Raw genomic sequence first — 142,486 nt, forward strand, 5'->3', positions numbered from 1 at the left:
ATTGCAAATTGTATACATACTGTAATAGCAATGAATGCAAACTCAATATTAATCCATAATGACAATAGCCAAACATATCACAACATAAAGGGTAGGCAGTGTAGGGCCATGTGTTCCTCAGACACATTTTAAAATACAGTCTATAGTGTTATTTACTGTAACCTTAACAAATCCAGTGACAAATACATTTTTGAATAGACATGGTTATGAAAATATGTGCATAAACAAACACCTCCTCTACTACTTAACTACAAAATGCCCTTGGTTACACAGAACACAGTACTTTATGATAGTGTGTATCATGAATCATACATTTCTTACTATTAAACATGGAGCACCTATTTAAACTATGGTGAATGCAACATAACATAATCAGATCAAACTAATTAGAGCTTGCATGCAATAAGATAAGGTATTAAGATGATAAATACGTTAGTTGTCCCCTATAGATTCTTAATAATAGTTATTGAAGAATGAAACCTGCATTCTCTAGCTGATGGAATCCTCAGCTCGAGACAAACACCTAGGATCCATCTGCTTCTGTTGTCATTTGATCTACATCAGAAAACCCCTGAGCGTAGGACTGGGTTCACAGACATAGAGCCTGGTCCTACAACAACTAACATGGGAATGGTTTTACTGAAATGGTTTTAAAGTTCTGCTGAAATGGTTTTAAAGTTCTGTCTAGACTAGGTTAGAATCTTTTTCTGGGATAAATTTGCCAATAGAGCTAGATTCCTATACATAGTGTATGGTTTATACTATTTACATATAAGGTAAAGAAAAAATTTTACATGCACAAATAAGTTTACAGAAACATAATAGCTATGGCAAAGTGTCCATGTTGATCAAACCATTGAGGACAGTCTGGGCTTACACCTATCTTCTATGAAACTCAATTCCACTTATCAAAAATGTATTGCGGGGAAGACACACACCACCAGTATAATGAATTATGCACTAGACCTTCTAAAACGATATGTATTTTGCATGATCCAAAGATAGGGGTGTTGCTATGATGAGACAAATGTGAAGTGTAGGACAGGGCTTCCTGGAGACGCTGCACTCAGGAACAGCAGAAATCAATGCAACAAGCTTTTGGTTTGATGTGACCTCTGGAGGACATCAATGCTGTTCTCTGCATACTGTAAAAATATGAATTGAGGAAGAAATATCACAAATATCTGAACGTTTAGAACTTACATTTTCTAATTTTAGCTAAAACATTAAGCTACTGTAACAGTTCCCCCAAATTCTATTCAAGCCTGTAAAATTAATTTAGCCAAGTGTCAAATAAGGTCACTCTAAGTTCACTTCATGTCCAGAGACCAATTTTTAAGATGAGTTAAAAAAAAAAATCTCAATCGCTATCATATCATCTATTTGTACGCTATCATATCTCATCTTAATGATAAGACTCTCTGGCCAGCTGTCACAGCTGTGTTCTCTCCCCGTTCAACACTTCCTCTGGAACCCCTCCGATCCAGCCCCGTTCCTCCACACGGAGGCCCCGCCCCTCTCCCTGGCCAGGCTTCAGCTGGCAGATGAAGTGGCTGAGCGTCCCCTGGGCCGACTGCCAGCCGACCAGGCTGCTGTTACCGGCAGGTTCTGGCTCCCTACCGTCCGGCAGCTCGCCCTCCGTCGCCGCCGGGCCCCTGTCGTTCCTTGTCCTCCAGCTGTCCTCCCCGCGAGCTTCCGTGGCGCCATCCTCAGAGCGGCGGAGGTCTAACGCGGCCTCAGTGCCCCTCAGCCGGCCGTGCTGCTGCAGCCCCCAGCCCCTGGGGATCTCATCTAGGCTGGCTGACAGAATGCGGATGGGGGGGCCTAGCCTTCGGGGTGCAATGACCCTGTACCTGCCCTCACATTTTGAGCTATCAGACGGGCTATCGAAGCCAGCGGGGTAGATATCCGTTTCGGGGGCTGGCATAATGGTCTCGTGGTGCACTTTGAACCGGAGATGAGGTATCTGCAGGGAACACGTAGGGTTTTGTCTGACTGTCTCCTCGCCCCCCGACTCGCTCTCGGTGTCCCCCTCTCCCTGTTCTGCCCATTGACCGCCACGTCTCCAGGGTAAAAATGCTGTGTTCCCACAATGACCTCCCCCCGGACTCCCTACTAGCAGAAACCGGGGAGTCCCATCGCCCGTCTCCGACCAGTCAGACTCCCCTTCCTCTAGGACGGCTCCCAGTGATTGGTCCTCTGCCGTCAGTTTGACCTTTCCATTACTGTCCATGAACTGGGGCGGAGGGGGAGCAACTGGAAGAGGACATTGATTGATGGAATCTTCTGACCGTAAATGGTTTTCATGGGCTTCCTGCAGCACTGATGTCACCTAAGGGGTGGAGAGAAGAGGATCAATAATAAACCAATACATTGGTCATATGGTCAGAAAGGGTCAACACATGACTGACTGCTAACCACAGTATTATTGATATCCTGACTAACAGAGGCCAAGTTGACTGATGAAGCAAAAGACAAGGCATACTAGTATGTGGCCACAGAGTTTACAGCCAGAGTTTACAGCCATTTCAACTAATGTCACTGTTATCTAACTCAACGTTTGCATTTCTCTGTACTTGGCCACTCCACACATATTTGTGTGTCTTTTTTTTGTTCATCAGGAGGAGATGGAGCTCTCACATTAATAGTTTCCATGCTGTGGATGGTGGTATTGGCATTGGCCAGCTGCTCTGTCAGGGTTGAGATGCGTTGGTTCAGCCTCTCACGCTCCCCGTCCATATTCTGAGCCTGACAGAACACAAAACAAGAACTAGCAAACATGACAAAAACACCACAGACGCCTGTCAGTAGAAACAGAGGAGGTCACTGACGCCTCACCACTGAGTGAAGTTTGCGCTCCAGGAGATCATTGGTCTGTTGAGTGGAGGAATAGTTATCCTGAAGTCTGAAGATCAAGAGAGATCAACAAGATCAACCTTAACACCCATTTAGCTATGTTGTTGAATTTTTGAGGGGACAGGTAAGGTAAAAAAAACTAAACAGTTTAAGAGGTTTGTCCAGATGATGAATGTCTAATCAATATCAACTTGACTGCTACAATGATTCTTGCTTCAAAAGTGCCTCTGTATCCAAACATATTGTCACACCCACTGATCTATGGTTGCACGTTTTTACACCTCTGACCTTTTGAATTTGTCCAGGAGGCTTCTAAGCTCCTCATGCGTCCTCTGAAGTTCAGACTGTAGGAGCTGGTGGCTGCTCTTAAACTCTGCTCCCATGGACTCCATTCTCACGGTTGTTTGGAGCAAACTATGGTGCAGTTCTTCATTCTGCTCCTGAAGCTCCCTGATAGGAAAGAGAATTGAGGCAGAAAAGTAAATTGCTATACTGAGACCCTAATGTGTATACATCTATTGAATCTTTAAAAATGTTAGTTATTACTTTCCCAAATTACACAATTTCATTAGTTGAAATGAAATTTCTGAGACAAATAAGGCAATTTAATTAAATCAAACTCACATTATTCTATCCAGCTCAGACGCTTTTTCCTGTGCCAGAGGAACAAAATAGGAATTGATCTAGTCACTTGAAACATGCAATTTAGAAACAAATTGATTCTAAAGCTTCAAGTAAATAGAAATGGATAAACAATTTAAAAAAAGACCTATTGTGTGCCTCAGTGGCATAGGTACAGGCCTGCATGTGTAATGCCAAAATCAATGATAAACAAATTAGTGGAACACTGTTGCATAATTCATAATGCAATGTGAAGTGTTAGAAATGTGTCAATAGTTAAACAGACAGAGTACATATAATTTGACCCCAAGCCCAGAAAAAAAGCCAATACTTGTTTGTGTAGCGATAAAGCTGAGCCTCTGTAGCTGGTCTGCTGCCCATCCTGAGCAAAGGGGCTGGGGGAGCCAGACTTCATGGACCATGACTCCAGCTCTCCAGGCATGGCGGCAGGGGAGGGGCCCTCATGACACAAAGATGGGCTGTGGTGGTGATCATGATGGTGGCAGAAGTGGTGTGTCTCTCCGTGTGAGGGATGGGTAGGATGGTGGTGACTCTGTTCAGAGTCTGCAGAGGGAGGGTGGTGGGGGGCTTCTGTGGAGGCGTGATTAGGAGACTCTGGATGAGCCATATCGTGATGGTGAGATTTGGGGTTGGAGGCGTGTGGCAGCAGGTCATGTGATTCATTATGTGAATCTAAGCCATTCTGCTGAGTTGGACTCTGAGTATCTCCACGGTGATGAGTTGAACTGTGGTTGTCACCATGATAATAGGTTGGGCTGAGGTGGTCTCCATGGTGATGATGGGGATTTGGGCTGTGGTGGTCTCTATGGTGATGAGTTGGACTGTGGTGGTCTCCATGGTGATGATGAGGATTTGGGCAGTGGTGGTCTCCATGGTGAATAATTGGGCTGTGGTGGTCTCCATGGTGATGATGAGGAGTTGAGCTGTGGTGGTCTCCGTGGGGATGGTGATGAGTTGGGCTGTGGTGGTCTCTGTAGTGATGGCGACTACTATGAAGACCTCCGTGGTGGTGGTGGTGGTGACCGTGGTGAGATGGAGAGTTTGCTGGGCTTGTGCTAACATCCGTGTGGCCATCAGGAAAATGATGCCTGTGAAGGGGAGTGTTTCTTGCAGACAGATGGTGACTGTGGTGGTGGTGGCGTTTACCAAGGTGGGTGTGAGAGTGCTTGCTGGAGTGAGAATGCTTGCTGGACCGGGAACTCTTGCTAGTATTTGACTGGATGCTGGAGGCCATGGAGTCTGTACTGCCAGGACGGCTGCTCTGCTGTCTCGCCTTGTCCACCGCTCTGTGTTCAACTTTGGGGGACTTCGGGGAGATCTTGGCTGGGCTGCTTGGCCCGTGAGCGTCTGTAACCCCGAGGGAACTGAGCCTGGATGGGCTGAGAACCTGACGAGTGATCTCGTTCAGAAAGGCAGAGAACTGAAGTTTCGCCACCACAAAGTTCTCCCTGGCCTCCTCCTTCCCACTCTCCAGCTCCTCCTCATCTAGAACGGCGTCATCTGCCTCTCTTCTTCCGTTACGTCTGAAGAGCGCCTCCATCGACTTTGCCTTGCGGACGTTGCCAGCCCTGGCTACTACCGCTTTAGTAACCCCCTCCTTTTTCCTCTGGACTCCCTTAGCAGGGGGGTGAGGAGACGATAGCGCTTCCTTTGCTTCCTCTTTAGTTGAGTGCTTAAAGAGGCATCCTTTGTCATTTAACAAAGGTATAGCGTTGTCCTCTTCTTCCTCTTCATCAAAGGCCCTCCTCCACTTAGAGATGTCGGTGCAGGACTGGGAGAACCGTCGCAGCCTGGTGTCCTTGAGCCTGGTCCTCTCAATACTAGACTCTGAGGACCAACATGAAGAGGAGGAAGATGAGGAAGAGGATAATATTGATGAAGAGGAGGAGAAGGATGAGGAGGAGGAGCCAGAGGAGGTGGTTGCAACCGAAGAATGGGATGTCACATCTGGAGTATAGAAATGCTGTTGACGATGATATTTTTCACTGTGGTGTTGATGATGGTGGTGGACATCACTCTCCTCTGCTGTGGATTGGGTGCTATTTTGAGAAGAGGATTACAGCAATGTTCAGTTCTCTGTGCCATTAAGAAGTCAAGACCATACTTCATTGCTCTTACAAGCTCTGTGATGTGAACTATAGCCTACATACTGTAGTATGATATAGGCTATGTGAACTATAACCTACATCACTACATTTTTCGCAACCCCTCTAAACTTTTAAAGTAAATTTGCATGGTTTACCTCATTACACACATGAAGCAAACATCAAATCAAGCCATAATATATTTTTTGTCTATAGTGAAAAGGAATGCAGCTGAAATATCACAAACCTAAAGCTATACAGTAGGTCAGCACTTGGTGATAAAACAAAACCTACTCATGACTGTCCTGGTCGTCTGACGAGCGCGCCTTCTGTTGGTGCTGGTGGTGAGAACGGTGGTGATGACCAGCGTGTTCATGGTGGTGATGAGGATGTTTGTGGTGATGAGGACTTTGTCTAACCATGATGCCATGCTCTTGCTCCCTCTCTAGGTGTTCATGGAGTTTGGGTTTGCTGAGTTTCTGAACCCTAGCTCCTTGGTTAAGCTGCACGGTAGTGAAATACTTCTCCATCACCTGCTGCTGCTTCCCAAACTGAACTTGTCCACTGCTTCAGTGTGGTGATACCAGAGGACTGGTTAACCAACAAGGCGAGATGCCTAGGAATGTTTTTTTTTGTTGCTGTTGAGTCTTCTGGCTGTTCTTTGATTTTCTCAGATTTCAAAATGAGGGCTCAACTGTATGAAATATTAACAAAACCGGTTATTAATGTGACTACAAGGGCATTTACTATTGCAATGACCGGTCCCAAACATTATAAATAAGAAAATGTAATTGCAAATACTGTATCTCATCACAATATTTGAATAATTGAACAACTAGCAATAAGAGCTACTGCATCTTGTCAATAAAAATGGTGTCAAAGTAGTCAGACTTACCTAAAACGTCTTCAAAGATATTTATCTTTAAAATGATTCAATATTACCTTGACGATAACACACATTGTGTTACTACATCAGCACTTACTATCTCAGAGATCCCTGAAGAATGACACAGACTGAGATGCCCATTGAAGTTTTGTACTGGGATCCACTGGCCCCGTCAATCTGATGCTAGTTTATCAATTCCACAAGTGAGAACGCGTGTGAAATCACACCCACAAGTCAATAAGTCCTTTACATCATTCCAGTCCCATTCAATAGCCTGAAACTAGGTTACAACATAAGGCTATTTTTTATAAGAAAAGGCCATTAAATAGCACTTTATCTAAACATATTGCTGAATATGACCGTATTTCATGCTGTAGCCTAGCCGAATGTATAGACAAAAGCTGGTGTGCTTAAAATGTTTGACAGGATCATTACAGGATCCAAGGTTACAACCTAAATCCTGATTTACTGTCATCATCCATTGCCTTCAGCCGCTTTCACCAAATCAATGGCTAATTGTATAATGCAGCTCAGGCCTGCACCCACAATCAATGGCATCACTGCACGCTCATGACCATCCAACAAAGAGAACAGAAGGTTAAAGTAGAGCAGAACCATAGCAGTGGGACACAAACATGAATATAATAAATCTGGAGGTACTGTAGGTAAGGACATTATTTTAATGTCAAATATGTACAAAGAAAATGTGGTCAAAGAAGGCCACCATTACTAAACCAGTATCCAAAACAGTGTTATCTGAAAGAGGATTAATCAACTCATAAAACATCATACAGTCAAAATGGATCAGAATAGACATGGGTATTCACTAAATCACAAAAAAGTTTATTAATCAGAATTTTCTAACCAAGTGTAAGACTAATGACAAGACTACCCCGCCCCTCGCAATAACATTGCATGTTAGTTACTACAAGATAAAGCAAAATACAACAAAAATATATTTTAACTACGCCTACTGTATACAGGTAAGACAATAAGGAGGGGGTTGAACATATTTTGAGCAAACGGACAAAAAACATGCCTGTATGAAATGAAATAAAGTACAACATGAAATAAAGTACAAGAATATCAAAATATAAAACTTCCAATAATGCAGTATTATTGGATTGAGGTTCACAAATGCTAAAACATTCTTAATCATATTATCAAATGAGAAAACCCTCCAAAATCAATCTTCCTATATATATATATATATATATATAGGAAGTTTCCATGTAAATAAAAATGCTGCAGACCTCATGAGAAAAGATTTGGTAGATTCTTGATTCTACCACCATTCAACCAATGCTTCTATTCTTTCATGTCAATGATTATGAACTTCTCTTTCTCCAGTCTTTGCAACAAGGCCCTCTGGTCACAAACAAGTCTTAGTGGAGAACTCAGGACTTCATTCTATCACTAACTCAAATACTTCCGCCTCGTGGAACTCTGCGTTCATCTGTGCTGCAAGGACATCAAGCTCTGCAAGCTGAGGAGAAAGGAAATGAAAAGGTACATTAAAAATGCAGTGCTACACTACATTCTTAGGAGTATCTCTTCTTTCTGTACATCCTGAAACAACACAATGTATTATCTGTTATGCATGTACATAAAACTTGAAACTGATTTCCTTCTCTTGACTATAATATCCCATCACCGTTACAACTTATACTGTACTGTATTAAGAGTATTCTGCCCGGCTCTTAATCTGTCATAGATTTGAGCCCCACTGAATCTCAACTGTACATGCTACCCAAATCATTTACATATAACAAATATACAAAGATATATGTATTTATTTTCTAGCATCATTGACAGAAACTAAAAGAGGGTCACGCTCTCTCTCCTCTCACTTACGTTCATCTGTGGAGCTCTCTTCCTCCTCCTTTTCTCCTTCACCACAGCAACTCCCGGGATGTTTACATCAACCTCTGGGGAGGAAGCAGCAGATTTGTCTCCTTCCAGCAGAGTGAATGAGCTCACTCCGCAGAGCGACCGTGAGACCTCGGCGCCCACGTCAGACTGCCCCGTCTTCCATACCACCTTGGGGGTCTGCAGCTTCTCGAACCCGAACAGCGAGTCACGGCGTTGCGAACTCGGGGAGGACGGAGCCTGGGGCTGAGAGCTCTCAAACGACTTGTCCCCATGGCTGAGGTGGCTGTAAGACCGCCGCACCTTCTGCGACCACACCGGGTCCTGGGGGTCCGCTGGCGCCTGGACACAAGCGGTTGAGGTGGGCAGGATAGGTGAGAGCACGGCTGCCTTCGGTAGAGGAACCTCGGCGGGTCCCGGGGTGGACATTTTTGGCTTATTTTGCAAATTTCCTCCAGATGGTCTCTGCACATTCTCTTTGTTGTTGTCCTTTGAGAGCACCTGAAAGAAAAATATGTAGAAGACATTAGTGAGGTGATAACATGCAGCCATGTTCCTGGATTAGGTTGTTTTGACGGTGGAGCACCAGCACCATGTATTTCTCACACTTACATTTGTTTTCCTAGGTACAATCTTTCTCACAGTGATGGACCTTGCAGAGACGGACCGTTTTGCAACAAGTGCAGGAACCTGTGAATGATTGACAACGCCCTGCATCAAAACAATGGAAGTATGTCTGATAAAACAGTTGGCTACCTGGCTAGTAGTGCGGGTCACAGATGCTAGTTGGTTACAGTGAAGAAAAGCTGGTAGTTAACGTTTGCCAAATACACAAATTCAATATCCAACTTGGGGAAGAAGAGAGCGTGGATGCCTTCGGAAGAGTCACCTGGGCAGGTCCTAGGGTCGACATTTTGGATTTCTTTTGTAGACTTTCTCCAGAAGGCGTCTGTACAATTTCTTTGTTGTTCTCTGAGAGCACCTGAAAGAAAAATATTCAGCATAAATGAATGTGGTGATACAGCATGTACAGCAGCCATGTTCAGGGATTAGGTTGTTTTGATGCTGGCAAATCTAACTTTGAATTGATGTAGAGCCTGTGTAATCGAGTTGAATTGGCTAAACTCAGTCCTCAGTATATATATATATATATATATTACATACATACTGCCCACCCACACCATCAAATCGCTAGCTTTTCAATGACGTAGCTGGCTAAAGTGGTGTTTATGTAAGGTGGTTATGTGCGTTGGCAAGTCAGAAGACCCAATATCAAACCCAGGAAGTGATACTGATGAGAGATGCAGTGAACCCTGTGACACTTGCACCATATATTCACTCATATTTAGCCTAAATTAGTTTTTCTAAATGCCATCTTTCTCACAGTGATGGGCCGTTTCACAACTGGAGGAAGCTGTGTACGTTTGACAAAGCCCTGTCAGAATATGAAAGTATTTGTGATAAAAACATAGTAATGCGGGGAGCTCACACACACTAAGTGAACTGTTTGATGTCACTACTAAGTCTAGTCTACAAATTCCAGCTTGCATTTTGAGGATTAATTGGTAACATTTGTTAATAAATGCCAAAGGTACAAATGCACAATTAGCTAGCATTAATAGGCATTCTGATTGGTTTAGGATGTGAGCCGGCTCTTCCAGAGACAGAAAACACCGGGTACGGATGATGTCTCCCCCTCCTGTCTTACAGCTGTGTTGACCAACTGGCTCCAATCTTCACTCAGATCTTCAACAGATCCCTGGAGCTGTGTGAAGTCCCATACTCCCCTCGTGGTTCAAATGCTCCACCACCATCCACCCGGTCCCCAGGAAACCCTCCATCACAGGACGGAAGGACCACAGGCCTGTCGCTCTGAAGTCTGTGGTCAGGGAGTCCTTTGAACGACTGGTGTTGATGACCCACCTGCAGCAAGTCACAGGACACCTCCTGGACCCCCTGCAGTTTGCCTAGCGGCCAAACAGGTTAGAGGATGATGCAGTCAGCGGTTCCCATTTGATGGACTTCAGCTCAGCGTTCAACACCATCATTCCAGAAAACCTCTCCTCCAAACGCTCCCAACTCACTGTATCCCCCACCATCTGTCAGTGGATCACTAGCTTCCTGACAGGCAGGAAAGAGCAGGTGAGGCAGGGGGAAGTCACTTGCTGTTATAGTCAGGAGACAGTCAGCAGCGCTGATGCTCCCCAGGGATGTGTTCTCTCCCAAGAGCTCTACATCCTCTACACCAGCGACTGCACCTCCAAGGAGCCAGCTGTTAAAACTCCTGAAGTTTGTGACACTACGGTCATCGGACTGATCCAAGATCTGCATATTGGCTCCAATGCAGTTATAACAACCTGGAGCTGAACAAGCTCAAGACTGTGGAGATGACAGCGGACTTCAGGAGACAGAGATCAACATCAATTCCATCCTAAAAAAGGCCCAGCAGAGGATGTACCTTCTGCAGCAACTGCACTTCCTTTGCGGTCTGGTTCGGAGAAGACACAAAAAAGGACTCTAGCAGACTGCAGCGAACAGTAAGAAAGAATCATTGGTGCTGCCTGCCCACCCTCCAGGAAACAGGCAGGAAAAATCATTACAGACTCCTCACACCCTGGCCTGAACACAACCTATTTCAACTCCTCCCTGCTGGCAGGCGCTACAGAACACTGTGTTGGCTACCAAAACTACCAGACACAGGAGCAGTGCCTTTCCTATCATCACCCACATAAACAGCTGACCAGTATCATCTGCTATGCCATAGCTACTCTTGTTGCTTCAGATAGTTATGACACTGGATCCTATTTCATACTGTATTGTACAATACTCAAGACATAATTTCATTTCATACGTGATGCACATTAAATTAGTCATTTTATCCAAAGCAACTTCAAATAAGTGCATTAGACATTATTGTTGTTTGCACTACCACACATACTTGCACTTTACGTAGGATATATTGTTTGTCTTTCATATAATTTGCATATTCTGAATATTGTGTGGCCGGATCTAAATTCATTGTGTGTGTTAACTTGGTCAATAAATCTGATTCTGGTTAGCTAGCCAGCCTAACTTTAGACATCTAGAGGTAGCTAGTAATGACTTACCGAGTTCACGATTGTTTGACTTGGGGAAGACAATCGCGCAGACCGTCTTCGTGGCGGACCAGAATCTAAGAAAGAAAGAAAAAGAATTAGCTAGCTAGATTCTATTTTGCTAAGTTAGCGAACACAATCCAGCTCTGCTTACGAAGCTACATCTAACGATCTATTGTATATTATCTATCTATATATTCCGCTGTACCTTTCCCAGTATTACTACACCCTTTCCCCCACGGGGATTAAAGTAGATCTTATCTTATCTTTAGTTAAGGTTAGCTACAGTTTACAGCTCAGACTAGCTAGCTTGTTGGCTATGCTAGCACCTCTGCTTGGTAGCCAGCTAGCAAACAAACAAACATACTCACCGTCCGGTTCGGATTGGGCTGTTGCGTTAACGTCACTCATTATGATTGTTTCTCCAGCTCCGAGCATACAAACCAAAGAGATTATAGATTTCTAGGTAGCTACTAACTAACGTTAACTTAATTATGATGCCCTATCAGTTACTGGTTCAGTGGTTGTGTCTATGGTTTCAAAATTGCCCGCCTGGCGTGCTGCAGTCTTGCTGACAGGGTTGCCAGTTGTCATATAATCCAACCCCCCCTCCCATCGATGTGTGTACGCGATCCCCGCGTCCACATTTTTGACCTCGTTTCCTCAAGTGTTCTTTGTCCAATCCCCTACACGGACGTCAATGCAGACGCTTATTATTGTACGAAATCTGCCCATGCCTCAGAGTTAGGAGTGTCCCTAATTTAGGGCATTCTTAATATTCTGGCAACCCTGCATTATGAACGTGTCCCGCCTATGCTGAAAAGCCAATCACGAACGCGTCTTAGCAAAGTGCATTGTGGTTCAGAGTTCCTACGCAGGTAGCTCAAAAACAAAACAGAAATGTAATAGACTAGCTAAAATATTCCGATCGCATTTGCGAGTTTCCCTATAGTTTCTCGACTCTACTCCATGGTGGCTGTTTATCTACTGTAACAGTCTCTCTTTGCCCTGCGAACGTTGGAATAATGCCACGGAAAGATCCTTGTCAAAAGCAAGCATGCGAAATTCAGAAGTGTTTACAAGGTAAATTAAAGCATAATGCATTTCTGACCTTCTACCGACGTTTATTTTGAAACTAATGGCCTTGTTTGCTATCTCTTTACAGCCAACAAGTACATTGAAAGTAGGTGCCAGAATGTGATACGGGAGATGCTGCGCTGCTGTGAGGTTCACTCCAACAACTCTGTCTGCTGTTCTGGTTTCTTGAAGTACCAAAGTACCGAAAAGGAGGATTCACGCGTGACTGGACATTAATGAATAATAAACACCCTTAGTCATTGTACAGTTGAAAATAAGTGCTTTAAAATGTTATTCAGAATGCAGTCTATATAGAAACAAATATTGTTTAAATTGCAAAATAAAACAATTTGAGTAGTTCAAGTTTTTTTTGCCATATCTTCCCTTGTGGTGAACAAAACACTGCATTTGAAAAGTGGGGGGAAATCACAGGTTGAAAACAGAACAAATGCATTGTTTCGGGAAATAGAATTAGATGGAAGTAACATTTTATCAGAAGTGCACTTTCTTGGAGCATTACTCCCTGGGATATAATTTGTCCTAACCACCAGTAAATTGTATCCACTGTTGTTGAGCATATCTAAAAACAGTTTTAGTGCAACTTACAAGAGTACAATGTTTTGCCTTCATAAAATACACAAAACCACAATATCCACTTTGCCTAGCTATTCATACAAAATCTACACTGCTATGGGTACACACTCCACTAAGCAGGCAAGAATCAAACTCTGGTTTATCAGTTCTGCACAAAACATGATTGTCTTTGAACAAAAATTGTAAGTTTTTTTTAGCTATGAAAATAGTTTACTCAGGTAATACCTGGTCATTCCACGTCTTTGTAACTTTGGTAACAGGGAACATACTTAAGTATAACACTCACAATGAAGTCAAATTACAATAAAAACTCACATCAGGGGCAACATCGCTAAAACCTCCATCTATGATTGAATGCATCTGTCTGGATCTTGAATCTTTCAATATCAGAAAGAATCGTATTTCAATTTGCACCAAGATAATAAAAGTGGAAAACAAAACAACAGAGTTAATGAAAAGATAAAAAGTGGAAAACAAAACAACAGAGTTAATGAAAAACAAATGGAACACTACTTCTGTAAGTGCACAGGCCATGCATAAGGTAAGCCTAAACCATAATAATTGTCAAATGGCTGTGTTTTTAGGTTGGAGACATTCCCATACCGACTAATGAAGACCATGAGTTACAATTAAATATGAAGCAATAGAATACTGTACCAAGTTTGCTGTGTAGTATTAAGCGATTTCAGCCAACACATTGACATAATGATATGAAATGAAGACAACATGATAAGCCTAAGAGGCCAGGCCCAGCAGGAATCCCCCAGCAAAACCTCCTGTGAGAACAATGTTCTTTTTCACAAATGTCTGCACCTGCATGGTCAAAGAGAAAAACAAGATTTTAAGTCGGATACACCAGCATTACAATTCTGGGCTAACTTAGCATGTTGATTTACAAAACCACAAAAGTAATAGTAATAGCAATAATAATATAATTTAAAGACGATAAATAGTGCAATGAGCTTCTCTCACCTCGTCTACTTTTGTCCGTACTTCTTTGGGGGGCTTTTCTGTGTTGAGTTTCAGCTGCTTCTTTGCCTTGTTTACGTCACGCTCCACTCTCTTCCAGTCTACTTGAATGTACCCTGTGTGATTGGCAATCTGGAGGGGTCAAAACAGTAAGGATTATGTTATCAGATAACATCTCAACAGTGTTCCAACAGCTAGTAAAGGATTATAACATGGATTGGGTTTACTAATAAATTATATCAAATTGATCATCAAAATGACGCCATGTTGCGTTGAAGAGCAATTATGAAGATCAGATCAAACATTGGCCTACCTGAAGCAAGAAGAAGCCTCCACCTACTGCGGAAGCTGCCAGTTTCCCAACTTTCTGAAACAGAAATCCAGCACACCTAAGAGGGAAGACAACAGTCAGTCTTCACATGAAAGGGATTTCATTCCAGAACTAATTCTAGTCTCATGTAAGGAGACTGTCCCATTAAAATCAGAATGACTTGACTCACCATCCAGTCACTCCCCCAATGGCAAGCTGAGTGGCAACAGAGTACTTTTCTGCTATTGGCCCAGAGTTGTTCTTGCCAAAGACTCTATCCCACCATCTCTGTTTCTTGGCATACTCTGCTATGTCCATGACATCAAACTTCTCCTCATCTGGTGGCAACATGATCAAACAGAAATCAGTGTGGAAGTCTTTGGCATCATTTCTGAGACATTTCATTCAAGTTCCCATTTTATTAAAGTCATAGGCTAAAATATTCTGCCTGCCCTGGACAGAGATTATTCTGAGAATTTGACCCACCTGCTCCAACACACTATCTCAGTATCTAGTATGAATTGTCAATATAGATTCTGCCACTAGTGTGTACACATAAGAAGCTCTGGTACAGGGTAGATTTGAATTTCAGATTAAATCACTGATGCTTTATTTATGTAGCTTTTAATGTCCCGGAAGCCTGCCTGCAGTAAACTGCACTGACCTTCACATATCCAGCTTTCAGGACACTTCATAATAGAGACCGAAAATAGACCAGCCATTTCGACTGAGCAGATGGTCATTGGTTTCACTTACAGTTAGACTTGTTATTATCTTACATGATGGGCAGGCTGTCTCCAACAAGTTGCAAACACAAATTGTTGTGATGGTGAACCTGTTTTTAAAGGTCTAACATTATATGACAGAAAGATCACAAACTGTGGCCAGGAGTGGAATCCCTTGCAGACCTATATGACCATAGAGTGACTGGACTGCTAGGCCTGGGCTAAATGTTAGCCTGCATTTCTATGACCCAGATATAGCCTTCTATTGCAGCAAGAATATGGGTGCTACCATTACAGGTCTTGCGGATACAGATATGCAACTCCAAATGATTTTGGTTACTAACTATGATCGATGGCTAGCTGTGTGAGAATGTGGCTAGCTAACGTTAAGAGATAACGCTAGCTATGTAACCTAGCAAGCTAACGTACTGAAAATGCATACGGTTTCTAGCTTATACAGTTGAGAAAGACACACGGGTGCACGTGAATGGTATTAATTAAAATCATTTTTGAAGGACAAGACACGACATTGAACATTGCTGGTCTCCCTCTCCTTCAAGTGCTAACGTAGCTAACTCAGCTAGATAGCTAATCAACCTGGCTGAAGCTTAACATAACACTTCATATATTCGGCCCATAGTCACTGCAAAATAAGACAAAAGCCTCTTAATTTAGCAAGCCAAATCTTTATGCAACTTATGTTTCTCACCTTTCTTCTTATACGCCATCTTTTTTCTTCCCTCAATTCAGAGAATGATACCATGGAATTGTTTCATTCCGAACATACATCCACAGCCCACCCAATACCACGTGGTGTTTTGGTGTACTCTTCCATGGAAACCAAGCAAACAGAACGTTTCCGTAACACTCAAGGTTCTATTTTCATTTATTTATCGAGAACCTTACGTTTTCCAAAACCACAAAAAAACTTTCGAACAACCACTTAAAATAAAGTTAAAGGAGTTTTGCATTTTTGAATCATAAGCCCTAAGGTGATTTACCATCATATACAATGTTCCATAGAAAATCTTTGACAGATACTCTTGAGATTGCTCATGTCACACCTAGCTTACACCATCTCTATGGGCATATCCTACTGAACTTTTCTCCAGTTCACAACACTAGCCTATAGCCTAGTTCACTAGCCTTGTGAGACCATCCTGATTTTGAGAGCTCACATTTTGTTTCTCTCGCTAATCAGTCTGGATACTCTCCATAGAGGTCCGTTCGTGCCAGATCAGAAAATGATCTTGCCAATCATGAATCAATTATGACAGCGAGGAGCGGTTGAAGCGCGTGATAGACGGTGATAGACATGGTTCATCCACTCACCTGCCAAGTATTTTTGAAAGTGCCTGCCCTTTCCCCCCTCTTCTTTACTCATCATCACTGTAAATGAGGGCAACCTCAGTGTCCTTCTAGTTTAAATAAAGGTTATTGATTGATTGATTGATTGATTTCCAAACAGTTTCCAACGAAGAGTTCCCAGATGGTTATGCGAAGAAAACCATCTGACACATTAGGTTAATAGTTCACAACAGTTCTTCAAACATTCTCCTTTTTGGTTGTCAGATTCCTTTAGGCCTATACTGATTGTTTTTGGTTATTAAATAGCTACTTATTACATCCCAAATACCCTATTTTAGGCTATTGTATTTATTTTACCTTTATTCCACCAGGGGAGCCCATTGCAATGGTGCCCTGGCTACAACCAAAAAAATTATACATTAAAACAAAATGAAATACAAATAATAAATTAATCAAAACATCATAAACAATATAAAACAATATAAAAACCATATATTTAATTTACATTTAATTAAATAATAAAACCACATTCATACATTTTACAGACAATTAAATACACATTATCTAAAACATACACAGACCTTGACCCCATATTCCTGAATCATATGTTTAAAAATGTCAAAAATGACTAAAGCATCCAATTTAAAAGACTCCTGAAAACTATTACATGCTCTAGGAGCACCGTACAGTAATTGAAATAAATATTTCCAAGTTCAGGTTTGACTCTAGGGACCTCAAGAGCCAACTAATCCTGAGACCTTGTCAGGATGTTAGGTAGTTGGCCCCTCTCCCCTAACAAGGTCCTCAATCATTTTACATCATTTTACATACATTTTACATGAACTCCTTCCCTTCCTAACACACCTCATCAACACATCTCTTGTGTCAAGATACTTTCCCTCTGCTTTTCTGACATCAAAAGCTATAGACTGGTTTCTCTTTATACCCTTTCTATCCAAAACATTTGAATCTTTAACCAACAGTCTTCGTGTCTACACCAGAACTGCATCCTGGACCCCCACCAGCTCCACCAGAACAGCCTCTTGGACTCCCACCAGTATGGCTTAAAGGTTGGTCACTTGACAGAGACGGCCCTCCTTACAGTGACAATGTCACTTCATGCAGCGAGAGCGAACTCTTGCTATCCTCTGTCCTGATACTCTTGACTCACTGTGTCAGCAGCATTTGACACAGTGAACCACCAGATCCTCCTCTCCACCCTTGAGGGAATAGGTGTCTCAGGCTCTGCACTCTCCCAGTTTGCATCCTACCTAATGGGTCACTCCTACCAGGTGACATGTACAGTAGAGGGTCCATGTCAGAACCACGCAGGCTGACTACGGGGGTTCTACAAGATTCAGTTCTGGGTCCTCTTCTTTTTGCCCTCTACTCGACATCTCTGGGTTCTGTTATTCAGTCGCATGGCTTCTCCTACCATTGTTATGCCAAAGACACCCAGCTGGTCTTGTCATTTCCCTTCTCTGACGCATAAGTGGAGGCATGCATTGCTGTGTGTTTGGCTGACATGTCAGTGGATGGCGACACACCACCTGAAGCAGTACCTGGACAAGTCTAAGCTAATGTTCCTCCCAGGGAAAGGTTGCCCAAGACCTGTCCATCACCAGTGACAATACCGTGGTGACGCCAACTCAGACTGTAAGGAATCTGGGTGTGACCCTCATTCTGCATGGTTAAATCAACAGCACATAATTTATGGATGATGTCTTATACAGTCTTATAAACCTACAAGGTTTTCCATAAAAATGAAGAACACTGACAGTGAAAATCAAATGGTACGCGAGGGTCGTGCAGAGACTACCTCTCCCTACTCTCTATTTTAGCCATTATAATACTGTGTAATGTGGAATTATGTTTCAATATTAAGAACAAGACCATGCCATAGGAGTTCAGGTTCCAGTTCAGAAGAAGACATTAGCATCAGAGCCAGCTGATGGCTTCAAGGCTGAGTGCAGGTTCCAGTCCTTCCTTAATGGCATCGCATCCCAACATGGGTTCAAATCCAGCTATGCTGATAGGGAATGCCTGGCATTTTTACATGATGACTGAGGAATGTTCAAATTGGACAAAACAAGAGGTCCAGTGTTTAAAGGGGTTATAGTAGTGAGTCCAAAATTACTGTCGGTAAATGGGTATTATCCTCATTATTGATTATTAAAAGGCACATATAATGCGATAATTGGAGATGGAATGGTAAAGGTCATGGTAAAGGAATGGTGTGGTCAAGGAACATAATGTGGCCACAGCGCTCACAAAAACCCTCAACTATAATCCTTTGTTAGCCCACGGCCACAGTGATGTCAACATAAATGTATGCCGTTACTCTCCTTATTGATCAGCATACAATGAGACCACTCAAATTTGTTGTCCTAATTGGTATGAATAAACAACAGACCAGCATGGTTGTAGCTTTGTATGGAAAAACAAGCAAAGAAGTCCAACAAATTGTGATTGTTAATATTGGCTGGGTGTAACTTTTGACATACTTGTTATTATTTCTCTGTAATAAAGAACTAAGAACTGGTATGACTCATGACTAGGAAGATTTTCAAAGGATGCTAATTAAACAGGCTGTGCTTAGACATATCAGAGACAGGGCCATGATCATGGTAATATTTGTCTGCAGGAGCCCTCAGCCCTGGGGAGTAGCCCACAACACAGAGAGAATGTTATGAAAATAAGAATTCTCAGATATCATGAATTCATAAGACTTCAATATTCTCACTGATCTTGAGACTGTGCATGATCTGTTCTTGAGGACGTAACATTCTCATTTTAATTGTAAATAGACTATTGATTGTTCATGATTTGGATTTAACATCTTGACTTGGTTGTGCACTATTATTATGGATGAATGCTAAAAGAAAAACGTGTGATAAACCTTCCCTCCCCCAAAAAATCCCAAAATGGGATGGATATCCTTATTTGGAGCAGTGGCAGTCATTTTTCAGTAGTTTGCACACACACCGATCTGGCGAAATCACATGAGGCCCCTTTGACAGTTGTCAGGCTAGTATCAAGAGGCTATGATCTAATTCAACCACTAGTTCAAAACTATCAACCAAAATTCAACTGACAACTAAATATAAACAATGCAGAGAATGAAACGTATACTTCAGGCTATGAATAAACAACATTAACCTGGTATTATGTAAATGTAATGGACAATAAAGTTTTAGTCTTATCTTTCTTATCTATTGTAGTGTAAGCCATTCATAGTACACTTAGTCATTTACAGCATGTGTGATGGAAAATTAGTTGTGCATATATGACTCCAACTGTATTCCAGAAAATGTGACTTGAGACAATTTGATTTAGTGAGAGAAGAGTATAAACATACCATACTGGTCAATATCATCTTCATGTGTGGAGTTTGTCACATGGAGTTTATGATGTCATTACTGACCCAGTAATCAAATGTAGCTGTACCTTTTTCACACAGACCATACACTGATTACTGGGGAAGCGATGGACACCTCATGACCTGCTAAACCAGATCCCAGGTAGCAATCCAGATGAATTTCATTATTCAAAAGCAATTGAATCTCAGACCTCTGAAAATGAATTGAAAAAACATAGCAATTGACAAGTTTGAAAAAGTAATGACAATTTTTCAGTTCAAGAAAAGCTGAGACGAACCATTCAGGGTCACTTATAATGGTTTGTAGAACTGTGTTTCTGTGTTTGTGGGAGGGAATTGTCATGCTCCATTTATCAACCATACACAGTTGTGAATTAACCTTTTTAAATAATACATTCAAAAGCTATACAAATACAAAGCAAAAATATCCCAGACAAATACCATTCAGATAACCCAGTCTTGATTTCAAGACTTAAGGCATGACCTACAGTAAAACATAACAATGATACATACCTTGACAGTAAATTCTCCTAGTTTGTCAACTGATCAGATAAGCCAGTCACCATCGCATAAAAACTGTGCCCAATGTGATTTGCAATTGTATCACACGTGTACAGTACTGTAGGTTCATTTGGGGCCTCTGCTCAGTCTTGCTCCACATCCTTCCTGCTTCAGTAGACCCCGAATTCTAAGAACCAGATGAAAAAGCGACTTCCTCAGCTGCATGTACAAAGAATGAGCGGTGTTAGGTGTCCCTCTGAGTGTCTTTAAGAAGGCTGTGTGAAAGAGCAGTGTTTTATTCTGACTGTAACTCAAAATAATTTCCCCTGGGTCTCTCCCGACACATGGGGATTCTAAACATTAGTAACTTTTAAAAGGTACCACAAATAGCATATTTTCTGCTCCAACACAATTTATTTCAGAATGTTTGTCAACTATCACATTTCAAACCCAAATAATATTTTTGTAGTAGTATCTTCTGCTCTGGCAGATTCCTGCTCTACAATATCAGGAGGATTCACCCTTTCCTCACTCACAAAATGGCACAAGTGCTCATCCAGGCTCTTGTCATCTCCCGCCTGGACTACTGCAACTCCCTCCTTTCTGGGGCCCCCGCATCAGCCATTAAACCCCTGGAACTTGTCAAGAAAGCTGCTGCTCGCCTGGTGTTCAACCACCCCAAGTTCTCCCACACAACTTCTCTTCTCTGTTCTCTATACTGGCTCCCTGTAGCAGCTCACTTATAGTTTAAAACTCTGGTACTAGCTTACGGCGCAATGAAAGAAACAGCTCTATCCTACCTCCAGGCCATGGTCAAACCCTACACCCACTCCCGACCAATATGCTCTGCTACCTCGGTCCTACCGTCACTCTGAGGCCCCTGCAGTCGATCGACACGGTCACGGCTCTTCTCTGTCCTTTTCCCCGCAGTGGCGGAACGAACTGCCCACTGACGTCAGGACAGCAGAGTCGCTGCCCATCTTTCGCCGTAGGCTCAAAACTCATCTCTTCAAGAAGTACTACCACGTTCCTCCCTCTTAAGCACCTATTGTATCTTAAGTTGACGATTCTTGCACTTTACCTTCAGCACTAGATTATGCTCTTAGTCACTTGTTTTAGAAAGGAGATGCACTTGTGAGTTCTGGCATGTAGTAGTACACTGACTTTTCCTACATTAAGTGCAATGATTGTAAGTCACTGTGGATAAAAGCATTAGCTAAATGGCTGTAATGTATATCAAAATGTTGATGTGTGCATGTCTTTGATGTGACTTCAGTCTTTAAATCACTAAATTCCCATGCCCCATTTGTATTTTTGTGCGTGGCGACATGCACCATAGATAGCAAATTTCCAGTTGTCACTCCCTCCCTCCCTTCCTCCGCCGTGTTGTTGACCTGCAGTTCTATGTTGCTACAAGAGGCAGTGGTCCCAGAACACCAAAACAAAAACACTATGACACCACACTTTCCAGATCCTTGGTGGTGTAGTGTATAAAGTGCCTGACTCCCATACCAAAGGTCAGGGGTTCAAACCCCGCTGTGGTTACCTGGTGGTGCTATGTCAGTTATTGAATTTATGTGCAGTAATTGAACATATGAAATACTCCTGTTTTGAAATTATACCTACAGTATAGGTGTCTCAGTAATTACCCATAATATATTAGGCTATACTCTGCATGTATTTACCAGGTAAATGTTAAGTTTTTTCAGATGGACAGAAGGCCTTCCCAAACCCTCAGACCCCTCGGTGGTATAATGGGCTAAGTACTGGACTCCCACACTGGAGGCCTGGGTTCAATTCCTGTTTGGGGACTTCTAACCACGAAATCCCTGTTTCAGAAGGATGGGAGAGAATGTACGTGAACAAAAAGCCCAGGCTGTCCCAGGCCCCTCTGTCTCAGTGGGTTAAGCATCTAACTCCCACGCTGGAGGCCGGGGTTCGATTCCTGTTTGGGGACTTCTAACCACGAAATCCCTGTTTCAGAAGGATGGGAGAGAATGTATGTGAACAAAAAGCCCAGGCTGTCCCAGGCCCCTCTGTCTCAGTGGGTTAAGCATCTAACTCCCACGCTGGAGGCCGGGGTTCGATTCCTGGTTGGGAATGTCGAGAACAAACGCGTTCTGGACTACAGAAAACTCCTAATTCTTTCTTTTCTTTTCCTTCCATTATGCCCTTACCCAGTTGGTTTTCTTTTCTTAGTGCCTTTTCGACTGATAGATCTTCGGACCCTAGAACAGCTATTATGGCACAAAAACCATCACCCCCTCCCCCCATTCAGAATGTACTGTTGGTGTAAGTCCCACCACCAGCACTTCCAGACTCCACCTCTGGGCAGACCAACCATCTCCAGTCCAGGGACCAGAGCAGTGTGCCTGACCCTGCCCTCACTCTCTGAAACCTAAACCGTCTCAGATTGTGCTTTTTCTGTAGACTCAGTGGAACGGGAGGAACAGAATCCACATAGCCTCTCGGGTTTTGGTAATAGTTCACTCTTAGACTGGAAGGGCATGGTACATGTTGTGTTCTGTCCTTTCTTATGAGTGGCTCCCATTGTCTGGTTTTCAATTCCCTTTGATCATAGAAAAATCAAAACTATGGAATTGTTTAAAGACATGGACCTGTGCCGATTCGGCCGGAGGTCCGCCAGTGGATTTGTCCGGAGGTCCTCCAGCTCGTCCATCGGGGACCTGCTGTAGGTCCACTAACCTTGTGTTATATTGCGCTGGAGGTCCACCAACTCATCAATCAGGGACCCACTGTAGGTCCGCTAGTCTTGTGTTATCTGGGTTTATCCCTTACCTTTGTCCAGAAAGAGAAGTTGAACCAATTGCAGCAAAATAGCTAACGTTACAGGAATCATCAGTGTAACTGCTTTAGCCACTGACCGCTACCATTAATGTTATAGCTGCTAGTTGTTGTGAGCTCATGAGCTAACTGGCTATCCTGCTCTTATTGTGCTGGATTAGCATTGGAAGCATTGGAACTGATGTGTCCAGGCGACAAGAGATATCTTAATTTATCAGACATTATTGAATGTCATTTCAATTCACAGCTATTTCAGTGGCATGACTAGCTTCCATCCTACCAGTCCTGAACAGAAACAAGCCAGCCATGCACATAAGCCAGGCTGGACCTGGCCTGGTTACTTTGTGTCCAAACTACGTGTTTACTGAAATACACCCAGCCATGTTTCTTCCCACGTCATTCACACATGCCTACAGGCTGCAAAGAATCCATGTTTACTCCAACAGTATAGGCTACTTTGTTTTAAATACAGTACTAATGTACAGTTTGCACACACACAGGACTGGCATCAACCAGCAATCATAGAGACATAGATTAGCCTACTTCGATGTAATTCAAACTCGTGAATGACAGTCAGGTCATATGTCGCCTATTCTGTATCCAGAAGCTCCGTTTCTTGAGTACCATTAACCCCATTGAAAAGGGAGATGGGATGAGGAGTAGTTAATGTGTGCATACACTGGAGGGCGTATGCACACAACGTTTTAATTAGCTACAAGCAAACACAAATACGCTGTTAAATTATATTACTACATCCATGGTTAAATTACACCATGCATTCCAACTTTACAAAACGAATGACATCTTTGACAGTCCACATGGCTAGAATTATAACTAAGTGAGGGACACCAAAATTTTTTTTTCTCATATGACCAACGGTATATGCTATTATTGTTGTCCTGTTCTACTGAGTAATGTTACAGTACTTAGTTTCTAAATCATAGTCAACATCCATAATCAGCCTTTTGGCGGTTTCCTAATTATATGGATGGCACCTCCTTTCTCTGGAAGGATAACATTCTTTTTTTTCTCATCATATTAATCTCCAGCACAGGGCCGATTTGCATGAAATAATAGTTAATTTTAGTCTACTAGCTAAGTAACACTGGTCCATTTTCCCTGTTTATCCAGAGGAACTCACCACTATCAGTTTACTGGAAATCAACGAATCACAACCACCTACCAGCCAATCGCACCGACCCACTGCTAGCTAGCTAGCTAGAGAAGCATGAGGGGAAACGGCTTGATACACTTCTTCTCTGGAATGTGGCAGATGTAGCCTCCGTTGTTTGTTGTTGTTGTTGATGACGACCTCCCGCCTGTTGATGCAGATCCAGTTCGCGCTCCTGACTCTTCGGCCCGTTTTATCACTGTTTTTTGTGAGGCGTTTTGGTAATGTTTGGTTTGATCAGAACCTAGATAGCTAGCACTAAGCTACTAGCTAGCGGGACCGCCCCACTATATAACGTTTCACTCATCTAACTGTTAGCTAGGTAACCTTAGCTAGAGCTATTTCCTAGCTCGTGTCTACCTTCCGTAGCTAATACTGATTAACGTTAGTCTCACGTGTTACTTTACGGATATGCAAATAATTAGCGTTGGTTAGCTTATCAAATTAGGTGGCTCGTTATTTAGCAAAGTTACCTAGGTTAAAACTGTTTTAACGACATATGTTAACTGATAGTTTTATGCATTGATTATTCTGTCTCGGAAACTATTACTGCGTTTCAATGATTGTCATCACAGCCATATTCACGTTGGTGTAGCCCAGCCAGGTATAGCCTCGCTACCCTCACTCTTTGGAGCGACCGACGACCAGCACTAGCTTAGCAACGCGTTAGCAGGCTATCTTGCCACATGTCCATTGTTGCAGCAGAGGGTTTGCCAGTTCAGCTAGCTAGCCTTTTAACAAGCTAACGTTAGCTAGCTGGTTGTGACTACCTGTCAGTGTCAGGAGGGGCTGGAAGAGTCGTAGGTGGTGGCAGCTGTTAGCAGAGAGTACTACCTCAACAGATCACCGCCAAGCAGAAATCCTGCAGTTCATGTTTCGACAAGAAGTCAGTGTATTATCTTTCATTCCGTCTTGTTCGTACCTTTTCCAATACGAGAAGAGGAATATGTCTAGATATAACATCTATAGTCTTCTGGACTGGATTTATGGCGGTGTGGACCCGAAGTTCGAGGGAAACGGGGGTCCTGAATGTGCCGCCTTTCTTGCGCCTCAACAACGTATGTGGGAGAGTTTTGTCATAGTCCTGATATCCATCGTGGAGATTCTCCTGGCACTAAGGAAAATTAACATTTCTAAAGACCTCAAGGAGATCGCGAAAGATGGGACAAGGACGAGGCAAGACAGTTTGGGCAAGAACCTCTTGTTAGTTGCTCTTTGCATGACTTTTGGAGTAGAGGTTGGATTCAAATTCGCCACAAAGACCGTGATATACCTACTAAATCCATGCCATGTTGTGACAATGGTGCAGGTAAGAATGCCCAAATTCTTGGTAACGCATTCGTGATATTCCAACAAAGTGTTATACGTTGTGAACTGTGGTGTTACTTTAATTTGTATAACAAACAACTAATTGTAAAATGTGTGAATCAAGTTTTGCATGATGTGTCACTAATGTGTAGGTGAGGTCTGCCACCATGTTCAGTTCATCATTCATATAGGCATCACATGTCTGGCCATGTTTTCTGACACAAACCTTTCTTTTCCTGTTACTCAGTCTCTATTCCATCTGTTGAGGAAACTCACCATCAATAATTTGCATTCAGGACTTATTACTGTACTTTATTAGGGAGCCTACCTTATGTAACCCATAACCTATGTATCGGCATGCCCAGGGTGGGATTCGAACCTGACCCGAGTCTCCTGCAGGACAGACACTGTTTTAACCAGCTACGCTGATGAAAAGCTCTCTGTCATCGGCAGTGGTGGACGGTATTTATACTGGGGGAGCGAGTATAACCAAAACACTACCCATGTGGGACTCACAAGAACTCTGTTTCACTTGGTTAAACTCACTCCACCACCACATCACCACACCGCACCCGGGTCACGGCACCAGTGTAACCCATATACGTTTCAGCATGCCCAGGGTGAGATTCGAACCCGGGAGACACCGTTTTAACCAGCTACACCGATGAAAAGCTAGCTCTTCATGGTGTCGGTGGATGGTATTTATACTGGGGGAATGAGTTTAACCAACAACCTGCTACCTACTCGGGACTCACGAGGACTCTGTTTCACTCGGTTACATTTTGCCAATGTCATGGCCATGTTGCTAGACGGATGAGAGTATCAGGCATAATGAGTGAATTAATGGCAGAATATAGGCGATGTTGTTTTTTATGGATGTTATGGTAGCTACCATGTTCTTGCCAACAAAGATCTTTTATCAGTTATCACACTTATGAACCACTTATCTATGCAGCCAGTCTTGTTATTGATGACATTGTATAAACGTCATTCAAAAGGCTGCCAAACCTTTGACACTTAGCCCAATGGGACTTGTTTGCACTCGACCTCAGACTAATATTTACCTGATACTGAGTCATTCTTCCAGTCTTTACAGCCTGAGATGTCTTTGGCGTTGTATGCCAGCCATTTTTCAAGCTCAACATTTCGCTGGCTCTTGCTGCCACTGTAAAACCTGGGGGTTGTCGAGTTAAGGGGGAAGAGAGTGTAGGTGCTCATTAAAGGGTTATCTTTTGTTTTTGGCCTTCATAAGACTTAAAGCGCTACTACAGTCTTTGGTGACTTAGATACTCGAAAGCAATGTTTGCTTGGAGCTTCATTCATTCTCAAAATGTGTCCAAAAGTATGTGAAACTTTCAGTTCCTTTTACAACAGTATTCTTCTTTGAAAGATAACAAAATTGTACTGTTTACAATCCACTTTTGAGTTGTGTTTTTAGTGTGGACGTTTGGAGGAAAGGAGGGGGCAGCACAAAGGTTGAGATCTGTTATGACCTTTGCAAAGGAGGATGGATGAGTTCCAGTCAGTGTTTTGAGGTTTGAATATATATTGGATTGAATTTAACGGAACCAGTCTCAGGAGGTTGATTATCCCGAGTCGACTCCCATGGGCGATGAATATAGAAAATGGCTTTCTTTGTTTGGTTCTCAGAGGGATGACTGAGGCCAGCTGTGGTTTTGATAAGAGTCGCACACCTCTGTACAACACGATGTAGCACAGCAACGTGCCATCGCCCAGCCAGGCAAAGAGGTTTTGAGGTTCCTTATTGGTGTACAGCTCTGTACTGCAGTGCTCTAGCGTTCTTTCCTACTAAAGCCCAGCTGCACTAATTAGCAAGGAACAGCCCAACAACCCCCCAGCAAGACGTTTTCTGCCATCTCCTCATCTGGAATCAGTTGCAAGATCTAATTTTAACCATACACTTTAATTATGTTATACATTCTCTGAAACACACATGCCCATGTGCCCAGTTCAGTGCAGATCTTTACATCAAAGTAGCTAGTCCATCAGTCACTTGAATATTCAATAACACTTGAAGAATGTAGCCTATGTTTACCTGTATTTCCCACTCCTGTTAGTCTAACCATGTGATTTGCCTGTCGTCTTCAGGTTCCTGTTTGTTACACACCTTCCTTGTTCAGCTGGAACAAAGCCACAGCTGCTCATTTCCCTCTGTAGCTGAGCAACTAGCTAATGCTCTGCCCCATAATGATCTCATTAAGTAACACCCAAGACGACTGAATAAAGAAGATTCTGGAAGTTTCTCAGCATATTGGATTGAATTTCACTGAAACAGTCTCAGGAGGTTGATTATCCTGAGTCCACTCCCATGGGCCACGAGAATAGAATATGGCTTTCTTTGTTTACTTCTAAGAGGGATGACTGAGGCCAGCTGTGGTTTTGATAAGGGTGTTCTGCATACACCTCTGTACAACACAACGTAGCACAGCAGTGTGCCACCGCCCAGCAAGGCAAAGAGTTGTGTATGTAGTGTTTGAGCTCACCCAGGCATGGCAGCCAGCACGGCAGCCTCAGGAGTAGGAATGGTCCCTTGGTGCTCTGCATCATATACCTCTACCTGCCTGGGCCTGCAGACAAGGAGGAACCCATCCCAATAGCTTAAGAAACAAGCTGCTGTGAGACACTGAAAATCTCTCCCAATTTGGATTGCTGAAACCCAGTTCACATGCACACACATTTTGTCCCTGTTGTGCAGTCTTACAGCAGGAAATGGAAATGGTAGGGATGGACTGATGCTTTTTCAGGCCAAATTTGAATTTTCTTCAAGCAAGATTGTCTGATACTGAGTGAACTTTTTTTTCCCCGCCTTGTTAGAAATTGTTGTCACCATTCCAAATCAATACTAGAAACAGACCCCCCATGTTGGCCTACTTACTGTAGTTAGCTGGCGGCACTGTGGAGCTGCAGTATCCGCACAAAAGGGTGTGATGCATTGTAAACGCGTTGTGTTGCCATTACTCGATGCAGCCTTTGCAACAATGTGTCTAAACTATTTTATGAACAAGCATGACACTGGTGCTACACCCTCTCCCAGTGGCTCTGCTTGCTGGGACCGGCCCGTCCCTAGTACTGTAAATATTATGTACATATAGGCTAGATAACGGAGCAGTAGTTTGGGTGTTTGCATGGGTATTCCTTCAGCCAGGTTTTTCATGTTCGTTCCCATGGTCTGTCAAGGCCACAGCTCAGCACATGACCCCCGCCTGCCCGCCACCCTCCTCACAAGCAGGAAGAGAGACTCAGGAAGGATGGACACACATCCACTCATCCTGTAGCAGCCAAACAGCTCCCCGCATCTTTGCTCTCTCTCTCTCTCTCTCTCTCTCTCTCTCTCTCTCTCTGAAATGTTTACATTTTTTGACATCGGACAGGGTTTGAAATCCATCTGTGTTTTGATTTGAAACTTTTTAATGTTTGTTGTCAGCCAAAAGCTTTCTGGGGGGCAGCGTGGGCACTCTGGGGCAAAATTCACAAAAACATTTTACTCTGTTGCAAAGATGAACATTCTAGCCGCCCACCGTTAGCTCTTGGATGTGCATTGGTGTGAGACTGGGCAGCTGGGCTGGCTCTGAAAACCCCTGAGGTTAGGAGGGCCTGCGTACAACTGTGTGGACTGGGCAGGAGGAGGGAGGTGCTGGTCTCCCGTTACATAACACCCCCAAATCAGACCCTGTTCAGCTTCCTCACGTGGGATCCTTCTCCTGCTGGTGGGCTGGGAGAGAGGTCCTCCTCTCCCCGCTGCCTGTAATTAGACTGCGCTGTCTTTGGCAGTGGACCCGTGTTAGAGACAGATGGACCGTCCACCTCATCAGAACACCTCATTTTCACTGTGAGGAGACGGATCTAGTGTCCACTCTGAATAGTTATCCTAGACTCATAGTAATACCCGTCTCCATCTCCACCATGCCAGACACCTAAGAATATTCAGATTGCGATACATTTCACAGGAGAGCATACGGAGATTGGTAAGATTACACCCTGTGCTTCCTGTCTCAGAAAAGCATATTCATCATAGTTTTTCAATGCATTTACATATGCCCCATTGACTTCCATTGTAGCCCAGTGAGAGCCTGCATAAAAACTGCAGCTAGCGCAATACTGGAACGATCAGTGAAATTATGTTCTCTATGTTTCAGGTTCATGGTAGACGGACCACAAATAGGGCTAATGTCCAAATGTACCCTTTTAATAACTTTTCAGGACTTGTTTAATCATCACATTGTGGTGGACTCGGTAATCTTCAAATTGGAAGCACTGTCAGAATGCTTAAAGAATGTTATCTCTGCTTTGTGAATGAATCATGGCCTTTCCATATACACTTTTGTAGTAGTTGTCACAAGATAATGATATAATATGGATGGATATGGATATGAGGAGTTGCAGCCAGATACACAAACTATTATCAAACTTAACAATTATATTGCACACACGATGATAATGATGATTTATATCCGTTTATAAATTCATACTACGATGTACATAGTATGAATCATGCAGCTGGGATCATGTTATGATTGGTTACACAAAGACATGCACACATCAAAGTGCAATTTAATCATGATGAGCCTACAAGTAAAAGTAGTAGCAGTGATTCTTTCACACATGTACCACAACTTCAGACTATATTTATACAAGCATGAACACGCTTCAAACTTTATGCATCAACACAAAGGGCTGTTTGTTCACTCGATAAGGGTCATTCACTCTGGTGTTCATTGACTGGCAGCCCATAAAGAATCAGTCATGTAGTCAAACATGAGAGCTGATAATGAATGACCTTTTTCAATTATTTCTTTTCTTGGTCCCTTTGTTTGTTTTATATCACAGATATTCCTACTGGCCTGCCCACCATGTAAAACAGCCATGGTCTTCTTTAGGTGAGTACATTCCACATATTGCCACATTCACCACTGTCTACTACCACCCTATCACCAGTAGGGATGAGAATTGATAAGATTTTATTGATACCAATGCCATTAGCGATTCTGCTTCTCGGTCCGATTATTTATCAATTTCCCTTGTTGATTCCTGCTCAATTTTCAGCCTGGAAAAAGAGTAGACCTACAGGTTTTCAACTGTTTTATTATCTTTGAGTCTGTACACAGTGTGGAAACAGTAGAAAAAGGCATTCATGTCTGCCTAATAACATTTATTTTGAACATGTTAAAATTAATTGTAATCCTCCTTATCTTTTCCTTTTTAACAACGACACATGACATTGATTTGCAATAACTGTCAGAAAAACATGCTGGCATTGATACAAAGAATTGATATGCTCGGAGGCATACAATTTTGATTCTCAAGAGTTAACGACTCAGATTCTCTAACGATTCCGGTTCTTGATTCCCATCCCCAGCCACCACTCCCTCAGCATTGAGCATCCACGCTGCTCCCACCTTTGTCAGAGAGGTGCCTGTGTGGGTCAGCTATGTGAGAACACACTTGAGCCGGTGACAATGTGGCGTGTCCACATCACATGAGGCATTATTTCAACTGACTGTCAAATTGATTCTGGAAATAGACCATCACCCAGTCAATACCCCAGTGGTCCTCCTCTGACTCCATAACACTTTAATGGTGCAATATGCGGTTTAGCTCAGAAGCCCTTTTTGTTATATTTTTTGCAATTCTCATTACATCCCGACAGCAATAAAGTGCTCTGACACTACAATGAAACAAATTGGTAGTATGTGGAAGTCACAGGACTGTAATAAGTGCATCCAATCTTTTTGAGTTGTCCACTTGAAATGATTGGATGGCTTACCTGCCTGTCCACCTACCTACCTGCCTAGCGATTGTCATTTGTTTCACCCCAGTTCAGAGAAGTGGCTTTGGAGGTCAGGGCTGAAGGGAGGGGGGGGTATTTTGTCAGTAGCATTTTTCAAAATCTTTCAAAAATGCTCATAAGTCTAACAGGAAATCACAAATTGCTCAAAGGAGTAGTAAAGGGAAAATGCATGTTTAGCCCTGTTTTAAGGTTACTTATGATCATATACAATGGTTCAGATCAAAACGTTGACAAAGCTAGCATTTTCGAGAAAGTTTATAATTTCTCTACCACCGTTTTGGTCATACCATGGATGTGGATGGGCATCTTGAAAAATCATTCAAAAACATGTTAAACTCTTGATTTCACAGACAACAAACTCACCTAGGTGTTAGTTGGCGTTCTGACATATACTTCGCCATAAAGTAAGATTCTAGTTCATCTGGAAAGTTTTTAAAAAAATATTTAGCATTGAACTATGTAGTCGCAGCACATGCGTGTGTAAACTTCAGCAAACTAGGTAGCCTAGCAAACAATAACAATAGCTACCGTAAGCATTTCCGCTTCCTGAATCCCCTCTGCGGATCTACAACGGTCGCTTCAATACAAGTCAATGGATTTCATAAAATGATCAATAAAACCCTACAGGATTCATACTTTGCAGCGAATTTGATGTCAGAACACCAACGAACATCAATTACACCCTCGGTGAGCTTCTTGTCTTTGAAATCGAGAGTTTAACATGTTTTTGAATGATTTGTCCCACCCACCCACATCCATATGACCAAAACGGTGGTAGAGCAATTATCAACTTTCTCGAAAATGCTAGTTTTGTCAACGTTTTGATCTGAACCATTGTATATGATCATAAGTAACCTTAAAACAGGGCTAAACATGCATTTTCCCTTTACTTCTCCTTTAATGCACATTTAAGAGACCCGCTGTTGACGCACAGACTTGGGGGGAGGAATTTGAAGCTGATTGAGGGGGTGCAGGAATATTGCAGCAATCAGTTTTAAGAGATTTAGTACTTCTAATGGGTTGCTCTAGCACATTGAGAGGAAGAGAGAGACATATCTAATGTGGGGAACTGGAGATGGCCCTCCTGGCTCCATGTAAATGTAAAAATTTACATTGGGTAAATCCCTTGGGTAAATCCCTTTAAACTGGTGATGTATGTTCACATGTAGGTCAGAGAGAGGGGAGGAAATGGATTGCTGAGATGTTACTGTTGATTCAGTTCCCGGCAGTTTAAGTGCCTCCCTGTTCCTGCTCTCTCCACAGATAATAGACGAGGAACAGGATGATAATTCGTTTAGGCGCCCCTGTGGTTAGCTGTTCCTTGGCTTTAATATATTTGAAAGAAAAGAACCCGGTAGACTGTTTTCTACGAGTCACTGTTCTATCATGTTTGTATCATGTCAGAGTTCCTTATCATGATCCAGGGTGCGTGGAACCTCTACTCTCTCATGGTGAGGACTATCCAGCCTCAGCGTATACCCTGACTAATATACTGTGTGAGAGACATTCCTTGACTTGCTCATGCCTCCTCTTAGAGCAGGATTTAATCCTCGCCATATTATGAAGCCAGTGTAGAATGTCACATCTAGAACAAGATAGTGATGCACAGCTAGCCTTAGTTAGCTGCCTTAGCCTGGCAGCGAGTCCATTATGACGGTGGTTTTCCATTGTCCAGTTGCAATGTCTCCATGGATGACGGCTCCGTGCTGGACTAGGCCCCTCAGGAGGAGCTAAAGGCCGCAGCGCTGTGAGCTGGAGAAGTCCTGTGCAGTCGAGCCTGAACCCCGGCGATAGGGTCCCACCGGACGTCGGCTCATCACTGTGAAGTAATCTAATCTAAACCAGATATGCGCAGCACAGCTCAAACCGTTATCATATCGAGGAGGGGCTGCCGTGATTGTTTACAGAGGCACCATAGGTTTAATGTTTGACTTTTTTTTTTAAAGTCGTTGCGTTTTGTACACTGCAGCTTTGAAAACATTTTGTTCCTTGATCCTGGTTTTGAGCGAAACGGGGGCCAGACGGGCCTACGCCCTCAGGTGTCTTGTCCTCACTCAAATGACGGCACCCAGAACCTGAGCCGTCCCTGTCTGTGGGAAAATGCAGGGAGGACCCGAAACAGTAACATGAGATGTTACAGACAGCAGTTTATTGTATTCACAAACTTCAATGTAGTCAACAAGCCTCTGTGAAGACTTGTATTTCAATTACTCTTTTATCAAATCTAGTGTTGATTTTTGAAGTTTGCAAGGTAAAAAAAACTTTGCAGGAATGACAAATGTCTTATATAGACAATTGAAAACAAATCTCTTGACCGACAGATTACAAAGCAGACTTTGCAAGGTACTGGTTTTGAATGTCATAACCTGGTGCAGCAAGACGTGTCCTATTGTGGCATCATGGCTTATTGAATTCCAAAACCACAATGCTCTTCCATAATAGTTGGGCTACATTGCAAAACAAATTGGGGAACTCTCACAATATAGTATGTTTGGACATAACCACACTCATTCTGACTAGCAAACCTGATCTTTGTAGCAAACCTATTGCCACAATGTCAGCCAGTGCTAGGTCAGGTCCCTATAGACTGGAGAAACCCCAGAGAGGGTGTGACAGGAGGGCATGGGCACCGGACTCTGCTCCACTTTCACTGGGAAAACAGGAAGAGAGCTAAGGAAAGAAGAAACCTAAGCCACTCTGGGTTTCCCACCAAGGCCTTAGTAATTGTGCTGTGGCGTCAGGGGAGAATTCTTATGCAGCCGAATGAGTCTGCATAGAAACCGACAAAGGCACTGGTCATGTGATGGGTTAGTATGTCCCCTAATCTGGGTTCTCTGTATACCCAAGAAAATGAAAGCGGGGGGGGGGGGGCGTGCAAAAGCAAATAGGCCTATCACCTTTTCAAGTTCAAGCACAGGGCTGGACTGATAAGGTCTGTGTAACCAAGCTTTGTTGGGTTTGCCGGGTGTAGAGGTTTGAAAATGGTATAATCGTAAGCTCATGTATACACGCCTTATAGTCTAACACAGCGATGGCGCCCATTTGCCTTGCAGCAACACTTTGCTGCACCTGTTATTGCCATTGTGTATTTGTTGTGTGTTCTACAGTGTTGTGGGTGTTCGCTCATCTGTATTCTCTCTTAAGGCTTCAGGTCCACATGCTGAATGGTGCTTTACTGGCTCTTGTCTTCCCCGTGGTCAACACCAGACTGGTGAGTACCTCTTGATGCTCTAATACTCAGGTTATTAGCCATGTGTAACAAGTGCAGGTACATTGGAATTCTTGTAATCGCTTGTCCTTACAGTATCTTATCAGCTCTAATCAGTTCCTCTTTCCAGTCCTAGGTACGTAGGTGTGATGATAAATTTAGACCTTAGAGACCATCACCAATAATAATAATAATAATAATTAATGGTCTAACTGATTAAACCATTTTACTCTGTGTGTGTTTTTCACTGAAGGAAATGTGCAATGTAGACAGGGATAATTAAGGTCAACCATTGACTTATCTACTGTAGGGGCCTTGTGCCCCCTACAGCCATCTTGTCTGTTATGAGCTTAGTTCTGCGCCATCTAGTCTCAACGCCAGATCCATGAGGGTTCTTATGCTGAGACACTACATAATCTATGCTAACTACATTACTGCCTGCATGCGGAACACAGTGATTCAATGTAATATTTGAGTCTGGAGAGAGACTTGATGTGAGCTGGATAGATACTAGGTATGAATAACGATCATTTACCTGTATCTGTATGTGTAGTCAATGTTTGGGACGGTGTTTGTAAATATCCTATTAAATGTCTTGGTTAAAGACAGACAGTTTGTTGTGTTCAGACTTTAATCTCACTCTTGGGTACATGATTGTTATGTTGTTGTAACTGGCCATAGTGCAGCTTGAAGGAGAATGTTACAGGATGATGTCACCACCCAAAGTTCAAAGTTTTATTATTTGTCACATACTAGGCTACATCATACTAGTACAATGAGATTGAGCAGTGAAATATTTTCTGCTAGCGACTTAAATGTGCCCAACAAGCAAAAGTAAAAAAGTAAAGTGCAAGAAAATACAAAATATAAAACAAAATATATACAGTACATTAATGGAAAGGAGTGAGCAGAAAGGACTGACTAAATTGTCTCAAACAATAAATGCAGACTACCCTGCTTTGGGCCTGTGGCCTAGTCATATGTTGAAACATATGTTTACAAATAATCATTTAAAAACGTCAGAATAGAAAGTTTGTTCGCCATACATAACCAGTACGGGTATATTGCTAGCTGTCGACCAGTGCTTTTCTGAAACCATAACATTAAGATGGCTCCTAAGCATTGGTGTTGAACATTACTATCTGCTAAGGATCAGGAACAGTAAGGAACATTACTAACTGCAACCTTGTACAAGCTAAACAAAGTGCTTTGTAATTCTTTCAGCTACTCACCTGCTCAGGATCAGACAAAACTGAAATCTGAATGCCACATGTTACCATGGTGACGTGGTCTCAGAATGTGATCAGATGGAAGATATTTAGGTGGGCTAGCTTGCAGAAGCTAGCCCAACTTGTGATATTCCCACTATTTCTTTCTTTCTTTCTTTCTTTCTTTCTTTCTTTCTTTCTTTCTTTCTTTCTTTCTTTCTTTCTTTCTTTCTTTCTTTCTTTCTTTCTTTCTTTCTTTCTTTCTTTCATCCATCCATCCATCCATCCATCCATCCATCCATCCATCCATCCATCCATCCATCCATCCATCTTAAAGACGCAGTTTTCACAGTTGGGTGCATGTGGGTGGTCCGGGGAGCAGTACACTGTCCTAGACCGGCTCTGACCCGAGGGGGCGGAGTCTCGTCACAACGCCACTATCCACGCCACTGTCCCCACATCTCAGCCCCTGAGTGAGCTACAGACACACGGTCTTCACTGTTGGGTGCATGGAGATTGCCCGGATGTCAGTGCACTGCCCCCGACCTGCTCTGACCGGTGGGTGCATGGAGATTGCCTGGTCCATAGTAGTTCTAGCAGTAGCTGTTGCATACAGCTGCAGCAGCTAGCCCACCTCACATTTTCTCCAGGAAATGTACTTTCTAGTTTTATTTACTAGCCTGTAGGATACAGGACATGGTAATCAAATACCACCGTTTTTGGTTCCTGTTTCTTTCTTTCTGTCCTAAGGCTTTTCTTCTTGCCTTGCAATCTTCTTCTTGCCTTGCAATCTATTGAGCTCCTGTCCTTGAATGGTGTCTTGTTAGCTAAAATTCAGAAACCAAGCTCAGATTCAGTTTGTGTATGGATGGCATGCGTGAGTGGGTATAATATAGGGCCTCCTTACACTACGCAATGAAGAGGACAATGGAGTTCGGTGAGAGGCTCCGCCCATCTTGCTCTCTTCTTGCTGAACTATTATTCCACTTAAAGTAAGTAAGTACTTACTTACTTACACTTAAAATAAATGTCTTTATTCGGCCACACGTGACATACACATTGCACACAGTGAGCGGCGACACAGCACACATAAGTGCTCAGTCCAGCTTCTTGTCAGGAAACCCTTGCGAATATGCAAACTCTAACAAAAAGCCCGGAAACCGTCTTGCTATGAGGTGATAGTACTAGGTACTGCACCACCATGCCGCACGTGAGAGATTTTGCGGTTCAATGTCTTGCTCAAGGACACTTCGGCACAATGCCGGGATCAAACCGTGGATCTTGCGTTCCCCAGCCGGCTGCTCTACCTCCCGAGCTACATGCAGCCCGCTTTATCCAGGTCTTCTGAAAGGCCTAGCTCTCATGTTGAGGACAGCTGTGAGTGACAAGCTTGCTAGGTCACACCGCTATGTCATCAATTATCTTTCATTCTTATCTGCGCCAAACAGGGATGTTTATAGTTCTGATGTGTTGATAAAGTAGGACATGGTGTCATTGTGTTCAGGAAATATCTGTCCCACTGTAAGGGTACACAATAACCTATCTTCTACCTTCTTTAGGCATAAACATTCTTTGCTCTCATTCTTTGTGATTAGTTTCCTAAATCTTTGTAGCAGTAACATCATGAATTCCGATGTAGGCTAAGAAAGATTAATTCATTGCTATGGCGCTTTTGGGAAACTTAGCCCAGATGCTCATCCTTTGCCAATTGAACATGCATTAATGATTTCAACAGTAGTAAACAAAGGCAATTTACGTAAGCCTCATTAATGTGGCTTTGCCCTTGCTCAGCACGCTTGAGTCCCCTTGACCTGCTCTGAGTCACTGGCCACCAGTTCGTAGCTCTTACTGCCTGGCAGCCAGTCGAACTGGCAGGTTTTATTGCGTTGGCCTGGCAACAACACGTGAATGTGCACAAGGACCCTCACCAACAGTCTCTCTTACAGACACACGTCTCTGTAATAGGTCAGCTGTGTATAGGTATGTAGGTTTTGTTATAAGAACGTATGGAGGCACAACTGGGCAGATGGTTGGTTGTTGAGCAAGGAGAGAACCAGCACTCATTTTGATGACAGCCGAAACGTGTCGTTTTGCCCAATAAATATAAAGAATATACTATTTTATTCTGTGAGTGCCGGTTCTCTTCTTCAATTATCCCTCCTACCGGGCATCCGTTACTACTCTCAAATCTAGGAGCCATGCGCACTTTCACACTTCACCAGATGATTGTCTTCCGTCTGTGTTGTGGTCATCAATGGTTTTATGATGCGTGTTTGACTATTCCCGCGTGCAGCCCTTAACCCTACAGGAGAGGAAGAGAGTGTGGCCTCACTCTGCATTAACTGGTTTCCAGTGCCTCACCACAGACCTCTCCCTTCCTACTCCCAGCTCATTCGTCTGTGCATGTATACCGAGCGCCGTACTTTTTTTACTTGGTGTTTCTCTTTGGAAGTTGACAAAGTAACAAAATAAACATTTTTCTCTTTTGCTTTCAGCCTCTGACTGATGTGTGCCTCACTCATTGTTTCAGACGAAAAGGTCCGTGGAGAACAATATAGCTAGATAACACAATCTTCCTGTAATTGTAATAATAATAATAATAATAATAATAGATTGGATTTTTAAATAGATTGGATCTAAAAAGTGCCTTTCTCAAATTCAAGGACAGTGTACAGAACATAGTAAAAGAGCGGAGTAAAACGATGATAATAGTATGATGTAATATGATGAAGTAGATCACTTGTCTTTTATCAATAATCATAATTATCTGGGACAAAGAGCTTTTCCTCTGCAGGTTCTCCAATCTGCTAGTGATGACACAGCGGACGGTAAATGTAGATTATAGATTCTAATGGCTCGGCTTGTCTTTGTTCCCCTGTGCAGCTACCGTTTGAGAAGGAGATCTACTACATCCAGCACTCCATGCTCTACCTGGTGCCTGTTTATCTCTTCAGGAAAGGAGGTGGGTGCTGCTTCTGGCTTTGCACTTACTGCTCACTTCCTCTTAGATATCAAACCGTCAGACTTCCTCCTCGCTGCCTTAGCCAATGACAGACTGCCACCTAGTGTAAAGATGTCACTTACATTCACTGTGAAATTCAATACACCCTACCTTAAAAATATGAATTCATGTGGACATGAAATGTTTTGACCATTGGTTATTATCGTCACTGGCAGCCGATACAAACGTCACATTCTGTGGACAGGGAATGTGGTCCAGGACACATTTTACAGTGTCACACTGTAATGTGTAACACATTAAAAACATATTGCAACAGATGAGAAGTCTCTGCTCTGGACATATTAACACTTTGATGAGTGTTTGGAGATGAATGGACTATTTGTTCCCCACCATGTTCCTGGCTGCCTAGCCTCTGACGTAATCTGCTCAGCCTGGACTTGGCACTACCAGATTCATACTTTTTTATACTCTATTATAGTGAAGGCTCACATGCTGTACAGTTGTATTCCTATTCATGGTCTGCTAGTGGGACAGAAATAGTGACTACCCTCCTATCAGTGAAACTATACATGGTGTGTTCGGTTCAACAAACTATGCATAAAAAAGTGTTCATTCTTGCTCAGGGAAGTTGTCGTCTAAGGTTTGTGGTGTCCTTCTGCAGGTGTGTACAAGCCAGAGCCCCTGGGGGACATGTGGTGGGCACTCCTCTCCACTGGGATCCTCTTCCTCTACCACTTCCTCTTCCTGCAGGGCCTTGGTCTGGTAAGACAGAGCCCCCTACTGGACACTGAGTGCCAGTTCACCCTCATGCATCTATAACTTGTCAGTGGCTTCTTAGTTATATTTCTAAGACTGATGGAGACTTGTGGAGCCCCTATGACAACAAATTGTATATTTTTTCCAATCCGTCTTTACATAAAGAAATATGCTAGAAGCACACACTGAGGAGAGGTGTAGAGGATCTGGTGTTGATATACACACAGGAACCTTCAGGACACAATCACATGGTGTCGGACAGACCATGGTAGACACTGTAAGAAACGGTACATAAACAGACAATAATAACAGTTGACAGTAATAACAGTACATAAACAGACACATTATTATGTTTGATCTTAATTGTGGTACAGTTGTGATTAAAGAGCTTGACACAGCAGTTTACTTTTGTCTCTTGATGACACCTATGAAACGCCAAGTGAAGCCTTCTCCACCCGAACCCTGACCATGGTGTTGTCCTTCTCCCCAGGTGACTGAGGTCAACCTGAACAACATGCTGTGCCCCGCGGTTTCTGATCCCTTTTACGGGCCCTGGTACCGGGTTTGGGCCACCGGTCATCAAACGCTGCTGACGCTTGTCCATGGGAAGGCGCTGACACTCCTCTCGCACCACACTGGCCCCACCTGCAGATACCTACTCGACACCGCCCGACTGCGCGGCAAGAAGTTCGACTGAAGGTCCGGAAAGACAAAAAAGATGTAGCCTTTCACTCCAAACGCCTGCTCTTATGTTGGGATGTAATGTTGAATGCATCTTGTACCACTTACTGCATATTGGTTTTACATATAAACATTTCAGGGTTGTGTTAAAGCTAGCTATGCGCATGCTCACACAATGGAAAGGCTGCCGCTTAAGTTGGTAATTAAGTCTGGGGCTAGTCAGATCTAATTTGCCTTTATTTTCTTTTTAAAGGATTTGGTGAACAAGGGTTTTCATAACAGAACTCTTAAGTTGCCTTTGTTATAGTTATGTGACAGAAAGTCTCTCGTGTTATAAATTATACTTTGTGCTAGCCATGCCAGGTGTCCCGTAAAGGGGTCAAGTTGCCATTCGGTTTGTATTTAAAGACATTTTCAAAAGGACATGTAATCCATTGTGAAAGCTGTCAAATCCATTGTAAAAGTTTGTTTATTTTAAGATGTAACATTAAGGTTAAACGTTGAAGCAGTTATCTCAGCTGTGTGGTCAGTCTGTCAGCCTCAAGAACTGAGATGTGTGCACATTTTGTAACCCATGTGGCATGGACGGTCCGAGTTTTCTCCTTGGCTAATGAAACGATAACTTCAGGGAAACAAGGTCTCTGCTTATCTAGGCCATGCTGTGTTGGAAAGCATGTTCTAGTCTGTTAATCATACTAGTATACTTATTGGTGGAAATTGGAATCAGTAATGCATCTCAATTGACATTTAACCCACACACCTGAAGGGGAGAGAAAGAACCCTGTGGTACTTCTTCCTCCTCAGTGAAGCAAGTTAATTGTGGTTCAGGGGATTATTGTATATGTATAACATTTTTGTTGGTTAAGTGTTGAGATTTAAGATTGTCAGGTAAGCATTTCTCTGCTGAGAAAAGAGACAGAAAAGGGACAAACTGTTGTTGGGGAATAGTTGTTCGTGGGGCACAACTTGATAAATGTAGATATTAATGTAATGTATATATCATACCGACATGTTTCTCAGTCAAATTGACTTGTGAACTGGGCTTGTGTCATACACTACACTTAAATCTACATTCTTAGTGTCTTGACCAATTTCAGTCCAAGTACCCCAATATGTTTAATAAACAATCACATACTTAAATTTATGTTCAAATGTAACTGCAACCAATGGTCTGCACAGAACTACTTTGGGACAGTTATCAGGAACCCTGTTTTAAGGGAAGTATTACTCATCACTCACAGCCTGAGTATGAGTTTTTTTTTGTGTTACTACACAAATACGCAAATACAAGGGATACAGTATGTTTTTGTACTTTTTTCCAGGTTAATGTGCACTGTGCTGTATTGACAATAAATGGTATTTATGCCCTGAACATGTCTGCACATCTCTTCTGACAGTGCTATTGTACCTTGGGATAGAAATGGATGATAGCCTCATCAACACAGATTAAACTAAATTACCTGAAGTGTGCCGGTAACGACCGGGAATCAACGTTAAAGATGCTGACAAAGGACAAAGAAATACACAACACATTTCTCTCTTTTCAATTGGTTTTGTATTTTTTTTTATTGGATAAATGATTTTAAAAGGTAATAATGTTTAAAACTACATTATCTCCACAGTCTTTGCTCATCCACTGATAACCCATCTATATATTTTTTCTCCTGTCCCACTCTTTTTTGGAAAATTTTTACTTTTTTCATATTTTTTTGGAGCCATACTATCATAATAAATGCCCATTTCAAGTCTCGTCACACTAACAGCAATTCAATGGGGAAGGAAGGAGGATCTAACTACAGGGATCTGTTTTTTTTATTTTATTTCCCAGTTCATATTATTCCATCAACATTTTCAAGTTACTAAAGCAGAGGAATAGAGAACCAAAAATAAAATAAATAAAAGTTGGGTATGAGGGGTTACACCAGGCAACCCCATGCCCATCATGCCACAACAACAGAGACCGTCACTCTGCAAGGCGACATGCCTCTGAACTCGGCATCTCAAATGTCCAGAACATAGAAAACCACTAAAATAATTTAGAAACTAGATCCAAAATATTTCTTGAAAAGAATTGATTTTGATGTACAAAACAGTCATTTCCTTTTTTCTTTTTTTTCTTTTTCCACAAAGTAAATTTTCTACAAAAGTTCCAAACACAAGTTTATTGTATTCTTATTTCATTTGTCATTATTATCATTATTATTATTGATTAATTAATTCATTTCTTTTTTTTATTTTCTTTTTTTTTTTATCTATCAGTGCGATTGTATACCAGTGCAGCTACTGGGTCCAGAGTAAAGAAAACAGGCCTTTCCATCTTTAAATGGCATAAAAAATAAGGAGAAACTCATCTTTTATATATAAAGAATAACTGCTGGTCTTTAGGAAAAACACATTTAGAAACCCATAAATCTAGGAGGCACGCTATGGGATTCATTTTTTGTAAAATTACAATAATAATAATAATAATAGTAACAACAATAAACAAAACAAGTGACTAACAAAATAAAATAAAAATGTGCAACCAGTTAATCGTACTATCCTTGATGCCTGGTAAGGCGTCACAGACAGAATGAAAATTCATTAAATAATAGGTTGCTTAAGAAATGAAAAATACAGGTTAGAAATTGTACAAAAAAAAAGAAACATTAAAACCAAAAAAAAAGAAACAAGAAAAAAGAACAATATGTCTCTTGCAGGGGTGTATTTTGGAAGGACAGGAAGCCAGGCCCGAAGAGCAGCATTTGGACATGGCCAGAGGCATCTTTGGTTCGGTCGAACATACAAAGGTACATGAGCATTCCACAAAAATATATGAATGAACATACAAGGAATGCTGGGGTTTAACCCTAACCTGGTATGGAACCAAAAGACTATTGCCATAATGGACTAGAGAATAATGTACTAGCTAAAATGACTGTGAAAGGGCACAACTGATGTTCCTTTTCTAAAGGATGGCCACAACTGGTAACATTTAACTCTCTAAGTGGCATCCACAACCCTGGCTTTTTGGGGACAAAAAGCAAATAGTTCCATTTCCACCTGATGGTAAAATTAGTCAAACAGATTCCTTAACAACTTCTGGTTTCAGTCACACATTTGTCTCACTTAATATTTGAACAAACTCAATGCCAAGAATCACATGATCTGAAGCTTAACAAAACCAGTCATTGAAAAGGAGCATTACTGCATGATAAGACAGAGGGAGGGCTCAAATGATGGAATTCCTTTTCAAAAGAGGCTCTACAGGCCAAAGCTGACAAACTGTAGAACTAGGTTTTCTTTTAGCAACAAATAAAAACCTGTGGATGACTAACAGTTAAGGACAGGATACGGTAAACATTAATATGTTGTGGGTGTGATTTCCAAGGAGCATTCAGTCCTGAGGTGGGCGTGGTTCTGCTATTGATAAGAGGAGAGGTGATAACCCCTTCAGATGACCACCACCAGCCCAGGAGAGAATGCCCTCTCTGACGCCACTATCTACTGGATGGCATACACCTTTCACACCCCGGCCATGGGGCAGGGTCAGGGAGGCAGGGGTCGGTTAAGGGAGGAGGGAGGTTATTCATGACTTCTTGTCCTTTCAAACCTGCAGAGGTGTCGACACTCACTGGTAGGAAAAAACACCTGTTGAACAGATCTGCATATATCAAGGATAATAAGTCTGATATGAACAATGAGTCCGCATGACCAGTCACAAAACCTGTGACCGCCCCTACATGAGGTCTGATAGCACCATTTAGATTTCTTTTACCTCTCTTTAAGATTCTAGGCCGTAGATCAAGCATGTCATAGATTAAACCGTAGGCCTTATACATACATACATGCAACAAAACTGATTGCATATGTGTACATATAACAGACAAATATGTAAAATAGTGTTATGAATTTGGTTTTGCAGCAGAAAATTGCAGGTTGTGCTGTATTTAATGGACCAGAAAATGAGTGCTTGACTGTTCAGTTAAGAGAAGTCTCAGAGAAAGAGAAAACTGCATATTTCACAAACATAGCAACATGCTTAGCTTCTCAAACACAAGAGATCCATTCCTGGACTAAGGTTCTCAAGTTTTATCTTTGTAAAGGGGGAACTCGGTCTGGTTCATCAAGAGTGAAGTACATTTGAACTGCCATCAAACTGTGAACAGTGACAGGTTTCATATCTCTAAATTTGAACTAAGGGAACCTAAGGAAGCAGCATTAACAAGCACTAAGAAGTTGGGCCTAATATCACTGGAGGCTGTTGGTTCATACACAGCCCTCAGTAGGACAAGGGCAAATATCAACAAATAACCTCCTGTCTGTCCATCTCAGGACTTGAATGCTTTCCCATAGTTTCAAGGTTCACGGTTGTAATTATCTATCTAAGGCCCTTCACTGCCCTGTGGGTTACAGATAACAGCACAGTTTTGGATAGAGGAACTCTCCAAGCACATTTACTGGTCCATCATTTATTAAACGATTCATTAAGGCAACACAACGGAGATCTGGGTCATTTGGGGTTACTGTGGATGGAGTGCCAAAAGCCCTTAACATTTGCATATGAAAAGAAAAAAGAACCTGTCCGCTGGTAAAGGCTGTTCCAAAAATATGTTTGTCAAGTACGAGTACCTCTCAAAAACCTCAGTCACACACCACCAAATTAAATCAAAATAAGTTCAAATTCTGAGAGGGGCTCATTATGTAATCCTCAACAACACTGGATAAAACATTGTAACACCAACCAGACTGCTCTGCGTGGATGCGACTCACAATGAATATCTAAAGATCTAGAAATGGCTTCACTCATCCAAAGAAAGCCCTGGCTCTGAAACACTATTGTTAAAATGAAAGCAGCGTGTTCCCCCTGTCCCAGTTTCCTCTGCATCTGTTCCAAGTCCACCCAATTTAACTGTTTTCCAAACCTACCAACTCAACTGTTTTCCACAATAACATACAGCCAACAGATGATCCAACACACAAAACATTCCACTGTTTCTAGTGGCACAGATAACACCAAAGTAACTGGTCCTCGAAAATCCAAGCATCTCAACAAACAGCAGCATGTTGTAGAGGAAACAATGTTTAGGTGAGTAATACAAGCCAAAATCCAAGAACAACAACAGTGTAATGAGCGCTAAGCTAGATGTTCAACAGCCACCACAGCAGCTATTCATGTTTTATGACTACGGCTACCCTCATCTAGCATGCATGTCATATGCTGATGTAAACAGTGACCATATCGTCAAGCATCGACAGGTGCTATGGCGGCCACATATAGAAAGACAGAAAATGTTGTCAAACCAGTGGAGCAGAGGACCCAAATGAACACCGAAAAGGCATTCAAACCCTAACGCTCACCCATTGCTCACAGATGAAGGAGGAAGCTGAGAAAGGCCAGACAACGTCTCTGGTGGTGAAAGAAAGGGAACCATCTGTGAGAGGAAACCAAACCTGTGACCAACACCACATCCAGATATGCACAAAGGGAACCGATCAGAAGAGGGGAGTAAGCAAACTCTTCAAGCCAATCAACTAACTACCCGTACAAAGCATGCATTAAAAAGAGAATATGGCTTTTAGTAGTTGTAGCATGTCCCTGTCACTTCCTTCAAGGCTTTCCTCTCAAACAAAAAGACATGGAAACACAACACTGACAAGTCAACTGCCCATCAATCAGACCTGTCCCCACCTCCTTAACATAAAGGACACACTGAAGCTCTGGGGACAGTTACACAGAGACAAGAGATGGAAAACCTCCTCAGAAGTGGTCATGCTCAAGCAAAATGGCTTACTCCAGATTTATCTCAAGTTTGAAAGGGTTAACATAAGAAATAGGGAAAATAACTATGCTTGGCCCAATTCAATTAATTTCAAGTTGTACACAGAACACCGTAACCACTCAAGGGGGTGAATATAAACAGCTCCATCCTGACATCATGAGCAATATTTTGGCATGACCCAATTTCTAATTTAATCTAGCGGTTTCAATCTCCTGTGAGATTTCGACACATTCCTAACCACACACACACACAAGCAAACACATGATCGTGAGCAAACACAATGAATAAGACCAGGGCATAATGGTCACGTGACATCCCAACCTCACAACCCTACAATCTATAACCTGGGGTATATAAGTCCCAACATCTATTCTCAACTACATCACTAGAACGGATTACAAGGCCAAAACAACCATAACAGTCAACTTTTGAGAGGAATAGCAAAACTAGAGGAAAAGATACAGCCTTCCAAAACTGCTGTTGGCTTGCTACATGATACACAATGTTGTTCTGGCTATTAAGAAAAGATAAAAATAGAAAGCATAGCCTACACACACAAAAAAAGAGCAAGACTAATCCATCATATATATGACTTGCTTCCATCCACAGAATCAAAAACCTGATTAGGATTGTTGAAAAGAATAAAGTTTAAGAAAATTGAGTATTAATTTCCCAAAATCCGAATGAAAGGGGTTATAGATATAGATATATGCTGCAAAAACTAAATTAATTGGAGGATAAAAAGAAAAATTGTTTGTTTTCTTGTCGATCAAATTAATGCTTATTTGCCACCCGTTGCCACGTCGACGTCTGGGAGACTGTCAGCATGGCAACGGAAACTATCATCATAAAATGGTACAGTAGTAGAGATAGCTAGACCAGGAGGGGGCGGGCTCTCCTGGGAACAGGTCCGCGGAGAGGTCCAGTGATTGGTCATGCGGCTCGCTGTCAGGAATAATGGTTGTACGGGGGTAGAGGGTGCCCGATGCCGTTGTGGTAGTGGTGGTGCTGGCGGTGGGCGATGTACTCAGCATAGCTCATTGTCATCTTCTCGCTACGGTACCTGTGGAGGACCAGAGGCACGACGGACTATTATTACATTGCATTTTTATTTTAAGTGTTACTTCAGCAGGGAGACCCTTTGAAACAGATCTCTTCTGCAAGGGAGCATCGTGTACACACACAAGACAAATACAAAACCCATAAAATTCAAATCAATACAAGCTTGTATGACAGTGTGGGAGTCACGGAACATGCGTGTTCAGAGGGAAGAAAGTGCCCCATGTGGAAATGGCCTCTCTTACCTGGTCAATTTAATGGTCTTCCTGAAGTCATTTGTGATGGGGGCCTTGTAGCCTCCCTTTCGTAGTAAGGAATCTATGGTCTGAATGTGGTCCCATCCTGCAGAGTAACGGGGAGGGCATGTCACTCACGTCATGACCTGTGACCTCCGGTCCAATACCTTAGCCTTGGCTACAAAAGGCCTTGATCATACAGACATCATAGTCAGGCGACGCAGGACAACACTCACCTTGCTCCTTAGCAACCTCTGGTAAGTAGGTGGCGGTGCGCTTTGATCCTTTTTCATTGAAAAACTCTATCCTAATACCGTGAACACCCACCTGTATACCAGAGAGGCAAGGAGAGAAGAGGGATTAGGAATAAAAGCACCTCAAGGGACCAGGAGCAACAATACAGTCAGTAAGTACACAGTACACTCGCAGAAGATATGACAATTAAAGAGAAAGGCGGAATGTGAGGAAGAAAAAGAGTCAAGAGAGACAGAGAGAGAGACAGAGAGAGGAGTGGGGGCATGGATAAAGAATGAAGGAGACATGTGGGCCAGCAGGGGAGCTGAGGGTCACGCTGACCTCAGATGAGTCGTTACAGATTGGGGGATTGTTCCCTTTATAACAAAAACCTGTGGGTGACACGGTCCCGACACCCACGTCACCCCCTGGTCCCACCAGAGATGGGGGTCTCTCTGTCCAGTTGTTTGGGTCAACAACGTCAATGCTGAGGTCTACTTTTGCTGCCTGACGTTGGGATTAACAAGCTGCAGCTGGGCCTGGTTTAATGCAGGCCTGAAATGGCCACTGCAGCAGAGCCTTTCCCCTATCACGTCCTCATCAGCGCCTCACACAGGAGGTTTACTTCACTCAGAACCGAGCGCTCTGTGGCGTCTCCAGTTCACGCTGCTCACCTAACTCCAAAGCCCTGGAAACACTCTCAAAATGAGTGTCGCCTACACATGTGCTGGGTTAACAATAACTGCTGGATTCAGTAGCATTAACAATCAGAATTAGCATTCGGTTTATTTGCCGAGAACATTTTCACATGCAAGGAAGGAATGTGACTCGGCGGGGGACTTGCATGTAAAAAAAAAAAAAAAGCACAATAAAAGGAGTAGTAAGTTAAACATAATAAAAAATATACACACAACAGATGTGAAGTAGTAAGGCTATTATGTGGCTGCACATGGTTGTACATACATTACAGACTACGAGAAGCTATATTTACAAGAATTAAAAATGCTACAGACACAGATATTTGTCCAGTATTGCACCCAGAGTAAAGAGGACATTCAGTGAAGGCAGCATTAGTGAACGTCCAGTAGTTCACTTGTTTTGAGCCCACAGCCTGGGGGAATAACAGACAGTAATCCAGCTTGCTGTGTTGTTCTGAAACAAGCTACATGACATTATAGACATAGAGGCCTTTCATGGGCTGAGGGCCTTCCCTCTGTATTCAGTAACAACTTAACACACCTCATGTTAAAACTATGTCCATTGCAGTCTCCTACCTCCCAGTCAAGGTAGTCACCAACGTCCTCAAAGTTGGTGAGGAGAGACACTGAGCAGAAGAGGCGAGGCAGCTCGTCCCTCGTCATAGGGGGGAAGCGGCTGTCTTTAAGGGCACTGTGGAGACAAGAACACAGAGAGGGGGGAGAGAAAGAGAGAGGGGGAGAGGGGGGAGAGAGAGAGGGGAGGGAGAGAAAGAGAGTGTGCAGGGGGGCATTAGCAGACGGTAGCAATTGGTGGTGGTTGCCCCTTTAGCAATTGTCTACAACCAGCTTTATTGCCTTTAATCATGGAACAATGAAGTATTACAATTTGGTAATTTAGCAGATGCTTTTATACAAAACAAATGGGTCACTACTACTACTCAGATGCTCTAACCACTGGGCTACCTACCTACCATATTACTCTTAAATCTAGGAGTCGTGCGCACTTTCACACTTCACCCACCCACCCACCCACCCACCCTACCTACCTACCTATCCCCCAAGTGTTGGAATGGTACCAATGTACATGCATTTGATCTCACTCTGAAACGCAATCAGACACGGAGAAGTATCTCTGTATAAATGAAATGCATGTGACAGCATTGACACAACAACTTTGAAACATCTGAAGACATACGGCTACAAAATAGGGTGAATCTCAGTATTTCCTAGTCCCAAAGGTTCCAGCATCAGTCCCACACTGCAACTCTCTTTCCCTCTGAATTACTTCTTCTCTTTCACCTACTCCCCAACAAAAGGCAAGAACTCTACAACTTCTGCCACCACCCTTCCTAACCAGACACACCATCTTCCTGTCAGTGGCCCAGAGGACTCTGATGCAACCGTCTCCATTTCCTAACGAGGAATGTTAAGGCTGTTAGACTACTGTAGTCAGCAGCTCTAAAATATGAGGGTAGAATTCAGACATGTTAGTGTCATAAGCTCCAACAGGTGCTTGACGAAGTTGCCTCGAATCACACTCTCTGACAGTGACACAGGAGGGGCTGGAAACAACGGGCAGATTTCCTAGTAACTTTGAGATTGGGAGAAAAGAAAATCAACTGGATAAGTTGTGGAACAGTTAGCCTTGCACGTTAAGATTCTCCCCATTTCTGTCTATACCAGCCAAAAGCCCCTCAGCACGGTCTAGCTAGCTGAGAGAATGTTGACCTGGAGCAAGGACAGTAACGCCACTTCATGCTAGCCCTTTAAAGGGCCACAGTCACGCGTGTTTAAGGTAATATCATTGGATTAAATGCTTAAATTAAGACCTACACAGAGAATTTAAGCATTTAATCCAAATAATATTAACCTAAACAAGCGTGACTGTGCCCCTTTAATATGTGGAAGCTGTTTCATGCTTGGAGATCACCACCACCACTACAGCTGGGTTGAACTATGAACTTTGACCTTCGTTATGCTTTGCTTTCTCACTAACATTGAAACTGATCTTAAGGGGCTTAAACAGTAAGTACAAACACGTTGACCTCTCACCTCCATTAACATGTTTTGTGATGGCACTCTTCTACATGCTTCTCATGTTACACCAATCAAGTTTGTAAACGACATCTCATAACCTCCATGATGTGTTCATAGGACACAGCACTCTGACCGGGATTGGAAGTGACAAGCTGTGGTCAGTGGAGGCTGTAAGTTGTTTTTACTAAGGGAGAAATGACAGAAGCATGGAGAAACAGAATGATGAAGCCACAAGAACAGGCTGGCTCAACTCTGAAAGCAAATTATCTCTCCAAGTGACTTTTAAGAACCAAAAGGGTGATGCAAGATAACCAAAGAGGACCTGACAAGAGAGCAGATTACCTGGCTGCTAGGTCTGAGTGCAGGAAATAGCATAAGAGTGTGTGTGTGTGTGTGTGTGTATGTGCGCGCATTTCTTGTGTGTCTGTGTACGCCAAGTAGGAGGATAAAAGGCCAACCTTGTGGATACAAAACACTGTCCCAACGCCCATTCCTGTTCCAGAACTGACATAACCAAAAGGTGTGTTTATAAATATGATTCACATTTCAGAGGAGTTCATCTAAGCCCCATCACCTACTCGGGGGGCGCTCTAGTGAACGAAATGGAATATAATGGGGTAACTAGGATTGTGCCTAAATACTCATGAACAGAGTATTAAAGGAACAGAAGCTGTGTTTGAAACCGCTCACTCAGAGAAATTGTACAGTACATCCTCTGTTCACTAGAAATTGCTGTGAATTGTGGGTATTTTATGGTGGACTATATAGTGAATCAAATTAATCGTTGAGAATTCGGACACTAGAACAAAAAGGGGGAACACACTATATAGTCCACTATTTCTGAAATAGGGAACATTTCGAACATACAGTAGCTAGTGTGTGTCTTGTTGTGTTCCGTCCACTGTTGTCAGCTCCAGTGTAAGATTCTATAAGAGAGCAGAGGAATTCTACATGTTGGTGGTACAGTAGTAGCAAAGGAAACACACTGATGGAGAGACAAAGCAGTTAGGAGAGCAGGGCTCTGGTATGTAATGGTGGATGTAATGGTGGATGTTAGCCTATCTTCAGTTTAAGGTGAATTCAAATAAGCCCTGTCATTTTGTAAAGCTAAAACTGAAATATGCATGGTGTGGTATGCATCTTTTCAAATGTCCCATATATTCACACTGACGTGAATGACTACCAACCTGATTGTGGTCATGTGACATCAGTGTGAATATATGGGATACTTGAAAATGTCCTTCACTGGAGTCCCTCACTACAGAAACGCTCACAGAGAAGTACTCCACATATTGCCCAGACTAGCCTGGCCGGTTGCTTCATAGCTGGGGATTATTTAGCATAATGTTGCCAGCAGCCATCTTAAACAAGGTCGCTTTCTAAAACAAACAGATGAGCTCAACCTCTAGACAGCAAGGATAACATAATTGAGAAGTAACAAATTCTAGAAACCTGTGACAATATCCTGAAGAGTTAAAGTTAAAGAGTTAAAGAGTAAAAATTACTAATTGGTCCATGTTACAAAAAGTGAAGAACCTTTGGCAGTACGTTCATATGAAACTAGGAAAAATAACACAGCTCTGTTGGTGCATCAAAGCTCATTGGGAGGATGACAGAGACACACAAGCACACAATCAGTCCTGCTACCAATGATCTTTAGAGCACCAATCCATAATACACACACACACACACACACATCAGCTGTCCTCACTCCTCACAAACTCATCCTCCCTTTTCTGTCCGTCTGACAAGAGACAGCATATTTTGACCCCACCCCACCGATAAGTGTTTTTGAATGGTGAGATTGTTGCATGACAACATAAAATGTCCAGAACAAATGAGAGCCATGGGAGGACAATGATGTGAAAACCCTAACAATGGGATGAAGGTAGCCAGGTCTGAGGTCAGGGTACAGCACATATGAGAAAATACATATTAGCTTGTTTCAACAGACAAAATAATTTATAGATGTATAAAATCCAATAGTAGTTTTCATAGAATAAGATGGCAATCTTTCTTATCTGTGAAAGTAACGCTGTGATTCCACTTGGAGGCCAACGGCAGATTCATATAAGTACCCCAGGCCTCATTAGATGTCATTAGAGGCAGGTCTAGTGAGGCAGGCTGGTGGAACAGAACCTTCATCTGGACGCAACCCCCCCCCTCTCTCTATGTTATCATCTCATAAGATCAGAAGTGTGATGTAAGACACATGAAATTTGCACACACAAAAAAGCTTGGCCTTGGCCTCTCTGACTGTTGTACTGCATGACCCCTTCTATATGCCCCAGTGTGAAATCACCCTAGCAACAGTGCTGGCCAATAGGAGGCCTGCAAGGGACTTAACTTGTAGCCAATGGGAGACCAGTTCCAGATGTGTGTGTATGTGCATGAGTGAAAATGTGTGTTTTTGTGAAAAAGTGACAGAGATTCAGCTCAGAACTCCTACATGTCCAGCCAATGTTTTTTGTTTGGTTATTTTTAATATGTTCTTTTTAGTAAATTACTGATTCTTAGGAAATTGTTCTAGCAGGTAACAAACAACAAATGTTAAATTCCCAGAAAGTACCGATTGATAGACGATAATCCACCAATAGCAAAACATATACACCTTCCAACGCCCTGAGAATTCTTCATGTTCAACATTTTCTCATGTAGTGTGACGATGGACAACATAAGCCGGCTGTTCTGCTTCGTTGCACATTCTGCCTTCATCCCCGACTCCCTCTCCCATTCGTGGTGGAAAATGTGTGCCAGTCTGGAGATCCCAGCAGAGGACAGGGAGGGGACATGGACAACGGTTCTCTGTCCAGTGGTTACACTCCTCTCTTCGGTCACTGCTTACTGCCCTCCTCTCTCATACTGCTCCACGGGCACTAACCAGCTACTGCTCCACAGGTAAGTAAAGTAAGTAGCCTTGGTTCTCCAGCCTAGTGGCCTATAGGGCAGGAGCCTATCTCCTGATTCCTTAGCGTGAGGCAGCTTGATGTACAAGTAAACCCCCTGGACATGGCGCTAGTATGTGGAAGGGACTTACCCCCAATCCAACCCTTGATGCTGAGTGCCAAGCAAAGAGACATTGGGTACCTTTTTTTTTTTTTTAATAGTCTTTGGTACGACTCGGTCGGGGATTGAACCCCCAGCCTCCAAATCTCAGGGCGGACACTAACCACAAGGCCACTAAGCTGCTCCACAGGTAGGAACCAGCTACTGTCCCACAGGTATGAAATAGAGGGAGTGTCAAAGAGGATCTTGATATTGCAAAGACTGACTACTGTGGGGTCTTTTTACTCCAGACTTCAGACCAAGCGCTTGACAAAACTCAAGATATGACAAAACTCAATTCCGAGTACATATACATACGTTCTCATGTCAAAAAAGTAGCCGATTCCACCAGAATGTTTTTAGGAAGCACTGTGGTTAATACAATAACAGCAAAGTTTTCACTTTGATTTGCATCGCCACTGATCCCTATTCCTTTGGGAACTCTACCTACCCGATTCACACACTATCAAATTCTATTCCTTTCATTAACATATGTGCTACCCCTCTAAACCTGTGGGGGAATAAAAACTCTGTCAGAACAATAATGTTATGTATATTGGTAAGTAAACTATCGTTTTAAAAAGCTTACCTGGTAAGGGTGTACTCCCTGAGTCCTGAATGCAGGTTCATGGCAGAAAAGGTACCTATACAACCCCTCAACCGCTTGTCTCTGCCTATTTTCCAAGTGACAAACAGTGGGCTGAAAAAGAGCAGAGGGACAAAAAGAAAAGGTTTAATTGCTGAATTTACATTTCAGGCAATGCTATCTGGTTGATTAAAAGCTAAACATTTTCTTTTAAAACAGAAAACTGTGAAATGTTTACAGTTTTCCACTGTTGAGTTCCATGTAGGCCTAGACTCACTCAATAGATATAAATGCAAGCTAAGCAGTAGTGACATTTTGTCTGTGGTACATGGGGGCCCACTGACTGAGGACCAACAAATGCTGCACTCTCAATAGAAAACTCCAGGCAGCTTTCCCAAACACGATTTCAGTCTACCACTGCAACACACCAAAACAAATTTCAAGAGAACCATGCAGATGAGGTTGTCTGTATTTTAACAGAGTTATCACCTAAAAGGAGTTGCAGCTCTACCTTCCGACCCTTGATTCATCTAAGAACAAGCCCTGGCATCATTTCACAATTATCTGAAGATTAGGCTACATTGAGGATCTAAACTTTATTGTGCAATACTACTAAGGGATATTCCCTGGTTCTGTCCATACTCCATACAGTGCCTTGTTAGGCTATACGAGTACCTTCACCTTTCTTCAGAAAAGCACATTGACAGCACTATTACATGAAGGTTAGCCACAATCTCAGCAAACAAGGATGGTGGCAGCCCCGTTCATAAAGAAGTAGGGGGTGTGTCTGTTCTAGGACGCTGATAACTTGCTTAAAATCAAAAAACTCTCCACTCTGCGGCTGGCTAGGAGATCAATCAGTCATGATGACCCTCTCAGAAAGTGTGCGCCATGAAAAGAAAAATGCAACTATACTTAGAATCAATGTCAATCTTGGCCAATGGGGTTCATGTATTTTTAACTACAAGTGCCATGGGTGGAGTTGAGGAAAAGACAGAATCTCTGCTCTCCCTGTGTGTTTGGGAGAGCAGAGCAGATGTCAGATGCTACTTATTTAAAATCCTGGCTAGTCCAAGCTTCAGGTGAGCAGTAGCTGATGAGACAATATGCATTTAAATAAACGGCTCTCTAGACACACCAGTCACTCACAGTGACTCACAACAGTGTCAGAAAAAGAACAGGGGTAACTTGCCTGTCAGAGACATGGTGAGCATAATGAAGGGATATGCACCATACCTTAGCAGTAAAAAAAAATGTTTAAAAGACGGTGAAAACTCATTCTAATAATTGGTGGTTTGACAGACAACTGCCATTGCTCAGAACCAGAGCTGTAATGAGGTTTGACTTCAACTAAAGAGACAAGCTCCTCCAGTGTGTTAGACCCCTCCACTACGGCTCTGCAGCAGAGACCCACCCAGCCTTGGAGACTGGCTCCCAGCCCGCAGTGGCCTCTTCAAGATTAATAGCTTTTAATCTCACAAGGGGAAAAAAAAACCTTGGCAAATAAGGTGAGCAACCGCCTGAAGGCGTATGTGAGCCAAGCCGTTTGTTTAGGAGAAAACAAGGGCAGCTGTGGGGACAGTCAACAAAGACTACGGCTGGGACTCCGGCTCGCCACTCGGAGGGTCCACCCCCCTTCTGACAGCGCTAATTCCAGAACAAAGTTTGAAACATTGAACAGGAGATGTCAGGCTAAGAAAATGTTGTCTGTAAAATCGTGTCAAAAGTATATGAGAATGTCAAACTCAGGGCAATCCTTGTGAGCAAACTACAGTTAGGCTATGCATGGCCTTACATGCTTAAGGTAAACTATTGTGAGTGTTAGCTAGCTACTAGTGCTGGGGGAGGACGGGAGGGGGTGGGGGAGTATACAGGGAACATTTTTGACAAACAGCCAGGGTTGATGGGTTCACTGCATTACAAGCAGCCAGACTCCTGTGAGCCCACATTGATTTCTCTTAATGAACTGCTGATGAATCAATCACTGTGAGGGGGGTCTAAGAAAACAAGAGGGTCTGTAATCCCCCTTCAGCTGAGTCATGGAAAAGGCAACACGACACAATAGCGCACTGTGCAGATATGAGGCGCTGGGGAGTGGAGGTGGCTGTTTGTACTGTTCAAGTGTGGTCTGGATGCAAATCCCTTACCATACAGACCATTACATGAAATTCAAATCATACCCCCTGGTCTCCTACAGCCTTCAATCCTGTGCACGAGACAGGCTGGTTTCTCTCTTGCTCGTTCACTCCCCTCTCTTGACTGAGATCCCATTCAGTCGAGTGCGAGTGTACGTTCTGAACCATAATCCCAGAGCCTGCATGCCACATTCTTAAGGGATGTCCAATCTCCCCACGTGCCGTCATCCACAGCTCTTCCCAAACCCCCCCACCCTATGGTCAGCACTAGCTTTACACTAACCAGCACTGACACCCACACCAACAATCTATTATATTGCATCAAAGTCAGACACTCCCCTCACTGGTTTAATAAAAAAATAATTAATTATTATGAAAAGGATAATATTAAATACTTCTTAATATTATCATATCATGTTTGTCTTGAACAAATAAACAACACATGGCATGGAATAATGCATGGTATTCCATTTAGAGTCATCAATCACTGAGGGGTAGATGGAGACGGAGAGCCATGTGACTGACCAGCCATATAGCTGTCAGCCTGGCCTACACGTTAGCATGGAATGTACTGTGAGAAGCAGCTCCCTGCATTGCAGAGGACCGACCCTGAGGACATAAGCCTGCTATAGACGGCGTGTCTCTGAGATGGGGATGTTGGACAATGGCTGCTTTTAAAGAACTTTGGCAAACATATTACATGTGCTCAAGTTAGTAAATTAATAACAGCTTTTTAAAGACTAGGTCCAACAAAAAGGTCTGGACATGTGTGCCTGTATACAGGGGATAGATACAAGGGACTGTCATCAAGTTTGGTCAAAATAACCCCCATCACTGCTGGTGAACACTGGAGGAAATACAGGACAAACTTGCAGGGGATGTTTCAATTCTTTACATTGCCCTCACAGCCAGCTTCACCCTGCAGACTGACTGATGATTATCGGGTACTGGTGAGATATCACAACCAAACTAGAACGCCACTCGAAGAGTGCAGATTTCTGCCCATGAGGCATGTCATCAGCATGTAGGCTACAGTACAGTTGTTGAATGTGGACGCGAGTGGGCTATTCCATTTTAGAGGACGATCTTTTCTTTTTGGATGTGAATGAAAGTGAAAAATAATTTGCGGATTTGCCCAATGGCCCATCTTGCAATATCAAACACACCAGGTGATATATTGGTGCGTAACAAGGCCAAACGCCCTGTCTCACAATGTTAATGAAAGTGAAAAATAACTTGTAGATCCGCCCCATGATTCAGATCCACTCCAAAACGTAATGTAAGGTTCTTCCTCGGCCCATGCTACACCTCTCCACCGAGTATCATGAAAATCAGTCTGGTAGTTCTTTGCATAATCCTGCTGACTATCACACAGACAGACAAATGCACAGTGCCAAAAACATAACCTCCTCCCCCAGACTTCGTCCTGGCCGGAGGTAACAACAAACCAGGCCCAATGGCAATCACACCCAGAGGACTATGATCTATCACTATGCTAAACTGGAATTAATTGTAAGACAACTCACAAATGTATAAACTACTTTGACTACAGATAGGCCTATATGGACCACAAGTTGTCATAAGCTAGGTTTGTGGACAGGGAGATGAGGAGTCAGGTTTACAAGAGATCAAGCAGGGCATCGGGGGAGCATGGTGTCATGTTCCTCACATCATCAATTCCTCAAACACATTACGCTGCATATATGGCATTCAATTTCAACCTAAGGGCAAAAGTATTTCAACCAGACCTTGTAGACTGGGGTATGCTGGCATATGGGCTTAAGGTTGGGGACACACCAACCCAACGGTCAGCCAAAAACAACAGGGGATTGAAGGCTTGGTCATTGTGTCTTTGGTGCACGATGGTACTAGGCAGGCTGGCAGACAGAACTCATTGAGCTGGATGAGTTTGGTTGGAGTCTTTTTGGTGTGTAAGGTTTTATGGTCTCCGGGGCCGAAGGACTGCAGTGTTTTCATACAGCCAGCAAAGACTAAACATGAGACAAGACAACAACAACAAACAGACGACCTTCTGGAAGAGATCCCCCCTTCAAATCATGTAAATCCTTTAAAAACACAGGCCTGGATGAAACTGCTCCAGCCAATTTGAAAACAGGCTTAATTCAAAGCAGCTGATGTTCTCTGTCATTAAAGATACATAGCAACACACTTTGAAGGGGAACATCTGTAGAGAGCAACAGTAACTGACCGCCTACCTTTTTAATGGCTCTGGTTCAAGAAGTGAATATCCCTTCATTCACCCCCATTGACGTTTCAGAAAATCCATATATAAAGAGTTTTAAGCCTGAAACCAAGCCAACCAGCTAAAAGATTAATCATTTTCATTGAGCCTACTACAGGGCCTACAGTCAAATTCTGACTAAATTGGGGGTTTCTTTCAGCACTCACTTTTTTAAAAAGTTTAATGAATGTTCTTTTCAAAGGTAATTCAAAACAAGTCTGGTGAAAGCCTCACTTCTTCTGGGCTATTAATGACAGTTTTAGAATCAGATCAGTTTACTGCCATGGTAGTCACACATACTACGAATTTGTTTAGGTTGATGGTGCATGCGGATGGGCATAACATTAGACAGAGTGCAGGACAGGATGGGACAGTGCAAAGACAGGACAGTGCAAATACAAAATATTAATAAAGTACTAATAAAATACAAATGCTAAATACAATATAACCTATACAGAATGGAGTGTGGTGAGTGTATGTACAGTTACAGTTAAAGTCCCAATGATTGTCACACACCTGAGTGTGTGAAATTTGTTCTCCGCATTTGACCCATCCCCTCGGGGAGCGGTGAGCAGCTCGGGAATCATTTAGTGATGTAGCCCCCCAATTCCAACCCTTGATGCCGAGTGCCAAGCAGGGAGGCAATGGGTACCATTTTTATAGTCTTTGGTATGACTCGGCCGGGGATCGAACTCACGACCTCCCAGTCTCAGGGCAGACACTAACCACAAGGCCACTGAGCTGTGGCCATGGACAGTGTGTGTGCAGAGTGTAATGTGTGTGCTATTGTGATGTGTGTGCAGTGTGGACCTATGTACAAGATTAAGGAAACCAGATGTCATACAGCCTAACAATTTAGTGGAATTTCCCTTTGAATGAAAAATTCTCTCATCTGCAAATCTCTGTTTGGATTTTCGGTCACATTTGACCACACAGTGGTCAGTCTAGGCAGGTCAAAAACATCAAAAGATTAGAGTGCATCACAACCATGGCCCTGAGCACTGTCTGCTTCCTGATTAATGTCACACACACTGCCTCTGACAACTTGAATTAATTAATACATGTATGGCAAGTGTGCAGTGAAGAGAAAGTAAAAGTGATTTAAGACAGTTCTTGAAGTGTTCAAAGTGGAGTAGGCCCAAAGCCTTTATGATTTCATGAAGACCAACAAACAAATTAAAACAGCGAAAAAAGGCGCTTTTTAATTGAGGGGAAATTACCTTCAACGGGCCAACAGAAACCTCGCTTCACTAGTACCTATTAATAGACCTCTAATTCAAGAAACCATGTCTGTAAACTGACACATGACATCACGTGTCTGATTTCCAACCAATGACTTCACACCTCTGTCAAAGATTAACCAGAAGGACTTTATTGAGTGCTGTCTTGTCTGTCATGCAACTTGGTGTATGCTATGTGGGATAACGGGGGAGATGTGAAGATAATGAGATCACCGGACAAGCAACGTGGAGCACTCGTTCACTTACATAACCGATATATCAAACTTATCAAGACATAATGAAAGTGGAAGGACAGAAAAAACAATGACTAGATGTTGACAGGCATAGGGTTTGAAACACATTTTGTGTTAACTTTACAATAATGATTAGTTGAAGCACCCTAACCAATTATCTGACTTGAAGATGTTACAGCTAACGTTACCAATTATTTATAGCTAACATTACCAACTAGCTAGCTTACTACCAATAGATTTCAAGTTGAATTAAATTACTAAAATGTAATGTCAACCATTCATAAAGTTTCCCATACAGCTAGTTAACGTTGGCCTATGTTGTCAAGTGTATTGTAAACTAACCTCGAAATAATGGGTCCGGAAAAGAGTCGTATGAAACTGCTATTTCGAGGAAAAAACAACAAGAGATAGCAATCTAGCTAACGTTAACGCCAGGCTAGCTAACAGATACCAGCTATGACAGATAACGTTAGCTAGTTAACTAAAGTGTCGATGATTCCCATCCTACATAAACAGCTCTTAAGAGAGTGCAAAGGAGACATGTTCTGTGTTGTATTTCTTGAGAATTGTCAACTTTCGAGAGTCCCATGACTCCCTAAACTGACTGGTCTGTTAAAGCAAGTTAGCCTCTTAGCTAGCATTTTTCTTTGTTGGTTAGCGTCAGCTAGCTAGTTACCAGTATAATCTAACCCCACCATGGACAGAAAATTAGAAGGTTATAGAACTTGACAAAAGTCAATTTCGATTTCGCAAATATCGAATAAAATGACTGTCTTTGTCTATTGAACTACAGTTGTAGGCTCAAATTTTCAATAACAAATGTTCAATTAGCTATCCTTAGCTAGTTAGCTACAGCTGCTAGCAAGCTAACGCGCTACTTCGAGTAGCTTAGCTAGCTAGCTCAATCGTTGAGCCAATGGCTGAGTTTACTTAGCTAACATTACCTAGCAAGCTACTTTAGCTTGCGGATTTTGACACAGATCCCTTGACAAAAACACGTGCCAGGAGGATAAACACAAAATAAGAACACACTTACTAGGGGTCGTTTGTAAACCTGGGTGTTCTGGGGGGTTGGTATCCATACAGATGGCAATAAAGCACGTCGAAACAGAAGCAGCACATCTCCGCGGACACAACCATCTTCCTGCCTCCACTTCCCGAACCAGATCCAGGGCTTAGATTCGGGGAGAGGCCAGTTGAGTTGTAGCTTCCCGGTGTCGGAGACAATGCGTTGGTGCTGCTGCTACTACCACTACCTCCAGGACCTCCCAGGCCGTTCACTCGGTTCACGTTCCCCGCCGCAACAGTCGAAGAGGAACCAATTCCTAAGTCCGATCCACAATGTCCGGTCCCTGCCACCCCGCTTCCAGCCCCCACCCCGCCAGGACCCCCCGATCCGGGGGATCCCGACAGCTTCTGCTTCTTCACCCCGCAGCACCCGGCCGCCATCTTGGAACAATCTGCACCGACACACCGCTTCCGACCCATCACCGTCACCGCGGGGAGGGTGGGGGGGAACGGCGACCAGACGTAAAAATCCCACTGCGTTAATACGTATGACGGACAATGCTCCACTTTCACTTTTATATCGGGCGACGTAAATATCCAAATGTGAAGAGAGACTGCAATGTCACCCTAGCTAGCTGTCACCCATCCGTGGGTTACGCCGATCCCGTAGCTATGCGTGTTTTCCTGTTAACAGCCAGATGTGATGAACCAAATAAAACGGTTCGATGGCCCAGACTAGCTTTAGCTTAGCTAGAATATTTTGTACAAAATATAGGCCCCTTCGTAGGAACACGATGGCTAGCCAGCTAGCTACCCAGCAGAGAAAGCTAGCTATATCAAGCAGTCCAAGTCTTTTGTTTGACGTTTAGTGCAGAAGCTCATTCACGGTACTACCCACCAAGGCGAGTTATTTTGCAAGAAAAGCTCTAATACAGCCAGGCAGTCCAGATGTGAAGCTGAAAGAGACGTACTGCACTGCACCCCCGCAGCGCAGCGACAATCCTTTTTGTGTGGGAGTCGAGAGCTTGAGTACGCAGGACCCATATGCTTCAGCAGGAATAGTACATTAACGTTACGCCTCGGACAGTGTAACGTTAGCTCGACTTTACACCAGCTGTTGACTACGTTCATCCGAACTACTAGCTTGACAGTAGATTCAAAGGAGTTTCCACACGCCAAGTCAACGAAGAAAATGGCATTGGGTAATGCAGTTTGGTTCAAACAGCAGCGTCAGTGCCGTCCAAGTCATTGCAGCGCACACGCAGCTGTTCAGTCTGCACCTGCATAACGTTAGCCTATTAGCTGGGCATGTCTATGCTAGGACCCAGTTTAAAAAAACTTATGACCCAGCGTCATATTTAGCGCTAAAAGTTTGCTGTAAATTTGTAAGTTGTCATCCGTTTATTGGGATACAATTTAAAAGAGCATTCTGTTCCAGCCGCCTGTAATCCTCCAAGTTTTACCCACCCTCGATCCGCACACGACTCATCGGCTACCATGCCTCTGTGTTGTCTGGAAAAAACCCTGTAGCCTAATCATCTGTAGTCATTCCAGTCCAGCCGTATTCACCACCACGCCGAACTACAATTCAGAAACGTGTTGCGACAGTTTCTACGCATTAATGCGTAGTCTACGGGGTTGTCAAAACCGGAACGCTAAAGCAAATCCTCTTGTATAACTGAATCTAACTGCATGGCCCTTGACTCTAACTCTTAATCAGGTAATGAAACAGCATTGAATGAAATAGAACCACGTTTAATATGGTCAAAACTAGACAAACCCGACTAGACCAGCAGCTTTCAAGTACGCTGAATTACTAGCTAGAGCACCAGGATATGACATTTTTGGCAACTCTCTGTGAAGTAATATCTCGTGAGCTGTTTGCTGATTGCTAAATCCAATAGTTGACTGTCTCTGCAGTCTCAAATGACATTCATTTATTATGGAGAGAAGTTATCACACCAGAATATAGGGCTAGTTTATATTTTTTAGACAGACTGCATTACAGTAACCCCTCTGCCTCATTCCCTCACATCAGAACCATTTTAAGATGCACAAATAACCCAAACTCAGGGCCCAGGGCCATTAAAGGTAAAGACAGAGTACTGGTATGTTTTAATGTAGGCCTTTAATCATATTTCATTTGTTTTTGCGAGAACCAGGTCATGGCACAATTCAACACCAGGTACTCCAATCAACCCACAAGTTGCTGTAATCTATGTATCGAAAAAATTAATAACTATACCAACTTGAGAAAAAAAGCAGACTTTCTCTGATCTTATTTGCTAATTCAGCAATTCTGCTTTATGGAACAACCCATACATAGCACAGACCTACAAACTGAGGGTTAAGACCATCCTGACTGGAATATAGGTGTGATTGGAGTCAATTGACAGGAAGGGAGAGAACTGTATCTCTTAAAGTCCAGGTTAACCCAGTTCAATTTTTTGTTATGAGCTTCACACACCACAGGAAAACATGTCATTAACCACCCAGCCAAATCTGAGTGATTAAAAATGTCGCTAAGTATATAAAATAAGGCTTCAAAATCGGTTAAAAATCAGCAGCATTCTCTGGTCTGAGACCGTGGGGGCGTGTCTGCTGAAGGCACCGAAGCCACACCCAATTGCGTGGGGAGGGGGTGTGGAGGGAAGAACCTGTCAAATAGTACCGTTCTCTGGTCTGCATAGTCACACTGGCACGCCGTCTCTTTTGTGGTAGGAAGGCACAGCTTTGTGGAGAGAGGAGTTGAAATTACACTTGTCTAATGAATCAAACGCACAGATGCTTCCTCCTAACCTATCTCCTGACAAACACAGGTAAAACTGTAGCTACTCTATACCAACGCGCCAGTGTTACTGCCCTTAGATGCAAAATACAAAAACAGGCAACGAGGAATGTATGAGTCTGTCCCTATTTTCTCCCTGCCACCTCCGGACCCATTCCTATCCCTCCCAGGCGATCCTGTCGTCCCTTGGGATCAATGGAAAAAGTTGTTTAAAATGTACCTTTTAGTCACTGGCTTGAACAGCGCTGATAGCGCGAAGAAGCGTACTACCGGAGTTGATAATCGGGACAGACTCATCCACTCTCGTTGGCAATGTTATGTGTGAGAATAATTATTATTCTCACACATAACATTGCCAACGAGAGTGGATGAGTCTGTCCCGACGAGCACTCGGCTTCAACTTTCCCGCAACATATCCAACAGAACTGGAATGTTCAGCCAGTAGCCGCCGAGCACCGCTTCACTGGGAGAGGGTGCGTCTTTCTCCAGCTGCAGCTGGTCTACCTGGTCTACCTGGTCTACCTGGTCTACCTGGTCTACCTGGTCTACCTGGTCTACCTGGTCTACCTGGTCTACCTGGTCTACCTAACCATCCCCTCGCTCCCGCCTCCCGGTCTCCCGCTGGAGAAATATACTGTAACCATTACCGGTGAACCCATACGCCCATCAGGTGCCACAAATATGGCAGGCAGTTTCTGTATAGTTAACGCTTATAGTCATAATATATCATCCGTAACGTTATTTGGTGGGTGGTCGCCTGGTCGGTGCTGCTAGCTGTTAGCTAGACTAAGGTTATATACACACTCCCATCTGAAACAAGCTACATAGCTAATGTTAGCTATAATTCCTCCTAAGATTACATAATTCATCATAGCTGACATTACCACATACATGTCAAGACATATTTTGTATATTAATAGCAGTGTATTTTCCTATTGCTTACGTTACCTAGCTAACGTTATAACGTTAATAAGCTATAAGCACACAAGGCAGCGGTGTCGGCACCAAAGGTTGATGCGACAGGAGAATGGAGGCCGGGGAGGGAGATGGTTGGCTCCGCCGAATTCACCAGGACCAGTCGTGAGTCCGTGAAACCCAAAAGCCTCATATTATAATTGCAGAAGCTTTCGGGAGTGAAATGTTTGCTGCAGAGGCGGGCGCTAGCGGTGACAGACTCTGTAACACCATGGCTCTTCAAAAATGCTAACCCATTTGCTTCTCATTTCAGCTTTACTCGGGAGTGAAAGAAGGAGACCTTATCATCCCATTCCTGCTGGCATCCAGGAAGGATGCATTTTCGTTTAGATTTATGCATAGGCATTGCTAACTAAGAAAAACTAGCTAATTCTAGACTGTTGGTTAAAACTAGCTAATTCTAGACTCAAGATTGAGCAGGAAAACCGGAGATTCAAATCCGTTCTAGCTTTATATAGTGTTAGGGCGGGGATATGCTAAGAACACCGCTCTACGTCATCCGGTACCCGTTTTAAGCCCGCCCAGAAAATCCGGAAATCAAAACTGGTTAAAAACACAAAACTGGTCTAACTTCACAATTCAGTACTACACATGGTTCATCCCATTTTTACATGTTATCAGCAATGCATCACTAACACATAGAATGTGTTTTCAAGCAAATCTCTGATTTTGGTTAACTGGGACTTTAAGTATGGAATCTAGTGTACAATCTACAGCAGAAGTGGCACATCACACACCTTTGCAATCCTTTGAAACTAGACTGTTAGTCACTTAGAATTGTTCAAAATATGCATTTATGTCCAAATCCATCAAACAAAGTTGCACAGAAATCATTCACTATTTATTCATTTATTAATTCTACCAATTCAAAACATTTCATTACAAAAGTAAAAATAATTAAGAAGGGTTTGAGGAAGAAAAAAAGGAAAAGAAAAACACTTAAAATTACTACTTCAGGACATCACAACACAAACAGACACCTCATGACTCCTCCTTAATTGGTGTACAACCAGAGAAAAAGCTGTTTTGGAAGCTGGCTAGGACTCGTTTTTTCTTCTTCAGGATGCTGGCCATCTTCCTCTCTTCCTCATCCTCCTCGTCCTCATCCTCTTCCACTTCAGCGAGAGGTTTCCTCTCCAGTCTCAGGTCTGTAGGCAGGTGTCCCATGTCTCCTATCTCTTTGAGCACCTGTAAGAACATGGAAAATGAATGGCTATGGCATATGCCATATCTAACCAAGTTTAAAGGCATGTAAAGTATGTTTCTTGAACAAATATTGGTTGGTCTGTATAAAGTTTTAACCTGCATCTGTAACCTGCATTTTATATGCTAATGACACTGGTTTACGCCATTGCCTATACAGTTGACCAGGCTCTTGCAGTCTGTATTTACAGGAAATCATTTGTGGAATTTAAATTACTGTTAAAGCTAGACGGTGCTCATATTAAACATGTCCCTGTATGTTAATATCTGGGCATATGAATAAACAAGCTTTCCTTCAAAGAGGATAAAGATGTGGTCAATAAGTTTAGAGTAAAAATTGGCTTCTTATATAGAAAATGGTCATGCTCCTGAGAAATAATGAGTCCACTTTCATGCCAGTTTTTGATTATGTAGACATTATTTTTGTAATATGTTTTGTAATTTGTATATCTTTGTGTATTTTGTATTTCCATCTGTACAGTATTGTGTGTAAGCAGGGCTCCCTTGAGAGATCTGTCTCAAAGGGACTCCCTGCCAAATGAAATTAAAAAATACTTCTGCAACACCGACTATCTTAATCCAAGTCAGGACGCCACTCCTGCTTCAATGTACAGTAAAAGCTCGATAAATGGTTTAATTTGTTAAGACTACCCAGCCCTCTCAAGTGTTGACACAGATGTTTCATGATGGCGCCTGCCTACCTTCTTGGTGGGTGTGACACAGGGAGGTTTGAAGAAGGTAGAGTCCCCGATGCTGACTGCTGTGGGGTCTTGGGGTATAGAAACTGACCCATCATCCACCTCGCTCGAGTCCTGAGGGAAGGAGACAAAAACGGCACTATTTTTTTTTTTTAATGAAGCACTTTTTATTGTCAGACATGCTATGAGAATAGTACTTTTCCACACCAGTAACACTGAATTCACTAATTCCTTGAGACTTATTGGTTAAGTTTGTATAGAAATCTAGACTTATTGGTTAAGTTTGTATAGAAATCTGAGCTCACCGTCACCAGGCTGGATGCTTGGGTGTCCAGGTTTCTACATTTTTCCTGATCACACTGGCAGTTCTCTCCACAGTTGATCCTTCCTTTGCGACACCGGCACAGCTTGTTGCTGCAGCGACCCTTGCATGCACACTGAAGGGAGACACGCAGAATTCTTAAAGGCGTAGTAAAGGGAAAAATCATGTTTAGCCCTGTTTTTAAGGTTACTTATGATCATATACAATGGTTCAGACCAAGACGTTGACAAAACTAGCACTTTTGAGAAAGTTGATAATTGCTCTACCACCGTTTAGGTCATACAATGGATGTGGGTGGGCACCTTGAAAAATCCTTCAAAAACATGTAAAACTCTCGATTTCAAAGACGAGAAGCTCACCGAGGGGGTAATTGCTGTCCGTTGGTGTTCTGACATCAAATTCGCCGCAAAGTATGAATCCTGTAGGGTTTTATTGATAATTTTATGAAATCCATTGACTTGTATTGACGCGACCGATGTGTAGATCAATCCGCAGAGGGGATTCAGGAAGCGGAACTATTTACGGTAGCTATTGTTATTATTTTGCTAGGCTACCTAGTTTGCGGAAGTTTACACACTTATGTGCTGCGACTAAATAGTTCTATGCTAAATATTTAAAAAAGCATTTCCAGATGAACTAGAATCTTACTTTATGGCGAATTATATGTCAGAACGCAAACTAACACCTCGTGAGTTTCTTGTCTTTGAAATTGATGTTTTTTTTTTAATGATTTTTCAAGGTGCCCACCAACATCCATTGTATGACAAACGGTAACATCCATTGTATGACAAACGGTAGTAGAGCAATTATCAGACTTTCTCAAAAGTGCTAGTTTTGTAAACGTTTTGATCTGAACCATTGTATATGATCATAAGTAACCTTAAAACAGAGCTAAAGATGATTTTTCCCTTTACTACTCCTTTAAGAAGGCCATGACTGTATTGTGTCTTGACTTTGTTGACAATTTTTCTTGTTTCTATTACCAAAGTCAGTGAGAAATTCTCATTTATACAATCATAATCATGCAATAACTGTGCAGAATGAATCTTCGGACAACCCCATCTTACCCCTGTTGCCTTGGCTTTCTTGGAGGGCTTGCGGCCTTTGTCGTTGGCCTCGGGGCGCCACTCCTCTTCTTCCTCCTCCTCCTCCGAGGTCTCTACCAGCGCCGCTATGTCGATGTCCATCGCCAGGGGTGCGCGGGCTGTGGTGAAGCGCCGTCCTTTGGGCTGAAGGAAACCGGTAGACAACACAATCAATGAGAACACAACAACCAAGAAAATTAAACCTAGCTTATACTGTATATAAGACAAGCTATGGCTATGCTCAGAGCTATGTGCCATGAGCCATAGCTTGTCTTATACAGTAAACTAGGCTTTAGGGTCAGAAGTCCAGGTCCAAACTGATGGTGCTTGGACCATTTGCAGAACAAGCATGTATGGAGTGGAGGTAGGCGGTGGCTTACCTTTGGTGGGACATACTCAAATGAGTCGTCTGGGGACTTAGTAGAAGTTGGCAAAAGGGTGTTGATCTTTTTACTACTGGCCAACTGGAGCAGTGTTAGTTTCTGCAGACACACAAAAATATCTTTACAGTCACATCAACCTAACTGAAGAATGTGACTAGGACATCTTTTTATCACTTGAGAAACATTGCTAAGGTGAAATCTTTTCTCTCCCAGGCCAACACTCAAAGACTAATGCATGCTTTTATCAGTAGCAGGTTGGATTACTGTAATGCTCTCCTATCTGGTCTACCAAAGACAGCTATTAGCCAACTTCAAATAGTACAAAATGCTGCAGTGCTTGTCCTCACCAAGACCAGAAGGAGGGCACACATCACACCAATCTTACAATAACCATTACCTGTTTCTGTTGTTCATTCTCTTCCATCAGCCTCTGGTTTTGCTCACTCAGCTCCCGCATCTTCTCAATCTCTTCCTCCTATCGACACACGGGTTGAATATTGAGGGGAGGGGTCAAGTCAGGGGACATAAACGTATCCTCATGGACCTGACCCATCTCTGAAAGAGGACATCACCAAGTCTTTTTCCTCAATTCTCTATCCATATAAGAATCACTTGATTCTGTAGCAGAGGACGCGGGGACACACCTGGAACTTAAGGCGCTGCAGAAGCTCTCTCTCCCTTTCTGAAGTGTCATGCGTCTCCGTCGTCTTCTCCTCGGACTCCCCGCCTGGTGGCTTACTCTGCAGCTGGCTGAGGAGGTACAGGACCTGTGGAGAGGAAGGAAGTTCTAAACAACCAACTCAAAAATAAAGGATGAAAACACAGGATGAGATGTAGGCGGGAGGATAGAGAAGCCATGTTGAAAGAAGGTTCGTAAAGTCTGATTAAACCGCAATTTACCTTCTCCTGATGTCTCTGCTCGAGCTCCACGAGGTGTTGCTGGTGCTCCACATCCATGTCCGACATCAGCTTCCTGTCATCGCACATCAACTTCTGCATATCCAGGACGTTACCCCTCTCCTGCTTCAGATCACTTTCCAGCTTAGCACAGGCCGTTTTGGCAGACACCAGCTGTGGAGGCAATCAAGTGTTTCGGTGGTTAGCCATGTAAACCTCTCCCTCCTGTGCGGACTTAAAGTTGATCATCTTGGCACTGAAATGTAGTGCTGTATGTACCTCTGACATAAGGACCTTGAGGGCACACTTGGACTCCACTAAAGTAGTGATGGAGTCCCAGCGTTGTTTCAACCGCCCCTCATTGTCTGCATCCAGAACTTTCTGCTGAAGGTCAGCTATTTGGGCACTCCTAAGAAGATTTGAAAGGCAATCAGTCAATAGAGATCTTATGTGGTTTAGTTGAAATAGTAATTGTTTTATCATATATGAGCAATACATCTAGGACCTCATTGAGGGGCAGCAAACTAAAAGACTCACCGTTTACAAGAGTAATAAAGTTATGTTTTGAACAGGGTGTGAAAGTTTCAGATCAGAGCATCACTGTGACAATTCTCAGTGACTCACCTGAGGCCCATCTCAGTCTCCAGGTTATCCACCTGTTTACCCAGAGACGCCTCCAGCTCCCCCTGGCTCTCCAGCTCAGAGATGATGAGAGTTCGACGCTGTGGAGGGGGACACAGACCAAGAAAAACATATTAGGATATATATAGTATGTCGCCATTATCATGTAGCAACCTACATTTTGTCAAGGTTAAGTATTGTAGAGAAGGGCCCCAACCACTCACTCTGATCTTGGCAGCGGGCCGGTCCCCTGCTTCCATCTGCTGTTTGAGTCGGGAGATCTCCTCTGCCAGGATCTTCCTGTCCTCCAGCAAGTCCTTCAGGTGGCGCCGTGCCTCTTCTGTGCTCGCCAGCACCTCCACCTCATTCAGGAGCCAGGTCTGCCCGCCCCCACACAGACACACACACACACACACACACACACACACACCATGTGTTTAGGCCATGCCATAGTCACACAATCAGGCACAGACACACATTTTATAGCATAGCATCGCCATCCTGATCATTAGAGCTCACATTCTTGTTTCACTCCACAGATTCTCCCTCCTATTTTCTGACCAGGTCCAGTGGATGCCTCTATGTCACTGACAGACCACCCTGAGTCCGGTAGAAACCTCTGTGTTTGCTGTAAAAGTCCAGTGCAACCACTAACCTTGCCTTCCTCCCTCCTCCCTAGAGTCTCTCCCTCTTATACTCTAAACAGGCCCTATGGACATCCCGTCTCCTGCAGGCCACCCTGTATCTGGTAGAAATCCCCCTGACTGCTGCAAAAACCTAGTACAGCGACTAACCCTGTCGCCCCTTCTCCTCCCTAGTGTCTTGCCCTCTTGTACTACACCCAGGTCCTGGACAGCCCCCCCTCCCCCTTTTTCCCGGCCAAGGTCTTCCAACTGGCTTCCCATGCTCCTAGAGAGGCCCCCTGGCATCCTCATGTCCAGCTCCCTCCCAGTATGTGTCGCCAGCTTTCCCTATCCAGCCAACCCCCCCTTTTCTACTCTGGACACTCTGCTTTTTTCCTCCCCACTTCTACTTAGCAGCTTTAAATTAAACTACTCCTAAACATGTATTAATTTGTCTTTAGATGGGTCCCCTGATGGAAGGCCAGATGGGACCAACTAGGTGGATCAACTATTAACAAATATTTAACAAGTTATTAGTAAGAAGTTAACTAATCGCTTGTTAGTGATCTATTAACTATTTATAGGTCATAGTTCATTGACCAACTATTAAACATTTAGTAAGTCATTAATAACGAATTAACAGGTTGTAGATTAACTATTTATAAAGGATAGTTGTAAATCATTAGCTGAATATCGACAAATGTTTAACACATCCTTAATAACTCATCGGTCATGACCGAAAGAACGAGATCACGGATACAAGCGGCCGAAATGAGTTTTCTCCGGAGGGTGGCTGGGGTCTCCCTGAGAGATCGGGTGAGAGGTTCAGTCAGCCGGGAGAGACTCGGAGTAGAGCCGCTGCTCCTTTGCGTCGAAAGGAGCCAGTTGAGGTGGTTCGGGCATCTAGTGAGGATGCCTCCTGGGCGCCTCCCTAGGGAGGTGTTCCAGGCGTGTCCGGCTGGGAGGAGGCCATGGGGTAGACCCAGGACTAGGTGGCAGGATTACGTCTCCGCACTGGCCTGGGAGCGGCTAAAGATTCCACAGGCAGAGCTGGTTGATGCTGCTAGGGAAAGGGATGTCTGGGGCCTCCTGCTGGAACTGCTGCCTCCGCGACCCGACCCCGGATAAGCGGATGAAGATGGATGGATGGATGGAATAACTCATTAACTAACAGTTTGTGGAAGATCTATTAACTATTTACAAGGGGTAGTTTATGTAACCCACTTGTTTAGAAAGTATATGCACTTTTAAGTTCTGGCAAGTAGTAGTACACTGATTACCTACGTTAAATGCAATTATTGTAAGTCGACTTGGATAAAAGCATCTGCTAAATGACTAATGTTACGAGGTGGGCAGGACCTTGACTCTGCCAGCAACTCCATTTATCCCTCTGCTGGGGACGTCCTTGCGTTTCTCGGCCACCTCGCTCCTCTTCTGCAGGGCATCCTTCAGCCGCTTGTTGGCGGCCGCAGCCTGAAAGAGAGAACGGCAGCTCAGAACAGCACTGCTTCTCTGACACCAGACCACAGCTCAGAAATCGAACAAAATCAAACAAAGAAAGAAATAGCACCAAGCAATCATCACCTCCTCAGTTTTACGACGCAAGACGCTGGCTTGTTTTTGGAAGTCCCTCTCTAGCTTCAGCATCTCGTACTGACGCTTACGGTCCTGTTACAGAAGGAGGGGGGTATGGTTGGTGACGACGTATAGAAACGTCCGCAGAGCGAACAGTCAAATGGGAAGGAACGCAGACTTTAAAACCAAACGCTGCTAACCTTCTCTTTGAGCTGCAGCACCTCCTTGTCCTTCTTGTTCTTCCAGACCCTGAACTTCTCCCCGTCCTCCTTCAACTGCCTCATCAGCTGCACGCGCTGCGTCTTCATAGCCTAGACAGGTACAGCAAACACAAACAAGCAAGGAATTAACTAAGGGCCGACCAATATGGCTTTTTCAGGGCCGATACCGATTATTAGTAAACAAGGAGCCCTGCGAACCGATATTTGGAACCGATATACATTTGCAGTGAAAATTTTAAACGTGATGTCAATTTAGAATAACACAAACGCCCTTCAGACTAGAGATGTAGCCTGTGCTGGTCAGACAGAGCTGTTTAGTCTATAGATGTAGCCTGTGCTGGTCAGACAGTGCTGTGGGCGGGACACGAGACCAGAGTGGTGAATACAGACAGTCGGCTGCATCAGAGCCGCAGTAGCGCTTAAAGTAGCTTAAAATTAATGAATTTTATTGGCAATTCGATAATAAAAAATACCTATTATTATAAAAATGCTGAATATCCAATAATCGGTCTATCCCTAAAATACAAAAAAACTCTACACACCGCTCAAATCAACCTTTCAATACTGCGAGTCAGGAGTGAGTAAGTTCCATCAGAGCACCTTGATCTCCTGGTTGAGCTGCGTCACGCTGCGGACAGAGGCCTCCTTGAGCTTCAGGAGCTTAGACTGTTCCAGCAGCTTCTTCTTCATGTCGGTGATCTGGCCCTCCAGCTCCTGCAGCCTCTTCCTGCGCTGCTCGCTCAGCCTGGGCAGAGACACCAGCGGAGGGAAGGCCCAGACAAACAACGCGTTGGTGGCACCGTGTCATGTTTACACAACAGTTGTATCGGATGACTAATTGTAAATAACAACATTACGGTGGAATTTAAACGGTTCCTTACTTGGCCTGGTTGGTGTCCTTCTTGGCAGAGTGGAGCGCCAGAATGAGCTCCTCCTTCTCCTTCTGCAGGGATCCCACTGAAGTCTGCAGGTCCTTGATGTTATTCTGTAAGATAACATGGTGCACAAACGATGTTTGGATGCTGGCTGGTTACCTCCTCTGTTTACCAACTCCATTCAGCTACATCTGGCGCCTCCTTTGAATTCGGCCATTCCTTCCCGTCAGCTCCACGCCTACCTGGTGCTCGGTTTGCAAAGGCTCCAGCTGGCTGTCGTTCTGGCACATCTTCTTGACATATTGCTCCTTCAGGGCGAGGACTTTGTTGAGCTCAATCAGCTCCTTGGACATCTGGGCCTGACGCAGAGCATGCTGGGTAGTGAAGCCTTCTGGAGAGTGCTCATCCGCTGCGGCAGCGGCCTGTGTGCGAAGGTGGAGGTAGAGAGGTGTGACTGTGAGCTCATAACTTTAGTGACGTTCGAAGACAAGACCATGAACTGATAACCAGGCGTACACGAGGGGAGCCATCTGTTGGGGTTATGCTACCAGTCCCAGGTCCCAGAGGGCCACCCTCTCCCCCACAGTCTTCGGAGTCCATAGCCTCTATGGAGGCAGCAATACCAGCACTTTCATCCTGAGGAGACAAGGATACAAGAATTACACGTGGATGAGGCAGACTCGGGTCATACCGCCAGACCTGGTTTAACTGCAAAAAGCATTTGAAGATAATTGTAGTGTATTTGATTTGCCTTACAGTTGTCACTGATGGGACTGATTCATTTGTTTTATTGGACTAGGTAAGACAAATCAAGTTCACTCGAGTATTTGACCCGTGTTTGCAAAATGTAATTGACCCAGGTCTACATACTACTGACCCAAGCATGCTTTATGGCATCACTATAACAGCTTGGTTTAACACAATACAAGGTAGTGGGGAAGACAGTTCCTCTGGACATTTTCTCAATTTTCTTGTTAGCAAATAATAAAAAAAGGTATCAACTGTGGGCTGTTGTAGATATCCTCTTAGTACAGAGGATTGTGAGAGCTCCCTCTGCTGGCTGTACCTGCAGTTGCAGGATGATGCTCTGGAGATTCTGAATCACTTCCACATTCTCCTTCAGCTCCTGGTCCTCCAAGGTCTCCACCAGCCTCTGCAGGTCAACCTTACACCTGCCATGGAGGGAAGGGATCTTAGTGGTGATGGAAAGTGGTGATGAGCTGAGTTTGAAAACTACCCCAGATACAGACTTAACAGACAAGACATCCTGAGTTTGACATCTAAACTACCCCTGATGCCTAGAGACTTAAGACATCCTGTGCGTGTTTCAGACTTACGCTGCGTGATGCTTAAGTTCTTCAAGCTTGCTCTGCAGTTTGTCATTCGCCTGCTCTGTCTATATCAACAAAGAAAGAAGTGTTGATGTGATTATTGGCATCATGTGATAATAATGCTGATGGAGTCCTGCTGTATCACACCACCGCCCTAACGTCCTAGCGTAGCTGCTCACCGCGATGATCCTCTCAAACATGAGGGCGGTCTGACCGGCCGCCTCTCCCAGCTCCCGGCACAGCTTGCCGTTCTCCTCCTGAAGGTGGCGCGTCTTCTCCAGCAGCTTGGCCACGCTCTCCGCCGGCTCCGACCTAGTCAGAGTGAGCCGGTAGCATTTCATCTTAAATCGTTAGGACTGTTCAGTCCCCCTTTAATAGAGTAGTAGTTTGGTATTCAGCATAAGCCCCATTATAAGGATATTTATCATCAAATAGAACTGTCCATATCAATTTTTGACAGACTGTGCCCCCTTGAGATATTAGTGCTCATTGCTCATGTCACAGCTAACCATACAATGGATCTTCATGGGCAATGGGCGCATACATGGTTACCCATTACTTAGCTGTGACATGACCAATGAGCACTAATACCTCAAGAGTGCAGTCTCTCAAAAATATTCAATGGACCATTGTATATGATCGTAAATAACCTTATAACGGGCTTATGATACTAAATACCAAACTAGTCCTTTTAATAGAGGACATGAATGTGGTACTGTAGATGGCGTCTTCTACCCATCATGATACAATAATATATTGGTAAATCCAATACTATTGGCAAATAAGAGATCATGTTCTACAGTTTTATATTTACTGGACTGTAAGTAACGGACAGGAATGTGTCCTTACCCATTGAGCGCTGGTGCCACGCCCCCACGCGCATGCAGGAGCATCACCTGCAGCTCCTGCACCTGTGGATCACGAAGAGAAACATCTCAGTACATCAGACAACACTGGAACACTTCAGACATTACCTCAGACATTACCCCATTCCCGTTTGAGATTATCACTTGAATATTAACAATTAGTGTCAATATGAGTTTCTCAACCCTTTGTGAGTTTGGAATGATGTCTGAAGGACTTTTCGTAAGGCGACTCCATGATCGTACCTGCTGCTTCAGGCGTTTCATCTCGGCGGCTCTGGGGTCAACGTTGACCACGGGTTTGTTCTTGATCTTCCGGGCTCGGTCCGCGTAGCGCAGGGTGTTGCTGGTCTCCTCAATGTTGGAGTCGGCGGGGCTGACACACGCGATCATCAATGTGTGGCTGTTGCCTCCCAGAGAATCTAACGGGAAAATCAGGAAAACAATCTTTACTGACATATTTTCAGGTCCACTTTCACTTTGATACAATACATTTAGGTAATCTGGAAATATCTGTCAGGCTAGGATCTCAAGAAACCCCGGGGCCATATGCAACCACAAATATATTTTTTGTTATTTCTCCAGAAGTGCCATTTATTCATGCATCTCGGCTCTATCTTGGTACTATCTGTGTTGTTGTTAGGCTTGATAGTAAGGTCCTCAATAGAAGTGCTCACTCTAGCGGTGTCAACAACCCATGTGTCTTACCCTGCAACAGTCGCGTGAGCTTGGAGTCCCTGTACGGCACAAACGTCACTTTCTTGCTCTCATCCCCTAGGGCACTGATCACATTCCCCAGGGAAAGCAGGCCACGGTTGATGCTGATACCTGGGACACAGGATGACAGTATAACGTCAGAAAGGTTCTGTTTTAGGACACGTCACTTGGCGCAACAGAATAGGCAGTTAGCAGTGCAGGTTATGAAAACCCACCAGCTTTGTAAGAACACTGTCTGGCCTCCACCCACCTTCCTTTAGACGATCTCCCTCCGCCTTGGTCTTCTTCTGCCTCTCGGAGCCGGCCAGGTCCACCAGGTGCAGCTTCGACACAATGGAGTCAGTTCTACAGAATTGAAAACAGAAGGGCAAAATCAAAAAACAAAAACAAAGCATGTCTTAGCATCCTCAATGTTTTCACAGAGCTGATTTTTTTCTCATTTACAAATCTGAATTTATGCTGCTGGTCATTGAGGATAAGTGTTTTGAGTAAGAAGAGGCCTGACGGCAGGAGAGGTATATCAATCCTAGTAAGGCAACGGGGGTGGAGAGTAGAGGAGCATACTGACTTGTCTCCGCCCCGGCGTTGCTCCAGGGTGATGGTGAAGATGGCATGGGATCGCGACGAGGCGGCGTTCATGGCCGTGGACCCCACCGTACGGCACGAGTTGCCCAGCTCCAGGCAGCCCACCATCTCCTGGGCAGAGACCACCTTTCTCTCCGTCAGACCCACGATCTGAGAGAGCAGGGAAGATTTTAACATGGAAAAGTGTTCCACAAAGCATTTATTCCGCCAAACAGTGTAAGCTAATGCTGCAATCTACGATGACTGACATTGACTTGACCAGGCTTTCCTATTCTGTCTCATACCTGTATGTTCTTAGTTTTCTTGATTATATTAAGCATGTCTCCTTTAAGGTTTACTTCATTAGAAGTTTCCTGCTTTATCAACCACCTGTCACTCACTACTACCCACTGTCATTCACTAGCCAGCTGTCATTCACTAACCACCTATCATTCACTACTAACCACCTGCTGTTCACTGTTAACCACCTGTCATCCACTAACCACCGGTCATTCACTAACCACCTGTCATTCACTACTAACCACCTGTCATTCACTACTAACCACCTGTCATTCACTACTATCCACATGTCATTCATCAACTACCGTCATTCACTAACCACCTGTTATTCACCATTAACCACCTGTCATCCATTAACCACCTGTCATCCACTAACCACCTGTTATTCACCACTAATCACCTTTCATCCACTAACCACCTGTCATTCACCCTAGGGCAGTGACATGTTCTGATTTCAATGTTTTGATTCTCCACTCCAGTTTGTGTGTGGTAAGGCGGATCCTTCACCCTATTGGAGATGTAGGCAGTGGCTCTGGTAGCGTCAGTTTTATGCGCTGTTCTAGCAATGATTTTCCATGGAGATGTCTCCAGACTTTCGGAAGCGGAGATCTCCAAAGTCTGGTATCACCACACTACTAACCAGCTGTCATTCACTACTAACCAGCTGTCATTCATTACTAACCAGGGTTTTTCCTGCATAGAGGATTTTTTGGCACCGCCCAAAGAGATTTTAGCCAGAGCCAAAGGAAAATCACCAGTGCCAAAAATTGAGAATATAAATAGCAATTCAAATCCTCTCCAAATGTGTTTGATAGCTTGTTTCAAGTGCAGCCCATCCCTCTTTCTTGCATTGTCCATGGTTTGGACCACTAGTAATCAAGATAATTAATAGACAGGTTATCAGTATCTTCCCGCGATTGTGAAAAGTGAGCTCAGTCAGAACGACAGCAAAGAATATATACTATGGTAGGCTACTCGGCATAAAACTGAGGTTTCCCCCCAAAATTGTGTGCGCATCACCCCCCAGACTCATTCTGAGCCAGGAAAAACCCTGCAAACCACTATCACCCACTACTAATCACTGTCATCCACTACTGACCAGCTGTCATTCACTAACCTTTATTCCCTCCTTCGGGTCCTCCCGAATGCTGAGGCTTGGCTTATCCTTGGACAAACAGAGTAAGTCCAAGATGTCCTCGTTGTAGATCTAACACGAAAAAGGTTAAGAGGAAATCAAAATTGTGTCAACTCCCAGAGGCTCTCGCAAATCACAACAGATGCCACATGTTTACCAAACTAGGCTAGACTTTACAAAGAACAAATAAATAGTCATAATCTAATATTTTCTAGGGCTGGAGGGTCCACTTTTCTCACATACCTCCAAATACGACACTGTCAAACAAAATTCGCTGTCCGTTCTGTTCTCACTCTCCTGAAAGATCCTCCGCACCACCCTGGGGATGACGCCGACCGTAGACTCATTCTCCTGGCTGGACGTGTAGGTTCCCCCCATGGAGAAGGTCTTCCCTGACCCTGTCTGCCCGTAGGCCAGCACTGTAGCGTGGTAGCCTGGGGGGAGGAGTTGCACACATCCTGTCAGCTCTCTCTACTCACACAAGTGTGATTATTGAAGATAGTGAGTGTGCATGTGAACTGACATATTACCAGATCTCTCTCTAATAGTCAAAGTCAAGGACTTTGAACACTGACAGCAACTTGGACATTGGCTTGGCAAAACTACAACCAGGCTGGAAACTGAACATTTTAATGACTGGTAGCAATGAGGTAATGCTTATCTGGGTCACCTTTGAAAAGCCCACTCAACAATGGTGCAACAGCAGCATTGAAGACTTCCTCTTGCTCGGTCACTGGATCAAACACATAATCATACGTGAATGCCTTTTCAGCGCCAACAATCACCTGGAGTTGAAGAAGACAAGCAAGGCAGCAAAAGTTGGGTCACTCTCATGAAAAGGAAATTGGCCTGATGAATCTAGAGATGTAAACATTTAGCTGCTGACCTGCGGCTGCCCAGCCACGAATGTGAGGCAGCTCTGACATCCCTCGTTGATCTCTTTTGGAACCAGCGGACGACACCGCAGGGCGACCCGCACAGGAATCACCTTAACGTCGTCCTTCATTCTGCAAAATATTAAAATTAATGTCTATCGCAGATTGGCTAATATACTATATACTACTGTATACTACCGGATAGAGCATTGTCTTGAGTCAAAGCATAAGAAATTGCGCATCCCTTTGTGAGGCTGCTAGTAGCTATAGCTAAAGTTATAGTTATCTAGCAAGCTGCTGACTTTTTATCAAAACTTGTCAAACTGTGTGGCGTGGTGGTGGCCATTGATAAGTCAACGTTATCAAAATCAAAGACTGTTTAGCTAACGTTAGCTGGCTAGCTAGCTTGATCACTGAGATGCTAGCTAGCTCACTCTACCCTGAATGACACTGTCATGTCATTAAGATGCCATTTACGAAAGAAAGTCGGTCAGCAGAGCGAGTTCGGTATGTTTTCGGATAAGTTGTGAATGGTTCCTTAACGTACCTTTTCTCAAGATAGATAACGCGTTGTCTGGAACTTGCAGGACGGTTTGTTTGACTTTTCTGCTGAATCCTGCCACTTCAAACAAACGATGATTAAAATTAAACGGTAACAATTATTGCCGAGAAAAGAACATTATCACAACGTCGCTATCCAGCTAACACTTGCTGCTAGTTCGTCGAGAACATAATGACGTTGTTTAGTTTCCGGCTGCGCTGCTGTTGTTAACTTAAAATAATTCCTGCAGTAGGCCTATTTCTCATGATGATTTGTTCAATTCTGTACTGCCCGCCACTTTCATAGCCACGTGAGATTACATAATCTCGCGAGTTTCGCTGTCCCTTCTATTCTATTTTCAAACACAAAGCTCCGCCCCTCCGACGCGTCTTCGGTGACATCCGACGGCGTGCGTTCAAGTTTATTTGAATCCGATGATTAAAAATTACCGTCCAATCCAGGGCTGCCAAGCCTCACACGCATTTTTTCAGCCTCTTCTCACGCTCACACGCCACACTTTGGTGCTTTTAAATCTAAATTAAAACCCACCTGTATTCACTAGCCTTCTCAGGGGACTAATGATAAATGTCAGTAGGCTATCATGTATTGTGTTATTGCTTTGGCTTGTCTTGCATTATGTTTGTGCTTTGTTGCTTTGCTTCACGTTGTCTTGTGTGTGTCTGATTGTTTTGCTTTATATTGCCTTGTATTTAATCTGTGTGTATTTTATTGTCTTGCTGTGTTTTGCTCTGTATTTAATCTGTATGTGTTTTATTTATGTAGGCCTACAGCACTTTGGTCGGCCTAGGCTGTTTTTAAATGTGCTTACAAATAAACTTGACTTGACTTTACAATTCTCACGCGGATAAATGACCACCCGCGAAATACTAGTAGGCTAGTTCAATGCCTATGGGACCTTTATTTAGAAATTACTTGAACGAAGATATTTTCGTTTTAGGGTACAGCGCAACCGCCTCCTAGTTCACGGTTTCAATAGTAACCACTGGGTGGGGATATTAGGCTATTTAGGTTGATCTAGGTCGGAAGGTAGAGCGGCCGGGTTCGATCTCCGCTCCCGGCGTGTGCCGAAGAGTCCTTGAGCAGTCATACCAGGCTACCTTGGCGCAGTACCTTACTGTCGCTTCACAGCAAGGTCTCCGGGCCGTGCTGAGTTTTCATGTTCTCCTCGTGTTCGCAAGGGTTTCCTCCCAAAATAACCCAATATGAAAAACATGCTCTTCTTCAGTCCGGTCCCTGACCAAGACCTGTATTGAGCAGCTGGACTTGCTCCCCGGGCGCCATGAACGATACGATAGCTGCCCATGAAGGAGGACAGCTCGGGATGGGATAAATGCAGGGAACACTTTTCACCGGCGGTTGAAGTGCAAAAAGTTGCATGTATGTGCTGTGTGCTGTGTCGCCGCTCACTGTAATGTGTGTCACTTTATGGCGAAATAAAGACCCCCCCCCCCCGGTCCTGTAATTTTACTTTGCTATCAGCTCACCCCCCCCCCCCCCCCCAGATTGATTAGTCTAGTCCCCTCATACCTATGTCAACTTCTTCAGTCCCAATGTCTTGCATGAACCCTCCATTCCTCTGACTCTGACCTACTTGCAGTCCCCAATACTCAACTACACACAATGGGAGACAGGCCCCTTTCCTCTGCTGGGCTTGCCTGTGGAGCCACCTTTCCTTCAGTGTTAGAAAGTTTGAAGAGTGCTTTATAAACAAAATCCATTATTCGTATTACTACTACCACCTTGGAAACAAAATACCAAACATGTAAAATTATAAGGCTTTATTACACAATAGTAGCATTGTTATGTAACTAGAAAGATTATTAAAAACATGAATCTGTCGCCGAAGATTGAATGCTGATTTCCGAAAACAGAACATTAAGACACGATGAGGTGAGGGTCTTGAATGTTTGAAGAATGTTTGAAGAAAGTTAGAGAAAAGAGATAGTAAAACCTGGGTTAGTAGTATACATAAAGATCTGTTGACATAAAAGAGATCAATCTGAGACAGACCAGAGCACATTTATTAGCAAGCGTTCTTCATACAGAATATGATACACCCATTTCCCATCCTTTCTACGAAGGACCAGTCCATCACCCTCTCTCTCATTCCCATCAGTAAGCCTAGGCTATTGTTTCTTCTTTACAACATGAGCGCAGTCATATTTGCCTCTGACCACCGTCAGCTTCACTCCTGGAAGGTCCTGTGTCCGGCCCCCTTGCACCAGCACCACGTTATGCTCCTGAAGGTTGTGTCCCTCCCCAGGAATGAAGACAACCGCTTCCTTTCCGTTGGACAGACGAACTCTGGCACATTTGCGGTTGGCAGAGTTTGGCTTCTTGGGTTTCCGGATCATGGTCTTCAGAATAACCGCCTTCATCTGAGGACGGCCAAAAGTAGCACTGACACGAGGAGGAGGTGGTGACGGCTTTCCCTTGCGATGCATCTGGTTCAGGGTGGCCATGGTTCTGGAGAAGAGAGGTCCGGTCCACAGAGAGAGAGACTGGGACACTGTAGACAGACACAAAGGGAGGGAGGGACTATGGTCAACAATAGTTGGCACCCTGAGAGGACGCTTTTTTTTCAGAAGCTATTCCTGTCTGCAAAGTCAGATGTAGCTCCCTATCTCCAGTATCCAATGTGTTTGTCTAACCTAGTAGGTAGGATAATCTCCAAGTTAATTTAGACTGACTGACACATTGTTGGATGCCAGAGATAAGGAATCCCTTTTCGTCTTCAAAGACAGAGCCTTTGTTAAAGTAGCAAGGAAAATTGACTGTTATGAAAGAAAAATACAGTTTAGGCTTTTAGGCACATACAGACTAAATTGTTCATTTCTTTGCAAAGCATTCCACATCTGGAAACATTTGTTGAGGAAAAAAATAAAAGATAATCAGCTTGGTACCTTGTAATAATGGTGTCAACATTGGTCTCAGACTCCACAGTGACGCCATCCCTGAACAAGACCCATGAGATGAGGTTATTTCAAAGTGAACAAAGCACATGAATAGCTAGCTAGCATTTCACTTGGTGTATTCTACATAATAAGACTGTCACTGAATGCCAAACGAAGGTTTTTACCTAACGTTACTGAGTATTATAAAGTTGGTAGCTAGGTAACTGGGCTATTGCAATAGCTAGATAACGTTACCTGCTTTGACAGCAGTTAGCCAACCTAGCAAGCCATATACAGTAAATAGGATAGCTAGCTAAGGTTATTCAATTTCTGGCATTAGGCATAGTCATAACGCTACTTACTTGTTTATATTCCCCCAACAGAGCCAACCACGATAAATTATTTAAATATCTGCCAAGTTTAACATGAGCTACTTTAGAACGTGTAAATGAGAAAATAACAAAAATATCATGCTGCTGTTCTCTGCACTGACCGACACCGGAAGTATTATGTACGATGTACCTGAAGTTCTTCCGGCTACGTTAGGTGCATTTGTTTTGATACGCGCCAGAGCGGAGGAAACCACTTGGTATGCTACATAGCCTACAGTGCGATAATGTCAATGCATTCTTATATTGGAAAATCAGTACAGTTTGAAATATTTTGTCAACAAATTGAATACAAGTTTTTTTATTACTGTTTCATTTTGAAAATACATCACCAGAGAGTTTTAGATCAGTATTAGATCATCAATAGGCTATCAACAGACAATGGATTGATCTCTTTGTCCAGGACTACAATCAATTCAATTTTGAAAACAGGCTATCTCACATTGGAGTCTCAATTAATAACAATAATAATAATAATAATAATAATAATAATAAATTGTATTAGCACCTTTCATAACATAGAATTCAGCAAAGAAAAAAAAAGAAAGTTTAGGCCTACATAAAAAGAGCAAATTAGAAGATATAAATGAACTATCAGATAACAGAGTGAAAAAAAAAGCTGAAAAATGTAATAAAACCATGATTAGGTCAGAGCAATAAAATATATAAGATATATATATATTATATATATATAATATATACAAGATCAAGTAAAAACAAAAACAAAAATAACAGGGTAAAAACAAATAAGTAGCCTAACAGGGTAAAAATGAAAAGCAACAAACATGAAACAACATTAAGATAGAAAGATAAAATAAGAGCAATAAAACAACAACATTGAAATAAAATATGGAATCAATTAAAAGCAAGAGTAAAAAGGTGGGTCTTGAGCTTTTTCTTAAAACTATCATAATCTACAATGGGAGTAATGGGAGTTTGTTCCAAACTGTTGGTCCATAAAAACAGAAGGCTGCTTCACCATGTCTTTTGTACTTCATTTTCAGCAGGTCAGCACTGGACGACCTAAGGCGACGGTTTGGAACATATTCGGACAGGCAATCGATGAGGTAGGAAGGGGCAAGACAATTGCATGCCTTAAAAACAAGTGATTTTAAGGGATTTGACTGTCATCAGATTGAAAGTATTTACATAGTAGCCTAAAACAACATATAACTTATTCTGCTCATTCTCCAGCCAATGTAGGCTTGTTTCTCTGGAGAAAGACTTCTGGGGGACCTCTCCACTACCAAGCTACAAGGAATTGTTATATGAACACACCTTCATTGTCTTTTCAATCTCTGAACACTCATTAATTAGCCTTCAAAGATCATAATTTTTCTCTGCCCATTGATAGTAATGGAGTAATGTGTGCCGTACTACGTATGATAACAACAACAACAACAACAACAAAAACTCCATAGATGGTGGTGTGGTCATTACCTCTGCCCCAGCGACAGCGCAGGGTAGAAAGTAGCCTAATGTTTTCGGTGGTGTATGTTGGATCACTGGTTTGTTGGTTTGTTAACAGGATTACGCAAAAACCAGACCGATTTTCATGAAACTCAGTGGAGGGGTGTAGCATGGGTCAACTTAGAACTCACTATATTTTGGAGCAGATCCGAATCACGGGGCAGATACACAAATTAAAACAAAATTTTGAGCAAAGCCAGCTCCCCATGTGGGGTGCTAGAGACATAGGATTTGGACTGGGGTGTGTGGGGGGTGAGCCCGGAGTGCACCGAACTGCCCCCTGCCGGTTCCGACCCGAGGGGGGCGCCACAGAGCAGCTCAAACACAGCTGCCCATTCACCTCCATACATTTTTTTTACTTAAAATAAAATAAATTCTCCCCATTCATTGTCAATATGGAGGTTTGAAACGGCCATATCTCAACGTGGGAAGGTTACAGGGACACAGGGTTTGGACTGGCATAAAGCTCTCAACCTAAAGAATGCAGCAAACATATCCTGCTCGCACTCACATGTGCACACACACAGCCATTTCATTTTTAGTTCTAAAAATATCCCAAAAGAGAATCTGTCTCCATTTAAGAAAATATGACTAGATTGTATTATTCTTAATAACCATCCTGAGAGCAGAGGTAAAGAGGTGTGTGTGCGTGTGTGTGTGTGTGTGTGTACATGCCTACATGTGTAGAGCAGATGAAACATGGAGCGGGGGCAAGTAAAAGGAGAAGAGAACAGAGCTGAGTAGGATGACAGTAATGACTCATAAGGACACGGTCTCCGTTGATGAGGTGGATGGCTAAGCAAGAGAACACAGACAGTGTGAGAGAGGGGAGATGAAAGGAACATGAGAGCGGCCTGAATGGATGTGTGGGAGGGGAGGAATTGTGTGGGAGAGAAACAGTGAGAGGAAGGGAGGGAACATAACAGCTCAAGTCCTCCTTGTGTGTCTTCATAACCCTTTGTGATCTGTGTTTTTTACTCATTTATGCCTACTGTACTGTGTGCTATTTTTGTCCCTCTTCAGTCATCACAAAGACAGGAAAGCTGAAAGGACAGCACCCCAAGAGCTCTAGAAATTAAAAGCATATGTTCATTGATTCAAAGAGCACAAGTTGGGAAAAAAGATAACAATTTGTTAGATCAGTGAAAAAATGGAGATCAGGGTGTTGGGAAAAGAGGAGAGTGAGATTTTATCAGGAAATCATAGACATGATACTAAAACACCCACACAGTAAATAACAACAACCCTTTTGTAATTAGTCCCCAATAATTTAATGCATTTTGTGTTGTGGAGTGTGTCATGTGTTTATGTTCTTGAGTAAGCTATGCTATGTGTGCATGCGAGAGAGAGAGAGAGAGAGAGAGATAGAGAGAGAGAAAGGGCTGCAGCTCAGCATAGGAAGAAGGTGATTGTGTCCAATGCAGATACAGTGCATCAGACGTCACAGTGTACGTCAGAAGTGTCCCTGACTGTCATTCAATAGAGGGAAGTGAATGGGAGAGAAAACATGCAGGGCTAACTATGTCAGGGTCTGGCTCCTCAATAACACAGCTTATTTAAGCTCAATTAAGCTGTGTTGGACTGTTCAAATATAGGCTATGTATCAGAAACAGTAGAAAATGTGCAAATGCAATATTCAGTAATATTGTACATGTACACTTTCCATATAAGTTAAAGGAGTAGTAAAGGGAAAATGCATGTTTAGCCTTGTTTTAAGGTTACTTATGATCATATACAATGGTTCAGATCAAAACGTTGACAAAACTAGCACTTTTGAGAAAGTCTGATAATTGCTCTACCACCGTTTTGGTCATACAATGGATGTGGGTGGGCATCTTGAAAAATCTTTCAAAAACATGTTAAACTCTCGATTACAAAGACAAGAAACTCACCGAGGTGTTAGTTGGCGTTCTGACAAATAATTCGCCATAAAGTAAGATTCTAGTTCATCTGGAAAGGCTTTTTAAAATATTTAGCATAGAACTATTTAGTTGCAGCACATACGTGTGTAAACTTCCGCAAACTAGGTAGCCTAGCAACAAAAACAATAACAATAGCTACCGTAAGTAGTTCCGCTTCCTGAATCCCCTCGGCGGATTGATCTACACATCTACAACGGTCGAGTCAATACAAGTCAATGGATTTCATAAAATGATCAGTAAAACCCTACAGGATTCATACTTTGTGGCGAATTTGATGTCAGAACACCAACGGACACCAATTACCCCCTTGGTGAGCTTCTTGTCTTTGAAATTGAGAGTTTAACATGTTTTTGAAAGATTTTTCAAGGTGCCCATCCACATCCATTGTATGAAATGCAATTATCAGACTTTCTCAAAAGTGCTAGTTTTGTCAACGTTTTGATCTGAACCATTGTATATGATCATAAGTAACCTTAAAACAGGGCTAAACATGCATTTTCCCTTTACTACTCCTCACACATCAGATGTTTTCACATCACATTTCACAACTTTTAACATTTCACATTTTAATCATTTTAACATATATGAGCAACATGTACAGCTAATTTCCATAAAATAGGAATGAATACTTTAATTTGCTGCAGACACGCTACATTGGTGTGTACTTTGACACAAAAATAAATACATGTATTCAGTGGTCTTCAATTTTAGAGAAGAAAACAACCATTTATTTCCTGTTGTGACACTTCTTTTTCATGACTTCTTATTACTGCCGTGCTCACTGCTCAATTGAGCTTTTCTCCTTCACTATGATTGACAATACACTTGACACTTGGTTTATATCTACATCATGGGTCTTCGACACATCGCTCGCGAGCTACTGGTAGCTCGCCGGCTGCTTTTGAGTAGCTCACAAAAAGGTTACAAGATTATGTACAAAGAAAAGCACAACAAACAAATTCACACTGGAAACTACAGTCTACTAGAGTCTACATGGATGATAGATGATACTTTTTGATTTTTTTGTTGCATTTTTGCTGTACACATCACATTTTCAGGAAAATCTTCAGCGCAATATATGACAATATGCCATACTGTTGAAGTAAGTCACAGACTTATTTTAGAACGTAGGGTCACGCAGGCTTCCACCTGGAGAGGTAACAGTGGAGAGGTAACAGAAGATGTGGTTAGGATATTGTAACAACAGAATTGATTCTGTGTCAAGCAGAGAAATAAGCTATAACAGAACAACCCTTACCTTGATGGAACCTTCGTGAAGGTATGGTTGAGCGGGAGTTGATACAACTCAGGTTGTCGCCCCAAAACGGCGAAATAGAGGCACCTGCCTCAAACACTTGATCCATGGCGGCCAATTCCTCCATGAGGAACTGGGCATGGCGTAAACCATGGGTGCGGGCGGGACGGGCCAAGCCCAAGACAGAAGCAGGCTCCTGAGAGGCTGTTAGAGAGGTGGATGGAGATGACACGTCCATCGCCATGTTCTCTGGTGACTCCTCCATGTTTCTAACAGTCACTCCCCCACTGGGCAGCATCATAGCCCCGCTCACTGCCCTGCAGTTACACTGTGTCGATAAGACGCTACTGACATGGTCTGCGCCAATAGTATGTTCTCCATTACAGTGGCTATGGGCACAGCAACTCACCAGCGTCTGTGGAGGATGAACTAGAGTGGGAGTTAGAGGTGGAGGAGTACGAGGAAGGGGGTGGAGGGAAGAGCACAGGTCCTGAATTAGGATCTCTAATAACACACTCTCCTCATACAGAGAGGTGTCCTTGTGATGTAGAGGTCGGTCGAGCCCCCTCCTGGAGTAGAACTCGCACCCGCAAAGGGAATTCGGGGACGTGGGTGAAGGTGAACATACTGATGATGTTTGTTTGGGGAGGAGAGGGTCACAGTAAAATCCTTCAACTAAAGAGCCAATATATCTAGCCAAGAGGGAAATCTCCTCCCTCTCTCTCTCCTGCTCATTCTCCATGGATCGCTGTGTGGTGGGAGACCTTTCTGGAGTCAAGACCTCCTCTGGAGGGACACGAAAGCTCCTCTCAGGCACATACAAGGGCCCGCTAATATCTGTCAGGGCCATGACGTTGCATCCACCCATTCTAAAGCTATCAGTCGAGGCAAGCATCTTTCTGTGGTACTCTGTAGGGAGCAGCAGTAGAGGACTGTCAGAGGAGAAAGCCTGTGTTATTGTTGGGGCCACTATTGGCTGGGGATTTTGGGGGCCTGATGCAGCGGTAGGGCTCAAATGAAGTCGCAGTCTCTCATCAAAACTAAAACAGCCGCTTGAAATGTGAGAGGTATAAGTAGGGGTACGTGCAAACTCTCCCATCATGGTTACAGGGGCGCAGAGCTTGGTGAGGGAGGAAGGGAGGGGCTCTGATTGGTTGGCTAGGTGGGACGGAACTCTTTGTGTCAGAATATCAGACTCAAGTTCAGTGAGTAAAACAGGAGAGGAGTTAAGGGCTGGTATTGATGAGAGGCGAATAGACTCTGGGTTCCACTGCCATTGTCCACATGTCTGAGTCGAGCTCTCCTCCTCCAGAGAGGACAGGTTGGACTGGACTTCGGGAGAGAAGCTCACACCGGACGTAGCAGTGGTGAAGTCGATTGACTGGGCACACAAGCCGCCGCTGCTTGGAGTGAAGACTCGCTCCGGGCTGTCCAGGGCCTCCGAGGACAGCAGGTTCATACTGTCACCGGAGCCGTAACACCCAGCAAGGTGGTTCTGTTCCCAACACAGCTGCTGACGAAGTGACCACGCCTCTGACTCACTAGGAGATAGAGAAAGGAGGCGGTAGTTACAACATCAGTTCAATGAACATTTGGAAAAACATAAGTAATAGGTTTACCATCACAAAAACAGCAGTGCCCAGTAGCTGTGTGCCAGTATAGACCTACCTGATAACGTAGTTGTTGCAGTTGATGTGTTGCTGCATTCCTCTGCCCAGCTGGAGGAACATGTAGAGCCACACCCAGGAGTGATCTGCTGCCTCCACCTGCACCACCATCTCCACCTGCCTCTCCCCTCCCTCCCTTACTGCAGAGACACACACATGTAACGACGATTACACCGGTGGAAATGATTTAGTCATTGTGTAAGTTAGCTTCCGAGTTGAAATGTGCAATACCCATGTTGTGTTACGCTGTACTGTATGTGTAACCAACAGCAAACAAAAATCAACACTACTACACAACATAACGCTGCTGTCGGGTCAAAACCTTGCATCTCCATTTTGGTGATTTTTCTTTCTCCCTCAATTGAAAGCTTGGACTAGCCTTTACAACCTCTGACCACCTCCCAGCCCTGGGATCAATTAAATGTATTTTAAACAGCTCATCATATGTGATTTTATGTTCAAAAACACAGAAATTTAATTATTTTCAACATTCTGAAAACTTGCCATTTTGGAGATAGGCTACAAGGTTTTGAACCGACAACAGCGTTATGTTGTGTAGTAGTGTTGATTTTTGTTTGCTTCCAGTGTTACTCACGTAGTGCACAGTGCTGTGCAGAGGTATGGGGGAGGTCTCTGGGGTGGAGTAGGCTGTACCAGGACCGTGAGCGTAGAGAATCAACCTCATATCCCAGGTATGCGGTCACACTAGTAAAAAAAAAAGGGAAATATAGTATAAGCATTGATAACACATCCTCCAGTTGTCTCATTATCCATAAACAATCCCAACTTAACAAAAATCAGTCAGGGGTCAAGCTCACCTGTCCTGGACGTCCACCAGCCTCATGTCCTTGAGGTGCTGAGAGTGGAAGAAGGAGGCCAGCAGGAAGTCGTGTTCAGGTTGGGGGGTTAAGGGTGAGCCCTTGGGGCCTGCGTGGTACTCGGTGGGGGGTTTGGCCATCAGGGGGATACAGAAACAAACCCAGACCGGGTTGGAGGTCCAGTATGCTGACACGGAGCACGGCGGGGGCAAGTAGCGGGCCCTGAGTAACATGGGTTTGTTGTCTGCACCTGGCCGGCGCATGAACTTTGAGGTGTTGAAGCGACATCGGAACAGTCGGTCTGGAGAGTGATGGATAGACTTCTCAATATCTTTCAAAAGTTCTTCATTTATCAATGATATTAATGCATGTGTTTGTTCTGTTGATAACGATGTGGATGAATGAATACAATAGGAAGCGAATTACTGGGTGATGTTTACCTGTGTCTCCAGGGGCTGCTGTGACAAGGATACTCCTCATGACCAAGTGATCGATGGGGTCAATGATATCATACACGCTGTCGCTTTGGACAACCAGGTCAACCTTTAAGAAATAAATGAATTTCATGATTGGTTATAATATCAGCAAGTGGGACATCCAGGCTGCTTCTCGCGCCAGAGTCGTAGCTATTATCAGTTACCAGTCATAGACACTGATGTCCTTGCAACAGGCAAACAGGGCTTAGTGCCAGCTGGAGTTGATAACAGTTTTACTGTTCACATCATAGGGCCAGTGATATGGAACTCAATATTCTATAGGCTATTTGGGGGAGATAGCTTAGGCTACTTACCATACCGAGTCCGAGGTGCTCTACGACGTTGTCTGATAAATACAGAAGCTTTCCTTCTCCTGTCACGATCAACATGAAACCAGACAGTTCGTGCATCAACTCCAACAGGTCGTGAAACGGCATGAGACCTCTGGTCTGTTCCTGAGGAGCTTCTGGTTGGACAAAGAGAAAGAAACACACAAGTGAATGATGTTATTGAAACTAATATTTAAAAAGTGAAATATCAGGTAAATACAATAGCCTAAAGGTAATACATAGTGATAGGTATAGGCTAATAAATGTATAGATAATCTCTAAAAATACCGATCATAGAGCCGTTTGTAATAACCTTATAGTCTAGCTGAAAGGGTTATACCGGTATATTTGGAACCATAGGGTTCAATGCAATCCTTTTTTAGATGGTTCTTTTGCTGTTACAATTTGTTGTAAAAAAAATAAAAAATAAAAATATATACAAATTATTTTTTATAGTGGTGGGCTACATCTAGCATTTCTACGAAGCTGATGTCGGCAACTCTAGCTGGAGCTCGTCAGCACCACAGACAGCGCCAAGCACCTTCAAAAGACAGGGACGCTTCTCTCACAGGTTACTTAAAAGTTAAACAACGTTATCGCTGAAAGTTAAAACCAAGCATTGTTATAGATGATGTATTCACTGATCATCGGTTAAGCCTACCTTGAGAGAAGAATGCAGACTTTCTGGTGTACATGCAGGCAAGTGACATGATGTGTAGATAGGAGAGTCTAGATTTGTCGGTGTCCGTGATGGGCAACAGCTCCTTCAAGTTCTGGATCTCTGCATTGATTTGATCTCTCCTAGCCTTCGATGCGCCCTGCGTAGATCGATACATCGTCGCGCAGCCGGCTGAAATAAATGTCAGCACGTTGGGCGCACTGGGCTTCAGAGATTTATTTCTGCCCCATTTGATTTGAGTGTTATGAATATTCTCGTGTATTTATAGCCTATCGCTGTAAACTATGAGTCAACAAATTGCAGGCTATTTCACTCAATCCTTTCTGCTCTATTATCATTGATTGACTATAGGACTATAAGACAGTCCACGGATGTCCTCTCTCTCTCTCTCTCTCTCTCTCTCTCTCTCTCTCTCTCCCTTTCACACACTCACACACACACACAAACACGTGCGCGCGCGCACACACACACACACACACACGCTACACTATCTCTCTCTCTCTCTCTCACACACACACACATACACACACTACACACACACTCTCTTTCTCTCTCACACACACACACACACACACACACACACACACACACATACACACTCTCTCTCTCTCTCTCTCTCTCTCTCTCACACACACACACACACTTAAAGTGAGCTGCGCCTACACACTCCTCCCTCCTTTTTCTTTCTATTGGTGATGCTTAGAGTTCAGCCTTGTACTTGTTCATCTCTTTACCTTTTTCAGGTTGTTCTAGTTATTCATAGAACATGGATCACTGGATTTTTGTGCATGGCTGGAAGCCAGCACCACAGATAGCGTTTGTCGGGTTGTCACTCCCTCCCTTACTCCGTTGAATGTTGACCTGCATTTCTCTGTTGGCACCACAAGAGGCAGTAGTCCCAGCACACAGAAATAAAGGAAACCAAAATCAACCCGCTGATCTCCACTGCACAAGTAGAGTAGCGGTGAAAATGATCTCCACTGCACAAGTAGAGTAGCGGTGAAGGTATTGGACTCCAACCTGGGAGATCGGGGTTCAAGACTTGATGGGGATGATTTGGGACTATACCCCGAACTTCCACACGTTCATCTTTTCACTCCAACCTTTTCACAGATAGCACACAGATATTGGTCCTAAATCGGAATCAGAGCGACAATCCGCTGGGTGTTTCTACTGGGGGGTGTCTAGAGGGGCACCGTTGTTAAACAGCTGGAGAATTTCTGCTGAGTCGGTAGCGGTCTCCGAGCAGAATGCCACTCCCATTTGCACACGCTGACGCCCTGCCCTGTCGCTTTTCTGATGGTAAAACTCATGTGGACCTCTGTTGGGATACCGTCGGAATTCCGCTTGCATTTCATGCCCTCTTCTGTCCCTTTTCCCATGGTGGAACTAGGTTGGGATACCGTCAAAATTCCGCTTGCAACCATCACTGGAGGGTAGTCTTGAACAACCTAGTCACAGACGACCAGCTCAACACGACACCCCGGACAGGTCAGGTAAATTCTGGTTCAAAATGTAAAGCTGTATACAAACATAATGTAACGTTAGCCTAGCCGCCAGCTACTGTGTTGTAGCTATTTAGTTGTCAGTCTTTTATTAGTATAGAGATGGATAACAGTGTGAGGGATGATTATATTTGAACAAGGTGATGAAAGTGTACTGGTTCAATCCCTTAATGGTGAGATTCTACCACAATGTTTTATCATTGCTTAGAAATGCCCAGTAGTTTAGTGTTTTTCTCTATGTTGCTAGCTATATTAGCATTATCCCTATGTTGCTAGCTATGGCTTCGGTAGGGATTTTGATAGCTTCTTCATACTATTATCATGTAATCTCTGGTTATAGGCTATTGGAAGCTAAGTGTAACTGTATTTTGTTTGATTTTTATGGTCATTACGTTCTGTTGTCCGAGTATGATTTAGTCCACGTTCTTGTTAGTTGGCTACAATATGTATTACCGGTGATAGACTGCATTTATCGTTTTCGGCCACGGGAGGGCAGCAACAGGCTGAGATAGACTGTGTTCCTTGTTCAGTTTTAACAATTCAATGAGTATTTGAGTTAGGCTATTTAGTTATTTATGTAAGTATTTGTTAGTTATATATTTTATTTCTTTATTATTTCAGAGACCATACACTCACTGTCTGTTTATGTAAGTGAAGACAATTGAGAGGTCAAATAATGCTTATTAGGGTTTAAAAAGTAGTAATATTGTCACAATACTGAGGAAAGATTGTGTGCAACGAGCGCAAGTATGCTCTCCTCTCACTTAAGAAACTGGGCTCAGCATCATGATCATGATCACAAGTTTATACAGTTTACATATTTTTAAGCAATGGTAGTGTTTACTTTTCATGCCAGTGAGTCTAACAAAATGTTCTACTGTCGCTGTGCCAATAAAGCAGAAATGTGTTTCTGAGCTATTATCTTCTGAGCTATATCTTAGGGGCTACGCGGAAAAACCCAGTCAGAAGGAGAACCACTGAGGAGGCACTGCAGCAGGAGGCTACCAAGTACCTGAAGGGGGCCTGAAGGGGGCGTCAGACAGGGAGGGTGGCTGGAGCAACTCAAAATACTGAACTGCTTAGGAGCACCTGGTTCCATGGCCCCAGACACTGGGCTGACTGTGATGTAAAACATGTCTGCAAGTTTTTAGTTTTTATTTGTACAGTCTGTAAATGTACAGTCTGTTTTGCAGATGAATTAACTGTGTCAAACTGATTGCAGAAACTCGGTGACCAATTAAATGACCAATTATAAGTCCCATTGATATACTAGCCTAGACTTGTGCTTCCTGTTATGTTTCTCTGTGTACTGTATGCAACTCTGTCTTTAGTTTTCTGCTCCTCCTGTTCTCGGTCCTACTCCCAGATTCCTGAGTGGATCCAGTTATAATTAATATAATTCAAAGCATTTTAATAAATATGAGCATTGTGATTTGTCATTTGTCTTTGTCACTGGATGTTATAGCCTAGAGGTTATGTAAAAATGTGGTAACCTGGTGGTGCTATGTCATTTATTGAATTAATGCAGTAATTGAACATTTGAAGCATTTGGAGCATTTCGGATTACTAGCGGACCGCTGTCCCTGACGCTAATAATCCGCCAGAGGTCTGCTTGCCATTCAATGTGCAAATGGCAAGGAACCCGCCAGCGGATTCCGCTGGAGGACCACCAGCTCGTCCATCGAGGACCCGCTGTAGGTCCGCTAGCCTTGTGTTATATTCCGCTGTAGGTCCGCTGGGTCCGGTTCTTTCTTTCTTTCTTTCTTTCTTTCTTTCTTTCTTTCTTTCTTTCTTTCTTTCTTTCTTTCTTTCTTTCTTTCTTTCTTTCTTTCTTTCTTTCTTTCCTAGCTCTTTCAACCCTCATATATTTGCATTGCATGAGGGTAGCACTTACAGCTGAATGACAGGTATCAATGTGAAATGCTATAGGAGGCTGGTAAGCAGCATGTGGATCTCAAGGGTTCCATCTAAGTCACTATTTCTTGAATGATAAAAAAGGAGAACAGACAAAGGCTGACAGTGAAGTTACTACGAGTTTCAATTTGGTGTGGTCTTGTGGGAGATCAGGCTGTTGTTTTTATACCTTGAGCTCTCCGTAGGGATGCCTGTTTTCACCGTGGGTGGTTTGGCCATCTGTTGAAACCAAAAACTGTGTGGAAAATTAATTAATACATTTTCCAGTAATGGGTATGTAGGCTATGACTACAGTTAAGTATTTTCTCATTGCTTTAACTGGCATCCTTACCATTTGTTTATGGACACTTCATGTTTTACCTTCTCTTCTCTGCAGATGTTCTTTACCTGTTTTATCCCACTCTCTGTCTCCACCCATCAAGTTGTTTCTTGTGTTTATCCATGTGCCTATGGCAATAGTCCTGCTGTTACTAGTAAACACATTGGTGCTCACAAATAACTAGGTAAACTAAATAGATCTCATAGAGACAATGTAATGTTAAGTTTTCTTTATCAGTTGGAAGAGTAGGAGCGAGAGTTTTTATCTTGATACAATAGCTTGATACATAGCTTGGATAATAAAAAAAAACAATGATGCTCATAAATCTCCATAAGATAATAATAATAATCTTTGACCCGATTGTGCTGATATTTTGTACAATACTAATTATTTTCATATTCAACAAAGGCTACATGCAAATGTACTCACTCTTTCACAGTCTTTCTCTATCCCTAATTGAATGTAAAGACCATTTATTCAGGTTTCCATTGATGCCAGGAATTGAATTAACAGATCGTGAAATGGTAAGGGATGATTATTGTCAGCATGAATCAGCAATTTGCCACCATAACGATCAAAAGAAGAAGTACAAAAAAAGAAAAAAGTTTACAGTCAGAAATGGAAATTGTGGAGAAAGGCGTGGTGCATTTGTAAATGTAGCCTACTCTGCTATAGCCTGCACTTTGACTCCTACGGCTCATGGCCCATGCCATGTTACCCAGGGGTGAAATCCCTATCACATCCCTAGGTGTTGTCTAAAAGCATTATCCTCTCTACGTCCCACCCACAACCACCTGCTTGTCCTCCCCACCTACCTACCGTCTGTGCCTGGCCACCCTGCCTCTGAGCCACAAGCACACACCTCTCACTGGCCACTCTCATCATTCCAAAACAATATGGATGGTCAGTGCTTGGAATATATATAGCTCATGTAAAGAGACATCTTTACACCTCCACCTATCCCACTGCGAATCATTCTCTGCGGTTAAGTGATTGACTAATGAGTGATAGTAGAACGACTACTATAGTAGTCCCCATCATTAACTACTCATGAACTAATCAGTTAATCAGTAACTACTCATGAGCTAATAATTGATTCCTCGGTAACTACTATCAAATCAAATCAAACTTTATTTATATAGCGCATTTCATACACAGAGGCAACACAATGCGCTTTACATAGAGCAATGGGAGGGTGGGCATAGGTCCCACCCCTACATATTCCAGAGGGAAGCAAAAAAAACAGTTTCACCCGGGGGCCAGAAAAGTGAGCTGTAAAAATTCTTCCCTGACCTCTCTCAATGAGACGATCGAGTAAGCTCCTGGAAAATGTTTGTTTATTGGTTCAGAACATATACAGAGCAGTAAACATTGGCTAGATACTTCATAAGAGAGACATGACTAACAAGAGAGTGCACAAATAGTTACAGAGAAGTTGCCTACATGGTAGGCCATCTATGTGTTAGCTTTCACTGTAGTCTCTAATATGATATTTGAGTGAATCATATAAAAAAGCACAGTAAGCACTTAGCAGAACAAGCTCATAGAGAATGCCGCAAGGCAGAGGTGGGGAAACAGAAAGCAGAGAGCCAAAGATAAAAAATGGGTAGGGTTGGCTGGGTTGGGACTACTATAGTAGCCCCTATCAGTCACTACTCATTAACTAATCTCAGAGTTAATCAGTCACTACTCATTACCTAATCATTGGTTCCTAAGTTACTACTATAGTAGTCCCCAGTCTGTTCTCTAGTTCCTCAGTAACTACTAGTAGTCCCCATAAGTAACTACTCATTAACTAAGCTCGGGGTTAATCAGTAACTAATCATTAACTAATTATTAGTTACTCAGTAACTACTCATTTTTGTGTACCTTATTGTAAAAAGGTAATGAATCTCCATCAAATCATTCTTATAATTTAAGCATTAAGCTGAATTCTTAGACAGCTAGTCATGCAGCAGTCATGGCTGCACAGTATCAGTATCAATCGAAACAGCAATAACCTTATCTGTAGCCTTTAAGCTTTGAATAAACAAATCGATGACAGCAGTAGTGGATCATATAAACTCCTGAGCCAATGTAAGTACCTTGTATTTAGAGAGCTCTCTACAACCCCTTCTCCACATTGTTGAGTAAAATAATTTACTAGGCCTATGTCTTAGGTCAATTTTCAAAATAAATCTAAGTTCAAAATGAAAACAAGTTGAGGCACGCAGAAGTCCAATGCATGACTTTATTGCTTTTTCAGAAACAAAATAGCAGTAAACGTTGCTTCCCGGGAAGGAGACACACCCTTGTCTTTGTGTTACCCCTTAAATAGTCTGCCACCATCCCCCCTCTTTCTTGACCACAACCCACTTTCCAAACCTCATCCCTACTTTGGCACAAATCCAATGGTGTCTAATATGCCGACTCAGCACCAACCTATGCCCAAATATGTCCCTTTAGTACGCCATTATTTCCGGCAAAGGGGGGGGGGGATAGGGAGAAAGTTGGGAACCCTATCGGTACATGGGCAATCGTAGACTGTTTTTGTAGACAAGACTGCAGTGCCAGCATTAATTAATTAAATCTTTTGACAGATCAGGGGGGAAAAGAGGTGAAAATTGGGAATTTAACAGGAAGAAATCGGGATACTAAGCGGTCAGGGAGAGCGTACACTATTCCAGCCGCCATAAAACTGCTAGCCTCAGCAGCCTTAAACTGCTGACCTAAGTAGGAGAACTCAACTTTCAACCGATCAGGGCCGCGTTTCCCAGAGGCATCGTTAAGGCATCGTAGTGCTACGTGCTTCTTAAGAACGTTGTTAGGTCCACCTCTAGGTGGCGATTCGTTTCCCAGAACCTTCTTAAGCCAAGGTATACCTTGGCTACGAAGGCTCTGTGAAACAGCTCCAACCAAGGTACATCGTAAATCGCCCTTACGATGTACCTTCCGAAGATACATCGTTAGCCCTCCTTGGAGCTGAAGCGCCGTTTCCCAGAGCCTTCTTAGCCAAGGTATACCACAGCCAAGGGATACGTTACGAAGGGCGGTCGGACCCCATCGTAAGCTGTCCCTTGGCGATGCGCTCCATTCATCCCGTTATAGTTTTAGCTCGATTAGAGCAAAATTACACTTTTAAAAAGGAGAGTTGCAATACAGCGCACATCTATCTATCCTACCTGCACGATTCACATCATTAGTGTACACAAAATACAATTAACTTGAATGATGAAAATAATGTCATGGAGCCTACACAACACATCATGGGAATGTTGTTTTTAAAACTTTTATTGAGCCAAGCAACATATACGGACTATCCATAGCCTAATATAATCCACTTTTTGTAAGGGGGCTGGTTGGCTAGCTGACCCAAACGCAGGACCTCGGACACAGACGGACAGTTCCAAGCCCAGAGGGCGGTTTAATATAAAGCAGCAGTACAGAGGGCAAGGCAAAAGGGTAGTCAAGTTCAGGCAGGGGTCAATCGATCAACAAACAAAGTCCAGAAAACGTAATCCAAGCCGTGGTCGAGGTCCGGGGAGAATGGGTCGGGGAAGCCATGTGTCAGTCCAGGAAAAGAGCAGCAAACAAACCGGAATCTGGAGGAGTGGAGAGTAGAATGAGTAAAAGGGAAAAAAAACAACTAACACAACTACCAGCACGGGAACTTCAGAAAACCACAACTTGCCACAAGGAATCTTAGGGAAGAACTGGCGACGAACGTTGGGAAGACCGGGTTCTTATAGGGGAGGTGATTGGATGAGTGGTGGCAGCAGGTGAGCCGCGCCCTCGGAGCTCGTTAGCGGAACCGTGTTCAGGTGTGCGGGGTGATTACGTCGGAGGGCGCGCAGAGCGCGCGCTGAAGTGGAAGGCCGTGGCGTGCGCGCTGCGGGAACGGTGGTGGGAGCTGGAGAGCGCCCAGGCGGAGGCGGAGCCGTAACACTTTGTGAACAACAACAATTTTCTTATGTAAAGGGATAATTTGATGACATGACTTTTCTGGCTGTCTTTATATATTGTCAGACAGATATCCTGGCGAATTGATTAATCCAATGAGGCCATCTAGATGAATAGTCAAATATCCTCACACACGCTCCAGAATATTGTAGAAAGCCTTCCCAGAACAGTGGAGGCTGTTATAGCTGCACAGGGGGGACCAACTCCATATGATGCCTATTCATTTAGAATGGGATGTCAAGAAAGTTGTAATGTGTAGGTGGCCCAATACTGTTGTCCTTATAGTGTACTTTGCTAACAGATTCACAGTATTTAGTGATCTTACAAATGCTGTTTGTTATATTGTGTGCCTTCTTCAAAACCTCTACTGTTGTAATGTGGCAAGAAACGACAAATATACAGGATAAAGGGAACTTGTTTAATATTGGTTGGGAAAAAACATGGGCAGGTTTGTTCTTCAGACTTTTGTCCTGTAACAGGCTGTCTTTTTCCGGGGTGGGGTTATTAGACCCATGCCCAACCCCCAACCTGGAGGGCCAGTTGTTGCTTTTCGTCTGGCCTCTACCCTGAACCTGCCCGGCATGGTTGAACCTGCTGGGGGGTGACCCCCCACCAATATAGCCTTCATGGTCATGGAGGCACACAAGCCTTCCCATCACGACAAGGTAGCAACACCTAGGAAGGATGAGTGGTGTGGTGAGTGTATGTAGTGTGTGTGCGCAGTGTACTGTAGTGGGTGGGCAGTGTGTGGTAAGTGTATGTAGTGTGTGTGGTGAGTGTGTGCAGTGTGTCTCAGGCATCTGCATCATCTGCAAGGGAGGAAAATTCAATTAGCGACATTGAATGGAATGCATGCAGTGTGGGAATAGACAGAGTATACAAAATACACACTTAGCCTACCTGGAGTTGGCAGAATGATGGGCACTGATATGGAGGGCCACACAAACTGTGCCTCCGCTAGGGCCTGCTGCCTGTTCTGCAGGTCCAGCCTCTCACGCTGCACACCCAGCCTCTGCCTCCCCACCTCCAGGAGCTCCTCGCTGCAGTCCCACCTCGCATCCGTGGTGTTCAGCTGCCTCTCACGGGGGGCGGGGGGGGGGGGGACGTCATGGGGTGCGTGGGGGGTGGGGGGAGAGCGTGTCGACGGGGTGGAGCAGTCTGACTGCGCTGGGGTCTCCTCTCCAGAGGACTGGGAGGCTTGGGATGATTCAACTGAGGACTGGGAGGCTTGGGGAGATTCAGCTGAGGACTGGGAGGCTTGGGGAGATTCAGCTGAGGGCTGGGAGGCTTGGGGAGATTCAGCTGAGGGCTGGGAGGCTTGGGGAGATTCAGCTGAGGGCTGGGAGGCTTGGGGAGATTCAGCTGAGGGCTGGGAGGCTTGGGGAGATTCAGCTGAGGGCTGGGAGGCTTGGGGAGATTCAGCTGAGGGCTGGGAGGCTTGGGGAGATTCAGCTGAGGGCTGGGAGGCTTGGGGTGATTCAGCTGAGGGCTGGATGTTGGAGGGGCCCTCTCCAGACTCCAAATCAAGGCCACCAGTGATGCCTTGGGAGGCTGTTAGGCCGATGATCGATAGGGCCTTCTCCTCCTCCAGGGTGAGGGAAGGCACGGTGCTCTGCCTCTCGGCGCACTGCCGCCCCCCGGCTTTTGGCCTGACTGGCGAAGTCCTGCCATTTCTTGCGGACGACTGTCCACTCCCTGGGTGGCCCAGGAGTGGAAGCAGCCATCCGCGATGCTCTCCCATGCAGCCTTCTTCAATGGGCTATATGCACAACTCCAGTAGGCTACTTCCTGACATTAGACATGCTTCTTTATTTCCTGTCTTACACTATTGGATGAAATGATTATTCAGGTGTGCCTGATCATTGTGCTGCAGTCAGGCACACCTGATTAATCATTTCATCCAAAGTGTAGGACAGGAAATAGAGAAGCATGTCTAATTTCAGGAAGTAGCCTACTGGAGTTGTGCATAGGCCCTACTGGTAGCCGCCAAACAGGACGGCCTTCGGCTGCTCCACCTCGTCCAGCATGATCACTAGTTATTCTTTGGTGAACGCTACCACATGCTTCCTCTTCATATCTGCCATGTCGCTCAATATGTGCAGTTACCCTTGTTTTTTTTATAGGCCACATGCGCCAACACCGGTGCCTGATAGATTCAATTAGTCATCATATCCCGCGAACGTGGGAATGCTACTGCCACAGGGGCAATTTATATGGCCATTATACCTTTGTTTGTATAACTAAATCAGTGGTCATTTATCATCATTGCCTATCATCATTAAGGTATTTTTTCCTGGCCTTTCAAGACATCCTCGACGGGGCTTATATGTCCCGATCCGATCCGTGCTCTTTCTTGGATATTTTAGGCTATTTGATGTAATGTAATTTGATGTATGAATTGGGATTATCACGAGGTCTCGCTTTGACTCTTAAATACATTAGCAGATGAGCTTTCGGAGGCATAGCTTCCTTTTTGGTAATATTTAGACTGAAATAAAATAATTAAGACAGCACGTATTATATTGGCACGTCATTTCTGTGACTTTACGAATGGCCATCGATGTGTGCGGCATGGATTCATTCTTTTTTCAGCACCGCGCCCAGGGACAGCTCCTCTAACGATGTATCTTGGGATGGACCTAACGATGTATCTTCAGGCGCCCACTAAGGGATAGTCTGGGAAACACTCGTAGGAAAAACTGTCCCTTCGCCAAGGTATACCTTGAGAAGCGTCGTAGCGCGGAGAAGTTCGGCGAATCTGGGAAACGCGGCCCAGTTCCCTATGGCTACATCTAGTGGTCGTATCTGATATTGCTGTTGAGCAGTTTATTATTGGTTTCATCTGGTACTACTCTTGAGCAGATATCTGTTACAGCATTTAATGTTGTGGCTGTCTAAAACTATTTATACCATAGGATGATTATGATTACAATATGATGTGATATAATAAGATGATTAAAATGCAGGGGAGCTAAATCAAATTAAATCACAACAACATTACAAGCTGGATAGCAAAAATAATTTATTTGTATGTAAGACGAGCATATTGGCTAGGGTGGGTGAATGAGGACAAGCAAAGTTATTGGGTTTGAGCTGTGGCGAGTGACTGGAAAAGTGTGTATACTATTACAGCAAATATTCTGAATTGTTTGGTTTCACATGAGGGGTGGATAAGTGGGTATATTGTGTGTGTGTGTGTGTGTGTGTGTGTGTGTGTGTGTGTGTGTATATAAATAAGTGGGTATGCGCAATATAGCCCTGTATGCCCACCACTAGTACTGGGTTTGAGTCATGGAGGTGGTTTGAGTGCTCCAGAATAAGCTGGAGACGGTGTACTATGTAAAGTGTATTTACTGTACATGCAGGTACTCTGGGTAAAAAGAGAGCAACAGCACTTTCAAAATGTGTTTTTTTAATCTTGGTGACATGTCCTTCAAAATAAAACATCAAAAAACGACAAAATAGTATTGAACACCAATGGCAAAACTGCAATCTGAATGTATAGAATAAGCAATGACAAAAAAAATGATGACAGAATAAGGTAAGGTAATGGTTGTTCTCTATCTATTGTAAATGCGGTGTGGAGGTAGTGATACAAAGTGTGACTACAATTATTGTGAACAGAAGGTCATACTCTGGATCATTTTCACTGCTTTACTGTGTGTGATGTACTACATAATTAGACATTTATTTCACAACAAGCTGCGTTTTTTTGTTTGTTGGTCAAAGTAGAAATGAATCAGCCAAATGTCAGCTCTCCTCCCCTCATCTCACACTCTGCGTCACTGTTCCCGCTCCCTCCCTCCCTCTCCTCTCCTCTCCTCTTCTCTCCCCCCCTCTCCTCTCTTCTCCTCTCCCCTCCTCTCCCCTCCTCTCCTCTCTCCCAGGCCCCTCTCAGAAGGTGTACGGCCCCACATAGACGGTCAGGCGCAGGGCGGAGCTGGTCTGGTAGCTCATGAGGGGGTTCACAGACACCATTTCCAGGTCCAGGACGTACTCTCTGGGCCCAGTCACGGCCCGGGCCAGAACCAGCATGGCGCTGATGTTGTTGATTTGCTGAGAAAAGACAAGAGGTGGGGGGGCGGGGTAGTGGACGAATGTGAATGGCCGGTCGAATCATAATTTTAACTCAAAGAACAAACCCATTTTTTGTGAAACTGTCCCACTGTTTCTTTTTGCAAAAGACATTCTAGACATTCCAAGTTCTCCCTGAGATTTCCCAAAGCCAGTCTCCATACCAGCAGTCTGGTAGAACACCATGTAAGGCTATGATTGAGACCAGCTCAACCTTGCCTGACTCATATGTCAACAATGTTCCTTCATCTCAAACACAGCGCATGCACACACACACACACACACACACACACACACACACACACACACACACACACACACACACACACACACACACACACACACACACACACAATGCAATAGCAGATTTTTGCATTTCTTGTACATAGTTCCTGTGTCTTATCATAATATGACAAATAAACATCCTTGAATCCTTAATTGAGATACAACGAAGTTGAAACAGGGCCATTAGAATTTATAATTCATGGCTGATGAAGTTTGGCAGCGTTCCCCGCCCACTCACCCTGATGTAGAATTCCCCGTTGCCGTCCCCGGAGCGGATGCGGAAGGTGTTGTAGGCCCCGGGGTAGACGCTGGTGGCCTGGATTTGGAAGATGTCCGAGGGAACGGAGCGCTCCGAAGTGATGCTCATGTAGCGGTGCACGATGGAGAACGGCAGGTCGCGGCACTCAGGCTTGACCACCGGGCACACACAGCGGCTGGAAAGACAGGGGAGACATGAGGTATTCAGTAGGTGTTTGGAAGAGATGTGTGTGTGTGTGTCGGTATTTATTTGCATATGAGTGTGTTGGATACTTACTTGTCGGACACCTGTACATAGGGCTCCTGACAGCGGTTGAATTCGACACACTGATAACCCCCGTGGATGTCGACACAGGTCTGGCCCTCTCTACACTGGTGGGTTCCTGTCTCACATTCATTCACGTCTGGAGAGCGGCAGACAGGGAGCGCGAGAGAGTGAAAGGAAAAATAATATTAAGAAAAGTGTGTGTGTGTGCGCGCTGTACTGTATGTGTGTGTGCATGAGTGTTCGCGTGTGTGTGCGCGCGTGTATGTGTGTGCGTGCATGTGTCCGTCTGACCACCATTATGGCCCAATTCCCCAGCCCACTGAGCCCAGTATATCAGAGTGGTGTTTACCCTGGCAGAGCCTGGTGCCCTGCAGCTTGTATCCCTTGGGACACACACAAGAGAAGCCCCCCGGCTCGTTAACGCACTGGAACTGGCACATGAAGCTGGAGTAGCTGCACTCGTCTATATCTGGAGGAGGAAGGACAGGTTGATGGAGAAAAAGACAAAGAAAACAATGTCCAATACTCAAAACAATGTATAGATCTTCTAGTTCAATACCCATCCTGAATGTTTTTGTTGAAAACACAAAGATGACTAGGAGAGAGAGAGAGAGAGAGAGAGAGAGAGAGAGAGAGAGAGAGAGAGAGAGAGAACGGGCATAACCTAACCGATGCACGTGTGACCGTCTGGTCCCAGCTCGAAGCCCTGGTCACAGCGGCAGAGGAAAGTCCCGTAGGTGTTGTAGCATCTCTGCTGACAAGGGGCGCCCATCTCACACTCATTCACATCTGGAGCGCAGGAGACAAGACAGAGGTGGCTGGAGATGTGAGGGGTCAGGATGTAAGAGGCAGGTGTGGAAACAAGTTTCAAAGGTGAGGGGTAAAGCTAGACGGATTTTAAACAAATGAACAACCCACTTAAAATCAAGGTGATTCAAGGTCATGGTGTTATTGGAAGTGTTGGAGGTGTGGATGTTAGCCACTGGTTGAATTAGGACTTACCCACACATGAGCGATTGTTTCCAGCCAGCTCAAATCCTGGCTCACAATCACAAGAAAAAGAGCCGGGGAGGTTCACACAACGATGCTGACAGTACCGATATCTGCACTCATCAATGTCTGTGTGGGGAGAGGAGAGCAGAGGGGAGAAGTGGTGAAGAGAAGAGGAGACATGAGAAGAGTTGGTTTGCAGATGGAGGAATAAACGGTATCATCAGATGAAAATATATTAAATCTTACTGGACCCTGAAGAGGATGTGAAAGAGTATGCCAGCCCTACCCACACACTCGGTGCCAATCTTGTTGTACCCGTCTGAGCACTGACAGCTGTAGGTGCCCGCAGTGTTGATGCACTGCTGGCTGGGCTGGCAGTCATGAAGATCCAGTTCACACTCGTCCACGTCTGCAAAACAGCGAGAACACACACACACACACAGAGCACATCTTGTTAATTCAATAAAACAGAGCACAAGCAAACACCCCCCCCCCCCCCCCCTCTTGTATTTAACATTAATGATCGGCCTTCTCGGACCCTCTCAAGCCATGCCACTCACCCACGCAGACCTCTCCCTGCGCCTCGTAGCCCACGGGGCAGGGGCTGAAGGCCTCGTTGGACTCGGAAGGCGTGCCGGCCGCCGGCTGTCCGGGGGACTCGGTGGCGGTGATGACCGAGGCAGAGCGCGGCAGACACAGGTAGCCCCCGTAGTGGTTGAAACACTTCATCTCACCCTGGCAGGCCTTGGGGATGGTCTCGCACTCGTTCACATCTGACGGAGGGAGAGGGACGAGAGCAGAGTGAGAAAAAGCTAATAAATGTCTGTGGTGTGTTCCCGGAGCAAGCAGTGACTGAGGACAAGGAGAGAGCGGAAATAAAGGCGCAACGATGGAGAGTCAACAGTGTACTTTGCTTAGTGTAAAAATACACAAAGAGCAGAAATAAAGACTAGATGATTGAACAGAGCAGACGGGGGAGATTTCGGGCGGTTGGCATTTCACCAAGCTAATATGTGAGCGACACCGGCCAGATCATAAGCTCAGCAACAGAACTTTCATATGCATCACTCTGTGACAGTACAGCCAAACATGCAGCCACCCACCTTTACAGTGCTGACTCTGAGCATCCCACTCGTAGCCATCTGTGCATTCCTGTGTGTGTGTGTGTGTGAGAGAGAGAGAGAGAGAGAGAGAAAGAGAGAGAGAGAGAGAGAGAAAGAGAGAGAGAGAGAGAGAGAGAGAGAGAGACAGACAGAGATTACACACGTAAACACCACAGTTTCTGGTGCATGACTATCTAGCTGTCTCTGAAGTAAATTCAGTGTCAGTTCAAGTGCCAGTCAGAGCATTCCTGCTTGAGCCAAGATCAAACAAGTGCACAGTGAACCTGTCATCCCCCACCCATGATACATGCCGTCAGCATGTAGACAGACAGGCAGGCAGGCAGGCAGGCAGGCAGGCAGGCAGGCAGGCAGGCAGATAGATAGATAGATAGATAGATAGATAGATAGATAGATAGATAGATAGATAGATAGATAGATAGATAGATAGATAGATAGATAGATAGATAGATAGATAGATAGATACTTTAATGATCCCCCTAGGGTTGTTGAATGAAGACCAGAGTGAGGAATTAACACCAGTTGTTGAATGTGTATGTGGATTGGGTTTTCTAGTTTATCTATAGAGTTGGCATAAAGGCCAAACTTTGTTATTTGCTTGGTCTATCTTTGGTCTTTGCTCTAGTAAGTAGTGAGTTAAAATACAGTATCAATGATTAACAAAGTTAATATAAAAAGAATTGTAACTTTCTGCAGGACAAAAAAATATATAATGAAAATAATGTTTGAAAAAAAAGGCCATGCAATAAGATGGTATGATAATCTACTGTTCATTTACAATGTGTCCACAATATAGTTTGTTTCCTTTCAGGAGTATGTTCTTGAAACTATGCCTATGCCTCCCTCTGCTGTCCGCATAGTCTTACTGCCACCATAGCAGTATGTTAAATACATTCTACAGGGTCTAAGAACAATCACCAAAAGAGTTAGTAAACACCCCAAGCTCTGAACTCTGTGGATTCAGAATGTAGATGGGCTCCTGAGTAGAATAGACTATACTTTTACTGAGACACCAAGCATAATTGTTTATGTACAAAACAAGGAAAAATGAATTGTGGTGAGCACCTCCCCTGGTGGTGGGCTCTGGTACATGTGACAGACGAACAAACGAATGCACAAATGCACAAACGAACTCACGCACCGACATACAGAGGTCAAACTAATTGTCCCCCATGTACGCACTAATGTACATGGGTCAAATGAATATCATCACTACCAATTTCATCGGGGTGGAGGACAATCATGCGGGGTTACAGACTAGTGGCGTGTGTTTTAAAAGGTGAGGCATACTGTAGGATGGACAGAACTAGAGGAGAGGAGGAAGAAGCGATTTCATTGATCCTTACCGTGTAGCTGTCAGCGTCACCCTCAGGGGGAGACTGAGATATGGACTTGGGGATGAAGAGAAGACTCACGCACACAGATAATAACACATATGTTCCCTGCATACTCTCTACTGCACATAAATATACACGCACACAAGCAAACAAACAAACAAACGTATATGGACACTTCTGAGTCAACAGTCACAGTCTGATAGATTGTTGTATGAAGACCGGCATGTGGAGCAGAATCTGTGAAGAGATGGGGAAGGGGAGAGAAACATTAACAATACTATATGTGCAAAAACATAAATATTCTCTGTATTTTTTTAATAGTGTTTGTATTCCAATCCAAATTCTGAAGATGAAAGCCATATATGAATTCTAAAAAGTAGCTCCATAAATTCCCCAAACACAACTGTACAGCAATGATGGCATTATGGTCTCATGGTCTCATAACTGAGGTATGTCTGGTATTACTAAAACTAACTTTGTGAATCAAATGTTTATAATCAAATCTGTATTTCATAATACTGTAGTCCATAATCTGTTTTCAATGTAACAACAGTGTAAATCTATGCAATCAGACACTTGCTGATATTGGCAAACACATCTCATCAACTCTCTTTGGTAGATTAAAGCAATTAAGATGACTCCAAGGGGCTTGTGACCTCCTTTTCCCAAATTCCACTGTAACAGTCTGATACTTTAGGGATATTCTTGGTCCTAAAGTCTGACAGGTGATGGGGACTGATAAATGTCCCTTCTCTTTCTGAGTAGTTCTATGCGTGAAGTTACATGTGTACACAAAATGGCAATTACAAAAAAACATGTAATACTCACAGAGAGCTTTGATCTGCTTTGCCAATTTCAGTTCACAGTTTGATTCACTTGCATGTTACTATTACCGGTTACTCTTTCAGTCTCTGTTCAGAGAAGAGCCTCTTTCAAGATGCAGCACTACAACACGGCTCTACAGGATGACTCTTCCTCACTCTGGTCTTCTGTCTTCTCTACACTGTCAGCAAAGCCACAAAGGCTAAGCAGAAAGGTTGACTGTGGAAAGTGTGTGAGCGAGAGGCGAAAGTGTGTTTCAGCGTTTGTGGAAAAAAAGGGGGTTGGGGTAGATAAAGGGGAGGGCGGAGAAATGAGACAGCCCATTCTCACCCCTAAAGCATGTTCTAGCTGCCCAGCCTTGTCATCCTCTGCCCACCTGTTTGGCTACTTTCCCCGTCCATCACCACAACAGCTAGTTGTCACAGCAGTTAGTTTAAGCACAAATCCAATCACTCAACCATCAAAGAACAGCCATGACATGGAAAAAACTACTCCACCCTAACCCAGTGGACATGAGGTATCTCTGCTCAGCACTTACCCATATAATTCACAGTAAATAAATAAATAAACGTTAAGATTGTCCTGAATCGCTACTCGGTGTGAACCTCTCCATCCCAGCCCCTGGCCCCCTTCCCCTCTTTGGAAAGACACAGTCGGATATTTACTGCCTAGGAAGGGGGGCCCAGAGGAATGTGGGGACAAATTGGTGAGCAGGAAAAAGGAGCTACTGCAGTGAGGAACAGCAAGCATCTGTTTCTACTGTTAGCTGTTAAAATGGCTATTGTACCATTGTATCTAAATGCACCTATGCACTGTGTGAACTAAACAGAATAAAGGGCACTGGCCCTCTGGGTTAATGCCTGTGGTCACAATATATTGTTAAAGAAATGGGGACATTTTCTCAAGGAAATTTCCATGACCATTTGGCGGGACAGGGGCAGGTGGGAGTCGGACAGCTGTGTCAGTGAAGGGTTTTTACAGGGCAGTAAAGACGCGACCCCCTCCTCGACAGCCCTGACCAACTGTGGCCACCCGCTGCTAACCTACCCATTTTCTCACACACATGCACACACTCAAACGCACATACAAACACACAAACGCACACATACATGCACTTGTGCACACACACACACAAATGCACACATACACACAAACGCACACACACACATACAGTAGACATACATGCGCTCGCGCGCGCACACACACACACACACTAACCTGAGTGTGGCAAGAGATTGGGCTGCATTTGTACAGTATAGGGAGTAAGGAAGAGTTTGAACTCCTCTAATGTCCGTCTATCTGATCAACATGGCTCAATGAACTGAATATGTCTCTGACATCTTTGGTGTTAACCAGAGCTGTGGATAGGCTCTTTAAGTGAAGAGAGTGAGAGAGATTCAGCATTCATATACATGGAGCACAATATTAATTATATTCAACTGATACCAACATTATATAGGTACAAACAGGCCTGATCTGACAGGTTCACTTTGAAGTTGTCTTTCATCTCTTTGAACATTGTCTGTAATCAAAATCTTGAGATCTTTTATTAATTCACATAGAAACTCTTTCTCTCAACATCCATATCCTCCTCAACCATACTGAAGAAAGAGAAACAAATTAAATTCATATTTATTACAGGCTTGAGATATGCAGAGAGAAGAATATGAGTGATAATCACTCCCAGTTAGTGGGAATGTTAACTGGAGATTATTTATTGGATATCAAAAATTACAAATTACATTAATATGGCCCTATTTTTCTGGAGCAACATTTGCTAAATCAGAGCATGTATTTTTCTATTTTTCACAATTTCACAAAATAGGAGAAATTCAGATTTTGTAAGAATGTTGTTCAATACATGCTCTAACATTTCCGATCTTTTTAAGTGCTTTCCCATCTGGTATAAAGTTGTTTTGTTTTTGTTTTTTTTGGGGGGGGGTTTGCTCATTGCTCTGCACCAGCACTATCCTTCCCTGCACCTTCTCTCTTATTTTAACTAGTTTATGATTAGTTCTTAAATCCACCTTGCCAATGTATCAGACAGCAAGCAGTGATTATGGATGTTTTCCACAATGGGGGCTTTCAGCTCCCCCAACACGTTGAAACGCTTGAAATCAAACTGGAGACAGGGAGTCAGAAACAGCAGGGGGCCTTCCCTTTGGATTTGTATGCACCATGCTCTCCACAATCTCGCGGTCCTATGTCCTAGAAAGGGGACACATTCATGCATTTAAGTGTACTGACAAGCATGGTTTGTTTATCAATATAGCCACAATAGATTAAATCATTAGACTAAGTCAAGTGGTTTACCTTTTTGTGCATTGCTTGAAGCCAGCGCACCATAGATAGCATTTAGTCCGGTTGTCACTCCCTCCCTCCCTGCGTCATGTTGTTGAGCTGCAGTTCTATGTTGCCACCACAAGAGGCAGTGGTCCCAGCACACCAAAATAAATACACTATGACACCGTGCACTTTCCCTATCCTCGGTGGTGTAGTGGATAAAGTGTCTGACTCCCATGCCGAAGGTCAGGGGTCTAAGGGTTAGGGTTAGGTTTCATACAGATCCTGTTGTTGGATGTAACGTTGCTTGATCTCCAGTTGAATAACGTAAACGTCATGTCAACAGCGTCCAACATCCATTCCAATTGCGCAAGTTTTCTCCCAGGATCTCCTCATACAGCGTTTTTTCATACAGCCCAAATATCTCCAAAGCTGCTGCTGCTAATCACTTGTTAACGAAATCTCGGATCAACTGTAGTTTGGATATTTTTGCGGTTTAAAATTAGAATAGAGGACACTACTAGTTGCCCCTCAAGCAGAAACAAAACTTATGTCCGATAGCTTTCTTTCAAGGAATTCCAAAATAAAAGTCACGGAAAACAATTACACAACAATAAACACATCTTTTTTTTTTTACTCACTTCGCATTGGTCCGAATGGTATGTGCAGCTAATTCCTAGCATCCTACACACTAAGAGGGCTTTAGAATCCATTAAAGATCTACTCGCAAATAGATTAAGCAAAAAATGTAATTTAAAAAAATTGTATTAGAAATGTTTGCCTGCATGTCTGCTTATGACAAAGCAAATGTTTATATGTATGTCTGTTTATGACAAGATAAATACAGTTGGTATAAATAACCTCCAAATTCCCAGTTAATTCCCGTTAATTCCCATAAATTCCCGTTAATTCCCATGGAAAGTTTCCAACTTTGAATATTCCCAGAATTTTGCAACCCTAACCCTACTATATGCACTCTGATATCCTTGGGAGAAAAACAGAGGGAGAGACCTTACTGCTTTCTGATCCATCATTACTGTCTGATTATTTTATCCACTTACACATTCAACAACTGCATATGCTGATCTAACAGGTATCAGTGCATCACACTGACATCATACTCAGGTCCTCTGATTTGCATTCACACATGACCACCTATGATAAACACCACTACCAGTTACGCCACTGAAAATCTCTTCAAATGTGCAAGTGGGTGATATTTATACTGAGGAGTGAGTTTAACCATTTCAACTCTGTTACACCAACAACATGCATTCATGGGCGGAGGCCTGCGCTCTCTGTGCACTCATATGCTTCAGTTTGACCCGTGTCTGTCTCATTTGTTCATCCTCAGAATCCCTCAGTAGTGGAAGAGACAAAACCAAACACAAAAACAAAATATTGCCATTTTTATTTATTCAGTCAGCAATAGTTCAGTTACAATCCAATGTACAGCTCTTTAATGATCTTACCATTCCTGAAACATGTCTGGAAAAGACCAGCTGTCAACCAACAAGTTAGTGTTTGATGGGTGCTCCTCAGACACACCACCAGGTTATAGGGCTTGGGCGACTGGATCAACCCGTAGATGGAACCAACCTCGGTGGCACCTCTGTCCTTGGGCCAGACAAACCGGAACTGACGTAGCAAGGTCACTAGAATCAGGAAAAGCTCCATCCGGGACAAACCCTCACGCGCGCACGCACGCACACACGCACCATATTTTAATGGGGTTTTATATTTCTCTCTGTCTCTCTCTCCCCATCTCTCTGTGTGTCTCTCCATGTCCGTCTCCTTGTCTCACCTACTGAGAACAGCAAGAAGGCATCCGGCTTCATGAACTCTCCGTTGTCGTTGAGGAAGTTGTCGGGGTTGAACTCATGAGGGAACTTCCACTGTCCGTCTTCATGCAACGCTGAGGACAGGTTAGGGATCACTGTCGTCCCCTAGAGGAGAGTGTGGAGGAGAGGACTAATAAGACAAGTGAGACTTTTATTGTGAAGGTCAGCGGGAGGATAGTTCCAGTGATATTCCAAGGGTCAGTGACATTCTAATGACCTCATGCATGAACAACTGTCCTTATCAAGGGCCACTCATACTGGCAAGGGCATCAGTGCTCTTACCAAAACTTGCATGGAAGCCTGGGACACAACAAACACAGGGCTCCACCCCCGTGGATGATGTGGATCAATGCGGAGAGTCCATCTGGACCCGAGTGCACTGTTGTGAAAGGCCCTGTTCAGCACGCAGCTCATCCAGTCAAACTAACCTGGGGTACTCGGTAGCCCTGGAGCTGTGCGTCGCAGCTGGCGGTGTGGAACACGCTGAGGGGCACGATGTCGGCCATACGCTGCGTCTCGTGAATCACGGCCTGGACGAATGGCATGGCGTGACGGTCGTCATACGATGGGCGCACACGCCCTTCCAGCACCGCTTCAATCTCCCGGTGACATCGCTCTGAAGAGGGCACAGATTTAGAGGGGCGTGTGTTCCAACGTGCTCTTGTGCATGCGTGTGTACATGTGTGACCTACTGACCCTGCATGTCCTGGTTGCTCATCAAATACAGCATGGCACAGCGCAGTGTGGTGGAGGTGGTGTCTGTACCGGCGACGAACAGATCCAGCAGCATTGCCACCATCTGAGCCTCATCAAATGTTGTGTCTAGATCGGATGTCTGCAACACACACACACGCACACATACAAAGATGGAAGCATGCATGCACATGCGCACGCACACACACAGGAATGCAAGCAGGCGTGCACACACACACACACACACATTCAGATGCAGGACATGTATGCATGCGCACACAAACACACACACACAGCAGTCTCAAGCCTATTCTACTTTCCCCTGTCTCAGCTACATGTATACTATAGATATCAGAATCAGTTTATTGGCGAGGTGGTTTACACATACTAGGAATTTGCCTAATATTTTACCTTATCAATCTGGTCCAGGTAGCAGCCTGAGGTCTCTGGGCTCTCCTGCCACCCGGGACCCCTTGTGCTCGTCCAAAACCTTCTGGGCGTGTTCTTTCATCAATCTGTAGACGTCGAAGGCTCTCCTAAACGGCAGTGGGAGGCTCCTCAGGAGGGGGATGATCTCGTAGATCTGAAACAGAAGAGCCAACTCCGCAGATTTAATAATGATGAGTGGGTGAGTGAAAATATCTAGCTCAGATAACTCCATCGTAAACTATTTTCTTAACGAGATCTATACTTGCACTGTAATTTTGATAGCAGTGGTAATATGAGCGAACACACCTATTTGTAGTGTGTGTTCGGGAGGAGTTACTGTACCCTGAAACTACCCCTTATGCAAAGAAAATATTCCCCTATACATTAACTGTCAATATACTGTAGTAGGCTATGTAAAATATATAGAGGAAATATACAGAATAATATGATACATACATAATATATTGAATAATAAATAAGGAATTACTGCTTTTCATATATTGCAGTATATTGGAAAATATAACGACTAGTTTCCTTTATATGGAAATTTATTGTTTTATATATTACATTATATTTTCCAATAAAATGCAATATATATTTGTTTCATAAGGGACATCAAATACACACTGAGCATCTGGGAGTAAATGAAAAAGTATTAGCAGTAGCGGTTGTGCTAAAGCGGCCTGGGTTTACCATGGCCCACGGTCCGATGAGCAGCGTGGTCAGCTCCTGCATCCCGCTGATGAGTGAGGAAGAACGGGTCTTTGTAGTCAAATCTGTCCCCGAATACGAGGGAGCAGATGATGTTGGAAATACCCAGGTGGAACAGAACCTGAGGATCCAGGGAGCTGCCTGGAAGGAACACACAGAACACACAGACCCCAAACACAACCCCAAACACAGGCAATCACAAGGCTTTTGTTTCAAACTGGATAGTGAGTGTGTGAGTGTGCATGCGTGTGTGTGAGTGAGTGAGTGAGTACGTGTGTGTGTGTGTGTGCACGCGCGCGCGCGCGTGTGCTTGCTTAAGTGAGTGTTTGTGTGGGTGCATGTGTGCGTGCATTCACCATCACTGGACTCCAGCTCAGAGCTGATGTTGGTGACCTCTTCTAGGATGCGGTCCTCCATGGAGCGCTTGGCCAGACCAAAGTTCTTCAGTGTGGACAAAGTGAAGCGCCTGTGCTCCTTCCAGCTGGACCCATAATCCGCCATGACGATGCCTGACACACCACCAAGCACGCCCACAGGTGTGACTGTTACTGTAGCTGTGATGAATGTGTGTGTGTGTACATTACAGAAATACAGTATCACACGAGTAATTGATTAATACTGGAAACAAATGCCATCACTGGAATGATCCATTGTGGTTTAGCTGAAACATCACGAGAATAAATATTAATAGCACCCCCCAGAGGTGGTACCAGGGCACCCTGTACCTTTGTTCTGGCCGATGTGGCTCATCATGAGGTGATGCGGGCGTCCAGAGAACTCTACCGCATGTGTGACCAGCGCCTCACGGATGCGTCAATGCCATTCGACACTACTACAGGCTGTGTGCCAATGTACAGGCTGAAAATCTTGCCATAGCGCTGCGATAACTGGAACACACCCACAGAGAGACAAAGACTCATGAAAACGTGATGCTGGATACTGTTGAATTTTTTAAATAATTGTATATAATTTTCGTTTATGAATTGCTAAAGAATAGGGTAAGCTTGCGCTTCATCCTTTTCGGACAAGGAAGTATTACTAATGTATTGTGATTACTATTGTATTGTGAAATGTTAATTTTACTGGTCATATTGCTTAGTTGTTTTTTTTTGCTTTACTTGTACATGGCATGTCTTTTTTTTGTTTCTAAATAAAGTTTAATTCATTCATTTACAGAGACTATATATGGGGTGCTATACGTTTCTTTAATAAGTCACAAGTCTCATTAACCTACCTGTACAGGACTAACAACTAGATCAGCACCTACCCGTATCTGTAAAATCTAAGATCCCCAAAGAAAAGAATGGATTTTTGCACGAGACTCATAACGTTAGGCCTATTTAAACTGCTGTATTGAGTTCAAGATTAAGTTGAATATTACTAGCCAAGAATTTTAGCTTAAATGTTGACTGCACAGATCGAGATTTAAAGATAAAATAACTTCTTACTGTAACTGGCCTACAAAAAACATTTGTTTGAGGAAATGTTTGCTGTGAGCTTTTGCTCCTGTTGAGGGATAAATACATGTATCCCCTACAAGCAATGACATAGTGATGTTGGTGGTAGACTCTATGCTGCAGTGGAGGATTGAATCTTACCTGCACTCCCTATTACTCCAATTATTCCACTTCTCTATGTTCTCCCCTGATTGTCTAGTCTTATAAGTTAATCTGGAAATGATATATTACTCTTCAAAGTATATCCCACATAAATAACCATCTTGTTACTCAACAGACTCATTTGACATAAGGAGGATTTTAAATTGTGGCAATACCGCTACACCAAATCAAATAAATTCTAAATGAATATTAAAATTAAGTATTTAACAAAAATGCTGTTGCAGTGTACTTGGTGTTATTTTCACTCTTTGAAAGTATGAAAAAAATATGAAAAAATATAGTTTTTGTTTGGGGCTCCCAAAAACCTTGGGTCGGCCCTGGGTGAGGACGACTAGGTCAGGTGATTGTTGTGGAAAACTCCCTGCCGTCCTTATTGAGATACTGCGCATGTAGCCCACATTACTAATTCGCTTTGAGACGATCTCTATTTCTTACTGCGCCACAGACGGTTCGTATGCCTGTAGGTAGCATTTCATTTGTGGTGTTAGACCACCACCATGTGACCTTTATGCGTAACAGAACTGTTGTCAGTCTTATTTAGACTACGGTTATGTATTTCTCAGGCTGTCATTTCTACAATAGGCTACACTTATTGTAGGCCTACTGTTTCTCTCCTTCATAGGTAGGGTGACCACCCGTCCCGCATCTCGCGGGACAGTCCCGAAAATTGAACGCTTGTCCCGCATCCCGCGAGAACCGAATAATGTCCCGCATTTCAAAGCTCATGGTGAAAAAGAAAAAAGGAGGCCTAATAATAATCATAGTATAAAAAATGTGTTCTACTTCCAACTTTTCATACCCTCTTGACCTATTAAAAAATGCTGTTATTGACGATGACAAAACGTAGGCCCTTGCAAAAAAGAGCTAAACGCGCATCCGACGCTCGAGCTCGTTGTCGTTTGCTTGTCAGTCAGAGCCTCAGGCGAAAGGTGGTTAGCTAACTTTGAGAGAAATCCTATTAATACATCCATGGAGAAATCACACGTAATTTGAATAACAGTGTTTATTAGATATACAATATAAACATAGAACTTCACTTAGGTTCAAAGCACCGCCACCACCACAGAAGACTACCTCGGAAAATTAATTTCACTAGTCTAAATAAGTTAGGCTATTTAAAAATAATTTCACTCGGCTAAATAAGTTATTTAAATGGTAGCGCCGAGGCTTCAAAACCCAGCATTTGTTTAAAGGAGAATGCTCGTTTTTGACAACCTAGACCTTATTTACGGCATATTATAAGACGTTTGACTCATCGAGATAACTTTGGTGTAACTTTGGTGTAATTCGGAGGCCTGTAGAAGAAATTTAAAATCCAGCGTGAGCCAAGTATATCCATGTAATGGCGGCAGACGGGACACTGAGAATGCAGCTTCTAAAAAATCTATTTTCTGCCGCGAAACGGTTGTTTTCATCAATCTGTCTTTATGAATCGCTATTTGTGCTTACAAGGGCTTGTGGTTTTTCACATGCCTCTGTAATATGATCCATAGAAACGTCTTTAGAAACGAAATAGCTTCCCCACTTGCTCCAGCACGCATGCGCACAGCGCGCAGACTGGCTATAACGTCCCTGTGGCCCTCAAGGAAGCTGTTCAAGCGCAGTTGGATCAGTACGAGAAGGATGGACACAACCACAGTCACTCAGCCCACAGACTGGATTAGCAATCTGGTCATAGTAATGAAGCCAGACAAATTGCGGCTTTGCATTGACCCCCAAGCCCCTTAATCGAGCTTTAAGGCGGTCCCACTACCTCATGCCCACTTTAGATGACGTGCTGTACAAGCTACCGAAAGCACGCATCTTCACCCTGGTGGATGCACGAGATGCATTCCTTCAGTGTCGCCTGGATGAGGAGAGCATCCTGATGACAACATTCTTGACGCCATAGGGTAGGAAACGGTGGCTGAAACTTCCTGAAACTTCCTTCCTGAAAGAAGCAGTATGACGAGGCAGCCATTCAGCAGGCAGACTATCTGAACGTCACCAGCCAACACCTCTCACAGATTCGAAAGCACATGGAGGAGGATGTGTCTCCAAACACTCAAGTCAGTCGTGCTTGAGGGATGGCCAGAACAAAAGGAGGAGAGCCCCATAGCCATCAGGGAATACTGGGCCGTTAGAGATTAAATAAGTGCACAGGACGGTGTGCTCTTCAGGAGCCAGCGCGTCATCATTCCGAAAGCTATGCGTCCTGAGATGCTGAAACGGATCCACTACAACCATGTGGGGGGCGAGGCTTGCTATAGGCATGCCCGAGGCTTGCTATAGGCATGCCCGAGATACACTCTACTGGCCCAATATGCCGGCCCAATATGCAAGGCGAGATCAAGGACTGTGCAGCAGTGCTCCGTGTGTAATGAGAATGCACACGAACAACAGAAAGAGACCATGATGTCGCACCCACTCCCCACACGTCCCTGGCAGCTGGAGAGCTTGGACCTGTTCAGCTATGCAAAACAAGACTTCCTGCTCATGGTGGACCATTACTCCGACTTCTGGGAGATCGACATGCTACCTGTCAGCAGAGACAACGATCCGAAGATGCAAGGCACAGTTTGCACGCTATGGCATTCCAGACAGGGTCATTTCTGATTCTGGAAGTCAGTTTGGATGTGGAGAGTTTCGGGCATTTGCAAGAGAGTGGGGTTTCGAACATGTCATGTCCTTGCCGGGGCACCCAAAAGCTAACGGCAAAGCAGAGTCCGCAGTGAAGATTGTGAAAAGCCTCTGCAGGAAAGCAGATCGTGCCAATGAGGATCCCTGGAAGGCTTTTCTACATTGGAGAAACACGCCCACGGAGGGTATGCGCTGCAGTCCGGCACAACGGCTGATGTCATGGAGGCTGAGGACTCTTCTCCCTGTGGCCGACCAGCTACTAGCGCCTCAGGTCGTCACTGGGGTTCCCGACAAGCTGAGAGTGAGATATCAGGCAGCAAAGCTAGTGTATGACAGATCAGCCAAGGATCTTCCATTGCTGAACATCGGCCAGCCCATAAGGATGAAGCCGCTCCCAGGAGACAGGACGGGCCGATGGAGGAGAGGTGTATGCAGGTGGGACCTCGGTCCTATCTCGTCAACGTGCAAGGAACTACGTATCGTCGCAACAGGGTTGATCTCAGACCAGCGGAGGCTGCCCCTCCCCAGCCGGCAGCTCACCCGGAACAGCCACCTGAGCCCGGAGACGCACATGCGAGCGGGGGCGGTGTCAATGAGGTCGTCAGTAGCACTGGGGTGTCTTCAAGCTTGTCAACCCTGAGGTCGCCGCCTTCTTCACCACAGACTGTGAGCACACCATGCCGTGAGTTACAGGGCCGGGCCTTCTCCCGGAGTGGGAGGCTGATTAAGCCTCCAGACAGACTTGACCTCTAGGTCATACACTGAACTGAGAGTGGAACACACACACGTATACAGACACAGGAGTGATGTGGGAAACAAAAAGAAAAAAAAAAAAGAGTAAAGAAAACTGTGATTATGTGCTCTGATGCTGTTATTTTTATACAATTGCTGGTAATGTTCTGGTTGCTAGTGATTAATTGTTTGTCTCTGTTTAGGTGCACTATTTGATATTGGGATGGGAGAATTAGTGTTCAAATGGTTAAGAGCAAATGTTGCTCTTTTTGTATTGATACTTTACTAAAGGAAGGGAGATGTTGCAGGGTGTCTTATGATGTAGCCAACAGCCCCACCTTGTGGGCGCTGTTATAGATATAGGCTACCTGCCTCACGTGTTATGCCCCATATCTGTTATGCGCACGGCCGACTAATAGGCCTACATTTAGGCATTTACAGACACAGCCCGACGTAACAACTATCCTTCACAATTGTAATCAAATCAGATAGTCACAATAGGACGGGCAAAGCCTTTTTCAATCATTTGTTCTGTCCACTTCATGCAAGTCCTTTTAATTTAATTTAAATTTAAAACTCCGTTTTATATTTTGTGAACTCTTGGAAGCCTGAATCTTGGGCTATATGAAACAAACAAACCTAAGGTGAAGGCTAGAATAGGTATAGCCTACACCTATTTCAGAAGAAAGAAGTTCTCACCCTCTCAATGTCTTTTAGTGGGTTCGTGGGATTCAGCTGCAAAAGGCCGCCAAACACAGGCAGAGGACGCGGTCCAGGAGGAAAGCCTTTGGGTCTGCGGTCCCTGACCAGGAATAAGAAGAGCAGGAAGAAAAAGAGCCATAACAGTACAGAGCCCAACATTGTGTAGCCTACTATGCCTACACGGAATTTCCATTATATCCACTTTATAGACCCCTTTACAACAACAAAATGCGCGCGCATCTTGGCAACGAACGGATGCGCTACACCCGTTGCCACCAGGGGCCTCATTTATCATTGAGGTAGGCCTACTCCTTCTTTTACACAGTCTTTTCCGCGATTTCAGGCGTACGCCCTCCCCCCACACACAGCGCGATCTATCAAGCAAAAAGGGCGGATATTTAGTCGCCTTTCTACGCGCTTTTGTACGACACCACTCAACTCGGCGTACCGATTTAGACGGGTTTTTACACACTTTTTGAACACAGGGGGAACTGGCGACGCAGGTGGTGCGTCGGTGAATTACAATGTTTGATGGAGAGAGGAAGAGCGAGAGTTTATGAACGCACAATCATGTAGGCTAATAGCCCAATTCAGAACAAACATCTATCGCAATGCAAGATCGTGTCCTCTAACCGGCTCATTAATGGTCCGATATGGATTTGTTCCCCAAACTTAACCTATGCGCAATATGTCCTCACACACCTAATGCAGGCACTCCATCAAACGGCAATAATTTACCAATTAGATTGTTATTAATATGTGATCATGTGGACCTGTTTGCTGTTTGGTAAGCATATGACAGTCCTCCTGTGCGTAATGCGAGCCAAAATGAATCCGGCCCTACTCGGCCTAGGCTACTGGCCGAGATAGAACTTCAAAGAGGTGACGGCGATGGCGACTGCACCCACATATTGATAAGGGCACCATCAGTGAATGAATACGTGTTAGCAGTATAGGCTACAGCACTGCATTCTGAACCCAATAATAAAATAAGCACCGAACTGACGGAAGAACTCGATAGGAAAATAAAGTAGGACACGAGGGAGACGTGCTGCTACTTGTCACTGCTCACCTCACGCACAGCTGATCAGGTCAGTTAACTGTGGTGAGGGAGACCTTTATTGACCACGCCCAGAAAACACACAGTGGCTGTCATTAGTCAATCAGTGCATCACTACAAAAACTAAAGCAATCAATCAACAGAACATTAAGTTTGCCCATCATAAATAACTCAACCAAAACGAATAAACATTAATAATTTGAGGGCACATCTCAACAATACGTCTATGTGAATCGCAAAAATGTGCACACTATAAATACCCAAATCATATGTGACGCCGACATGCTCATCACAAGTGTAGTGGCACGGTGGCCTGGCCCCACGCATGACTCATTCATCTTGGCGCACAGCAGGGTAGGGGCTAGACTGGAGGCAGGCGCTACGCGTGACGGCTGGCTTGTTGGTGTGTGCATTGCCAAGATACATATTATTTTTCTTTTTTACTTTAATCTTTATTTGCATTTTCCATCCATACAACGACAATACAATAAAACATACAAACTAACAATAACAGCGTATGGGTACTTCCATCAATGCAGCTTTTTTCTCTTACTCAAATATTACAATTTCAATATTAGTGGTATCATCACACTTCCTTCTATAATCCATCGATTTTTCCCATCTCCCTTCAAACTTTCCTTCCTGCATCCTCAATGCATGTGTGAACTTCTCCATAACATAAATCTCCTCCACAACACCCAGCCACTGCTCCTTGGTTGGGGGTTCCACCTTATACCAAGCCCTCGTTATTGTCTTTTTACTAGCAACCAATAGTACTTTCACTAGGTATCTGGCCCCTCCTTGTACATCATCCTGTGTTATGTTTGCCAAGATATATATTCAAAGCTGATAAGAATAAGAACCAGTCAAGACCCCACCACAAAATGAGGACCCAAGCCCTCAGCCCCCTCCCCGTCATGAGGTTTACCAGCGGGGCCAAAGGGCCCACACTGAGGTCATGCGCCAGCTATGAAGACACAAACAAGTAAGGTTCACATTTCTACCATTTTATTGTCTGTTGGTGGGTGACTGTGTGAGGTGTGTGAGTGCGTTTGTGAGTGAATGTGTGAGGTCCGTGAGTGTGGTAGTGAGTGACTGTGTGAGGTCCTTGAGTGTGGTAGTGAGTGACTGTGTGAGGTCCGTGAGTGTGGTAGTGAGTGACAGTGTGAGGTCCGTGACAGCATGTGTGAGGGAATGAAGTGCAGTGAGGATGTCCTGTTGGCTCTGGTGGTGTAGTGTGGTGACCTCCACCAACTGCTGCACAACTGCCCCACAACTGCCCCAATCCCTTCTGCCATTTCCCTCTGGGCCTCTAGGGTCATGAGCCTCCAGCACAGCGTCTGAGAGGAAGCCCAGCCCTCAGGGACCCTTGAGGCAGGGACGCTGGCAGCCGGAGGTGGAGGCGTGGGCGGTGGAGACGGAGACGGAGGCGCTGGAGATGGCACTGGAGGTGGAGGCCGGTGTGCTGGAGGTGGAGGCACTGGAGGTCGTGGCGCTGGATGTAGAGGCTGCAACCGGCGGGGGCACGACCGTCAGGTCAAGGACCACTGCAGACTCCCCCTCCTCTGAGTCCCACCCCACGTCAGAATCTGGAGAAACAATTTCAGTCATTTTCTTTGAGTTTGTCTGTTAACTTGATTATGCATTAAACATTTTATTGTGTAGCCATATTCAATTGATATGTTTTTCTGTTGGCAGCCAAATAAATGCTTAAGTGTGATTTACCGGGTGATTTAGATGAGTCTTAATTTCCCAGAGGGGAAAATGTTTAATGTGGTCTAACATTATGAAGTGGTCATCTGTGTTATCGTTCCCTGTGTTGGTCATAAATCAATCATATCCTACCACAGAATGTGTGGAATGTTTGCTTTCCTCACAGCCACATAATACAGCATGTCCGTGTACGCCAAATACAGGATGCACGAAACGTACAGCAGGCTACCTACACTGTAGGAGCAATCAGACAAATGTAGGCTCGTACAAATAGCTTACCTTCCGAAGATGATTTTCTTTCCTCGCATGGACCTCACCAACAAGCACATGCACCTCTGTCTCCGAAAAGTTTCTCTTCTTTCCGCGTTTTTCCATAAACGTATTTGTCTTTCCTATGCTCCACGCTATATTATGTCGGTTCCTTCCGGGGTATCCACGTTGTGCGCTGTCATAGTTTTGACCATATATGGTTGAATTTGGGCGTGGAGAGGGCGGAACACAGGGCGCGTGCGCGTACGCTCTCTTCTCCGACACCGTCGGATTTTCTGTGGTGAATTTGGCGCAGCAGCGTGTACGCCATTTTTGATAGATCCGAAAAGCGTGTAAATATTCTCGTCGTACGCTACTTTTCGCATTTTCCTCGTTTTCGTCGTACGCCCTCTTTTACACCGGAATTTACACGCTCTTTGATAAATGAGGCCCCTGGGCGCCGAGGCGGCGTAGGTTAATGGGACAAAACAAGGCCACAGAAGAGACCAGAGACAGTCTTATCGGAGAAGAGACGAGGAAGGGGGGGGACACTCAAACCACATAAAAATGTTGCAACGAGACCAATGCTTTGATTTGGGTTCAGACAGCATACAGAGGTCAACTGTACATTAGGCATGCCATCGTCTTTTGTATGTAAAACCTTCTGGAATAAACCGCTTTTGCTGAGGCTCAAATCCCGTGTTGGAGAGATTCATTTGGAATACACCTGAAAAGGAGACACTGGACTGTGTGGTATTGAGTGAGATTGGGGGGCCGTCTTTTATTGGAAACAAAAAACACAACGCAGAGCTGAAATAAGGACAATAATAAAAGACAACAAGATGCATCACCAACCTCAATAATACAACCCAATGCCAACCTAATTTTCAGAGGTGATGCCAACATTGGTTTAACTGGCAACTGTGCCAACCTTTGCCGGCGTTGGGCCAACGTATGCTTGCTTTCTGGGAGCTACTGGACAAAATCTGTCTTGTCACTGTTTACCTGGGACCCCTGCCAAATATGTATGTTGTCAGGTCAACGTGTCCAAGGAAAATGGAAACAGATAGAGATTTGCTCATTTATGTGTTTGACAGCAGATCGTGCGACAGCACTTCACTGCCACCTACTGCTGAACGGTAGGCGAGCATTCGAGTTTGACTGTTGCCCATTGACGTGTCAAATTCAGCTGTCCATGGTGCTGAAATAGCCCAGCCAGATGGTTTAAATGTTGAAAACATGTTCAGTTCACAAGATAGTTCCATCTTACTAGCAATCAAATTATTACTACTTTTGTATCATATAATGTCTGACAATAAAACACACAAGATCTTGTCTAATTTATCTGTGTGACTGACTAAGATTTGATCCATGTGCACCCTCTCTTCAGAATCTAAATGGTGGACTGGACACTCAAGCCATGTTATGTCACACAAAGGATCATCTCTGTCGTCTGTCTCTTGTGGGAGACCATTTCAAGTTCATCTCAGAATAACTGAAATGTGATATGCTGAAGAAGGAAGCTTGAAATAAAATAGCAAGTGGCAGTTAATATCTTTTTATATATGTGAATTCTACAGACTCATAATAATGTCCAACAATATATGTCAAGCTCAATGTAAACAATTCGATTTTTTTTTTTAACAAAATGTGAATACACTCTTGATTAATAATTTCACAATGTATCATTGCACTGGCAGGTACGGTTGCATAAGGCACCTTAGATTGGCCGGTATGCCCCAACAGTAACATCAAACAGTTTGGGATTGTTCAGTGCCCCTTCTTTATCCAAAAGAAAATAGAACTTGTGGCCTTTTACTCGGAGGGGAATGAAGGAGGGTGACTCATGTCTGTGGGCATGGCAGGCTACTGAAGACAAGGGTATGGTTAATCTTCTGCCTTTGTCAGGTCCCAGGGGTGACTGTGTGCAGATGGTGACCATCCTGCCCCCCTTGTGCAAAATCACCTGACTGACAGATCTGCGACAGAACAGGGCGCCAAGTAAAGCAATTCCTCCTCCTGATAAAATGACAGAGAGAGAGAGAGAATAAATAACTACCACAATCCAGTATACCAGGGAGACTGGAATAATTATTTATAAATCAGTTAGGGAAACATTTTATTTAGTGCATCATGGAACGAAAACCTTTTTTTTTCTTGTGTGGCCTAGGAGAAATTAAGAGCTGTGACACCTTTACATGGTTTAGCTGTAAAGAGCTCCAGCCCTAAAACTTACCAATAGCAAGACAGGCCAATGTGAACCCGTATCTCCAGGCAACAGATCCCAAATTCATTTCGAAACCCCAAAGGCCTGCCAAACCAGTGGTAGCCACTTTTCTTCCACCCAAGGTATTTCTATCCGTATCTCGTAGGCCAGTGAAAGCGAAGTTGGCCAGGTATGTCCAGAAAATAATCTGCCCGCCGCAGAAGACTGCTAAGAGCCGAAAGAACTTTGTCCGGTCATGTTCAAACAGAACAACATCTTTAGTCACAGCTGTCAGCGTGGAAAACGGTCGAGAAGCAGGTTGCTGTTTGCAGGGCTTAAAGAGAATTCAGAAAGATTGAGTTAAAACTCGTCTTTTGAGATCAGAATTAGCCTAATCAAAATCAGAATCAATTTTATAGCCAGGTAGTTTTTTGTTTTTTTACACATGAATTTGTTCTGGTCAGTTGTTGCATAACACTGATGGATTGACAACATTAGACAGGGCGTGGACTAGACAGGATAGCCTACAAAATACAAAGTGTGTTTTGTGTACAATGTGTATGCGTGCCATTATGATGTGTAGGCTATGTGCACCTTCCAAAAATGTTACACTCACCAAGTTGTAAAGGTGACGGATCCCACGTCTTCCCCCAATGCAGGTAGATGTTGTTTCATACAACGCTCTAAATTTCACTTCACTACCACTAACAGTCTGCAAGCCGCGCAAATTTGACAGGAAATTTGGGCGTGCAAGGCTGGAGATATTTAACAAACGCTGAAAGCCCATTCTTCTGCTAGAGGTTTGTTTCGTTGTAACCGTTAAACTTTTAACAGTTTGTGTCTTCTTCTGCTTTTCATACACTAGATTAATTCCATACTTCCTATGGAATGTTTCAATGTCATGTTTCACATTATTTGTCCCAACTTTGAACCTGCCACATTGAAGAAGCCGTCGCCATGTCAGATAAATTCACGGATACAACTACGGACACTGCAATGGTACAAAACTATGAGGTGCCATCTGGCCGGCGACAAACCGCGGAGCAACATTTTCGCGAATCAGTCCACGGGCATCTGAATTTTTTTTTTCAGTATGTTTCCCCTCTTTTTGTTTCATTGTCTTTTACTTATTCCTCGCATTCTTGTTTTTTAGTCTTCTTGGTCATAATAAAATGCATGAATAAATGCCCACAAGGGAGGGAGGCAAGGCTTTTGTTCCCATATTTGGAAGTCGGCTGGAGTGGAGAGACTTCAGGAAGTATATGGTCGGAACAAAAAAAACTACAGGCCCCATAATTCTTCAGCCGGGTCCGTTCTTCCTTGTCAAGTCTGGCCGTGGTACACGAGCCCTATACCTCCATGCACGAGCCAGCACCGTTATAGATCTCATTCTGGACTGCAGACGGTGATACACAAGAAAACCAATCATGGTAATGTTGCGTTAAATGTTCGATATAACGTTATCTGTCTAACGTTATATATATATTTTCAAAAGTATGCCTAACCTGCTCTAGATCTGAAGAGAATGAACTCGAGTGTCGCCCGGCCATTAACATTTCTTTAGGTAACGAGAACGTTAGCTAACGTTAGTTTTCCAATAGCTTAAGCTACGCCGTTAGCTACGTTATTAAGGCCCTATAGAACATCACAATTAAATAACGAGTGAGGTAATGTTGGCTAGCATAGTAGGCTAGATTTATATAGACAGATAAAATGCATCGTTACTGGTACCAAATATGTCTGGTAAAGCTCGCTTGAGTGAATGACACCTTAGCTAGCTGTGTTAGCTAACTCGATAGCTAACGTTAGCCACCTGAAGTTAGCTAGCTAGTGCTAGCCAGTGGGATAATACTGGTCGCTAGCTAGCTACAGGGTATGGGAGCTAGTGAGCTAGTTTTACCGTTAGCTAGCTAGCTTTGCCGCTAGCTACCCACACACACTCATTCACACTACAGTAACGTTAGTTAACGTCAGCTAACAGTCTAGCAGCTAGCTACCGGTGGCCAGCAGCGGTTTCTCGAACACTTCCTTGAAACCGTTGCGAATCCTTAATCTGAACTGGCCCTTGGAATAGGAGCTAGCTAGCTTGCCTACGTATTGGTTAAGCTTGCTACGACGGATAGTTAGCTATCTAGCTAGTATGTGTCCACTCCCTCTGCGTGTCTATCCCAAAATCTCGCCGCTCGTTACGGCCGACCCCACCCTTACAAGCAAGGAAGGGTGCCATTTATTAATAATAGCTACTAATAGCCAGATTGAGTCTGAATTCAACAATGTAGACGTTTTTAAAAAAGTAGTATTTGAAAGAATAGTGGCTACTAGACATACAAACACGTGATATAACAATTGATCGCTTGAATTTACTGGCCACAAACTCCTAACGTTGTAGCTGGCAGAGTTTTTTTTTTTTTTTAAGGACTGGGTACCAAAGTCACTCCCCTTCTTCAGGAGTGTAGAGGACCGGAAGTGCCTAGATAACAATGTCTTCACAACATCAAGTATTCCTTCCAGAATAAAAACACATTAGGGCTACTTTCCAAATAAAAATTTAATCTCGAACACAAAGCTACCACAGAGGAACAATATTTCTGTCATACTGCTGATGGCCAGCTTTCCACAGACAGCCACGGCATGGTAACGGTGACAAACCCATTGCTATAGCTACTGTATGCCACCATAGGTCAAGAACCAGTGTACCTGGGTAAAGACAAGCTAGCCATTGCTAGTATGAATTGCAATAAAGGAACACAAGTGCTATTTCTCAAGGTGGTCCCTCTCCTTGTCTGTGTTTCCTTGCCTCTGTTCAACTTGTTGACCTCTTTGATCAAGCCATAATTCTTAATTCTCTGTCTTTAGGCCTCCGGAGTGACAGTGACCGATGACGTTATCAAAGTCTTCAACGAGATGAAGGTGCGTAAGGCCCAAGCCAACGAGGATGAGAAGAAGAAGAGGAAGAAGGCTGTGCTTTTCTGCCTGAGCCCAGACAAGAAGAACATAATTCTGGAGGAGGGCAAGGAGATCCTCCTTGGCCAGGTAGGTGACACCGTCCAGGACCCCTACCTGGACTTTGTCAAGATGTTGCCTCCGGATGATTGCCGCTACGCTCTTTACGATGCCTCTTATGAGACCAAGGAAACCAAGAAAGAGGACCTCGTCTTCATCTTTTGGTGAGTGAAGTGAACTGATCATCAGTGATCATACCTTAATTGTTACTAGTATTCACCGATTATTTTGTTAGTTTATTCGTACACTGGCAAGTGCTTCATTTCAGCATGTATTCATTTTTAAAACATATTTTCTGTAATTACTTTGCAAGCGTCATCTCTGTTTATCTAGTTGGATCCTTCCACTACACTATTTTTATTTTCTGGAGTTCTGATGGTGTTTCGATATTCCAAGATTTTTAGTAGTGGTGGTGAAAATCACACCTAGTCTTTTTCTTAACAATTTGCTAATTAGGGCACCAGAAAATGCTCCCCTGAAAAGCAAAATGATCTACGCCAGCTCCAAGGATGCCATTAAGAAGAAATTCACAGGTGAGTGGAGAAAGTTTTAGGATAAGAATATTTTGCATGTAATGATCATTGAATATTCTTGTGATATGTTAAATTGTGATATTTTAACAACTATAGGAATCAAGCATGAATGGCAAGTCAATGGTCTGGACGACATAAAAGACAGGCGCACCTTGGCAGAGAAACTTGGAGGCTCATCTGTGGTCACCCTTGAAGGCGGTCCTGTATAAATCCAGCCAAAGGCTTCAACTGAGTCCTGCAGAGGAAGAATTACGAGACATAAAATTCCAAGGGTTTGGCTGTTCATTCCAGAATGGGAGGGATTTGGGTGAGGGGGCTTAAAGATGAAACAAAAGTGGCTTGAGGGTTTATTTTATGGTTTAAACTGCATTTCCCCCATTTCAGTGCACTTCTCTATATGAAGAACACAAAAGCCAGTTCTTAAAGCAATTGTTCAGTATATTTAAACTCTTATCTCTATAGTATCCATACCTTAACAGGTCTTCATACTTATGGTCTCATTGCTATCCAATGTTCAGTGCTCTGGTTATGTCGACATGAGACATGTTTTAAATCCTGTTGGTACAAGATTAAACATACTGAACAGTTGCTTTAAATGGCAATTTGTGATGATCACAAAATATGTGAAGTATTACATCAACCATTCCAACACTCTACAATTCTCCTTAATGAAATGTGCCGATTTAATGGTTCAAAGTTGTGGTTATTCCATTTCATCACACCACTCTAAATGAAGAACAAAAAATACAAGAATTTGTGATTAATGATTATTCAAAATGGACAAAGTTCTATGTCCAAGACTGTCCTCAGTTTTTCTTCATTGATACAGAAATTATATGTAAACAAAATGTGATTCACCATGTAGTGAGATATATACTGTATATATCTACACACAGGTTAACTGTTTGTGTCTTGTATGAGGAACTCCAGATAGCTGGATGAGTTGTATTGAAGTTAAAAAGACAGATGATTGGCCTAATTGACCACTAAAAACCATTTAAGTATATTTCTCCAAATAACGAGCTTCAACCTCAGAGTTAGCTGGCTTACCTGGTATCCCTAGTTTTTGGAACTCCACCCTGTGTCTTGATCAAATGAAGGAAAACAGACTTTTGACATGCTGTGTTGTTGTCCATTCATGCACACTTTTGTATTCTTAAAGGTGCGTTATGCAACATTTCCATACAATCAGTTCTACATGTTAAATGTATCTGTACTGAAAAATACGAATTCCTTGACAAAGTAACCTAACTCGAACCTTATATAAGTGGCTTGTGTATTGGTATATTCTCTCCAGCTTCTGTCTGTACAAACTGCAGCATGTCCCTAGTTTACAACTGGTCCTTTTCCTCCAATGCAGTCATGGCTTTCACATGAGACTGTGCTGTATCCTCTGAGGTTGAAACATTACACACTACCTCATAATGTCCCTGCCAAGATTGTTTGGATTTATGAAGAAAGTTGGTTTCTAAACTAAGTGTTTTGAAGTCATAGGCTGTCCAACCATTTGTATCCTTGGAAAAACAGGTTTAAATGTTGCATAGTGCACCTTGGATTATCTGCTGGTGATAGCTTAATTGCCAAATTTGTTGTTGAGCATGTTTGTAGTTTCAGTTAATCTTTTGCTTAACATGCTTTCTGCACATCTTGAAATCCAAACACCACAATTCCAGAGAGAACTTCTTAAACACAAGCAGCCCGAGAATGCATTCATTTGGCTCCCCAGCAACTTAAACAGGGATTGAAGTGAGGGGTATGAAGAAAATTGAGAGGCTGCAGTTGTTAAAGGCCTTTGAGATGTGGATGAATCTTGTTTTGTTTTTTTGTCTCATGTCAAAATAAAGTAAATGCACTTAAATTACTGTGCCAGTTTATCTCTGACATTTGTGTGTACCTGCCAGTGAAGGCCCATTGCATTAAAGCATGACTTACCTACAGTTCACCTCTACTTTAAAATAAAAAATAATTGTGTAGGCTGCATGGAGACGTAGGCCTACGTCAGGAGGGGCATCACTAATTTTTTTAAGTGATGCGCTGTATGGTGTCGTGTTGACGTCAGATCTCAGCAGGGAGAGGTGCAGGTGAATATCCTGACCAATGAGGGGAGGCGTGAGAGTGGGATAATCTTGCGATATGTCTTTCTGAATGGAGAGTAGGATCTGCACTAAGAGCAATAGGCCTACCGCTAATAGTCTTTTCTGCTACGTCTGTCCTCCGATTCGACGCCGGTGGCGTCAAATGAGTGAATGCTTATGGAAGAATTACGGTGACGACTCATCGAAAACATCACCGGAAACGGTGATCTCGCATAATGAAGTGAAAGAGGACTGGAGCCGTCAAGAGGATGCTGGCTGGTCTGAGGTGTGATAACTTAACTAGGGGAATGCTCGAGTAGCCCACGTCTTCTCTCGGGAGATTTTACATTTCTGAAATGGAGAATGTTAACACGGCATTTGCCAAAGGAGGAGGTCTCGACACCGCACCTCCCTTCGTGGGAAACAGAACTCCAACACCTGCCAAATCCTAGCAAGTGAGGAGCGAACGAGGATGCCTGCAGTGACCGTGACCGGAGAAGCTCCCTTTCTCAACGGGGGTGGGAGAGAAGAGGTAGAACGGTGGTTTGTTCCTGTGTGCGTGCGTGTTTGTATGTGGGTGCGTGCACGTATATGACAGCCTATGTAGGCAACTAGGCCCATAATAAGTATTATAATAGAATAGAAGGTGTGTGAGTGTGCGCCTCCAGGAATTCACGTTGTCCTGCAATTAACGCGCTCAAGTGGCAACAGAATGGTCCTCTCTCAGAGCCCATGTCGAAAGCAGAAAAAGCCGTGCACGCTGGTGCGTCGAGCTGCAGTTTCAGAGTCCAGTTGGACTGTAGGCTACCATGGATTTTAGTGTTTTGGCCGACAAGGTTGAAGAGTAACCGTCTACTAATGGGGAGACGTACGCGACTGCAATGCAGTTCAGTTAAATATTTGTATGCGACATATTTCACTAGCACGATAAAACATAAATAATGTATTTTATATGGTGAGTAGGCCTAGTAAACCTAGAATGTGACTTAAAGTTGCTAATCAAAAACCTGTGTAATTCTTGATTGAATGACACGTAGAGAGATGGACCAACGTTTAGTGTGTAGTTTATTTTTGTCCTTAACATGTTAGTTTCCTAATGTTCATGTCATTCTGTAGGCTAATGTCAGGATTATGTGTTGTGATAGCCTTTATTTCTGGAGTGCTACTTACATTCCCTCCTAAAATCTTTCCCAGGATCTTTAAAGATGTAACACCCTAATCCAGATAACAGGGGCTCCTCTCTCATCTTCTGTCTGCCACCCCCCATCCTCTTGATTCCAAAACAGAGTCGGAAATGTAGGCTACAACATATATAGTGCAACATGTTTGAGCTCAACAGAATGTTACTTGAAGTGTTGGGTGAATGTCTTACTTAATTCAACAGTAAACTTGCCTTAGCTTTACAGCATACAAGGAAATACAACACTGCTTGTGTATTTTTGTTTATCAAGCTTGTAAACAACAGCCAGGGCTGCTCAGGAAAAGAGTAGCAAGTCCTCTCAGAACTCCTTTCATCCACTCCTGTTTTTATTTCTTCCGCACTAATTGCCTTTTAGTGCAGGGCAAGTAGAGAGATGGTCTATCATCATTAAAACACACAAACAGACATTAGTCCTCTCTGCCACTCTCTCGGAAACCGTGGTCTTTCCCTTCAGTCTGCTCCCTAATTAGTTCCTAATTAAACTACAATTAAACCTCTGCACCTCTGCCAAGATGAACCCTGGCCCCATAATTTGGTCAGCAGCCAACAGAACCAACCTCCTCTGCAAGGGCACTGATACGAGAGAGCCTATTCTACTACTCCAAAAAGAATGCTGATAGTCTCCCTCTTTCTGCTTCTTAAGTTATATGATTATATGTGTCCAAGAGTGACATTGTTAGCATGTTATGCTTTTTCAGTGCATGCATATACTCAAATTGGGAAGCAGCAGTTGCTACAGTGCCGCTCATCCGCTTGCCTCTCACTCTAATGAGGCCTAAAAGCATCAGCCTTTTCCAATATCCACTAAAACCATGTGCTTAAAAGGGGCTGCATGGTATTGGTTACACACTGCCAGGAAATGTGTGCATGCCTCCAGAGACTGTAACGGTCTATTCCGTTATCACTTTATGAAGGGGGGAGGGGGGGGCAGACAAGATGGATGCATAATAAATTAAAGCCAGAGCACTTTGCTGTACAGTTAGATGTAGGCTACTACTATATAGTATTTTTGGCATGGAATACAATTCATGTTTTATGCTCTCTGATTGTTCTTCCCTTTCTAGAAAAAATCCAGTTTTAACACCCTTTCCTTTCCTTGTCTCTCTTGTCCTCCTACTGTTCACCTCTCCTATCCTTTAACCCCCCCCCAAAACCCCATTGCCCATTATGACTGATACTATATCATCATACCTTGTACTCACTCCTCACCTCACATCTAATACTTTGATCCATGTCCTTTCACTACTCACTCATGCCTCCCGTTATCACCAAACAACAACACTAACAAACAACTTTTATTGTCAAACCGTTACGGTTTGTCCCTGAGACATGACCTTTAAGCCAAACACACCCATTTATCACTTTTTAAATCAAATCTCTATTCGTATGTGGACATAACCTGTCCCTCCGTTCCCCCTGTACCTGTACCTTGTCTCTTACCCCTCCCTCACCCCCATAGCAGCGTCCCTGTAAACCGTCCCTCCCCGGGTCCCTGTGCCGGGAGTCCCACTGGAAGTGCCTGCTCCTCACGCTGCTCATGTTCGGCTGCTTCGGCACGCTCGGGTGGTGCTCCCTCTACCGCGTCACCGTCATGGCCGCCGATGACCATGGCCTCTACTACGGCGGCCGCGCCCGCCTCTACCACGACAGCCCCTGCTCCAACGGGTACGTGTACATCCCTGTGGCGTTCCTGGTCATGCTCTACATCGTGTATCTGGTGGAGTGCTGGCACTGCTACTCGAAGACGGCGTCGCTGGCGCGCGTGGAGATCGGCCAGGTGTACGACAGGGTCCAGAGGCTCCAGCAGGCCATGCCCTGCATCTGGTGGAAGGCCATCAGCTATCACTACGTCCGACGGACGAGGCAGGTGACCCGCTATCGCAATGGCGACGCGTACACCACCACGCAGGTCTACCATGAGCGGGTCAACACGCACGCGGCCAGCTCTGAGTTCGACTACGCCCGGCACGGCGTCAAGGACGTGTCCAAGGAGCTCCTCGGCCTCCTGGAGCACCCGGCCACCCGCCTCCGTTTCACCAAGTGCTTCAGCTTCGCCAGCGCCCGCGCCGAGGCTGCCTACCTGACCCAGCGGGCGCGCTTCTTCGCAGACAACGAGGGCCTGGACGACTACATGGAGGCGCGTGAGGGCATGCACCTCAAGAACGTCGACTTCCGGGAGAACATGCTGGCGTTCCCCGACCCTGCGCGGCAGCCCTGGTTCTCCCGACGCCGGGTGTTCTGGCTGGCCTCCGCACTGCTGTTGTCCTGGCCACTGCGCGTCGTGTCGGAGTACCGCACGGCGTTCGTGCACTACCACGTGGAGAAGCTATTCGGCGAGAACGAGAACAGCGGCGAGAACGACGGCGACGGTGGGAGCTACCGCTCGAGGGGAGGGAACGGGGAAGGCGGCGGCGGGCCCAGGTTGCGCGTCATATCCCGGGTGAACACGGTCGACATCACGGAACTAGAGTGGCACATTCGCTGCAACCAGCAGCTGGTGCCCAGTTACTCCGAGGCGGTGTTGATGGACCTGAACACCAGCACGCTGGCGGCCGCGGCGCACGGTCCGACGAGGCGAAACTCCAGCTACGTCCTCCAGAGCTGCCCACGTTGCTGCAGGACCGTCAGCAGCTCCTCACTGCCCTCGCGCGTCAGAGGCAACGTGGCGCTGGGGGCCAGCTCTCTGCCGAGCGGGGCGGCGGGACGGCCGGGGGCGGGGCGGCTGACCCTCAGCCGCAGCGTGTTCTCGCTCGGCCGCCTGCACACGGTGCGCCAAGCGTGCCTGTTCCACTCCAGGAGTCTGGGCGGAGGGCTCGGGGGCAGGGGGGGAGACGATGGAGGGGGGGGCGGAGGAGGAGGAGGGTTTCTGGGGCTGGGACTCCGTAGGACGACCGAAGAAAGCCGCGGGGTCCTGGTGGGGGACGAGTACGATGAGGATGAAAATGGCGTACCACTGGAGGAGGAGGAGGAGGCGCAGGAAGTAGAGGAAGGGAGAGCTGAGGTCCGGGAGGGAGTTACAGAAAGACCGCCAGCCTACCAGGATGCCCTCCACTTCCCCGTTTTAATTGTTCACGGCGAGGAGAGCTGTCATGGGGGAGGTGACCTTGACACAGGATAGTCTCTGTGATTGGCCAGGGTGAGATACACGACTGCAATTGTGGAAGGTGGTCTATGGAATGAGAAAGGTGGGTGTTGGGGAGGGTTGTGGAGCACAACCGGAAACCGTAGTCTGTGCCTGTGAGGTTCCTTACTAAAACAAACATGAGGGAAAAGTGGTTAAAGTGCTTGATGAAATTACAAAGATGTACTTGAGTTTAGAACAAGAGATATGAAAACTTCTATTGTTCACAATGAACAAAACTTTAAAAGTTGCACTTTATTTTATAGTACAGAACCACACCACTAAGTGAATACCAGGGTACATAGTACAATAAGATCAAATGCAACTTAATTACCGTGTATCTTTGTAAGAAATGGAAGCTGTTCTTTGCATGTTATATTGAGCATCAACAGTACTTCCATTACTCAATGAGATTAGATTATTTCAGAGGAACAGCGCATTCTGCAGTAGAATGTAGATGGTAGAAAAGAGAGTTTAGCTTTTCAAGCTGAATCTACCAGTGGGCTAGGGAAAGATAAACCTGTTTAAAGTTTCAGGTTGCACATGGACTCTTTCATTTACTTTTCATTTTATAAGAATGAAAACATACAGTACTTAACCTAGATAACAGTGACGTCAGAAATGTAACTATCAGAAACAGCATGATTCTTGATAGAAGAAAACCAATTAGTTAAATCTCAGCAATCCTCTTCTAACAAGTTACTCCATGTGACATATAGGAAAAAATTGGAGCATAGAGCTTACATATGGCAATTTTTTTTTTTTATCATACAGTACTACACACCTACTTTATAGTGATTGAATGAGAATCCAGAAGCGTATGTATTGCCACAGGGGACTGTTTGTGGTGGACCCATTGGACATTGCCTCAGAGATGCTTCAGCACAGATCAGGAATCTGCTGGAAGACTCATCCACATCTCTGCCTCAACATGGACCAGGGTGAATAGATGGTGGATGGGGTTGGGGGGAGAAGACAACCAAAGGATTGAGAAAGCAATTATACAGTACTTGACTGAGTTTAGTTAGTTGCTAAACCAACTCTATCTCTGTTCTTCCTGAAAGATAATAAGTTTCTTTCAAAATGTCTCGGGTAATTTGTCATCACTTTTATAAAGCAGGGGGGTTCCTTCAAGTCTCAGGTATGCCTACTGTAACAGTACATCTTGGGAAAGTATGGATAGGTTCCAGTCCCATACCCAGGTATTCTCTGTCCTTATTACTTCCCTTCTCCTTATTCATTGATTCCATTAATAATACCGTATTTGCAGGACCATTAGCTAGGATTATCAACAGTTGTAGAGCACATTTGTTAATAATGTAAAACAGAATGTGGGATATCTCAACATTTCTTAATCTGATTTTGGTTTTTATTCTGATTATAAATTAGGTTAGCACACAAATTAACAGCAGTGCTACACAGACATGACTTGAGGTAAACATAATTTGCCCAAGCACAACAGAACACAATAATAAAGTTACTGTACATCCAGACAAACACTGGCACAATTGGGAAACCAGCATGCCAAAATATGCTCTGCTATCCACACAAATACACATATAGATGCACAAGTTTTAAGCACAAGTAGATATCTTGAAATATGTTCGCAAGCTCAAATGTAGACAGATATTTCAAAGAATGACCTTTTTAACTAATACAATGCACTGACTACTGACTACATATTCAAGCATCACAGTAGTCAGAGAGTGTAATGGTGGGGCACTGTAATGGAATCCCATTGACAAAGCACACCAAAACTTTGAAAAAGACTGCTACTCATGCTTAAACTGTTACAAATCCAATTTGTTGTTGGTGAATGTGATTATGGTGAGTAGGGTGATGGCATAGAAGCACTAATAAAGTCTGTCTTGATATATCATATTGACTAGCATGTTTATACATTTGCTTTTTGTCTGATGATTGGGATCAGCAATCAATCATTAAGTACTGAGAAATACATTACTCATTACTATACAGTTAAGGCCTAATGAATAAAAGTTGGTTATTGGTGTATTGGGGTCACATAATGGCCATGGATCACTAACTGTGCATACTCAGTCATCTTAATTTGGCCCATCCTCACACTAATCTGCTGTTAAAATAGGGCCATGCACTCGTCACATCTCATTTGTAAGAGAAGCTGTGGTTTCCAGTGCAGCTCAATATCCAAACAGAACGTAGCCCTGCGCTGAAGTGTTTGCATGCAGGTAGCTGGGCATGGCTAACACTGACCTACTGCAGGAGAGGTCAGTGTGGTGGTCAGACAGGACGGTGGAAGAAGGGCTCTGTTTCAGAGGCTCTCCATTCTGACCCAGGCCGTGACTGCTGCCGCCTCTGGACAAACACCACCGCCATGATCTGCACCCAGAAGAAGAAACTGACCCACACTGACCTCTGGGGGAGAAACACACAGAGAAGAAGAGAGGGAAACATGAAAATCATCACATGAAAACGTTTTGGAAAATTCATCTTAATCAGCATTCTTGTATTGCACTATATTTTCCTTTGGTGTTCATTAACAAGCATTTTAAAATTGGATTGTGGTCAAAGAGATCAGGAGAGGTTTGTGGTGGAAATTACGTGACAGACCTCTGCGCAATATAAACCAGAATAGAAGCGATTCCCAACATTAGAGCTGGGCCAGGTTTGATTCTCCGCCTCTTCACAACTGAAATAGAGCAAATCATTAAAAATTCCCCCAAAATAATACATTTTATAATACACATTATACTTGATCATCGGCTGCCAGCGCGACAGTGGTAGGAAGGATAAAGACAAGCGAACCAACGGCAGGGTGCAGCCTTACCTGCTTAAGGCAGGCACATTGTGGAGGGCAGACAGACAGAGACGGTCCCTCCCGATCCTCAGGATACATCCAGACACCACCAGGAAGAACAGTAGCGTCACACATACACCCAGGGTCACACTCAGGCACACTCTCTCCCTTAGGGGTGGGGGGGGGGGTAAAAATACAATAATTTAAACTATACGCCATCATAATCCCCAGCTGCTCTAAATGTGTGACCTTGCTGTTGTGTCTTAAGCACTATTTTTTAGATGAGACCCTTTCTGTGGCACCTCTGCTGTAGCCTCGTAACACCATCCTGATCTCGCCAGCTCACATAACTTTTTTGGGGAGAAGAGCCAATAACTGAATTTAAGGGGGGAAATGTTTTCGCTCTTCGCCAGACTGCGTTCGGAAGTTCCGCCATTGATGTTAGTCAGAGTGCTAGTTGATCCGATGCTAGCTAATCATTTTGATCTACACCCACTGGCACAGCCTCTCTAGCACACAAACGGTCTGCATGGCTGACTGATCCGTGGACAGAGGCAGAATGTGAGCTCACCGGGTCAGGATGGTCTTTAGAGGGGGGAGCTACCTCTGCAGGAGCCCGTGGCCAAGGAGCTGCTCACCTCTTGACCTCCTCGTCCACACAGCTGGTGTAGGCCCAGTACAGGATCAGGGAGAAGCAGTAGATGGACACACCCACAGAGATGGCTGAGACAAAGTAGCAGAGGGAGGGATGGCTGGGGTTCTCCAGGAACAGGTTTTGGCCAGATGCATTGTACTGGACGGTCCCATATAGAATGCATTGCCCTGCAAAGTGGCCCTGAAAACACACAAAACCCAGCAATATTCAGCATAGCATGACTGTACAAGCACTTCTATCATAACATAATTTGATAGAGATTACTGCAAAATAATCTGTGTACTATATCAATTGTACATTGTGTGGACTACAACATTCTTATAAAAAGACTGAAGGTTCAATGGAGTAATGATTGGCTGACAGAATTCATGGACACAGACAGAGAGGGTTTGCCCAGGAGGGGAGGGATACATGTGCTTTCAAATTAGTATCTGCAAGGAGGCCTTCTTACACACAGGCCTCAGTCTCCAGGTCTGGAAACAAATGGGAGCCTAATTCAACTAGGAATGGAATTCCAGAGACATCTTTGCACAATGATACCAAACATCGCTTTGCCTTGGTCACTAGATCTCTCTCTCTCTCTCTCTCTCTCTCTCTCTCTCTCTCTCTCTCTCTCTCTCTCTCTCAAAATTAAATTGAGAATGTATAGCCAAGTTTGCAACATATAGCCTACTCTAATAACACTAGACAATAGTGTTCTTAAAGTTCTCTATAGTTGAATTATATGTCATATGACTTATTACACTATCCTAGGGGCTTCAGTGTTAGTTTTCATGATGATGTATCTTTCAACAAGCATGTTCAACAAGTTTAAAATATGAATCTACTAATGAGAGCGAGCTCACGTCAGGTGTCAAACCATAGCCTACCTGAGTGATGGTCAGCGTAGCTGCGGCAATTATTCCACAGATGAAACAACCCGCATACAACACCAGCTCCAGGACCAGCAGCCACGGCAGGGCCGTCAAGACCATCTCTACGTTTGAAAAGTTCCTTTCCAGTTCCGCACAGTAAGCCACGCAGTTAGACAGGCGCGCCTCCAGAGTCCAGACGACCGGCAGCAGCTATGTGCAACGTTTCCTTTCACGCACCTATAGTAAACCATTGTTAGATTAATTGAAAGAATGCAATGCATACACACTTTACTGTCCCGGGACCTCACCAGCAATGTTGCTATTGCCTTGGCATGCAGAGGTAGTTTACATAAAATACTATAACACACACACACACTTTCTCACACACACAAACACACAGAGCCCAAGAAGGAAAATTATTCGCCTGTTTGAAGGTGTGATTCACAAGAGACCACAGTCTGCATTGCTCTATGGTTTTCTATAGAAATCGCATGTACAAAATAAATAATTTGAGTTTACATGACCATAATCTCCCTACACCGCCTTCATATGACAAGGTTGCACACAACCACACGAGGGCGCTGTGTAACAAAGAAAAAACAAAAACAACGAATTGATTCTGAAAAGCTAGAGGTCGTAGTGTATGTCTATGGGTTGGTTGATGCACTCAACTATTTTTATCCATAAGGAGGATGTGTGAAGGGTGCAATTGAAAAAGCAGCAGAAAAGGGATTGATTCATCACGCCCAGGCCTTCTAATGAGCTGAATAAAGCTACAGGGGGAAATGTTATAAATAAACTGGTATACACACACATACACAGTACCAGTCAAATGTGTCCAAACTTTTGACTGGTATTGTAGTCGAAAGTTTGGACACACCTGAGAAGCCTTTGACTGATACTGTACATATACAGCACATGCAGTACAGCCTATATATATGGAAATGACTACAAAATAAACCATTCTAAAATGTGACCCTGGCCTATAGGATGTGGGGATGTCTCAGACATTTTAATATCCACTTCAGCATACAAAAGGAAAGACCAAGCAGATCAAATCAGCCCTTGCTGTATGACCCAGCTGAGGGGAAGGATGAATTTGTGTATTTGAGGCCCCAATATTGTGTGGGATATATAGGAATATACATGCAGTTGTATATCCACCTTGGGGTATCACAGAAGTAGTAATGTACAATAGCCCTAACTGATAAGTTAGAAATATATGTCATTTTATAAACTTATAATATACTTCTATAGGATGGTGCTCTAGTCAACTGAAAGGGAGAAGTTAGGAAAAGGTAGCTTCAAGCCTGACACATTTAGCTATACGGTTCTACACAATAAAAATCATTGAAATCAAAGGGACGGTTTCTTTGAAAGAGGTTACCAATTCTGATATTCTGTCACCCCTTGAGTCACTAAATAGATACTTTAAATGTGTAAATAACCAAATAACGGCTAGCCTAGATGTGACAGTGTTCTAACATATTAATCTATTTTGTGTTGTTGACTTATCTGGTCATCCCTATCTTGCAACAACATGTTTCCTAGCACCCAGTGTGCTCTCTGGAGTGTTTACATGATACCGGATACTCTGTCTCCCCCCGCCCTCGAGGGTGGGACATGAATAGAAAATTTGTTTTTGTTGATATTTATACTCTTTTCTATACACGATAACTACTATTCTTCATCCTGTCAGACAGTAGACATAGTAGAGGTAGGCTACATACATTAATCTCAGTTCCTGGTCTTAAACAGACTCACTAGGCCTATATTGCCCCCTCTACAGCACGTTCCGTTCCACCCCCCCTCGTTTCAAGCATCACATTTCATCCCGTGCTGGAACACGTTTTCCTCCAGCCCTCCAACAACAAAAGCCTAGGAGTCTCTGAACCATGAGAATGATCACATATTTGGCCCTGGATCCAGAAGAAAGGCTGATTATTAGGTTATTATTCGCCAGCAGATTCCTGAGAGCAGTCAGGTCTGATCATGTAAGAGGTGATCGATGACGTATCTCCTCAAAGCAGAACTGCAAAACAGGTCAAACAACACAAACAAGAGTCACTGAATATCAAACGCAGTTCATGTTGATCAGTTGATTGATTGATTGATTGATTGGTTGATCAGCACAAGAAAATACCATTGTTGTATCTTGATTAGTCTGTCAATAACATAGGCTATGTGTTGTAAATATCCCAGTTAAGATTGCTTTTAGTTTAAACATTTCAGAACTGTGCAATTAGAAATCGGGTCAGAATTAGGCCTAAGGCTAAATCATGAGGTAGATGATTAAACAGAAGAGGCTTTTGAATGTGTTGTTTGTAGCAATTTGGGGGGCTGTGTATGTTGTTGAAAGGTTGCATGTAGACTTGCAGAGGCCAATATTGAATCCTTTATTACTATTCTCATTCACTTAAGCTGCAATAACATCCAGATTCACGAAGGCCTACAGCAAAATATTTGATATGACTTTTAATTGAATGATGAAGCAAATTCAAAACAAAAGGTAGCCCTATTTGTAAAGGGATGCAAAGCCCAGACTACTTGTTTATAGGATCTCTTGCAAACTCATGAAAACCTGAGGGGCGGGGTAACCTCAGACTAATTAAGGTGGTCTTCTTGATGTTCGTATTCAATAACACTAATGCACATCGATGAACATAAACTCTTAAGGAGAGGAAGTTAATTTAATCAGAGACATTAGGCACTTCTGTTAATCATTTAGTTTCATCCAATCACACGAGATACCAGACTGGTATGATCAGCTCTGCGTGCTCTTTCTTCTCTCTCTCGGCTCCTCCTTAAATATGGGCGGACGGTAAGATACCCAGGAGGACTATAAAGCCGATCACTGATGCGACTTCAACAAAGGATTTGAACGATAGAACGATATATCTTAAGGTAAGCATTTATTTGCGTTATATTATTCATTGACATAAAAAAATGCCGTTTGTGGGTACATTTATGGTAAAGGTTAGCCTATTATTTATTGAAAAGTAAATGAATTCATATATTTTTGCTCTAACATTTAGGCTGCTGAAAACATGGAATAGTGTTGACAATGACTAGCATACCCAATTTATTTCTTAAGTATTTCAGAATATATTATAGGCCTGTACGCATTTATTTCAGCCTATAGTTTACCCTTTTCCGGCTAGAATGAAACCAGACCAATCCGGTTTCCAACGCCATGGGCCACTGAAAACCATGGATCCTATTAAAGCAGTAAATCATGATAAACCTCATCCTTTTCTGTTTAAAGTGTCGCATATAAGATGTAGGCTAAAGGGAAATCACACAAATTGTTCTAAATATAAATGGTCTAATTATAAATGTCTGGTC

General features: G+C 43.8%; 15 protein-coding genes across 16 annotated transcripts in view; 5 read left to right on the forward strand and 10 right to left on the reverse strand.

Annotated features, from left to right (window-relative positions):
* Positions 1-7,814: 7,814 nt before the first annotated feature.
* On the reverse strand, positions 7,815-9,250 carry cdca5 (cell division cycle associated 5; the record flags this gene model as incomplete). The annotated part of the gene is made up of 3 exons (XM_084450258.1): positions 7,815-7,954; positions 8,323-8,838; positions 9,227-9,250. 3 exons carry the CDS (start codon positions 9,248-9,250, stop codon positions 7,874-7,876), a joined length of 621 nt encoding a protein of 206 aa, XP_084306384.1. The 3' UTR covers positions 7,815-7,873.
* A 3,054-nt stretch (positions 9,251-12,304) lies between these two features.
* cmc4 (C-x(9)-C motif containing 4 homolog) lies at positions 12,305-12,750 on the forward strand. Its single transcript, XM_084449532.1, has 2 exons — positions 12,305-12,515; positions 12,598-12,750. Exons 1-2 carry the CDS (start codon positions 12,458-12,460, stop codon positions 12,744-12,746), a joined length of 207 nt encoding a protein of 68 aa, XP_084305658.1. The 5' UTR covers positions 12,305-12,457; the 3' UTR covers positions 12,747-12,750.
* A 1,026-nt stretch (positions 12,751-13,776) lies between these two features.
* fundc2 (fun14 domain containing 2) lies at positions 13,777-15,889 on the reverse strand. Its single transcript, XM_084449531.1, has 5 exons — positions 15,817-15,889; positions 14,573-14,720; positions 14,386-14,461; positions 14,076-14,204; positions 13,777-13,916 (listed from the first exon to the last, which is right to left on the reverse strand). The coding sequence occupies exons 1-5, from the start codon at positions 15,833-15,835 to the stop codon at positions 13,839-13,841; spliced, it is 450 nt and encodes a 149-aa protein (XP_084305657.1). The 5' UTR covers positions 15,836-15,889; the 3' UTR covers positions 13,777-13,838.
* Positions 15,890-25,171: 9,282 nt separating this feature from the next.
* Positions 25,172-40,379, forward strand: tmem164 (transmembrane protein 164). Of its 2 annotated transcripts, XM_084449887.1 has the most exons (6): positions 25,172-25,580; positions 30,428-30,477; positions 34,533-34,599; positions 38,688-38,766; positions 39,428-39,528; positions 40,013-40,379. In XM_084449887.1, the coding sequence occupies exons 1-6, from the start codon at positions 25,218-25,220 to the stop codon at positions 40,217-40,219; spliced, it is 867 nt and encodes a 288-aa protein (XP_084306013.1). In that variant the 5' UTR covers positions 25,172-25,217; the 3' UTR covers positions 40,220-40,379. The 2 variants fall into 2 exon arrangements, with proteins under 2 accessions (XP_084306013.1, XP_084306014.1); XM_084449888.1 differs by lacking the exons at positions 30,428-30,477; positions 34,533-34,599 and having other exon boundaries at positions 25,196-25,580.
* A 1,457-nt stretch (positions 40,380-41,836) lies between these two features.
* ammecr1 (AMMECR nuclear protein 1) lies at positions 41,837-61,199 on the reverse strand (the record flags this gene model as incomplete). The annotated part of the gene is made up of 6 exons (XM_084449530.1): positions 41,837-47,028; positions 47,270-47,366; positions 47,497-47,587; positions 48,769-48,883; positions 53,864-53,974; positions 60,748-61,199. 6 exons carry the CDS (start codon positions 61,197-61,199, stop codon positions 46,914-46,916), a joined length of 981 nt encoding a protein of 326 aa, XP_084305656.1. The 3' UTR covers positions 41,837-46,913.
* Positions 61,200-65,463: 4,264 nt separating this feature from the next.
* On the reverse strand, positions 65,464-78,901 carry kif4 (kinesin family member 4; the record flags this gene model as incomplete). The annotated part of the gene is made up of 30 exons (XM_084449584.1): positions 65,464-65,670; positions 66,387-66,497; positions 66,692-66,820; positions 67,773-67,934; positions 68,171-68,272; positions 68,571-68,648; positions 68,818-68,940; positions 69,074-69,244; positions 69,350-69,479; positions 69,695-69,792; positions 69,916-70,071; positions 71,674-71,787; positions 71,899-71,982; positions 72,090-72,200; positions 72,711-72,855; positions 72,992-73,095; positions 73,228-73,407; positions 73,514-73,621; positions 74,052-74,157; positions 74,323-74,381; positions 74,496-74,628; positions 75,166-75,227; positions 75,426-75,601; positions 75,888-76,007; positions 76,147-76,241; positions 76,465-76,631; positions 77,878-77,967; positions 78,139-78,329; positions 78,566-78,680; positions 78,782-78,901. The coding sequence occupies 30 exons, from the start codon at positions 78,899-78,901 to the stop codon at positions 65,464-65,466; spliced, it is 3,747 nt and encodes a 1,248-aa protein (XP_084305710.1).
* Positions 78,902-81,116: 2,215 nt separating this feature from the next.
* Positions 81,117-82,728, reverse strand: mrps12 (mitochondrial ribosomal protein S12). The gene is made up of 3 exons (XM_084449639.1): positions 82,589-82,728; positions 82,236-82,286; positions 81,117-81,841 (listed from the first exon to the last, which is right to left on the reverse strand). Exons 2-3 carry the CDS (start codon positions 82,282-82,284, stop codon positions 81,459-81,461), a joined length of 432 nt encoding a protein of 143 aa, XP_084305765.1. The 5' UTR covers positions 82,285-82,286; positions 82,589-82,728; the 3' UTR covers positions 81,117-81,458.
* Positions 82,729-87,140: 4,412 nt separating this feature from the next.
* On the reverse strand, positions 87,141-91,388 carry LOC311318826 (neuronal PAS domain-containing protein 4B-like; the record flags this gene model as incomplete). The annotated part of the gene is given in 11 exon segments (XM_084450259.1): positions 87,141-87,156; positions 87,266-87,332; positions 87,335-87,677; positions 87,891-88,171; positions 88,346-88,803; positions 88,931-89,069; positions 89,525-89,634; positions 89,748-90,048; positions 90,188-90,290; positions 90,538-90,689; positions 91,214-91,388. Coding segments are annotated over 11 exon segments (2,145 nt in total).
* An 11,414-nt stretch (positions 91,389-102,802) lies between these two features.
* On the reverse strand, positions 102,803-107,355 carry efemp2b (EGF containing fibulin extracellular matrix protein 2b; the record flags this gene model as incomplete). The annotated part of the gene is made up of 10 exons (XM_084450260.1): positions 102,803-102,964; positions 103,506-103,701; positions 103,803-103,929; positions 104,143-104,262; positions 104,463-104,582; positions 104,796-104,912; positions 105,073-105,195; positions 105,347-105,559; positions 105,890-105,938; positions 107,254-107,355. 10 exons carry the CDS (start codon positions 107,353-107,355, stop codon positions 102,803-102,805), a joined length of 1,329 nt encoding a protein of 442 aa, XP_084306386.1.
* A 78-nt stretch (positions 107,356-107,433) lies between these two features.
* LOC311318828 (cytochrome P450 2D26-like) lies at positions 107,434-114,846 on the reverse strand (the record flags this gene model as incomplete). Its single annotated transcript, XM_084450261.1, has 9 exons — positions 114,749-114,846; positions 114,380-114,532; positions 114,016-114,164; positions 113,347-113,466; positions 112,887-113,025; positions 112,619-112,806; positions 112,158-112,295; positions 111,898-112,065; positions 107,434-107,481 (listed from the first exon to the last, which is right to left on the reverse strand). The coding sequence occupies exons 1-9, from the start codon at positions 114,774-114,776 to the stop codon at positions 107,434-107,436; spliced, it is 1,131 nt and encodes a 376-aa protein (XP_084306387.1). The 5' UTR covers positions 114,777-114,846.
* A 9,591-nt stretch (positions 114,847-124,437) lies between these two features.
* On the reverse strand, positions 124,438-125,785 carry tmem223 (transmembrane protein 223; the record flags this gene model as incomplete). The annotated part of the gene is made up of 3 exons (XM_084449480.1): positions 125,540-125,785; positions 124,954-125,257; positions 124,438-124,736 (listed from the first exon to the last, which is right to left on the reverse strand). Exons 1-3 carry the CDS (start codon positions 125,708-125,710, stop codon positions 124,438-124,440), a joined length of 774 nt encoding a protein of 257 aa, XP_084305606.1. The 5' UTR covers positions 125,711-125,785.
* Positions 125,786-126,244: 459 nt separating this feature from the next.
* LOC311318300 (cofilin-2-like) lies at positions 126,245-130,311 on the forward strand. Its single transcript, XM_084449590.1, has 4 exons — positions 126,245-126,353; positions 127,780-128,090; positions 128,383-128,459; positions 128,556-130,311. The coding sequence occupies exons 1-4, from the start codon at positions 126,351-126,353 to the stop codon at positions 128,666-128,668; spliced, it is 504 nt and encodes a 167-aa protein (XP_084305716.1). The 5' UTR covers positions 126,245-126,350; the 3' UTR covers positions 128,669-130,311.
* A 695-nt stretch (positions 130,312-131,006) lies between these two features.
* tmem151a (transmembrane protein 151A) lies at positions 131,007-134,853 on the forward strand (the record flags this gene model as incomplete). The annotated part of the gene is made up of 2 exons (XM_084450550.1): positions 131,007-131,066; positions 133,195-134,853. The coding sequence occupies 2 exons, from the start codon at positions 131,007-131,009 to the stop codon at positions 134,851-134,853; spliced, it is 1,719 nt and encodes a 572-aa protein (XP_084306676.1).
* A 2,262-nt stretch (positions 134,854-137,115) lies between these two features.
* tmem179bb (transmembrane protein 179Bb) lies at positions 137,116-139,261 on the reverse strand (the record flags this gene model as incomplete). Its single annotated transcript, XM_084449660.1, has 5 exons — positions 137,116-137,250; positions 137,446-137,524; positions 137,663-137,800; positions 138,271-138,467; positions 139,157-139,261. 5 exons carry the CDS (start codon positions 139,259-139,261, stop codon positions 137,116-137,118), a joined length of 654 nt encoding a protein of 217 aa, XP_084305786.1.
* Positions 139,262-142,027: 2,766 nt separating this feature from the next.
* Positions 142,028-142,486, forward strand: part of slc3a2b (solute carrier family 3 member 2b) — a 5,143-nt gene continuing 4,684 nt past the window's right edge. Inside the window, exon 1 of the mRNA XM_084450158.1 lies at positions 142,028-142,045. The gene's annotated coding sequence lies outside the window, so the exon portion shown is untranslated. The remainder of the gene's footprint in view (positions 142,046-142,486) is intronic.

This window comes from Borostomias antarcticus, assembly GCF_949987555.1.
Source record: "Borostomias antarcticus genome assembly, chromosome: 15".
NCBI lineage: Eukaryota > Metazoa > Chordata > Actinopteri > Stomiiformes > Stomiidae > Borostomias > Borostomias antarcticus.

What these genes read in the sequence shown, in the direction of transcription:
- tmem164 (XM_084449887.1), top strand. Translation starts at nt 25,218, where the DNA reads ATGTCTAGATATAACATCTATAGTCTTCTGGACTGGATTTATGGCGGT. An exon ending in ATGTTGTGACAATGGTGCAG is followed by an intron (nt 25,581 to 30,427) that starts GTAAGAATGCCC and finishes TTTATATCACAG; the next exon opens with ATATTCCTACTGGCCTGCCC. An exon ending in CCGTGGTCAACACCAGACTG is followed by an intron (nt 34,600 to 38,687) that starts GTGAGTACCTCT and finishes TCCCCTGTGCAG; the next exon opens with CTACCGTTTGAGAAGGAGAT.
- LOC311318300 (XM_084449590.1), top strand. An exon ending in GACCTCGTCTTCATCTTTTG is followed by an intron (nt 128,091 to 128,382) that starts GTGAGTGAAGTG and finishes TTTGCTAATTAG; the next exon opens with GGCACCAGAAAATGCTCCCC. An exon ending in CATTAAGAAGAAATTCACAG is followed by an intron (nt 128,460 to 128,555) that starts GTGAGTGGAGAA and finishes TAACAACTATAG; the next exon opens with GAATCAAGCATGAATGGCAA.
- cmc4 (XM_084449532.1), top strand. Translation starts at nt 12,458, where the DNA reads ATGCCACGGAAAGATCCTTGTCAAAAGCAAGCATGCGAAATTCAGAAG. An exon ending in AATTCAGAAGTGTTTACAAG is followed by an intron (nt 12,516 to 12,597) that starts GTAAATTAAAGC and finishes ATCTCTTTACAG; the next exon opens with CCAACAAGTACATTGAAAGT.
- fundc2 (XM_084449531.1), bottom strand. An exon ending in GAGGCTTCTTCTTGCTTCAG is followed by an intron (nt 14,205 to 14,385) that starts GTAGGCCAATGT and finishes TGACCCCTCCAG; the next exon opens with ATTGCCAATCACACAGGGTA. An exon ending in TACGGACAAAAGTAGACGAG is followed by an intron (nt 13,917 to 14,075) that starts GTGAGAGAAGCT and finishes TTGACCATGCAG; the next exon opens with GTGCAGACATTTGTGAAAAA.
- mrps12 (XM_084449639.1), bottom strand. Translation starts at nt 82,284, where the DNA reads ATGGCGTCACTGTGGAGTCTGAGACCAATGTTGACACCATTATTACAA. An exon ending in GTTGACACCATTATTACAAG is followed by an intron (nt 81,842 to 82,235) that starts GTACCAAGCTGA and finishes GTCTGTCTACAG; the next exon opens with TGTCCCAGTCTCTCTCTCTG.